Here is a 144,179-nt window from a genome sequence, read left to right as displayed (position 1 = left end):
AGAGATCAGAGGAAGTCTGTGAGAGCAAGCCAAGGTCAAGGGGCAGGAGACAACAGCAAATCCGATAAGCAGGCAGGGGTCAAGTGTAGAAGACGGCAGAGAATAGTCAAGGTCCAATCCGGATCAAACAGGTCAGGGTATTCAGGTTTCAAGGTTCTCTCACAGGGTAAAGCTGACAACGAACCAGCAATTAGCAAAGGGGAAGGGGCTGGCTTAAATAGGCCGCACTGGCCACTGATTGGTCCACAGAAGTACAGGTTCAGAACCAGGCTCCAACGGACAGCACACAGAATAGCACTGAGCAGTGTCTCAGAGGCAAAGAGCTGGACTTGAAAATGGAGAGGTCCCAGGTTCGATTCTACCCAGAACCAACTGGGGAATGTGACCGTGAAAGGTCTGTGCCCTGACAATGAAACAACGTGTATTTTCAGCTCTTTAGCGCCACCTCTTTAGCGCCAGGGTCTGGGTTAGTGTTGGGGTTAGGGTCGGGGTCTGGGTTATGGTTAGGGTCGGGGTTAGGGTTAGGATCAGGGTTAGGGTTGGGGTTAGGGTTAGGGTTGGGGTTAGGGTTAGGGTCAGGGTTGGTGTTGGGGTTAGGGTTAGTGTTGGGGTTAGGGTTAGGGTCTGGGTTAGTGTTGGGGTTAGGGTCGGGGTTAGGGTCTGGGTTGGGGTTAGGATCAGGGTTAGGGTTGGGGTTAGGGTTGGGGTTAGGGTTGGGGTTAGAGTTGGGGTTAGGGTTAGGGTCTGGGTTAGTGTTGGGGTTAGGGTCGGGGTTAGGGTCTGGGTTAGAGTTGGGGTTAGGGTCTGGGTTGGGGTTAGGGTTAGGGTCGGGGTTAGGGTTGGGGTTAGGGTTAGGATCAGGGTTAGGGTTGGGGTTAGGGTCTGGGTTAGAGTTGGGGTTAGGGTTAGGGTCTGGGTTGGGGTTAGGGTTGGGGTTAGGGTTAGGATCAGGGTTAGGGTTGGGGTTAGGGTTGGGGTTAGGGTTAGGGTCTGGGTTAGAGTTGGGGTTAGGGTCGGGGTTAGGGTTGGGGTTAGGATCAGGGTTAGGGTTAGGGTCGGGGTTAGGGTTAGGGTCGGGGTTAGGGTTGGGGTTAGGGTTAGAGTTGGGGTTAGGGTTAGGGTCTGGGTTAGTGTTGGGGTTAGGGTCGGGGTTAGGGTCTGGGTTGGGGTTAGGATCAGGGTTAGGGTTGGGGTTAGGGTTGGGGTTAGGGTTAGGGTTGGGGTTAGGGTTAGGGTTAGGGTCTGGGTTAGAGTTGGGGTTAGGGTCGGGGTTAGGGTCTGGGTTGGGGTTAGGATCAGGGTTAGGGTTGGTGTTAGGGTTGGGGTTAGGGTCGGGGTTAGGGTTAGGGTTAGGGTTGGGGTTAGAGTTGGGGTTAGGGTTAGGGTCTGGGTTAGAGTTGGGGTTAGGGTTAGGGTCTGGGTTGGGGTTAGGATTAGGGTTAGGGTCGGGGTAAAAGGGTAAAAAAATAGCGCCTAAATAATGCCTGAAAAAATCCTGCCCTGCAGTCTTCAGTGTGAAAGCCCAAAGGCTTTCACACTGAAGCGGTGCGCTATCAGGACCACTCCAAAAGTCCTGCTAGCTGCATTTTTGGAGCGGTGAAGGAGCAGTGTGCTTACTGCTCCTTTACCGCTGCCGCCCATTGAAATCAATGGGACAGCGCGGCTCTACCGCCCGCAAACCGCTACTGTAGCAGCGGTTTGCGGGCGGTTTTAACCCTTTCTCGGCCGCTAGCGGGATTTAAAACCGCACCGCCACCGGCCAAATATAGCGGCAAAAACAACGGTATAGCGGCGCTAAAAATAGTGCCGCTATACCGCCAGCGCACCTCCCGCACCTAGTGTGAAAGGGGCCTTAGTGTCCCTTTAAGGCATCTACATACCAAGACATTTTTAGACAATTTCATGCTCCCAACTTTGTGGGAACAGTTTGAGGACGGCCCCTTCCTGTTCCAACAACCAGTGCACAAAGCAAGGTCCATAAAGACACGGATAAGTGAGTTTGGTGTGTAGGAACTTGACTGGCCTGCACAGAGTCCTGACCTCAACCCGATAGAAGACCTAAACACACAGCTCCCAGTCCTGTCAGAGGGAGAAATGCCTGACCGTCTGTTCATACAATGTATTAACAGCGATCAGTCATTTCCCCTAGTCAGTCCCCTCCCCCCTTCAGTTAGAACACACCCAGGGACATACTTAACCCCTTCCCCCGCCCCCTAGTGTTAACCCCTTCACCGCCAGTGGCATTTTTATAGTAATCCAATGCATTTTTATAGCACCGATCGCTATAAAAATGCCAATGATCCCAAAAATGTGTCAAAAGTGTCCGAAGTGTCCGCCATAATGTCGCAGTACCGATACAAATCGCTGATCGCCGCCATTACTAGTAAAAAAAAATATTAATAAAAATGCCATAAAACGACCCCCTATTTTGTAAACGCTATAACTTTTGCGCAAACCAATCAATAAACGCTTATTAACTCTGAGTGTGAGGCGTCGCATCTCTGCGCCTGATTCATAGAATCAGATATGCCTCACTGTTGCCTAGATACGGACGGCGTAAGTCTCCTACGCCGTCGTATCTTGGTGTGCATATTTACGCTGGCCGCTAGGGGCGCTTCCATAGATTTACGCATAGAATATGCAAATGAGCTAGATACGCCGATTCAGAAACGTACGTGCTCCCGGTGCATTGATTTACGTCGTTTACGTTAGGCTTTTTCGGCGTAAAGTTACCCCTGCTATATGAGGCGTAGCCAATGTTAAGTATGGACGTCGGGACAGCGTCGAATTTTGCGTCGTGTGTGTAAGTCGTACGCGAATAGGGCTGTGTGTAAGTTACGTTCACGTCTAAAGCATTGACTATTTGCGCCGTAATTTGGAGCATGTGCACTGGGATATTTTCACGGACGGCGCATGCGTCGTTCGTTAGGAGCGTCAATTACGCGGGGTCACGAGTCATTAATATACAACACGCCCCCTACCAGCCTACTTTGAATTGGGCAGGCTTACGCCGGCCCATTTACACTACGCCGACGTAACTTAGGGCGCAAGTTCTTTCAGAATACGGGACCTGCCTCACTAGGTTACGGCGGCGTAGTGTATCTGAGATACGCTACGCCCGCCTAAAGATAGGCGATTCTACCTGAATCTGGCCCCATGTGTGTGTGTAATGGCAGGTGTCCCAAAACTTTTGGTAATATCGTGTATTTGCGGAAAAAGTGGACCTGGGAACCCTAGGGTTTTTTTTTTTTTATTCTCTTCATTTTATTCAGCCAAGTATTAACCAGAGCTGCCCTTTAATTGTAACAATCTTTCTTCCTCGTTTTTGATTGGTCAGTCCTCCTCGTTTGGATTTCCTCGTAGTCGCCCGTCTGTACCGAGCACGGAAGGCTCCTCAGTACCCGGGCACCGAGTTGTATCTGCCAAGCTATTAATCTCATTAGCTGGCAAACACAGCTGACCGCCTCCCATTACTGGAAGGCCGGTACATGATAATTAACTTGTATTCAGCATCGAATTATTGGCTTCTGGCGCAGGATTCTGGGATATGTAGTCTGGCTGCAAGCAAGGAAGCTTTAAATCATGCATTGACCTTGAAACGTGCCAAGTCGTTAGGGAAGGGGGGGGGGGACAAAAAACATGAAACGCGTTAGAAATAATGGACATTCTGAAAACCGTGGCTGCTGTGGATAGTGAATTACTGCAGTGCTTCCTGCGTATTTCCGTTAATGCGGCGGACGACTTCTGCAAGCGTTTTTTCTCTCTCTGCGGTCAGCAAACCGCGTAAACTGGAGAACGTGATTGCGTCCGTCGTTTTATATCATCGCATCGAATCAATCTAAAATGAATTTTACAAATGTTCAAGCAAAAGCAGCGGGCATGAAGGCGGTGCTCATCGCCGCCGCCTCCACCTCCGCCGCCGCTCAGCGCTTTGAGAGAAAGACGGCAATCCGTGAAATGCGTCAGCACAGGTGTTGGCGGATTCTTGTTGTCCATTCTCCTGCTGGGAGAAAATTCTGGTGAGCTGGAGATTCCAAACAAAATCTGCAGACAGGAATCGGGGGCCCCAAACTTTCTAAACAAAGGGACCGTTTTGCTGTCTTTTCAATTTGGGGGGGGGGGGGGGGGGGGCAGACAGTGGCCATCAGGAGGGCAAAATATCCCGGAATCAGTGGCAGTAAACATTGTCCCATCATTGGTGTCAGTGGGAGGAACTTTGTCCCATTTGTGTCATTAAGAGTAATTGTGCCCCATGATTGGTGTCATTGGGAGGAATTGTTCTCTTCACTGGTGTTATTGGGAGGAATTTTGCCCCATTGTTGGTGTCACTGGGAGGAATTGTGCTCTTTATTGGTGTCATTTGGAGGAATTGTGCCCTTCATTGGTGTTATTGGGTGGGAACTTTGCCCCATTGTTGGTGTCATTGGGAGGAATTTTGCCCCATGGTTGGTGTCACATCTGGTTGTGCTCTTTATTGCTGTTTTTAGGAGGAATCTTTGGTGTCATTGGGACTAACTGTGCCCTTCATTGGTGTTATTGGGGGGGAATTTTGCCCCATTGGTGTCATTGGGAGGAAATGTGCCCCTTTACTGGTGTCATTGAATGGAACTGTTCCCCATCATTGGTATCATTGGGAGGAATTGTGCCCCATTGTTGGTGTCATTGGGAGGAATTTTGCCCTTCACTGGTGTCATTCGGAGGAACTTTACCCCCTTGTTGGTGTCACTGGGAGGAATTGTGCCCTTCATTGGGTGGGAACTTTGCCCTATTGTTGGTGTCATTGGGAGAAAATGTGCCCCTTTACTGGTGTCATTGACAGGATTTGTGCCCCATCATTGGTGTCATTGGGAGGAATTGTGCCCCATTGTTGGTGTCATTGAGAGGATTTGTGCTCTTCATTGGTGTCATTGGGAGGAATTGTGCTCCGTTATTGGTGTCATTATTAGGAACTGTGCCCCATTGTTGGTGTCATTGGGAGGAATCGTGCCCCTTTCCTGATGCCATTGAGAGGAACTGTGCCCCATCATTGGTGTCATTGGGAGAAATTGTGTCTTATCAGTGGCATCATTGGGAGTAATTTTGACACATTGTTGGTGTCATTGGGAGGAATTGTGCCCCGTTTTTGGCATCATTAAAACAAATTGTGCCCTTCACTGATGTCATCGGGAGGAATTGTGCCCCATAATTGGTGACAACAGAGATCATTTTCAGTAAAACAAAGCAATTACATTCCAAATAAACTTGAGACCTTCAGAGTTCCCAATTACACAGGAGTCCCTTTTAGAACAAGAGGCCCCCTTATATCATAGTCCCCCCATCAGAGCCCCCCTTACATCAGACTCCTCCTTTGCATCAGGGTCCCCACCAAAGTCCCCTCTTTCACAAGAGTCCCAAGCTGAGCCCCCCTTACATTTAGGTCCCCATCAGAGTCTCCTCTTACATCACAGGGCCAGATAACATCTTAGAGTGGACCGGGATTGGCCCATGGGCTGTAGTTTAGAGTCACCATAAGAGTCCCCCCTTACATCAGAGTCCCCCTTATATTAAATTGCCTTGTTACATCAGAGTGCCTTTCATATCAAGGTCCCCCGTTACATCAGAATCCCCTCTTGCATCAGGGTCCGCATCAGAGTGCCTCTTTACATGATAGTCTCCATCAGAGCCTCCCCTACATTAAGGTCCCCATCAGAGTATACTTTTATGTCACAGGGCCAGATAAAATCTTGCAGCAGGCTTGGTTTGGCCCAAGGGCCATAGTTTGGAGTCCCCATTAGTGTCCACCCTTACATCATAGATCCCATCAGAGTCCCCCTTTACATCAGAGTCCCACCCTTACATCAAGGTCTCCATCAGAGTATCCTCTTACATCACAGGGCCAGATAAAATCTTGCACCAGGCCAGGTTTGACCCAAGAGCTGTAGTTTGGAGTCCCCATCACAGTCCCCCCTTACATCATAGTTAAAATCAGAGTCCCCCTTATATCAGAGCCCCCCTTACATCAAGGTCCCTATCAGAGTATACTCGTATATCACAGGGCCAGATAAAATCTTGCAGCAGGCTTGGTTTGACCCAAGGGCCATAGTTTGGAGTCTCCATTAGTGCCCCCTTACATCATAGTTCCTATCAGAGTCCCCCTTTACATCAGAGTCTCTCTTTACATCAAGGTGCCCATCAGAGTCCCACACTTACATTATAGTTCCCATCAGAGTCCCCCTTAACATCAGAGTCCCACCCTTACATCATAGTTCCCATCAGAGTCCCCCTTTACATCAGAGTCCCACCCTTACATCATAGTTCCCATCAGAGTATCCTTTTACATCACAGGGCCAGATAAAATCTTGCACCAGGCCAGGTTTGACCCAAGAGCTGTAGTTTGGAGTCCCCATCACAGTCCCCACTTATATCAAAGTTTATATCAGAGTTGCCCTTTTTAGGGATGAGCTTCGAGTTCGAGCCAAACAACAAATAATTTGAGGTGTTCGCAGCAAATTCGAAAAGCCGCGGAACACCCTGTAAAAGTCTATAGGAGAAATCTAAAGTGCTCATTTTAAAGGCTAATATGCAAGTTATTGTCCTAAAAAGTGTTTGGGGACCCGGGTCCTGTCCCAGGAAACATGTATCAATGCAAAAAAAAGTTTTAAAAACTGCAGTTTTTTCGGGAGCAGTGAATTTAATAATGCTAAAAGTGAAACAATAAAAGTGAAATTTTCCTTTAAATTTCGTACCTAGGAGGGGTGTAAAGTCAGCATGTGAAATAGCGCATGTTTCCCGTACTTAGAACTAGGGTTGTCCCGATACTACTTTTTTAGGACTGAGTACAAGTACCGATACTTTTTATTAAGTAGTCGCCGATACCGAATACCGATACTTTTTTTAAATGTGTCTCCATATGCAGCTATGTCCCCCCACAGATGCAGCCATGTCCCCCCCCATATCCAGCCATGTCCCCCCCCCATATCCAGCCATGTCTCCCCCCATATCCAGCCATGTCTCCCCCCATATCCAGCCATGTCTCCCCCCATATCCAGCCATTCTCTCCCCCCATATGCAACTATTGTCTCCCCCCATTATCCAGCCACTGTCTCCCCCCATTATCCAGCCACTGTCTCCCCCCATTATCCAGCTACTGTCTCCCCCCATTATCCAGCCACTGTCTCCCCCCATATGCAGCCATTGTCTCCCCCCATGCAGCAAAGTCTCCCACCAGTAGCGATGGAGGAGTGGTATACACATTGCTCCTTCACCGCTCCAAGTATGCGGCAACAGGCATTTTCAGAGGGAGAGTACAGTAGAAGCTATGTGTAGACTTACAATATTTTTTTATGTAAATACCCTGTATCTAATGCTGAGGAGCTGGGTAGTTGTGGGTTACAGAGCATCACTGTGAACTTTCATTAAAATCGCTGACATTGCTGATTTCCTTGGAATAATAAGTTTGCTTATAATATGCATGCTGGGTCTTATCCATGGAAATGGCAAATGTTGCTTTCCTGCTAACCTCTTCCTCATGTGAATGCCACCCTTGTCCTTCTTCCATGATGATTGTTATATGCTTTCAGCTGGCATACCACGTTCAGTATTAAAAGACTGGAGGAAAGTGAAGAAACTCAAGCAGACTGGGGAATCCTGCCTCCCCCCATATCCCCCTTACCTGCATCCGCGCTGCCGCCGACTGTTTAACACGCGCGGGGAGTATAATGATTGGCGTCGCGCTGCGTACAGACACTCCCCCTTGCTCGGGATTGGACAGTTCACCCGAGCAAGGGGGAGTGTCTATACGCGGCGCGGCACCAATCATTACAGCTGTACGCGGCGCAGCTGTAATGATTCGTGCCACGCTGCGTACAGACACTCCCCCTTGCTCGGGATTGGACAGTTCACGCGAGCAAGGGGGAGTGTCTATGCGCGGCGCAGCGCCATTCATTACAATCACCGCGCGTGTTAAACAGTCGGCGGCAGCGCGGATGCGGCGGGATGCGACGTAACGGCGGCGGGATGCGGCGTAACGACGGCGGAGGGGGGGGGGAGTATTCTATTTCGGTATCGGGGGTATTTGCGGGAGTACGAGTACTCCCGCAAATACTCGGAATCGGTCCCGATACCGATACTAGTATCGGTATCGGGACAACCCTACTTAGAACTGTCTCGGCACAAAGTGTCATTTCTGAAAGAAAAAAAGACATTTAAAACCAGACTTGCGGCTATAATGAATTGTCGGCTCTGGCAATTCAGAGAGGATTCATTCATAAAAAAAAAGCGTGGGGGTCCCCCCAAATTAAATTACTAGGCCCTTCAGGTCTGGTATGGATATTAAAAAAAAATGACGTGGGGTTCCCCCCAAATATCCATTCCAGACCCTTCAGGAGGATGTCCCCATGTTAATGGGGACAAGGGCCTCATCCCCACAACCCTTGCCCGGTGGTTGTGGGGGTCTGCGGGCGGGGGGCTTATCAGAATCTGGAAGACCCCTTTAACAAAGGGGACCCCCAGATCCTGGCCTCCCCCTATGTAAATTGGTAATGGGGTACATTGTACCCCCTACCATTTCACGAAGGAAGTGTAAATAGTTGTAAAAAACACAAACTCACACACACCGTTGAAAAAAGTCCTTTATTAATAAAAAAATAAATCTAGCGGTGGTAATCCAGCGATGAGAAGATCTTCCGGGATCCAAATCGCAGCATCGCCGGCCTCCTCTCTCCACCGGACTGTGACTGTGACATTTATTTTATTGGTGAGGCGGGGCCACCCGTCACGTGACCCTGTCCCCCTCTGACGCACCCTCTGCTACGTCACTGGGGAAGCCTGGCTTCCCCCTTGCGTCAGAGGGGGTGGGTCACGTGACGGGTGGCCCCGCCTCACCAATAAAATAAATGTCACAGCTTAAGGTGCGTCATTCGCCGTGCTGTGTCCGGCGGAGAGAGGAGGCCGGCGATGCTGCGCTTTGGATCCCGGAAGATCTTCTGATCGCTGGACAGGAGAGGAGATCACCCGCCGCTAGATACAGACAACGTTGGAGCAGGGAGGCGGGACCGAGTGGATTACCATCGCTGGATTTTTTTTATTTAGTTTTATTAATAAAGGACTTTGTTCTACGGTGTGTGTGTGTGTGTGTGTTTTTTACAACTATTTACACTTCCTTTGTGAAATGGTAGAGGTACAATTACCCCATTACCAATTCGCATAGGGGGGGGCCAGGATCTGGGGGTCCCCTTTGTTAAAGGGGTCTTCCAGATTCTGATAAGCCCCCCGCCCGCAGACCCCCACAACCACCGGCAAGGGTTGTGGGGATGAGGCCCTTGTCCCCATCAACATGGGGACATCCTCCCCATGTTGAGGGCATGTGGCCTGGTACGGTTCAGGAGAGGGGGGGGCCGCACTCTGTCCCCCCTCTTTTCTGCGGCCGGCCAGGTTAACATGCTTGGATAAGGGGTCTGGTGTGGATTTTTGGGGGAACTCCACGCCATTTTAAAAAAAAAATTTGGGCTGAAGTACCCATTAAAATCCACACCAGACCTGAAGGGTCTGGAATGGATATTTGGGGGGAACCCCACATCATTTTTTTTTAAATTAACTGGCGGGGTTTCCCTTAATATCCATACCAGACCTGAAGGGCCTGGTAATTGAATTTGGGGGGACCCCCACGCTTTTTTTATTTTTTATGATTGAATCATCTCTGAATTGCCGGGAGCCGACAATTCATTATAGCCGCAAGTCCGGTTTTAAATGACTTTTTTTCTTTCAGAAATGACACTTTGTGCAGAGACAGTTCTAAGTGCGGGAAACATGCGCTATTTCACATGCTAACTTTACACCCCCCCTAGGTACGAAATTTAAAGGAACATTTCACTTTTATTGTTTCACTTTTAGCATTATTAAATTCACTGCTCCCGAAAAAATTGCCGTTTTTAAAACTTTTTTTTGCATTGATACATGTCCTCTGGGGCAGGACCCGGGTCCCCCAAACACTTTTTAGGACAATAACTTGCGCATTAGCCTTTAAAATTAGCACTTTAGATTTCAAATGTTCGAGTCCCATAGACTTTAACGGGGTTCTAAAGTTCACACGAACATTTGGTGTGTTCGCAGGTTCTGATGCGAACCGAACAGGGGGGTGTTCGGCTCATCTCTACTCCTTATATCAACAGGAATACAAATCTGGGACTTGTCTATGGGAGGCACTTATTTGTCCAATCCAGGAGATAACTGCTCCTAGTTTTTACTGTGAAGTTATAATTGATGAGTCCTCATTGGGATGGCTGTGTGGTCACTGGATACCAAGTATAGGGAAATCTTTGGAAGCAGAGGCGTTGCTAGGGGGGTGCGGGGGGTGCGGTCCGCACCGGGTGACACCCGCTAGAGGGGTGACACCATCCCGTTTTTTTTTTTTTTAGCTGACCTGTGCAATCCCAGCCTGCCCTGTACCACCCCAGCCTGCTCTGTGCCACCCCAGCCTGCCCTGTTTCACCCAGCCTGCCCTGTACCACCCCAGCCTGCCCTGTACCACCCCAACGTGCCCTGTACCACCCCAAACAGCCCTATACCACCCCAGCCTGCCCTGTACCCCCCAAACAGCCCTGTACCACCCCAGCCTGCCCTGTACCACCCCAGCCTGCCTTGTACCACCCCAAACTTTCCCATGCCACCCCAACTTGCCCTGTGCAACCCTAACTTGCCCTGTACCACCCCAATCTGCCCTATGCCACCCTAACTTGCCCTATACCACCCCAAACTACCCTATATCACCCCAACATGCCCTATACCACCTTAACCTGTCCTTTACCACCCCACTACACCAACCTGCCACTATACCACTCTATACTACCCTAACCTGCCACTATACTGCCCTATACTATCATTTACAGGGGCTGGTTTGGGGTGCGCCCCGTGCCCGTGCGCTGCCTGCTTGGTGCTGGGCAGCCTAGACAGAGGGGGGGTGACACCATGTTTTACCGTACCGGGTGACACCAACCCTAGTGACACCACTGTTTGGAAGAGACACATATGGCAAATAAAACCCACCAGATGGTCTGCCCCTCCCCCTATCCAAAAGTGAAAAGAGAAAACACTTTGGAGTTCTATCTTAATCTCTTCGAAACATGTCCGCAAAGCAGTTTATTCCATTCAGTAAAATTCAGCGGCTTATTTGTAAAAGTGACACCGCTTGAAATACAAGTCCACCCCCTGAACCATCCAGGCAATCATTGACTTGTCAACGCGTGACCGTATCGTCCAGACGTTCAAGAACGAGTTAGAGTTTTTCGCGGTATCCCGCTTGTATGTCCTCCCGATTGCATGGCTTTATTTAACAAGACAATTGAGTTGCCGCTTCCCCTTGAAATGGAGCCGCTCTGTGCGGTTCAGCCGGGTCAGAGGCTCCGTCTGTGGTGGTAACGTTGGCCTGTTTTGCTTTGCTTTTGTCTGTAGAGTCATTAAGAATTAATTGGCCGCTTTATTTAGACGCAGGCTTTGTGCGCAAATTCCTCACTCCGCTGCCCACAAGTTCTTTTCACAACTGGGCCTGAAAAAACACGGAAGACCAACGATGGCGTATCGCCTAACGTCACATGAACGCCGGTATCTAAACCCTTGTCTTATTTATATACCGGTGTGAATGTTCGAGTCCCTTGAAATCGCCTTTTTCTGAAACCATTTCCTTCATGTCAGAGCGTAATGTGAACTGCCTGGGAAAAGGCGGGATGTAGAATGGACATTATGTCTTTTTGCTTGAGTTTGCGTTCTCCGGTGCCATGGTACTGCCTGTCCTGATAAAATATTAATTCCAGGGCTGGTCATTCTATTTTAGTACCCCCGAACGCACTAATCAACCCAATCGACAAATTTTGAATAGAGCCCAGCCGATCACGGCTCCGCCGCACATCGCAGCCAACGTCCCCGGGCAGGTGGGCTTCCAATTTTCAGAAACCAGGAGCATTTTTTTAGAAGGCGCCAAGGGACAGGCGGATGTCAATCCAGTCGTTGGACTCTTTCTGGGGTGTATGTGTTGTATTGATTCTCTGCGATAGGATGCCACTCTTCAGATGCCACTGTAAGTAGAAATTGGTCATGTGGGATGGGTAATTAGTGGTGTGGTTTTGGTGGTGTTTGGTGGTGTAGAGTTTGGTCTTTGGTTGTGAATGCTCGGCAGGGCTTTGGGCTTATAATATGTATTATGATGGCAATAAGCAAGAGAAGGCATTCAGATGCCACTGTAAGTAGATATTGGTCATGTGGGATGGGTAATTAGTGGTGTGGTTTTGGTGGTGTTTGGTGGTGTAGAGTTTGGTCTTTGGTTGTGAATGCTAGGCAGGGCTTTGGGCTTATAATATTTATTATGATGGCAATAAGCAAGAGAAGGCATGCAGATGCCACTGTAAGGCCCCGTACACACGGCCGAGGAACTCGACGTGCCAAACACATCGAGTTCCTCGGCCAGTTCAGTCCTGGAGCCGCCGAGGACCTCGGCGGGCCGAGTTCTCCCATAGAACAACGAGGAAATAGAGAACATGTTCTCTATTTCCTCGCCGAGGTCCTCGTCGGCTTCCTCGGCCGAAAGTGTACACACGGCCGGGTTTCTCGGCAGAATTCAGCCAGAAACTCGGTCGGAAGCTGAATTCTGCCGAGGAAACTGGTCGTGTGTACGGGGCCTCAGTAGAAATTGGTCACGTGGGATGGGTAATTAGTGGTGTGGTTTTTGGTTATAATGTATATGCAAAGCAGGGCTTTGATTTTTTTTTTATTGTGATGGAACAGGAGACAGAGGTGGCCACTAAGCCAGAGCAACCAACCAGAATTCAGGTTACAGAAGCTTGCCACAGGCTGAATAATAGAAAATGATACCCAATTGGTTACTGTAAGTAGACACTGGTCATGTGGGATGGGTATGGCATTCCGAGAAGGTGTTTGGTGGTGTAGAGTTTGGACTTTGGTTGTAAATGCTAGGCAGGGCTTTGGGCGTATTTAATATGATGGCACCAAAGACAGAGATGTCTAATAACCAGAGCAGGCAATCATAATTAAGGTTATGAAAGCTTGTCATTGGCTGAATAATAGAAAATTATTTCCAATTAGTTACTTTGACAACTGTGCCCTGATTACAGTGTTGTAATGACTTGGGATGTCACTGTACGAAGAAATTGGTCATGTGGAAGGAGATTTGAGAAGGCATTTAGTGGTGTAGAGTTTGATCTTTGGTTGTGAATGCTAGGCAGGGCTTTGGGCTTATTCAATATGATGGCATCAAAGACAATGGTAGCCAATAATCCAGAGAAGCCAATCAGAATTCAGGTTACAATAGCTTGCCATGGGCTGAATAATAGAAATGATTTCCAATTGGTTACTATAAGTAGACATTGTCTTGTGGGATAGGTATGGCATCCCGAGAAGGTGTTTGGTGGTATAGAGTTTGGTCTTTGGTTGTGAATGCTAGGCAGGGCTTTGCATGACCATCTTAATAGCATCATGGGCCCCTGGGAAAAGTAATGCTATGGGGCCCCTACAATGATGACAGTGCAGGTAAACAGACATCAAGTGGGTAGGAGGCAGACTGCCTCCCCTGTGTATCTATCACTCTCAGTACCATCATGGGGCCCCCAATTTCGGGGCAGTGTGGGCTCAAGGACCAGCTGCTTTGGGGAAAGTGCAGGGGCCCCCCATGCAGTTGGGGCCCCTGGGCACCCACCTGTGTGCCCTCTCTTTAGGACAGCCCTGGGGCTTTGAGCTTATTCAATGTGATTGCATCAAAGACAAAGGTGGCCATTAATCCAGAGCAGGCAATCGGAATTCAGGTTACAGAAGTATGCCATGGGCTGAAAAATAGAAAATGATTTCCAATTGGTTACTACAAGTAGGCATTGTCTTGTGGGATAGGTATGGCATTCTGAGAAGGTGTTTGGTGGTATAGTGTTTGGTCTTTGGTTGTGAATGCTAGGCAGGACTTTGAGCTTATTTAAAATGATGGCACCAAAGTCACAGATGTCCAATAACTCAAAGTAGGTTATGATAGCTTGCCATGGGCTGAATAATAGAAAATGATTTCCAATTGGTTCCTTTGACAATCTTGCCCTGATCACAGAGTTGTATTGACTGTGTGATATGATGGCACTCCCCAGATGTTACTGTAAATAGGCATTGGTCATGTGGGACAGTTAGAGTTTGGTCTTTGGTTGTGAATGCTAGGCAAGGCTTTGGGCTTATTCATTATGATGGCATCAAAGACAAGGGTAGCTAATAATCCAGAGAAGCCAATCAGAAGGTTACAAAAGCTTGCCATGGGCTGAATAATAGAAAATGATTTCCAATTGGGTACTATAAGTAGACATTGTCTTGTGGGATAGGTATGGCATTCTGAGAAGGTGTTTGGTGGTGTAGAGTTTGGTCTTTGGTTGTAAATGGTAAGCAGGGCTTTGGGCTCAATTAATATGATGGCACCAAAGTCATAGATGTCCAATAACCCAGAGCAGGCAATAAGAATTAAGGTCATTAAAGCTGGCCATTGGCTGAATAATAGAAACTGATTTCCAGTTGGTTACTTTGACAATTGTGACCTTACCACGGTGTTGTATTGATTTGGGATGTCACTGTATGACTAAATTGGTCGTGTGGAAAGAACTTTGAGAAAGCATTTAGTAGTGTTGAGTTTGGGCTTTGGTTATATATGGTAGGCAGGGCTTTGGGCTTTTTTAATATGATGGCACTAAAAACAGAGGTGGCCAATCAGAATTCAGGTTACAGAAGCTTGCCATGGGCTGAATAATAAAAAATAATTTCCAATTGGTTACTGTAAGTAGAAATAAGTCATGTGGGATGGGATGGGCATGGCTTTCTGTGAAGGTGTTTGGTGGTGTAGAATTTGGTCTTTGGTTGTGAATGCTAAGCAGGGCTTTGGGCTTATAATATTTATTATGATGGCAATAAGCGAGAGAAGGCAATCATAATTAGGGTTATGAAAGCTTGCCATGGGCTAAATAATAGAAATTATTTCCAATTAGTTACTTTGACAATTTTGCCCTGATCACAGTGTTGTATTGACTTGGGATGTCACTGTACGAAGAAACTAGTCATGTGGAATTGGCTTTGAGAAGGCATTTAGTGGTGTAGCATTTGTTCTTGGTTATATATGCTAGGCAGGGCTTTGTGCTTATTTAATTTGATGGCACTAAAGACAGAGGTGGCTAATAACCTTTAGCAGCCAATCAGAGATCAGGTTACAGAAGTTTGCCATTGGATGAATAATAGAAAGTGGTTACTGTAAGTGGAAATGAGTCATGTGGGATGGGTATGGCCTTCTGCAAAGGCGTTTGGTGGTGTAGAGTTTGGTCTTTGGCTGTGAATGTTAGGCAGGGCTTTGGGCTCCTTTATTATGATGGTACCAAAGACAGAGATGTCCAATAAGCTAATTACTAATAGAACGTGATCCACAATTGGTTACTTTGACAATTTTGCCCAAATCACAGTGTTGTATAACCTTGGGATGTTGCTGTACAAAGAAATTGGTCATGTGGAAGGAGCTCCGAGAAGGCATTTGGTGGAGTAGAGTTTGGTCTTTGCTTATATACTGTATGTTAGGTAAGGCCTCGTACACACGACCGAGGAACTCGTCGTAAATGAAACATTGTTTTCCTCGACGAGTTCCTTGTTAGGCTTGTCGAGAAACTTGACAAGCTTTCTTTGCGTACAAGACTGTCAAGACCAAATCTCGTCGTTCTCAAACGCGGTGACGTAAAACACGTACGACGGCACTATAAAGGGGAAGTTGGATTCCACTGGCGCCACCCTTCTGAGCATGTGCGGGTTTCTAAGCATACGAACGTGTGTCTCGTCGAAAACCAGCCCGACGAGGAACACGACGAGGAAATTAGTGAACCCCCCCTGCTTCCCAGTGTCCTGACGAAAAAGTCCCCCCGGCGAATAATGTCCCCCCTGTACTGCGCAGGCGGGGGCGGCATTATAGGACCTGGCCTTGGGGCAGCAAAGGGGGTAAATCCGGGCCTGGCTGTATGGCCTTTGATTTTATGGCAAGTGGAGAGAAACAATCAGAAATCATATTCCAGCAGCTGAGTGTACATTTCTCATTGTTGATAGGAAAGATTTCATTGCTGAATGGAATTACGCTGCGTGTAATGGCTACTTTGTTTGTGGAACACAGAGGAACAGAACGTTTATGGGGGAAGGCTTTAAACCATGCAATAGGCCAAAAATTTTAGGGATTGATATTTTTTTTCTCCAGGTGATTTCTTTAAAAACAAAATCAGACTCCGGCAAATAGGCTTTATATTGCGTGTTCTGCTAACTAAGCAATTTTTTTTTGGTCGATATTCTCCATGACTTGTCCATGATGACATGCCATGTCCTGCTGATTGTAGGCTCATCATTCTGCTATCTGAGTTATTTATTGTGCCACATCACTTTGATGGTCCTATTGGGTAGTAATGAGATGTTGTGCTGCAATAACAACCCATACATAGAAATATGAAACGTTGGGATCAGCATGGGGCGAGTGATCAAGTACTGCAATATCTAGAAGGGTTTAGAAGAACATCTGATAGGAAATCAATAGAAGAAGTGATTGTTCACCACACTCTCACTGCAGGTGAACGCGACTTCTAGAATGAGAAGCGAACACTTTGTCATCCCTCCCATCAATACAAAACTAGCGACATAAGAGAGGGGGATAAAAGGGGGGAGGGGGAGAAATAGAAAGAGTTGAGGAAAAAGAGATTTCCCAGACTCACCTCTCATTCCCTAATGATGTCCTAGGACCTAATACTTACACACCAAAGAGAGAGAGAGAGAGAGAGAGAGAAAGAAAACGAGAAATAGAGGGGATAGAGAGAGAGAGAACGAAGGAGAGGTGGTGGAGGGGTGGGGAGAGAGAGAGAAAGAGGGGGGAGAGAGAGAAAGAGGGTGAGGGGGATGGAGGGAGAAATAGAGAGAGAAAGAAAGAGGGGGGGAAGAGAAGGGGGGAGAGAGAAATAGAAAAAGAAAGGGAGAAGGAGAAAGATAGGCAGAAAGGAAGAGAAAGAAAAGAGAGTGAGAGAGACAGAGGGGGGGAAGAGAGTCAGAGAGAGAGTCAGAGAGAGAGAGAGGGAGAGAGAGAGAGAGAGAGAGTCAGAGAGAGAGAGAGAGAGTCAGAGAGAGAGAGAGAGAGAGAGAGAGAGAGTCAGAGAGAGACAGAGACAGAAGGAGAGGGAGATAGAGAGTGAGAGAGAGAGAGACAGAGAGAGAGAGAACTTTAGAGAGAGAGAGAGAGAGAGAGAGAGAGAGACAGAAGGAGAGGGAGAGAGAGAGTCAGAGAGAGAGTCAGAGAGAGAGAGAGCGCGAGAGAGAGAGAGTCAGAGAGAGAGAGAGAGAAAGAGTCAGAGAGAGAGAGAGTCAGAGAGAGAGACAGAGACAGAAGGAGAGGGAGAGAGAGAGAGAGAGAGTCAGAGAGAGAGTCAGAGAAAGTCAGAGAGAGAGCGAGAGAGAGTCAGAGAGAGAGAGAGAGACAGAGAGAGAGAGTCAGAGAGAAAGAGAGTCAGAGAGAGAGAGAGTCAGAGAGAGACAGAGACAGAAGGAGAGGGAGAGACAGAAGGAGAGGGAGATAGCGAGACAGAGACAGAAGGAGAGGGAGAGAGACAGAAGGAGAGAGAGAGAGAGAGGGAGAGGGAGACAGAAGGAGAGGGAGAGAGAGAGTCAGAGAGAGAGAGAGTCAGAGAGAGAGAGAGAGAGAGAGAGTCAGAAAAAGAGAGAGAGAAAATGTCAGAGACAGAAGGAGAGGGGGAGAGAGAGAGAGAGAGAGAGTGTGCAAGAGAAGGAGAACGAGAAAAAGAGAGAGGAAAGATACAGAAAGATAGAGTGTGTGTGAGAGAGAGAGAGGAAAAGAGAGAGAGGAGAAGAAGAGAGGGAGAGAGAGAGAGAGAAGGGGGAGAGAAGAAGAGAGAGAAGGAGGGGGAGAGAGAGAAGGGGGGAGAAGAAGAGAGAGGGGAGAGAGAGAGAGACAGACAGAGAAAAGAAGAAAGAGAGACAGAGGGAGGATGTGGCTGTTTATTGTACCATGACAAGACAAAGAGGCCCTGTCATTCATTGTTGTGTTGAGGGGAAGGAAGGAAGAGAGAGGGAGAAGGAGAAATAGGAGTATGGGAGATAGAAGGAGAGAGAAGCAGAGAGAGAGAGAGAGAGAGAGAGAGAGAGAGAGAGAGAGAGAGAGAGAGAGAGGGGGGAAGGAAGAGGGAGATGTAAAAAAAAGAGATATAAAGATGTTTAGAAAGACTGAAGAAAAGAAAGGAAAAGAAAAGAATGATGGAGGAAGGGGTGAAACAAAGTAGATTAGAGAGAGAGATGAAAACAGAGAGAGGATAAGAATAGGGAGAGAGAGGAAAAGGGAGTGTGAAACAAAACAGAAGGGTAATTATCAAATTTCAGCAAATTAACACTGGAAACCTCTTGAAAGGTTTTGTTTATTAGACATTCCCTCTTATCTCTCATTTTGCTGCCATGAGAGGTTATTAAAATCCGACCTGAAAACTTTGAGGTTTTGAAGCTTTTTTGTTGATGAAATCAGCACACAAAGTGAGGTGACAGAGAGTGGAGAGCCAATGAGAAAAGTTTGTACTGGGAGAAACGCATAGCATGTTCCCCCGCGATCTGAATATTCTGGCTGTCTGTTTTCTGGTGCAGGTGACCATGTGACCATGTGACCGGGTAATTTTCAGACAAAATAATTATCTGTTACATTTCTGATATGGATGTTTTAGTGATAACTATGGGTAAATATGTCTAATGTATCAGGGGCATAACAAAATGTGTGCTTTAGGTGGCCATCGAGTTCCCATGGCTGCCTCACTGCCAAATACTATTCAAGTAATTGCCCACAATAATGCCAAAGAGACATGCTCATTGCTTGCCCTATACGAAGCCTACAAAACCTAACTGTATTTGGTTCTCTACTTCTGTTAAGGGTAAAACCGCCAGTAACCCTCCCCTGCAAAGAAATGATGTAGTGATATTGTATCAATGACCCTCCCCTGCAGAACATTGGGTTGGTGACATAGTATTGATGACCCACCCCTGCAGAACATCAGTGTAGTGATATGGTATCAGTGACCCTTCCCTGCAGGACATCGGTGTAGTGACATGGTATCAGTGACCCTTCCCTGCAGGACATCGGTGTAGTGATATGGTATTAGAGACCCTCCCCTGCAGTACATATAGTGACATGGTATCAGAGATTTTCTCCTGCAGAATATTGGTGTAGTGACATGATATCAGAGACTCTAACCTGCAGAACATTGGTGTAATTAAAACATTGGTGTAATGACATATTATCAGTGACCCTCACCTGCAGAACATTGGTGCAATGACATGGTATCAGAGATCCTCCCTGGCAGAGCATTGGTGTAGTGAGAACATTGGTGTAGTAACATGGAATTAGCGACCCTCCCCTGCAGAACATCGGTGTAGTGACATGGTATCAGAGACCCTCCCCTGCACAACATTAATGTAGTGACATGGTATTAGAGACTCTCCCCTGCAGAATATTGATGTAGTGACATGGTATCAGAGACCCTCCCGTGCATAACATTGGTGTAGTGACATGGAATTAGCGACCCTCCCCTGCAGAACATCGGTGTAGTGACATGGTATCAGAGACCCTCCCCTGCAGAACATTAATGTAGTGACATGGTATTAGAGACTCTCCCCTGCAGAATATCGGTGTAGTGACATGGTATCAGAGACCCTCCCGTGCATAACATTGGTGTAGTGACATGGAATTAGCGACCCTCCCCTGCAGAACATCGGTGTAGTGACATGGTATTAGAGACCCTCCCCTGCAGAACATTAATGTAGTGACATGGTATTAGAGACTCTCCCCTGCAGAATATCGGTGTAGTGACATGGTATCAGAGACCCTCCCTTGCATAACAACGGTGTAGTGACATGGTATTAGAGACCCTCCCCTGCAGAACATCAATGTAGTGACATGGTATCAGAGACTCTCCCCTGCAGAACATTGGTGTAGTGAGAACATTGGTGTAGTGAGAACATTGGTGTAGTGAGAACATTGGTGTAGTGAGAACATTGGTGTAGTGACATGGTATCAGAGACCCTCCCCTGCATAACATCGGTGTAGTGACATGGTATTAGAGATCCTCCCCTGCAGAACATCGGGGTAGTGACATGGTATTAGAGACTCTCCCCTGCAGAACATTGGTGTAGTGACATGGTATCAGAGACCCTCCCCAGCAGAACATTGGTGTAGTGACATGGTATTAGAGACCCTCTCCTGAAGAATATTGGTGTAGTGACATGGGATTAGAGACTCTCCCCTGCAGACTACCGGTGTAGTGACATGGTATCAGAGACCCTCCCCAGCAAAACATTGGTGTAGTGACATGGTATTAGAGACCCTCTCCTGCAGAATATTGGTGTAGTGACATGGTATCAGAGACTCTCCCCTGCAGAACATTGGTTTAGTGGCATTGTGTCAATAACCCATCCCTGCAGAACATTGGTGTAGTGACATGATATCAGTGACCCTCCCCTGCAGAACATTGGTTTAGTGGCATTGTGTCAATAACCCATCCCTGCAGATCTGAACCGTCATGATTTATGAACTAAAACCCAATGAGTGAAAGGGGCAGGCCAGGGGCAGTCAGGCTGTGGATGAAAGGGCTAGATAATGCCAAACGTCCCCCAGCCAGGAAATGAGGTGGGCACTGTCTGACTTGCTGCAGCATCCAATGGACATTGTGAGACGCTCACAGTGTGCAGTGAAATCAGAGTAAGTAATTTCAGTCCAGGAGAGGAGCCGCTACAACCGCGCGAGACTGAAGGGAAGGCTGGAGGTCAGATTTAGCAATGTCCATGGTCAGGTTATTATAACATACAAACAGGAACATAGTGAGTATAGGGAGACACACAAAATGGTACATAACATTACTTTTTTGATTTCTGTTCCTTTAAAGGATGTAGCTACAAGATTTTCTTCCAGAAGGTTCTGGGTATTTTCTATGTGCAAGAAGCTTTTCCTGCACCGCTCATTACACAAAAATAAATGATAACAGATCAGCAAAGACTCTGTTAATTCTGTATGAAATTTAAGCTCCATTAGCTGGGAGAGCGGCGGGAAGACTGGGAGCTGGGAGACAGACGGAGGCTATTAAATAAAGAAATGATGAACATATTGATGGTGTCACTGAGATCTCTGAGCAGAGAGCGTCACCTGTACCCGGCACTGTGTGTACCTAAGGGCAAACTAGGCACGGGGGTGCAAAGGGGTGACACCATTACATGGGAGTAAAAGGGGGGTGACACCATTGCATGGTAGTAAAAGGGGGTGACACCATCACAGGGGAGTACATGGGGTGTCACCATCACAGGGGAGTACATGGGGTGTCACCATCACAGGGGAGTACATGGGGTGTCACCATCACAGGGGAGTACATGGGGTGTCACCATCACAGGGGAGTACATGGGGTGTCACCATCACAGGGGAGTATGAGGGGAGGACACCATCTCAGGGGAGTATAAGGAGGTGACATCATCACAGGGGGGGGGTGAGGAGGTGACATCATCAAAGGGAGGGGGTGACACCATTACATGGTAGTAAAAGGGGGTGTCACCATCACAGGGGAGTATGAGGAGGTGACATCATCACAGGGGGGGGGGATGAGGAGGTGACATCATCAAAGGGAGGGGGTGACACCATTTCAGAGGAATACAAGGGTATGACACCATCACAGGGGTGTCCTTGGGCTTTTTCTGCAGTTTCCGAGGCTCTCTGGCACCCCCTGCCTCTGGTCGCATGCGGTATTGCATGCCATTGAAGTCAATACGGAACAAATTATTTTCGCTTCCATTGACTTCAATGGGGAAACTCGCTTTGATATGCGAGTGCTTTGGATTACGAGCATTCTCTTGGAACGGATTATGCTCGTAATCCGAGGTTCCGCTGTATTTGGGGAATGTATTTGGTAGAGAGACTCATGTCAGAGTTAATGTTCTTCTGACCGAAGAAAATAAAAACATGAATAAAAATGATACACATGGGAAATTCGACATTGATAATGTTGATTAACCACTTCAGCCCCGGACCATTTTGGTGGTCAAAGACCAGGCCACGTTTTGTGATTCGGCACTGCGTCGCTTTAACAGACAATTGCGCTGTCCTGCGAAGTGGCTCCCAAACAAAATTGGCGTCCTTTCCCTCCCCTACAAATATAGCTTTCTTTTGGTGGTATTTGATCACCTCTGCGGTTTTTATTTTTTGGGCTATAAACAAAAAAAGAGCAACAATTTTGAAAAAAACAACAATATTTTTTACTTTTTGCTATAAAAAATATCCCTAAAAAATATATAAATAAACATTTTTTTCCTCAGTTTAGGACGATACGTATTCTTCTACATATTTTTGGTAAAAAAAATTGCAATAAGCGTTTATTGATTGGTTTGCACAAAAGTTATAGGACCAGAGTCAGGTAGAATCGCGGTGGCGTAACGTATCGTAGATACGTTACACCGCCGCAATTTTTCATCGCAAGTGCCTGATTCACCAAGCACTTGCGTGAAAAATGGGCGTGTGCCATTTAAATTAGCGCCGGACCTACTGCGCATGCTCTGTTTTGAAATTCCCGCCGTGCTTTGCGCGCAGTGACGTAATTTTTTCGAACGGCGACGCGCATAGCGTACTTTTGTATTCCCGGACATCTTACACAAACGACGTTGATTTTTAAATTTCGACGCGGGAACGACGGCCATACTTTATACAGCAATACGTTTGCTGTGTAAAGTTAAGGCACCAAAAACGACGACTAACTTTACGAAGGGAAACTAGACTAGCGGCGACGTAGCGAACGCGAAAATCCGTCGTGGATCGCCGTAACTCCTAATTTGCATACCCGACGCTGGTTTACGATGCAAACTCCCCCCAGCGGCGGCCGCGGTACTGCATCCTAAGATCCGACAGTGTAAAACAATTACACCTGTCGGATCTTAGGGCTATCTATGCGTAACTGATTCTGTGAATCAGCCGCATAGATACTCTGAGAGATACGACGGAGTATCTGAGATACTCCGTCGTATCTCCTTTGTGAATCTGGCCCATAGCTTCTACAAAATAGGGGACTGTTTTATGGCATTTTTATTATTATTATTATTTTTTATCGTGACTGCGACATTATGGCGGACACGTCGGACACTTTTGACACCACTGTCATTTTTACAGCGATCAGTGCACTGTTTACTGTAAAAATTACACTGGCAGTGAAGGGGGTTAACCACTAGGTGGCGCTGCAGGGGTTAAGTCAGTACTAGGGAGTGGTTCTTACTGTTAGGGGGCGTGGCTACACGTGACACGTCACTGATGACTGTTCCCGATCACGGTGACAGTGTCACTAGGCAGAATAGGGGAATGCTTTGTTTACAAAGGAATTCCCCTGTTCTGCCCTTGCCGACCGCAATCGCGGGCCTCCCGGGAACATCGAGTTCCCGGGACCCGCGGCCGCACTCGCGAGGCAGGCGCACGCCCGCCGGGGGGCAGATTTAAAGGGACGTACCTGTACGCCAATATGCCTGCCCGTGCCATGTTGTGGGCTGGCTTATTGGAGGATTTATGCAAATACCAAAATGTCATGATGGGTAGATGTCAGTCTGGATGAGTGGGTCTTCCTAGGCATACTGCATTTGCATGGCAGTACCCACATGTGATGCTGAACCTCCTTCATTGAAACAATTGAAATCCAATGAATGAAAGGGGAGGAGCCAGGCACAGTCAGGCTCAGGGGCGGACTGACCATCCGGGAACTCGGGCACTGCCCGAGGGCCCCATGCCACTAGGGGGCCCCATCAGGGTTGCCATCCTCAGTAAAACCAGGGACAGTATGTCAAAATCTATTTTTTTTTTACATCTGTCCCTGAAATGTCTCTTCAATGTCTAAAAAACCCAAGATTATAGCTGCCCCGCCTCTGCAGTACCTATTCTGTGTGTATGTGTACTGTGTGTGTATACTGTGTGGCCCCATAATCTCCTATTGCCTGGGGGCCTCATAATCTCCTATTGCCCGGGGGGCCCCATAATCTCCTATTGCCTGGGGGCCCCATAATCTCCTATTGCCCGGGGGGCCCCATAATCTCCTATTGCCGGGGGCCCCATAATCTCCTATTGCCGGGGGCCCCATAATCTCCTATTGCCGGGGGCCCCATAATCTCCTATTGCCGGGGGCCCCATAATCTCCTATTGCCTGGGGGCCCCATAATCTCCTATTGCCTGGGGGGCCCCATAATCTCCTATTGCCGGGGGGGGCCCATAATCTCCTATTGCCTGGGGGGCCCATAATCTCCTATTGCCCGGGGGCCCCATAATCTCCTATTGCCGGGGGCCCCATAATCTCCTATTGCCTGGGGGGCCCCATAATCTCCTATTGCCGGGGGGCCCCATAATCTCCTATTGCCCGGGGGGCCCCATAATCTCCTATTGCCGGGGGGCCCCATAATCTCCTATTGCCGGGGGCCCCATAATCTCCTATTGCCCGGGGGGCCCCATAATCTCCTATTGCCGGGGGGGCCCCATAATCTCCTATTGCCGGGGGCCCCATAATCTCCTATTGCCCGGGGGCCCCATAAGTTGTCAGTCCGCCCCTGGTCAGGCTGGGGATAAAAGAGCTACAGTATATGATGCAGGACATCCTCCGACCAGAAAAATAGGTGGGCAATGTCTGACTGGCTGCAGCCTCTGGTGCACACTGTGAGAAGTTTACAGTGTGCAGTGAAATCGGAGTACAGGAGAGAAGTCTGTACAACTCAAGACTGAAGGGAAGGCTGGAGTTCAGCTTTAATTAATTTCCTGGGTTGGCTTCGCAAATTATATTAAAACCAGAATATGTGGTGAAGTGACTGCCGGCGTCAGCTAATCGTCAGCATTGGGAGTAAATTGGCAGATTTCAGACGACGCGCCGGAGCCGCTCGGCGTTCATCACTTATTTCCCCCGGGCGGTGGGGTTTTATGGCTTGGCAGAAGGTGACAACGTTTCTTATCCTCGGCATTCGCACAGCATGGAAAAGTGGAAGGAAATGCTGACAGATGTGGCTCAGAAAATATTCAGATTAGTGCCGGAGAATCGACAGCAAAACACAAAACTAAACCCCCAGCAGAAAGCAGAGAGGGGGGGGGGACATTCACACCCTGATAGTATGGAGCCACAAAAAAACACAGAGCTCTCTGTTCCATGCATTCAAATAGGTGAAGGCCAAACCACTACCAAGGCAAGGACACACGGTGCTGAGATCATTCCTCTGTCCATGGTTCTGAAAGCATTCCTCTGTCCATGGTGCTGAGATAATTCCTCTGTCCATGGTTCTGAGATCATTCCTCTGTCCATGGTGCTGAGATCACTCCTCTGTCCATGGTGCTGAGATCATTCCTCTGTCCATGGTTCTGAAATCATTCCTCTGTCCATAGTGCTGAGATCATTCCTCTGTCCATGGTGCTGAGATCATTCCTCTGTCCATGGTTCTGAAATCATTCCTCTGTCCATAGTGCTGAGATCATTCCTCTGTCCATGGTGCTGAGATCATTCCTCTGTCCATGGTTCTGAAATCATTCCTCTGTCCATGGTTCTGAGATCATTCCTCTGTCCATGGTTCTGAAATCACTCTTCTGTCCATGGTTCTGAGATCATTCCTCTGTCCATGGTGCTGAGATCATTCCTCTGTCCATGGTTCTGAAATCATTCCTCTGTCCATGGTTCTGAGATCATTCCTCTGTCCATGGTTCTGAAATCACTCTTCTGTCCATGGTTCTGAGATCATTCCTCTGTCCATGGTGCTGAGATCATTCCTCTGTCCATGGTTCTGAAATCACTCTTCTGTCCATGGTTCTGAGATCATTCCTCTGTCCATGGTTCTGAGATCATTCCTCTGTCCATGGTTCTGAAATCACTCTTCTGTCCATGGTTCTGAGATCATTCCTCTGTCCATGGTTCTGAGATCATTCCTCTGTCCATGGTGCTGAAATCATTCTTCTGTCGCATGCGGTATTGCATGCCATTGAAGTCAATGCGGAACAAATTATTTTCGCTTCCATTGACTTCAATGGGGAAACTCGCTTTGATATGCGAGTGCTTTGGATTACGAGCGTTCTCCTGGAACGGATTATGCTCGTAATCTGAGGTTCCACTGTATTTGGGGAATGTATTTGGTAGAGAGACTCATGTCAGAGTTAATGTTCTTCTGACCGAAGAAAATAAAAACATGAATAAAAATGATACACATGGGAAATTCAACATTGGTGGTCAAAGACCAGGCCACTTTTTGCGATTCGGCACTGCGTCGCTTTAACTGACAATTGCGCGGTCGGGCGACATGGCTCCCAAACAAAATTGACGTCCTTTTTTTCCCACAAATAGAGATTTCTATTGGTGGTATTTGATCACCTCTGCGGTTTTTATTTGTTTGCGCTATAAACAAAAAAAGAGCGTCAATTTTGAAAAAAAAAAACAATATTTTTTACTTTTTGCTGTAATAAATATCCCTAAAAAATATATAAATAAACATTTTTTTCCTCAGTTTAGGCCGATACGTATTCTTCTACATATTTTTGGTAAAAAAAAAATCGCAATAAGCGTTTATTGATTGATTTGCGCAAAAGTTATAGCTTCTACAAAATAGGGGACTGTTTTATGGCATTTTTATTATTATAATTTTTTTTAACTAGTTATGGCGGCGATCGGCAATTTTTATCGTGACTGCGACATTATGGCGGACACGTCGGACACTTTTGACACCACTGTCATTTTTACAGCGAGCAGTGCACTGTTTACTGTAAAAATGACACTGGCAGTGAAGGGGTTAACCACTAGGTGGCGCTGCAGGGGTTAAGTCAGTACTAGGGAGTGGTTCTTACTGTTAGGGGGCGTGGCTACACGTGACACGTCACTGATGACTGTTCCCGATCACGGTGACAGTGTCACTAGGCAGAATAGGTGAATGCTTTGTTTACAAAGGAATTCCCCTGTTCTGCCCTTGCCGACCGCAATCGCGGGCCTCCCGGGAACATCGAGTTCCCGGGACCCGCGGCCGCACTCGCGAGGCAGGCGCACGCCCGCCGGGGGGCAGATTTAAAGGGACGTACCTGTACGCCAATATGCCTGCCCGTGCCATGTTGTGGGCTGGCTTATTGGAGGATTTATGCAAATACCAAAATGTCATGATGGGTAGATGTCAGTCTGGATGAGTGGGTCTTCCTAGGCATACTGCATTTGCATGGCAGTACCCACATGTGATGCTGAACCTCCTTCATTGAAACAATTGAAATCCGATGAATGAAAGGGGAGGAGCCAGGCACAGTCAGGCTCAGGGGCGGACTGACCATTCGGGAACTCGGGCACTGCCCGAGGGCCCCATGCCACTAGGGGGCCCCATCAGGGTTGCCATCCTCAGTAAAACCAGGGACAGTATGTCAAAATCTATTTTTTTTTTTACATCTGTCCCTGAAATGTCTCTTCAATGTCTAAAAAACCCAAGATTATAGCTGCCCCGCCTCTGCAGTACCTATTCTGTGTGTATGTGTACTGTGTGTGTATACTGTGTGGCCCCATAATCTCCTATTGCCTGGGGGCCTCATAATCTCCTATTGCCTGGGGGGCCCATAATCTCCTATTGCCCGGGGGGCCCCATAATCTCCTATTGCCTGGGGGCCCCATAATCTCCTATTGCCCGGGGGGCCCCATAATCTCCTATTGCCGGGGGCCCCATAATCTCCTATTGCCGGGGGCCCCATAATCTCCTATTGCCTGGGGGCCCCATAATCTCCTATTGCCTGGGGGGCCCCATAATCTCCTATTGCCGGGGGGGGGGCCCATAATCTCCTATTGCCTGGGGGGCCCATAATCTCCTATTGCCCGGGGGCCCCATAATCTCCTATTGCCGGGGGCCCCATAATCTCCTATTGCCTCGGGGGCCCCATAATCTCCTATTGCCGGGGGGCCCCATAATCTCCTATTGCCCGGGGGGCCCCATAATCTCCTATTGCTGGGGGGCCCCATAATCTCCTATTGCCGGGGGCCCCATAATCTCCTATTGCCCGGGGGGCCCCATAATCTCCTATTGCCGGGGGGGCCCCATAATCTCCTATTGCCGGGGGGCCCCATAATCTCCTATTGCCCGGGGGTCCCATAATCTCCTATTGCCCGGGGGCCCCATAAGTTGTCAGTCCGCCCCTGGTCAGGCTGGGGAGAAAAGGGCTATATGATGCAGGACATCCTCCGACCAGAAAAATAGGTGGGCAATGTCTTGACTTGCTGCAGCCTCTGGTGCACACTGTGAGAAGTTTACAGTGTGCAGTGAAATCGGAGTACAGGAGAGAAGTCTGTACAACTCAAGACTGAAGGGAAGGCTGGAGTTCAGCTTTAATTAATTTCCTGGGTTGGCTTCGCAAATTATATTAAAACCAGAATATGTGGTGAAGTGACTGCCGGCGTCAGCTAATCGTCAGCATTGGGAGTAAATTGGCAGATTTCAGACGACGCGCCGGAGCCGCTCGGCGTTCATTACTTATTTCCCCCGGGCGGTGGAGTTTTATGGCTTGGCAGAAGGTGACAACGTTTCTTATCCTCGGCATTCGCACAGCATGGAAAAGTGGAAGGAAACGCTGACAGATGTGGCTCAGAAAATATTCAGATTAGTGCCGGAGGATCGACAGCAAAACACAAAACTAAACCCCCAGCAGAAAGCAGAGGGGGGGCGGACATTCACACCCTGATAGTATGGAGCCACAAAAAAACACAGAGCTCTCTGTTCCATGCATTCAAATAGGTGAAGGCCAAACCACTACCAAGGCAAGGACACACGGTGCTGAGATCATTCCTCTGTCCATGGTTCTGAAAGCATTCCTCTGTCCATGGTGCTGGGATCATTCCTCTGTCCATGGTGCTGAGATCATTCCTCTGTCCATGGTTCTGAAAGCATTCCTCTGTCCATGGTGCTGGGATCATTCCTCTGTCCATGGTGCTGAGATCATTCCTCTGTCCATGGTGCTGAGATCATTCCTCTGTCCATGGTGCTGAGATCATTCCTCTGTCCATGGTGCTGAGATCATTCCTCTGTCCATGGTGCTGAGGTCATTCCTCTGTCCATGGTTCTGAGATCATTCCTCTGTCCATGGTTCTGAGATCATTCCTCTGTCCATGGTGCTGAGATCATTCCTCTGTCCATAGTGCTGAGGTCATTCCTCTGTCCATGGTTCTGAGATCATTCCTCTGTCCATGGTTCTGAAAGCATTCCTCTGTCCATGGTTCTGAAAGCATTCCTCTGTCCATGGTTCTGAGATAATTCCTCTGTCCATGGTTCTGAGATCATTCCTCTGTCCATGGTTCTGAGATCATTCCTCTGTCCATGGTTCTGAAATCATTCCTCTGTCCATGGTGCTGAGATCACTCCTCTGTCCATGGTGCTGAGATCATTCCTCTGTCCATGGTTCTGAGATCATTCCTCTGTCCATAGTGCTGAGATCATTCCTCTGTCCATAGTGCTGAGATCACTCCTCTGTCCATGGTGCTGAGATCATTCCTCTGTCCATAGTGCTGGGATCATTCCTCTGTCCATAGTGCTGGGATCATTCCTCTGTCCATGGTGCTGAGATCATTCCTCTGTCCATGGTTCTGAGATCATTCCTCTGTCCATGGTGCTGAGATCATTCCTCTGTCCATGGTGCTGAGATCATAAGTTTGCGACGGGAAAAACCGACTAGCGACGACGTAAGAGAATGCGATGAACGCGCATACCTTCGTGGATCGCCGTAAACAGCTATTTTGCATACCCGACGCGGAAAACGACGCAAACTCCACCCAGACAGAGGAATGATCCCAGCACCATGGACAGAGAAATTATCTCAGCACTATGGACAGAGGAATGATTTCAGCACTATGGACAGAGGAATGATTTCAGCACCATGGACAGAGGAATGATTTCAGCACCGTGGACAGAGGAATGATCTCAGAATCATGGACAGAGGAATGATCTCAGCACCATGGACAGAGGAGTGATCTCAGCACCATGGACAGAATAGTGATCTCAGAACCATGGACAGAGGAATGATCTCAGAACCATGGACAGAGGAGTGATCTCAGAACCATGGACAGAATAGTGATCTCAGAACCATGGACAGAGGAATGATCTCAGAACCATGGACAGAATAGTGATCTCAGCACCATGGACAGAGGTATGATCTCAGAACCATGGACAGAGGAGTGATCTCAGAACCATGGACAGAGGAGTGATCTCAGAACCATGGACAGAATAGTGATCTCAGAACCATGGACAGAGGAATGATCTCAGAACCATGGACAGAAGAGTGATCTCAGCACCATGGACAGAGGTATGATCTCAGAACCATGGACAGAAGAGTGATCTCAGCACCATGGACAGAGGAATGATCTCAGAACCATGGACAGAATAGTGATCTCAGCACCATGGACAGAGGAGTGATCTCAGAACCATGGACAAAGGAGTGACTTCAGCACCATGGACAGAGGAATGATCTCAGAACCATGGACAGAGGAGTGATCTCAGAACCATGGACAGAGGAGTGATCTCAGAACCATGGACAGAATAGTGATCTCAGCACCATGGACAAAGCAGTGACTTCAGCACCATGGACAGAGGAATGATCTCAGTACCATGGACAGAGGAGTGATCTCAGCACCATGGACAAAGGAGTGACTTCAGCACCATGGACAGAGGAGTGATCTCAGAACCATGGACAGAGGAGTGATCTCAGAACCATGGACAGAAGAGTGATCTCAGCACTATGGACAGAGGAATGATCTCAGCACCATGGACAGAGGAATGATCTCAGCACCATGGACAGAGGAATGATCTCAGCACCATGGACAGAGGAATGATCTCAGAACCATGGACAGAGGAATGATCTCAGCACCATGGACAGAGGAATGATCTCAGCACCATGGACAGAGGAATGATCTCAGAACCATGGACAGAGGAGTGATTTCAGCACCATGGACAGAGGAGTGATCTCAGAACCATGGACAGAGGAGTGATCTCAGAACCATGGACAGAATAGTGATCTCAGCACCATGGACAGAGGAATGATTTCAGCACCATGGACAGAATAGTGATCTCAGCACCATGGACAGAGGAATGATCTCAGAACCATGGACAGAGGAATGATCTCAGAACCATGGACAGATGATGGATTTCAGAACCATGGACTGATGATGGATTTCAGAACCATGGACTGATGATGGATTTCAGAACCATGGACAGATGATGGATTTCAGAACCATGGACAGATGATGGATTTCAGAACCATGGACTGATGATGGATTTCAGAACCATGGACAGATGATGGATTTCAGAACCATGGACAGATGATGGATTTCAGAACCATGGACAGATGATAGATTTCAGAACCATGGACAGATGATAGATTTCAGAACCATGAACAGATGATAGATTTCAGAACCATGTACTGATGATGGTCTAAATCTAAGCCATGAAATAGCAGGCATAAGTTTGCGACGGGAAAAACCGACTAGCGACGACGTAAGAGAATGCGATGAACGCGCGTACCTTCGTGGATCGCCGTAAACAGCTATTTTGCATACCCGACGCGGAAAACGACGCAAACTCCACCCAGCGGTCGCCGAAGTATTGCATCCTAAGATCCGAAGGCGTACGAAGCCGTACGCCTGTCGGATCTTAGCCAAAAGCCGTCGTATCTTGGTTTGTGAATTACAAATAAAGATACGATGCGGCAAATTTGAAAGTACGCCGGAGTATCAGCAGATACTCAGGCATTAAAAAAACGCAGAGGTGATCAAATACCACCAAAAGAAAGCTCTATTTGTGTGGAAAAAAGGACGCCAATTTTGTTTGGGAGCCACGTCGCACGACCGCGCAATTGTCAGTTAAAGCAACGCAGTGCCGAATCGCAAAAAGTGCTCTGGTTTTTCGACCAGCAATATGGTCCGGGGGTTAAGTGGTTAAAGAGCCGCCTCTGACTGTAGGTGGAGGTGGGGTAGGCTTCCCCTGAAGAAATTAGTTTTCAGGGATAGCCTAAAGGCGGACAAGGTAGGGGCTGACCAGACATACTGGGAAAGGGAGTTCCAGAGGATGGGAGAGGCTCTGAAGAAGTCCTGGAGGTGAGCATGGGGGGGGAGGCGGGTGGGTAACAAGATATTATACTGTATTACCCTTGATTGTTCAAAGTAAACACAGCTATTCCATAGAACTGCTCCACTCAGGTTGGAAAGTCGTTCTGCGGTGACACACGAGTGTTGGAACTATATTTCATTAATAGATAAAAGGGTGAAAGCCAATTTATGTACTTTATCTTTTCAATGGGGAGCCATTAATACACACAGTGAGGAGAAGAATGGGATACTTTGTGACATACTATAAGGAAGTGTTACACATGTGCAGGATCAAAGAGATCAAAGCATCAATTGAAGGGCACCTAGGCTATAAAAAAAAATAAGATACTCGAAGGAATGACTAAGTAGTGCTGGAGCCCTCAGATGATCCTATTAGTATTATTATCCAGGCTCTGGGGTAGCCACCTCTGCACAAAAGAAACAATATTATTGTATTTTATATATTTTTTAGGTATTTCGATTTGTATGATTATTTATATATTTTTTAGGTATTTCGATTTGTATTATTATTTATATATTTTTTAAGTATTTCGATTTGTATTATTTTTTATATATTTTTTAAGTATTTCGATTTGTATTATTATTTATATATTTTTTAAGTATTTCGATTTGTATTATTTTTTATATATTTTTTAAGTATTTCGATCTGTATTATTATTTATATATTTTTTAAGTATTTCGATTTGTATTATTATTTATATATTTTTTAAGTATTTCGATTTGTATTATTTTTTATATATTTTTTAAGTATTTCGATTTGTATTATTATTTATATATTTTTTAAGTATTTCGATTTGTATTATTTTTTATATATTTTTTAAGTATTTCGATTTGTATTATTATTTATATATTTTTTAAGTATTTCGATCTGTATTATTATTTATATATTTTTTAGTATTTCGATTTGTATTATTATTTATATATTTTTTAAGTATTTTGATTTGTATTATTATTTATATATTTTTTAAGTATTTCGATTTGTATTATTATTTATATATTTTTTAAGTATTTTGATTTGTATTATTATTTATATATTTTTTAAGTATTTCGATTTGTATTATTATTTATACATTTTTTAAGTATTTCGATTTGTATTATTATTTATATATTTTTTAGGTATTTTGATTTGTATTATTATTTATATATTTTTTAGTATTTCGATTTGTATTATTATTTATATATTTTTTAAGTATTTCGATTTGTATTATTTTTTATATATTTTTTAAGTATTTCGATTTGTATTATTATTATTTATATATTTTTTAAGTATTTCGATTTGTATTATTATTTATATATTTTTTAAGTATTTCGATTTGTATTATTTTTTATATATTTTTTAAGTATTTCGATTTATATTATTATTTATATATTTTTTAAGTATTTCGATTTGTATTATTTTTTATATATTTTTTAAGTATTTCGATTTGTATTATTATTTATATATTTTTTAAGTATTTCGATCTGTATTATTATTTATATATTTTTTAGTATTTCGATTTGTATTATTATTTATATATTTTTTAAGTATTTTGATTTGTATTATTATTTATATATTTTTTAAGTATTTCGATTTGTATTATTATTTATATATTTTTTAAGTATTTCGATTTGTATTATTATTTATATATTTTTTAAGTATTTCGATTTGTATTATTATTTATATATTTTTTAAGTATTTCGATCTGTATTATTATTTCTATATTTTTTAAGTATTTCGATTTGTATTCTTTTTTATATATTTTTTAAGTATTTCGATTTGTATTATTATTTATATATTTTTTAAGTATTTCGATCTGTATTATTATTTATATATTTTTTAAGTATTTCGATTTGTATTATTATTTATATATTTTTTAAGTATTTCGATTTGTATTATTTTTTATATATATTTTTAAGTATTTCGATTTGTATTATTATTTATATATTTTTTAAGTATTTCGATTTGTATTATTTATATATATATATATATATATATATATATATATATATATATATATGAGATAGATTATGTGAGTGAATGAATGACTTCCTCTCGAGCAACAATCACTCACAATCCCATCAAAATTTGAAAAGAATAAAAAGAAGTTGGCATATATTAGGGGAGGTAAATTCCTCTCCGAATATAGGGATTTTTTGATGTGAGATGTGTTGCTCTTGGTATCAAAGGTAGGCGCACAAAACACAAGGTTTAAAGTAATATCAAAAATAATTTAATCATGTAAATATAAATATAAAATATCATATTTCATACAGTCATTAACACAATGAGAAATATATATATGGTCAGAACCACAATTACATGAAAAACAAGGTATAGGGAGATTGGTTATTTTAAGGAAGATTAATGCGAATTTTGCCAACTAGTTTCGCACTATATGTGCTTCATCAGGGCTTGCATAATGTTCCTGTTCCTTTAATGCATGTAGCGGTCTGTGTATGACATAAAGATTCATCATTAATACAGATATAGTACAATAATTTAATATGTTTTATTTTAAACATTTGAAAAAATGTGTGTGTTTTTAACACATATATATAGAGGGGAATATATAGTGCGCTTACCATTTCCGTTAAAAAGAGCTCCGAGAACTGGGCAGAAAAGCCTGCCTAGGAATCAGCAAAGAGGCACTGGATGCAATCAGGAGATTAGTTATTCCACTTATAATCAGTGGAAGCCAGATCCACTTGATTTTAGCAGGTGCGGACAATGAAATGTTTATGAGGATTTCCTCCCATAGAGAAGGTGAAGATACAGATGACAAAAATTTGTATCTATATTCTTCCTAAAAGCAAGCAAAAAGATAAAGGTAATAATAGAGAATATTGAAAAAAAAAATAAAATTTGTCTATAAATATATATTGTGTGGATAAATTGTTTATGCATTTAATAATAATGGAAAAGAAAATATCTAATGAAAGCTCAATGGAGATGTTTACCTCTATAGTAGCAAGGTTAAACTTAGTGCTGCCAGATGGATCCACAGAGGTTCCCAATAGGTTCCCACAAAATTCTATAGATAAAAAATAAGTATATATATATATATATGTAGATATATCAGAGACTAATGATTATCCCATATATAAATAATAGGACACAGTGCCTGTAACTATTATCATAGTAGGGCAACTGTCTATATATATATATGAAAAATAGATAGAGAAATAAACAAGAATTTTTACCTTAAATGGTGATAGAAAAAGAAAAAGAAAATTATGTAGTACAGTGATGTTTCCTGTTGTAATTAGGGGATATAATGCCTCCGTTGAATTACACTTCAGGGTAGTATTAGTAGAGTGGTCCAAAGACAATACCACATATTACCACATAGGTTCTAAAACAAAATGAACAAGAAAAAGAATTTAAAATTTAGGAATGGTGCATGTGGCTAAATAGCCTAAGTAGGGCATTGATTCATTGAATCAAGGAGTAATTACCTTTGCTGAATAGTAACAGCATAAGGACGAGTGAAGTCCGTATGCTGGCGTCTCGCATAAAGTAGTATGGTCCTTCCTTCAGCCGTCCAAGCCAGCGTCTGACATATCCATCGTCAGCGCTGACTTAAATAGCTACATTTCCACCGGAGGTGAAAAGAGTCAAACCTGACCCCTGGCGTCACCTCCGGTTCACGTGTCCCAAGAGAAATGCGCACGCAGATAATGCGCTCCAGCGTGATGACGTATGCTGGAGCGCATAAAGAAGAGACATGAAATCACTGTCTCTTAACAGCCAAAAGATGAACAGTTGGCTGGATGTGCGTGCGCGTCCCATCTGATATTGCTGATGGGACACAGAGGCGTCTGAGAAGTCGCGCCCCCTGTGTTGGGACATGTGATTGGCCGCATCACGCTTAGTGAAAAGTTCAACCTCCCCCTGCATCCAGAAGCCCACTGCGTAATAAAACATACAGCTCAGAGTTCAAAAAACGGAAATAATAATTTGATATAAAAAATAAATAAAATATATACCCAATTAGACATATATATAACTCCGGAGGAACAGGCCAGAGTTTGTTTCTTAATTTTTACAAAAATTGAATAAACATCCAATAAGGGTTCATTTTTACATTGTCTACCTAGAGGAGAAGATTGATAGAGGCAGTGTCCACAATAATCGCGATTATTAGAGATATTAATACTGTTCAGCTATTTTATCTTATCATATAGCTGGACAGAGCAAGAGAGATAATCAACAATGGATGCAAAATAAATCGACAACAGATAGAAAAAAATCAAATAAAACAAAACCAAGTATAACACCATAAATGTAAAAATACAGCAAGTACAGAGATTATACATATATGAGTTAGACGCAAGAGGCGGAGCAATAAAACCATTACAGTAGATAAGAAGTTATATATCTCTCGGAGGATCCTTCTGAGTATACAGTATGCAGACGCAATGTAAAGGCAAACCTGCCAGTGACCTATATATAGTAACTCAAAATAGATTATATATGCAGGGTCTTTAAATGACATCTCTGTGATTCAAAACAAGTGACAACCAGTTGTCATATAAGCAAAAAATAATAAACAGCTCATAGGCCCTACTTATAAGAAAGGTTTGAATGACAGCGACGTATTAAGCCCTGGTGAATATGTGGCTCGCTGGTCAAAAATCCAACGAGCCTCGCGTTGGAGGATTTTTTTGTCAAAATCCCCACCTCTTTCTGGTAGGGGGATGACTTCCAAAGCGAAGAAAGAGATGAATGAAGGGTCATAGCTATGGTGCAAGCCTACATGTTTGCAAATAGGAGTATAGAGCAATCCCGCGTCTAGGTAGTAAAGATGGTCTTTAATTCTTCTCGCAAAGGTTCTCTTTGTCTTTCCTATATAGAATGCGCCGCAGCGACATTTAGCAAGATATACAATGCCTATGGTTGTACAATTAGCATGCCTCTTGGACTTAAGGAAACCTCCTCTAGGGAGGGAACAGCCGTCTCCTTCCTCAATCCAAGGGCAAACATCACATTGACCGCACTTATACGTGCCTGGTGTCTCAGGTTCCTGAGAATCCGGAGCATCAGGTACCAGATGGCTATGTGTAAGGCCGTCCTTAATGGATCTACATTTCCTATAAACAATTTCAGGTCTCTGAGAAATGTATTTTGAGATAATGGGGTCTTCGGCAAGAAAGTGCCAATTATGACTAACCAATTGGCGAAAGATGTTTTGATCAGAGCTAAATGTGGTTATGAGTTTGGTTGTCGGATTGTGCTCTTTTTCCCTCTGCTTAAATAATAATGCATCTCTGGTATTTGTCTTAGATTTTATATATGCTTGTTTCAGAACCTTTTTACTATATCCTCTCAGTAGAAGTCGTGAATAAAGGGCAGATGCCTCTTTTTCAAAATCCTCCTCCTTTGCACAATTACGCCGAAGTCTTAGGTACTGACTGTAAGGAATGCTTCGCACCAAGGATCTTGGATGCGAGCTAGAGTAGTGAAGAATAGTATTTCCTGCTGTTTCCTTTCTATACAGATTAGTGTAAAGGGTACCATCATCATTTATTGAGATTGTTAAATCGAGAAAGGGGATGCTTTTTGTATCTGACTGGACAGTAAATTTTAGGTTGTAATCGTTAATGGATAAATATTCCATAAATTTACCTAATAAGTCCGCGCCACCAGTCCAGACGACTAAAACATCATCGATATACCTCCGCCACAGTAGGATGTGGCGGAGGTATATCGTGGCGGAGTCATCCGAAAAGACGGCTCTTTCCCACCCCCCCAGGTACAGGGTGGCATACGATGGGGCACAGGAGGTCCCCATCGCCACACCCTGCACCTGGAGGTAGGTTGAGCCATTAAAAACAAAGACATTGTTAGTCAGTATATGTTCCAATAGAGTTGTAACGAAATTACACAATTTCCAATTATTGTGATCTTGCTCACGCAAAAATTGGGAAACAACTTGGATCCCCTTTGTATGTGGGATACTGGAGTAAAGGGCCTCTACGTCTATTGCTGCCAAAATTGATCCTGCGGGTACGCTCATACCTTCCACTATTTTAAGGAGTTCCAATGTATCTTTAAGATATGATGGCAATGCCATTACATGAGGTCTCAATTGCATATCGACATACTTACTTGCAGTTTCCGTATGGCTGCCTATACCTGAGATAATAGGGCGGCCAGGTGGAACCCTGATGTCCTTATGTATTTTTGGCAGTGAATAAAACGTGGGAGTTATTGGCCATTTAATCTCTAAATATTCCCTAAGGTCTTGATCAATCAGACCTTGTTGAAATGCTAACGAGATCAGGGAAATATAACTAGATCTGGCTTTTGGAACATCATCTTCCGATATTGTCCGATACCAGTTACCATTGCATAAGATTTTGTCACACATTCTGATATACTGAGTCTTGGTCATTACAACTACATTACCCCCTTTATCAGAAGGTTTTATCACCAAATCACTATTACTAGTGAGTTGGGTAAGTGCTTGTTGTTGCTGTCTTGATAAATTGTTGTCAGAGATCTTAGGGATTACTAGATTTTCAATTTGTTTCCTTGTTTGCTTAAGGAAGGCCCATACTGCTGGGGAAGTTTGTAGATTAGGGAATCTTTGTGATTTTTTCTTAAATTTACATGGTTCTGAGATCGGTTCTACCTCTAGTTCAGCTTCATCAGAGAGATCAATTAGATCTTCCGAACTCTCGTTTTCATCCAACAGTTGGATTAGGATTTTTAGCGCCCTAAAGTCTTGTACTTTGAAGTCTTTGTATAGTTCCTCTTCCCTAGAGGCTATACGTCCCCTATCGGTGTCAAACATAAATTTATATGTAAGGTTTCTAGCAAACAAATGTAGATCTTTAATTAAAGTAAATTTATCCACTTTTTGTGAGGGGCAGAAACTGAGACCCAGTCTTAGCACCTCAATCTCAGTGGGGGAAAGATTATATGTTGAAAGGTTTACAATGTCTAGTCCTGAGTCAGCTGTATCTGTTTTACTACAAAAGGATCCATTTTTCCCAGTTTCATTGTCGGTAGTGGTGTGGACGGGATTAGGCAAGGTCCTAAAGGGATATTACCTAGGTTGGTTTGTCTATTACTAGTTTTGGGAATAGCTCCCTGTTCTTTTTGACTTATAGTTTCCCTTTCATTAGAGAACATTACCAAAGGAGTGTTACCCACCACCAGGTCACCACTTGTGTCTATTCCCAACTCTTGGTTCTTTATGGGTTGGTCAGTGGGAACCTGAGGAGAGACCATGCGTTTTTTGAGTGTCCCCCCTTGTGCATTATGCCCACCACCGTTACCGCGTTTGGGTGCACGTCCTCGTCCTGCTGGTCCTCGAAAGGGTTTTGGGATGGTTCTCTGTGAAGAAATAGAAGAGGATGAAGCTGATACATCTGAGTCGGATTTATATGCAGTCGGTTCATATTGATTATTACGTCTAAAGGTTTTCTTTCCCTTCTGATTAGGATTGTGATGCCACTTATATGCATAACCTCCTGCAAATGCTAGTTGATCCTTATAGAACTTTTGATCCTTCCTCATAATTACGTTCTTATTGTAGTTTTCTAAATGCTGTATCAAATCTGATTCCTTTTTCTGATATTCACTATTAGAGGTTAAGTGATTGCTTGAACTACGCAAGTTTTCAATCTCCCTATCCAATTCTGCAAGATCAATAATGTGTTTGTCCCTCAGCATTATCATCATGTTAGAAGAACATGTATTCAAATTTTCCTCCCATTTGTCTTTTAGTGCTGATTCAGTCACTTCAAACGTGGGGAAAATTTGCACTCTCAATCCTTGAGGATTGACCTTTTCTTTCAGATATCGATCAAAGAACCGAATATGCCAACCTAAGTTGGATTTTCTTTCCATTAATTTTTTAAGTTTCAGAAAGAAGACATCAAGTCCTACTTCCGTCTTTGCTTGGGATTTGTAAGAATTTTGGATAGTATCCAAAAACTTCTCCCAATCCAAGCCTGAAAACTGTGACATTCTAAAAGTGAGAAGAGAGGAGGAAAATATATAAGTAGCGAAAGAGAGAGAAAGGGACCAAAAGAGAAAAAGGTACAGAATATCTATCCTCAGTACTTGTACCTAATTCAGAGCACAGTTATACAATCAGACAATGTTGAACCTAGGTTGTTTTTTATAGTTTCATAGAAAGTTCAATGTAAGTAAAACTAATGTTTTTTGTTGTCACCTTAGTACTGGAGGTCATTCATCACTCAATTGCGGGTTTTACACCCAAAGTAAGGTCAAGAGATAGATTATGTGAGTGAATGAATGACTTCCTCTCGAGCAACAATCACTCACAATCCCATCAAAATTTGAAAAGAATAAAAAGAAGTTGGCATATATTAGGGGAGGTAAATTCCTCTCCGAATATAGGGATTTTTTGATGTGAGATGTGTTGCTCTTGGTATCAAAGGTAGGCGCACAAAACACAAGGTTTAAAGTAATATCAAAAATAATTTAATCATGTAAATATAAATATAAAATATCATATTTCATACAGTCATTAACACAATGAGAAATATATATATGGTCAGAACCACAATTACATGAAAAACAAGGTATAGGGGAGATTGGTTATTTTAAGGAAGATTAATGCGAATTTTGCCAACTAGTTTCGCACTATATGTGCTTCATCAGGGCTTGCATAATGTTCCTGTTCCTTTAATGCATGTAGCGGTCTGTGTATGACATAAAGATTCATCATTAATACAGATATAGTACAATAATTTAATATGTTTTATTTTAAACATTTGAAAAAATGTGTGTGTTTTTAACACATATATATAGAGGGGAATATATAGTGCGCTTACCATTTCCGTTAAAAAGAGCTCCGAGAACTGGGCAGAAAAGCCTGCCTAGGAATCAGCAAAGAGGCACTGGATGCAATCAGGAGATTAGTTATTCCACTTATAATCAGTGGAAGCCAGATCCACTTGATTTTAGCAGGTGCGGACAATGAAATGTTTATGAGGATTTCCTCCCATAGAGAAGGTGAAGATACAGATGACAAAAATTTGTATCTATATTCTTCCTAAAAGCAAGCAAAAAGATAAAGGTAATAATAGAGAATATTGAAAAAAAAAATAAAATTTGTCTATAAATATATATTGTGTGGATAAATTGTTTATGCATTTAATAATAATGGAAAAGAAAATATCTAATGAAAGCTCAATGGAGATGTTTACCTCTATAGTAGCAAGGTTAAACTTAGTGCTGCCAGATGGATCCACAGAGGTTCCCAATAGGTTCCCACAAAATTCTATAGATAAAAAATAAGTATATATATATATATATGTAGATATATCAGAGACTAATGATTATCCCATATATAAATAATAGGACACAGTGCCTGTAACTATTATCATAGTAGGGCAACTGTCTATATATATATATGAAAAATAGATAGAGAAATAAACAAGAATTTTTACCTTAAATGGTGATAGAAAAAGAAAAAGAAAATTATGTAGTACAGTGATGTTTCCTGTTGTAATTAGGGGATATAATGCCTCCGTTGAATTACACTTCAGGGTAGTATTAGTAGAGTGGTCCAAAGACAATACCACATATTACCACATAGGTTCTAAAACAAAATGAACAAGAAAAAGAATTTAAAATTTAGGAATGGTGCATGTGGCTAAATAGCCTAAGTAGGGCATTGATTCATTGAATCAAGGAGTAATTACCTTTGCTGAATAGTAACAGCATAAGGACGAGTGAAGTCCGTATGCTGGCGTCTCGCATAAAGTAGTATGGTCCTTCCTTCAGCCGTCCAAGCCAGCGTCTGACATATCCATCGTCAGCGCTGACTTAAATAGCTACATTTCCACCGGAGGTGAAAAGAGTCAAACCTGACCCCTGGCGTCACCTCCGGTTCACGTGTCCCAAGAGAAATGCGCACGCAGATAATGCGCTCCAGCGTGATGACGTATGCTGGAGCGCATAAAGAAGAGACATGAAATCACTGTCTCTTAACAGCCAAAAGATGAACAGTTGGCTGGATGTGCGTGCGCGTCCCATCTGATATTGCTGATGGGACACAGAGGCGTCTGAGAAGTCGCGCCCCCTGTGTTGGGACATGTGATTGGCCGCATCACGCTTAGTGAAAAGTTCAACCTCCCCCTGCATCCAGAAGCCCACTGCGTAATAAAACATACAGCTCAGAGTTCAAAAAACGGAAATAATAATTTGATATAAAAAATAAATAAAATATATACCCAATTAGACATATATATAACTCCGGAGGAACAGGCCAGAGTTTGTTTCTTAATTTTTACAAAAATTGAATAAACATCCAATAAGGGTTCATTTTTACATTGTCTACCTAGAGGAGAAGATTGATAGAGGCAGTGTCCACAATAATCGCGATTATTAGAGATATTAATACTGTTCAGCTATTTTATCTTATCATATAGCTGGACAGAGCAAGAGAGATAATCAACAATGGATGCAAAATAAATCGACAACAGATAGAAAAAAATCAAATAAAACAAAACCAAGTATAACACCATAAATGTAAAAATACAGCAAGTACAGAGATTATACATATATGAGTTAGACGCAAGAGGCGGAGCAATAAAACCATTACAGTAGATAAGAAGTTATATATCTCTCGGAGGATCCTTCTGAGTATACAGTATGCAGACGCAATGTAAAGGCAAACCTGCCAGTGACCTATATATAGTAACTCAAAATAGATTATATATGCAGGGTCTTTAAATGACATCTCTGTGATTCAAAACAAGTGACAACCAGTTGTCATATAAGCAAAAAATAATAAACAGCTCATAGGCCCTACTTATAAGAAAGGTTTGAATGACAGCGACGTATTAAGCCCTGGTGAATATGTGGCTCGCTGGTCAAAAATCCAACGAGCCTCGCGTTGGAGGATTTTTTTGTCAAAATCCCCACCTCTTTCTGGTAGGGGGATGACTTCCAAAGCGAAGAAAGAGATGAATGAAGGGTCATAGCTATGGTGCAAGCCTACATGTTTGCAAATAGGAGTATAGAGCAATCCCGCGTCTAGGTAGTAAAGATGGTCTTTAATTCTTCTCGCAAAGGTTCTCTTTGTCTTTCCTATATAGAATGCGCCGCAGCGACATTTAGCAAGATATACAATGCCTATGGTTGTACAATTAGCATGCCTCTTGGACTTAAGGAAACCTCCTCTAGGGAGGGAACAGCCGTCTCCTTCCTCAATCCAAGGGCAAACATCACATTGACCGCACTTATACGTGCCTGGTGTCTCAGGTTCCTGAGAATCCGGAGCATCAGGTACCAGATGGCTATGTGTAAGGCCGTCCTTAATGGATCTACATTTCCTATAAACAATTTCAGGTCTCTGAGAAATGTATTTTGAGATAATGGGGTCTTCGGCAAGAAAGTGCCAATTATGACTAACCAATTGGCGAAAGATGTTTTGATCAGAGCTAAATGTGGTTATGAGTTTGGTTGTCGGATTGTGCTCTTTTTCCCTCTGCTTAAATAATAATGCATCTCTGGTATTTGTCTTAGATTTTATATATGCTTGTTTCAGAACCTTTTTACTATATCCTCTCAGTAGAAGTCGTGAATAAAGGGCAGATGCCTCTTTTTCAAAATCCTCCTCCTTTGCACAATTACGCCGAAGTCTTAGGTACTGACTGTAAGGAATGCTTCGCACCAAGGATCTTGGATGCGAGCTAGAGTAGTGAAGAATAGTATTTCCTGCTGTTTCCTTTCTATACAGATTAGTGTAAAGGGTACCATCATCATTTATTGAGATTGTTAAATCGAGAAAGGGGATGCTTTTTGTATCTGACTGGACAGTAAATTTTAGGTTGTAATCGTTAATGGATAAATATTCCATAAATTTACCTAATAAGTCCGCGCCACCAGTCCAGACGACTAAAACATCATCGATATACCTCCGCCACAGTAGGATGTGGCGGAGGTATATCGTGGCGGAGTCATCCGAAAAGACGGCTCTTTCCCACCCCCCCAGGTACAGGGTGGCATACGATGGGGCACAGGAGGTCCCCATCGCCACACCCTGCACCTGGAGGTAGGTTGAGCCATTAAAAACAAAGACATTGTTAGTCAGTATATGTTCCAATAGAGTTGTAACGAAATTACACAATTTCCAATTATTGTGATCTTGCTCACGCAAAAATTGGGAAACAACTTGGATCCCCTTTGTATGTGGGATACTGGAGTAAAGGGCCTCTACGTCTATTGCTGCCAAAATTGATCCTGCGGGTACGCTCATACCTTCCACTATTTTAAGGAGTTCCAATGTATCTTTAAGATATGATGGCAATGCCATTAGATGAGGTCTCAATTGCATATCGACATACTTACTTGCAGTTTCCGTATGGCTGCCTATACCTGAGATAATAGGGCGGCCAGGTGGAACCCTGATGTCCTTATGTATTTTTGGCAGTGAATAAAACGTGGGAGTTATTGGCCATTTAATCTCTAAATATTCCCTAAGGTCTTGATCAATCAGACCTTGTTGAAATGCTAACGAGATCAGGGAAATATAACTAGATCTGGCTTTTGGAACATCATCTTCCGATATTGTCCGATACCAGTTACCATTGCATAAGATTTTGTCACACATTCTGATATACTGAGTCTTGGTCATTACAACTACATTACCCCCTTTATCAGAAGGTTTTATCACCAAATCACTATTACTAGTGAGTTGGGTAAGTGCTTGTTGTTGCTGTCTTGATAAATTGTTGTCAGAGATCTTAGGGATTACTAGATTTTCAATTTGTTTCCTTGTTTGCTTAAGGAAGGCCCATACTGCTGGGGAAGTTTGTAGATTAGGGAATCTTTGTGATTTTTTCTTAAATTTACATGGTTCTGAGATCGGTTCTACCTCTAGTTCAGCTTCATCAGAGAGATCAATTAGATCTTCCGAACTCTCGTTTTCATCCAACAGTTGGATTAGGATTTTTAGCGCCCTAAAGTCTTGTACTTTGAAGTCTTTGTATAGTTCCTCTTCCCTAGAGGCTATACGTCCCCTATCGGTGTCAAACATAAATTTATATGTAAGGTTTCTAGCAAACAAATGTAGATCTTTAATTAAAGTAAATTTATCCACTTTTTGTGAGGGGCAGAAACTGAGACCCAGTCTTAGCACCTCAATCTCAGTGGGGGAAAGATTATATGTTGAAAGGTTTACAATGTCTAGTCCTGAGTCAGCTGTATCTGTTTTACTACAAAAGGATCCATTTTTCCCAGTTTCATTGTCGGTAGTGGTGTGGACGGGATTAGGCAAGGTCCTAAAGGGATATTACCTAGGTTGGTTTGTCTATTACTAGTTTTGGGAATAGCTCCCTGTTCTTTTTGACTTATAGTTTCCCTTTCATTAGAGAACATTACCAAAGGAGTGTTACCCACCACCAGGTCACCACTTGTGTCTATTCCCAACTCTTGGTTCTTTATGGGTTGGTCAGTGGGAACCTGAGGAGAGACCATGCGTTTTTTGAGTGTCCCCCCTTGTGCATTATGCCCACCACCGTTACCGCGTTTGGGTGCACGTCCTCGTCCTGCTGGTCCTCGAAAGGGTTTTGGGATGGTTCTCTGTGAAGAAATAGAAGAGGATGAAGCTGATACATCTGAGTCGGATTTATATGCAGTCGGTTCATATTGATTATTACGTCTAAAGGTTTTCTTTCCCTTCTGATTAGGATTGTGATGCCACTTATATGCATAACCTCCTGCAAATGCTAGTTGATCCTTATAGAACTTTTGATCCTTCCTCATAATTACGTTCTTATTGTAGTTTTCTAAATGCTGTATCAAATCTGATTCCTTTTTCTGATATTCACTATTAGAGGTTAAGTGATTGCTTGAACTACGCAAGTTTTCAATCTCCCTATCCAATTCTGCAAGATCAATAATGTGTTTGTCCCTCAGCATTATCATCATGTTAGAAGAACATGTATTCAAATTTTCCTCCCATTTGTCTTTTAGTGCTGATTCAGTCACTTCAAACGTGGGGAAAATTTGCACTCTCAATCCTTGAGGATTGACCTTTTCTTTCAGATATCGATCAAAGAACCGAATATGCCAACCTAAGTTGGATTTTCTTTCCATTAATTTTTTAAGTTTCAGAAAGAAGACATCAAGTCCTACTTCCGTCTTTGCTTGGGATTTGTAAGAATTTTGGATAGTATCCAAAAACTTCTCCCAATCCAAGCCTGAAAACTGTGACATTCTAAAAGTGAGAAGAGAGGAGGAAAATATATAAGTAGCGAAAGAGAGAGAAAGGGACCAAAAGAGAAAAAGGTACAGAATATCTATCCTCAGTACTTGTACCTAATTCAGAGCACAGTTATACAATCAGACAATGTTGAACCTAGGTTGTTTTTTATAGTTTCATAGAAAGTTCAATGTAAGTAAAACTAATGTTTTTTGTTGTCACCTTAGTACTGGAGGTCATTCATCACTCAATTGCGGGTTTTACACCCAAAGTAAGGTCAAGAGATAGATTATGTGAGTGAATGAATGACTTCCTCTCGAGCAACAATCACTCACAATCCCATCAAAATTTGAAAAGAATAAAAAGAAGTTGGCATATATTAGGGGAGGTAAATTCCTCTCCGAATATAGGGATTTTTTGATGTGAGATGTGTTGCTCTTGGTATCAAAGGTAGGCGCACAAAACACAAGGTTTAAAGTAATATCAAAAATAATTTAATCATGTAAATATAAATATAAAATATCATATTTCATACAGTCATTAACACAATGAGAAATATATATATGGTCAGAACCACAATTACATGAAAAACAAGGTATAGGGGAGATTGGTTATTTTAAGGAAGATTAATGCGAATTTTGCCAACTAGTTTCGCACTATATGTGCTTCATCAGGGCTTGCATAATGTTCCTGTTCCTTTAATGCATGTAGCGGTCTGTGTATGACATAAAGATTCATCATTAATACAGATATAGTACAATAATTTAATATGTTTTATTTTAAACATTTGAAAAAATGTGTGTGTTTTTAACACATATATATAGAGGGGAATATATAGTGCGCTTACCATTTCCGTTAAAAAGAGCTCCGAGAACTGGGCAGAAAAGCCTGCCTAGGAATCAGCAAAGAGGCACTGGATGCAATCAGGAGATTAGTTATTCCACTTATAATCAGTGGAAGCCAGATCCACTTGATTTTAGCAGGTGCGGACAATGAAATGTTTATGAGGATTTCCTCCCATAGAGAAGGTGAAGATACAGATGACAAAAATTTGTATCTATATTCTTCCTAAAAGCAAGCAAAAAGATAAAGGTAATAATAGAGAATATTGAAAAAAAAAATAAAATTTGTCTATAAATATATATTGTGTGGATAAATTGTTTATGCATTTAATAATAATGGAAAAGAAAATATCTAATGAAAGCTCAATGGAGATGTTTACCTCTATAGTAGCAAGGTTAAACTTAGTGCTGCCAGATGGATCCACAGAGGTTCCCAATAGGTTCCCACAAAATTCTATAGATAAAAAATAAGTATATATATATATATATGTAGATATATCAGAGACTAATGATTATCCCATATATAAATAATAGGACACAGTGCCTGTAACTATTATCATAGTAGGGCAACTGTCTATATATATATATGAAAAATAGATAGAGAAATAAACAAGAATTTTTACCTTAAATGGTGATAGAAAAAGAAAAAGAAAATTATGTAGTACAGTGATGTTTCCTGTTGTAATTAGGGGATATAATGCCTCCGTTGAATTACACTTCAGGGTAGTATTAGTAGAGTGGTCCAAAGACAATACCACATATTACCACATAGGTTCTAAAACAAAATGAACAAGAAAAAGAATTTAAAATTTAGGAATGGTGCATGTGGCTAAATAGCCTAAGTAGGGCATTGATTCATTGAATCAAGGAGTAATTACCTTTGCTGAATAGTAACAGCATAAGGACGAGTGAAGTCCGTATGCTGGCGTCTCGCATAAAGTAGTATGGTCCTTCCTTCAGCCGTCCAAGCCAGCGTCTGACATATCCATCGTCAGCGCTGACTTAAATAGCTACATTTCCACCGGAGGTGAAAAGAGTCAAACCTGACCCCTGGCGTCACCTCCGGTTCACGTGTCCCAAGAGAAATGCGCACGCAGATAATGCGCTCCAGCGTGATGACGTATGCTGGAGCGCATAAAGAAGAGACATGAAATCACTGTCTCTTAACAGCCAAAAGATGAACAGTTGGCTGGATGTGCGTGCGCGTCCCATCTGATATTGCTGATGGGACACAGAGGCGTCTGAGAAGTCGCGCCCCCTGTGTTGGGACATGTGATTGGCCGCATCACGCTTAGTGAAAAGTTCAACCTCCCCCTGCATCCAGAAGCCCACTGCGTAATAAAACATACAGCTCAGAGTTCAAAAAACGGAAATAATAATTTGATATAAAAAATAAATAAAATATATACCCAATTAGACATATATATAACTCCGGAGGAACAGGCCAGAGTTTGTTTCTTAATTTTTACAAAAATTGAATAAACATCCAATAAGGGTTCATTTTTACATTGTCTACCTAGAGGAGAAGATTGATAGAGGCAGTGTCCACAATAATCGCGATTATTAGAGATATTAATACTGTTCAGCTATTTTATCTTATCATATGTCTTCTTTCTGAAACTTAAAAAATTAATGGAAAGAAAATCCAACTTAGGTTGGCATATTCGGTTCTTTGATCGATATCTGAAAGAAAAGGTCAATCCTCAAGGATTGAGAGTGCAAATTTTCCCCACGTTTGAAGTGACTGAATCAGCACTAAAAGACAAATGGGAGGAAAATTTGAATACATGTTCTTCTAACATGATGATAATGCTGAGGGACAAACACATTATTGATCTTGCAGAATTGGATAGGGAGATTGAAAACTTGCGTAGTTCAAGCAATCACTTAACCTCTAATAGTGAATATCAGAAAAAGGAATCAGATTTGATACAGCATTTAGAAAACTACAATAAGAACGTAATTATGAGGAAGGATCAAAAGTTCTATAAGGATCAACTAGCATTTGCAGGAGGTTATGCATATAAGTGGCATCACAATCCTAATCAGAAGGGAAAGAAAACCTTTAGACGTAATAATCAATATGAACCGACTGCATATAAATCCGACTCAGATGTATCAGCTTCATCCTCTTCTATTTCTTCACAGAGAACCATCCCAAAACCCTTTCGAGGACCAGCAGGACGAGGACGTGCACCCAAACGCGGTAACGGTGGTGGGCATAATGCACAAGGGGGGACACTCAAAAAACGCATGGTCTCTCCTCAGGTTCCCACTGACCAACCCATAAAGAACCAAGAGTTGGGAATAGACACAAGTGGTGACCTGGTGGTGGGTAACACTCCTTTGGTAATGTTCTCTAATGAAAGGGAAACTATAAGTCAAAAAGAACAGGGAGCTATTCCCAAAACTAGTAATAGACAAACCAACCTAGGTAATATCCCTTTAGGACCTTGCCTAATCCCGTCCACACCACTACCGACAATGAAACTGGGAAAAATGGATCCTTTTGTAGTAAAACAGATACAGCTGACTCAGGACTAGACATTGTAAACCTTTCAACATATAATCTTTCCCCCACTGAGATTGAGGTGCTAAGACTGGGTCTCAGTTTCTGCCCCTCACAAAAAGTGGATAAATTTACTTTAATTAAAGATCTACATTTGTTTGCTAGAAACCTTACATATAAATTTATGTTTGACACCGATAGGGGACGTATAGCCTCTAGGGAAGAGGAACTATACAAAGACTTCAAAGTACAAGACTTTAGGGCGCTAAAAATCCTAATCCAACTGTTGGATGAAAACGAGAGTTCGGAAGATCTAATTGATCTCTCTGATGAAGCTGAACTAGAGGTAGAACCGATCTCAGAACCATGTAAATTTAAGAAAAAATCACAAAGATTCCCTAATCTACAAACTTCCCCAGCAGTATGGGCCTTCCTTAAGCAAACAAGGAAACAAATTGAAAATCTAGTAATCCCTAAGATCTCTGACAACAATTTATCAAGACAGCAACAACAAGCACTTACCCAACTCACTAGTAATAGTGATTTGGTGATAAAACCTTCTGATAAAGGGGGTAATGTAGTTGTAATGACCAAGACTCAGTATATCAGAATGTGTGACAAAATCTTATGCAATGGTAACTGGTATCGGACAATATCGGAAGATGATGTTCCAAAAGCCAGATCTAGTTATATTTCCCTGATCTCGTTAGCATTTCAACAAGGTCTGATTGATCAAGACCTTAGGGAATATTTAGAGATTAAATGGCCAATAACTCCCACGTTTTATTCACTGCCAAAAATACATAAGGACATCAGGGTTCCACCTGGCCGCCCTATTATCTCAGGTATAGGCAGCCATACGGAAACTGCAAGTAAGTATGTCGATATGCAATTGAGACCTCATGTAATGGCATTGCCATCATATCTTAAAGATACATTGGAACTCCTTAAAATAGTGGAAGGTATGAGCGTACCCGCAGGATCAATTTTGGCAGCAATAGACGTAGAGGCCCTTTACTCCAGTATCCCACATACAAAGGGGATCCAAGTTGTTTCCCAATTTTTGCGTGAGCAAGATCACAATAATTGGAAATTGTGTAATTTCGTTACAACTCTATTGGAACATATACTGACTAACAATGTCTTTGTTTTTAATGGCTCAACCTACCTCCAGGTGCAGGGTGTGGCGATGGGGACCTCCTGTGCCCCATCGTATGCCACCCTGTACCTGGGGGGGTGGGAAAGAGCCGTCTTTTCGGATGACTCCGCCACGATATACCTCCGCCACATCCTACTGTGGCGGAGGTATATCGATGATGTTTTAGTCGTCTGGACTGGTGGCGCGGACTTATTAGGTAAATTTATGGAATATTTATCCATTAACGATTACAACCTAAAATTTACTGTCCAGTCAGATACAAAAAGCATCCCCTTTCTCGATTTAACAATCTCAATAAATGATGATGGTACCCTTTACACTAATCTGTATAGAAAGGAAACAGCAGGAAATACTATTCTTCACTACTCTAGCTCGCATCCAAGATCCTTGGTGCGAAGCATTCCTTACAGTCAGTACCTAAGACTTCGGCGTAATTGTGCAAAGGAGGAGGATTTTGAAAAAGAGGCATCTGCCCTTTATTCACGACTTCTACTGAGAGGATATAGTAAAAAGGTTCTGAAACAAGCATATATAAAATCTAAGACAAATACCAGAGATGCATTATTATTTAAGCAGAGGGAAAAAGAGCACAATCCGACAACCAAACTCATAACCACATTTAGCTCTGATCAAAACATCTTTCGCCAATTGGTTAGTCATAATTGGCACTTTCTTGCCGAAGACCCCATTATCTCAAAATACATTTCTCAGAGACCTGAAATTGTTTATAGGAAATGTAGATCCATTAAGGACGGCCTTACACATAGCCATCTGGTACCTGATGCTCCGGATTCTCAGGAACCTGAGACACCAGGCACGTATAAGTGCGGTCAATGTGATGTTTGCCCTTGGATTGAGGAAGGAGACGGCTGTTCCCTCCCTAGAGGAGGTTTCCTTAAGTCCAAGAGGCATGCTAATTGTACAACCATAGGCATTGTATATCTTGCTAAATGTCGCTGCGGCGCATTCTATATAGGAAAGACAAAGAGAACCTTTGCGAGAAGAATTAAAGACCATCTTTACTACCTAGACGCGGGATTGCTCTATACTCCTATTTGCAAACATGTAGGCTTGCACCATAGCTATGACCCTTCATTCATCTCTTTCTTCGCTTTGGAAGTCATCCCCCTACCAGAAAGAGGTGGGGATTTTGACAAAAAAATCCTCCAACGCGAGGCTCGTTGGATTTTTGACCAGCGAGCCACATATTCACCAGGGCTTAATACGTCGCTGTCATTCAAACCTTTCTTATAAGTAGGGCCTATGAGCTGTTTATTATTTTTTGCTTATATGACAACTGGTTGTCACTTGTTTTGAATCACAGAGATGTCATTTAAAGACCCTGCATATATAATCTATTTTGAGTTACTATATATAGGTCACTGGCAGGTTTGCCTTTACATTGCGTCTGCATACTGTATACTCAGAAGGATCCTCCGAGAGATATATAACTTCTTATCTACTGTAATGGTTTTATTGCTCCGCCTCTTGCGTCTAACTCATATATGTATAATCTCTGTACTTGCTGTATTTTTACATTTATGGTGTTATACTTGGTTTTGTTTTATTTGATTTTTTTCTATCTGTTGTCGATTTATTTTGCATCCATTGTTGATTATCTCTCTTGCTCTGTCCAGCTATATGATAAGATAAAATAGCTGAACAGTATTAATATCTCTAATAATCGCGATTATTGTGGACACTGCCTCTATCAATCTTCTCCTCTAGGTAGACAATGTAAAAATGAACCCTTATTGGATGTTTATTCAATTTTTGTAAAAATTAAGAAACAAACTCTGGCCTGTTCCTCCGGAGTTATATATATGTCTAATTGGGTATATATTTTATTTATTTTTTATATCAAATTATTATTTCCGTTTTTTGAACTCTGAGCTGTATGTTTTATTACGCAGTGGGCTTCTGGATGCAGGGGGAGGTTGAACTTTTCACTAAGCGTGATGCGGCCAATCACATGTCCCAACACAGGGGGCGCGACTTCTCAGACGCCTCTGTGTCCCATCAGCAATATCAGATGGGACGCGCACGCACATCCAGCCAACTGTTCATCTTTTGGCTGTTAAGAGACAGTGATTTCATGTCTCTTCTTTATGCGCTCCAGCATACGTCATCACGCTGGAGCGCATTATCTGCGTGCGCATTTCTCTTGGGACACGTGAACCGGAGGTGACGCCAGGGGTCAGGTTTGACTCTTTTCACCTCCGGTGGAAATGTAGCTATTTAAGTCAGCGCTGACGATGGATATGTCAGACGCTGGCTTGGACGGCTGAAGGAAGGACCATACTACTTTATGCGAGACGCCAGCATACGGACTTCACTCGTCCTTATGCTGTTACTATTCAGCAAAGGTAATTACTCCTTGATTCAATGAATCAATGCCCTACTTAGGCTATTTAGCCACATGCACCATTCCTAAATTTTAAATTCTTTTTCTTGTTCATTTTGTTTTAGAACCTATGTGGTAATATGTGGTATTGTCTTTGGACCACTCTACTAATACTACCCTGAAGTGTAATTCAACGGAGGCATTATATCCCCTAATTACAACAGGAAACATCACTGTACTACATAATTTTCTTTTTCTTTTTCTATCACCATTTAAGGTAAAAATTCTTGTTTATTTCTCTATCTATTTTTCATATATATATATAGACAGTTGCCCTACTATGATAATAGTTACAGGCACTGTGTCCTATTATTTATATATGGGATAATCATTAGTCTCTGATATATCTACATATATATATATATATACTTATTTTTTATCTATAGAATTTTGTGGGAACCTATTGGGAACCTCTGTGGATCCATCTGGCAGCACTAAGTTTAACCTTGCTACTATAGAGGTAAACATCTCCATTGAGCTTTCATTAGATATTTTCTTTTCCATTATTATTAAATGCATAAACAATTTATCCACACAATATATATTTATAGACAAATTTTATTTTTTTTTTCAATATTCTCTATTATTACCTTTATCTTTTTGCTTGCTTTTAGGAAGAATATAGATACAAATTTTTGTCATCTGTATCTTCACCTTCTCTATGGGAGGAAATCCTCATAAACATTTCATTGTCCGCACCTGCTAAAATCAAGTGGATCTGGCTTCCACTGATTATAAGTGGAATAACTAATCTCCTGATTGCATCCAGTGCCTCTTTGCTGATTCCTAGGCAGGCTTTTCTGCCCAGTTCTCGGAGCTCTTTTTAACGGAAATGGTAAGCGCACTATATATTCCCCTCTATATATATGTGTTAAAAACACACACATTTTTTCAAATGTTTAAAATAAAACATATTAAATTATTGTACTATATCTGTATTAATGATGAATCTTTATGTCATACACAGACCGCTACATGCATTAAAGGAACAGGAACATTATGCAAGCCCTGATGAAGCACATATAGTGCGAAACTAGTTGGCAAAATTCGCATTAATCTTCCTTAAAATAACCAATCTCCCCTATACCTTGTTTTTCATGTAATTGTGGTTCTGACCATATATATATTTCTCATTGTGTTAATGACTGTATGAAATATGATATTTTATATTTATATTTACATGATTAAATTATTTTTGATATTACTTTAAACCTTGTGTTTTGTGCGCCTACCTTTGATACCAAGAGCAACACATCTCACATCAAAAAATCCCTATATTCGGAGAGGAATTTACCTCCCCTAATATATGCCAACTTCTTTTTATTCTTTTCAAATTTTGATGGGATTGTGAGTGATTGTTGCTCGAGAGGAAGTCATTCATTCACTCACATAATCTATCTCTTGACCTTACTTTGGGTGTAAAACCCGCAATTGAGTGATGAATGACCTCCAGTACTAAGGTGACAACAAAAAACATTAGTTTTACTTACATTGAACTTTCTATGAAACTATAAAAAACAACCTAGGTTCAACATTGTCTGATTGTATAACTGTGCTCTGAATTAGGTACAAGTACTGAGGATAGATATTCTGTACCTTTTTCTCTTTTGGTCCCTTTCTCTCTCTTTCGCTACTTATATATTTTCCTCCTCTCTTCTCACTTTTAGAATGTCACAGTTTTCAGGCTTGGATTGGGAGAAGTTTTTGGATACTATCCAAAATTCTTACAAATCCCAAGCAAAGACGGAAGTAGGACTTGATGTCTTCTTTCTGAAACTTAAAAAATTAATGGAAAGAAAATCCAACTTAGGTTGGCATATTCGGTTCTTTGATCGATATCTGAAAGAAAAGGTCAATCCTCAAGGATTGAGAGTGCAAATTTTCCCCACGTTTGAAGTGACTGAATCAGCACTAAAAGACAAATGGGAGGAAAATTTGAATACATGTTCTTCTAACATGATGATAATGCTGAGGGACAAACACATTATTGATCTTGCAGAATTGGATAGGGAGATTGAAAACTTGCGTAGTTCAAGCAATCACTTAACCTCTAATAGTGAATATCAGAAAAAGGAATCAGATTTGATACAGCATTTAGAAAACTACAATAAGAACGTAATTATGAGGAAGGATCAAAAGTTCTATAAGGATCAACTAGCATTTGCAGGAGGTTATGCATATAAGTGGCATCACAATCCTAATCAGAAGGGAAAGAAAACCTTTAGACGTAATAATCAATATGAACCGACTGCATATAAATCCGACTCAGATGTATCAGCTTCATCCTCTTCTATTTCTTCACAGAGAACCATCCCAAAACCCTTTCGAGGACCAGCAGGACGAGGACGTGCACCCAAACGCGGTAACGGTGGTGGGCATAATGCACAAGGGGGGACACTCAAAAAACGCATGGTCTCTCCTCAGGTTCCCACTGACCAACCCATAAAGAACCAAGAGTTGGGAATAGACACAAGTGGTGACCTGGTGGTGGGTAACACTCCTTTGGTAATGTTCTCTAATGAAAGGGAAACTATAAGTCAAAAAGAACAGGGAGCTATTCCCAAAACTAGTAATAGACAAACCAACCTAGGTAATATCCCTTTAGGACCTTGCCTAATCCCGTCCACACCACTACCGACAATGAAACTGGGAAAAATGGATCCTTTTGTAGTAAAACAGATACAGCTGACTCAGGACTAGACATTGTAAACCTTTCAACATATAATCTTTCCCCCACTGAGATTGAGGTGCTAAGACTGGGTCTCAGTTTCTGCCCCTCACAAAAAGTGGATAAATTTACTTTAATTAAAGATCTACATTTGTTTGCTAGAAACCTTACATATAAATTTATGTTTGACACCGATAGGGGACGTATAGCCTCTAGGGAAGAGGAACTATACAAAGACTTCAAAGTACAAGACTTTAGGGCGCTAAAAATCCTAATCCAACTGTTGGATGAAAACGAGAGTTCGGAAGATCTAATTGATCTCTCTGATGAAGCTGAACTAGAGGTAGAACCGATCTCAGAACCATGTAAATTTAAGAAAAAATCACAAAGATTCCCTAATCTACAAACTTCCCCAGCAGTATGGGCCTTCCTTAAGCAAACAAGGAAACAAATTGAAAATCTAGTAATCCCTAAGATCTCTGACAACAATTTATCAAGACAGCAACAACAAGCACTTACCCAACTCACTAGTAATAGTGATTTGGTGATAAAACCTTCTGATAAAGGGGGTAATGTAGTTGTAATGACCAAGACTCAGTATATCAGAATGTGTGACAAAATCTTATGCAATGGTAACTGGTATCGGACAATATCGGAAGATGATGTTCCAAAAGCCAGATCTAGTTATATTTCCCTGATCTCGTTAGCATTTCAACAAGGTCTGATTGATCAAGACCTTAGGGAATATTTAGAGATTAAATGGCCAATAACTCCCACGTTTTATTCACTGCCAAAAATACATAAGGACATCAGGGTTCCACCTGGCCGCCCTATTATCTCAGGTATAGGCAGCCATACGGAAACTGCAAGTAAGTATGTCGATATGCAATTGAGACCTCATGTAATGGCATTGCCATCATATCTTAAAGATACATTGGAACTCCTTAAAATAGTGGAAGGTATGAGCGTACCCGCAGGATCAATTTTGGCAGCAATAGACGTAGAGGCCCTTTACTCCAGTATCCCACATACAAAGGGGATCCAAGTTGTTTCCCAATTTTTGCGTGAGCAAGATCACAATAATTGGAAATTGTGTAATTTCGTTACAACTCTATTGGAACATATACTGACTAACAATGTCTTTGTTTTTAATGGCTCAACCTACCTCCAGGTGCAGGGTGTGGCGATGGGGACCTCCTGTGCCCCATCGTATGCCACCCTGTACCTGGGGGGGTGGGAAAGAGCCGTCTTTTCGGATGACTCCGCCACGATATACCTCCGCCACATCCTACTGTGGCGGAGGTATATCGATGATGTTTTAGTCGTCTGGACTGGTGGCGCGGACTTATTAGGTAAATTTATGGAATATTTATCCATTAACGATTACAACCTAAAATTTACTGTCCAGTCAGATACAAAAAGCATCCCCTTTCTCGATTTAACAATCTCAATAAATGATGATGGTACCCTTTACACTAATCTGTATAGAAAGGAAACAGCAGGAAATACTATTCTTCACTACTCTAGCTCGCATCCAAGATCCTTGGTGCGAAGCATTCCTTACAGTCAGTACCTAAGACTTCGGCGTAATTGTGCAAAGGAGGAGGATTTTGAAAAAGAGGCATCTGCCCTTTATTCACGACTTCTACTGAGAGGATATAGTAAAAAGGTTCTGAAACAAGCATATATAAAATCTAAGACAAATACCAGAGATGCATTATTATTTAAGCAGAGGGAAAAAGAGCACAATCCGACAACCAAACTCATAACCACATTTAGCTCTGATCAAAACATCTTTCGCCAATTGGTTAGTCATAATTGGCACTTTCTTGCCGAAGACCCCATTATCTCAAAATACATTTCTCAGAGACCTGAAATTGTTTATAGGAAATGTAGATCCATTAAGGACGGCCTTACACATAGCCATCTGGTACCTGATGCTCCGGATTCTCAGGAACCTGAGACACCAGGCACGTATAAGTGCGGTCAATGTGATGTTTGCCCTTGGATTGAGGAAGGAGACGGCTGTTCCCTCCCTAGAGGAGGTTTCCTTAAGTCCAAGAGGCATGCTAATTGTACAACCATAGGCATTGTATATCTTGCTAAATGTCGCTGCGGCGCATTCTATATAGGAAAGACAAAGAGAACCTTTGCGAGAAGAATTAAAGACCATCTTTACTACCTAGACGCGGGATTGCTCTATACTCCTATTTGCAAACATGTAGGCTTGCACCATAGCTATGACCCTTCATTCATCTCTTTCTTCGCTTTGGAAGTCATCCCCCTACCAGAAAGAGGTGGGGATTTTGACAAAAAAATCCTCCAACGCGAGGCTCGTTGGATTTTTGACCAGCGAGCCACATATTCACCAGGGCTTAATACGTCGCTGTCATTCAAACCTTTCTTATAAGTAGGGCCTATGAGCTGTTTATTATTTTTTGCTTATATGACAACTGGTTGTCACTTGTTTTGAATCACAGAGATGTCATTTAAAGACCCTGCATATATAATCTATTTTGAGTTACTATATATAGGTCACTGGCAGGTTTGCCTTTACATTGCGTCTGCATACTGTATACTCAGAAGGATCCTCCGAGAGATATATAACTTCTTATCTACTGTAATGGTTTTATTGCTCCGCCTCTTGCGTCTAACTCATATATGTATAATCTCTGTACTTGCTGTATTTTTACATTTATGGTGTTATACTTGGTTTTGTTTTATTTGATTTTTTTCTATCTGTTGTCGATTTATTTTGCATCCATTGTTGATTATCTCTCTTGCTCTGTCCAGCTATATGATAAGATAAAATAGCTGAACAGTATTAATATCTCTAATAATCGCGATTATTGTGGACACTGCCTCTATCAATCTTCTCCTCTAGGTAGACAATGTAAAAATGAACCCTTATTGGATGTTTATTCAATTTTTGTAAAAATTAAGAAACAAACTCTGGCCTGTTCCTCCGGAGTTATATATATGTCTAATTGGGTATATATTTTATTTATTTTTTATATCAAATTATTATTTCCGTTTTTTGAACTCTGAGCTGTATGTTTTATTACGCAGTGGGCTTCTGGATGCAGGGGGAGGTTGAACTTTTCACTAAGCGTGATGCGGCCAATCACATGTCCCAACACAGGGGGCGCGACTTCTCAGACGCCTCTGTGTCCCATCAGCAATATCAGATGGGACGCGCACGCACATCCAGCCAACTGTTCATCTTTTGGCTGTTAAGAGACAGTGATTTCATGTCTCTTCTTTATGCGCTCCAGCATACGTCATCACGCTGGAGCGCATTATCTGCGTGCGCATTTCTCTTGGGACACGTGAACCGGAGGTGACGCCAGGGGTCAGGTTTGACTCTTTTCACCTCCGGTGGAAATGTAGCTATTTAAGTCAGCGCTGACGATGGATATGTCAGACGCTGGCTTGGACGGCTGAAGGAAGGACCATACTACTTTATGCGAGACGCCAGCATACGGACTTCACTCGTCCTTATGCTGTTACTATTCAGCAAAGGTAATTACTCCTTGATTCAATGAATCAATGCCCTACTTAGGCTATTTAGCCACATGCACCATTCCTAAATTTTAAATTCTTTTTCTTGTTCATTTTGTTTTAGAACCTATGTGGTAATATGTGGTATTGTCTTTGGACCACTCTACTAATACTACCCTGAAGTGTAATTCAACGGAGGCATTATATCCCCTAATTACAACAGGAAACATCACTGTACTACATAATTTTCTTTTTCTTTTTCTATCACCATTTAAGGTAAAAATTCTTGTTTATTTCTCTATCTATTTTTCATATATATATATAGACAGTTGCCCTACTATGATAATAGTTACAGGCACTGTGTCCTATTATTTATATATGGGATAATCATTAGTCTCTGATATATCTACATATATATATATATATACTTATTTTTTATCTATAGAATTTTGTGGGAACCTATTGGGAACCTCTGTGGATCCATCTGGCAGCACTAAGTTTAACCTTGCTACTATAGAGGTAAACATCTCCATTGAGCTTTCATTAGATATTTTCTTTTCCATTATTATTAAATGCATAAACAATTTATCCACACAATATATATTTATAGACAAATTTTATTTTTTTTTTCAATATTCTCTATTATTACCTTTATCTTTTTGCTTGCTTTTAGGAAGAATATAGATACAAATTTTTGTCATCTGTATCTTCACCTTCTCTATGGGAGGAAATCCTCATAAACATTTCATTGTCCGCACCTGCTAAAATCAAGTGGATCTGGCTTCCACTGATTATAAGTGGAATAACTAATCTCCTGATTGCATCCAGTGCCTCTTTGCTGATTCCTAGGCAGGCTTTTCTGCCCAGTTCTCGGAGCTCTTTTTAACGGAAATGGTAAGCGCACTATATATTCCCCTCTATATATATGTGTTAAAAACACACACATTTTTTCAAATGTTTAAAATAAAACATATTAAATTATTGTACTATATCTGTATTAATGATGAATCTTTATGTCATACACAGACCGCTACATGCATTAAAGGAACAGGAACATTATGCAAGCCCTGATGAAGCACATATAGTGCGAAACTAGTTGGCAAAATTCGCATTAATCTTCCTTAAAATAACCAATCTCCCCTATACCTTGTTTTTCATGTAATTGTGGTTCTGACCATATATATATTTCTCATTGTGTTAATGACTGTATGAAATATGATATTTTATATTTATATTTACATGATTAAATTATTTTTGATATTACTTTAAACCTTGTGTTTTGTGCGCCTACCTTTGATACCAAGAGCAACACATCTCACATCAAAAAATCCCTATATTCGGAGAGGAATTTACCTCCCCTAATATATGCCAACTTCTTTTTATTCTTTTCATATATATATATATATATATATATATATATATATATATTTTTTTTTAAGTTTTCCTTGTTTGTGATGCGACTTTATGAATCTGAGATAAATGCAAGAGGATAAATTGGGATTTTTAAGGTGCAGAATGGGGTAATAAATAATATCAACTATGATATATATAAGAAATTTGTTATTTAACCGATTAAGCCCCGGACCATTTTGTTGCTAAAGGCCCGGGCCACTTTTTGCGATTCGGCACTGCGTCGCTTTAACTGACAATTGCGCGGTCGTGCGACGTGGCCCCCAAACAAAATTGACGTCCTTTTTCTCCCACAAATAGAGCTTTCTTTTGGTGGTATTTGATCACCTCTGCGGTTTTTATTTTTTGCGCTATAAACAAAAATAGAGCGACAATTTTGAAAAAAAAATGCAAGGGGTTAGATTCAGATAGCCCTGCGTAATTTAGTGCGGGCGTAACGTATCTCCGGTACGTTACGCCGCCGTAAATTAGGGCGCAAGTTCCGTATTCATAAAGAACTTGCGCCCCAAGTTACGGCGGCGTAACGTATGTGGGACCGGCGTAAGCCCGCCTAATTCAATTGTTGTATTTTAAGTTTTGCGCATGCGCCGTTCGTGAAAGAATCCCAGTGCGCATGCTCGAAATTCCGCCGCAAATAATTTGTAATTAGTTCCTTTGATTGCATATATTCTGTTATGTGCTTTTGTGAGTGCTTGTGTTTTATGTCCATATCCCCTGCGTGGGAACTTGTTGTTTGTTTTTACTCTTTTTTACATATATATTTTAATAAAAAATATTGTACCGGAAATTCCGCCGTAAATCGTCATTGCTTTCGACGTGAACGTAAATTACGTCCAGCCCTATTCGCCAACGACTTACGCAAACGGCGTAAACAATTAAAAATTTGACGCGGGAACGACGTCCATACTTAACATTGGTTGCTCCTCATATAGCAGGAGCAACGTTACGCCGGAAAAAGCCTTTCGCAAACGACGTAAAAAATTTCGCCGGGCGCATGTACGTTTGTGAATCGGCGTATCTAGGTCATTTGCATATTCTACGCCGTAAACGACAGAAGCGCCACCTAGCGGCCAGCGTAAATATGCACCCTAAGATACAACGGCGTAAGAGACTTGCGCCATTGGGATCTTAGCCTAATTTCGGCGTATCTTGCTTTCTGAATACAGAAAGAAGATACGCCGGCGCAGCTTTGAATTTACATGGCGTATCTATAGATACGCCGTCGTAAATTCTTGCTGAATCTAGCCCAACATCTTTTACTTTTTGCCCCAAAAAAATATATAAAAAAACATTTTTTTCCTCAGTTTAGGCCGATACGTATTGTTTTACATATATTTGGTAAAAAAAATCACAGTAAGCTTTTATCGGTTGGTTTGTAGTGTTGCTCACGAATATTCGTATTGCGAATATTCGGCTCGAATATGGCATATTCGAGTATTCGCGATATATTTCGAATTTCGCGGTGAATATTCGCGATTCCGAATATTCACATTTTTTCAATTTTATTTTTAAAACAGATCACATCCTATCGACGTCTAAAAGCATTGCTGGTATGATTAGAGACCCTGGGCCGAGTAGCTAAGCTGATCCTTTTATGTTGCCGAATATAAAAAAAAAAAAAATGCGAAATTTCGCTAATGCGAATGCGAAAATGATTGCGAATTTTCGATAACTGTGGTAGGAGAACTCTGATTGTCTCTGATGCAAAAGGGGGGGGCTTTGTGTATTATTTTGTATTGTAAAATATCACGAATATTCTGAGCCAATCAGAGTGCTCCTTCCGAAATTTCGCCATCAATATCGCATTCGCATTTTGCGAAATTTCGATACAATATCACGAATATTCTGAGCCAATCAGAGTGCAAAATATCACGAATATTCTGAGCCAATCAGAGTGCTCCTTCCGCTGTTGTCGAAATTTCGCAATTATTTTCGCATTCGCAATAGCGAAATTTCGCAAAAATTTCATTTCGATAAAATATCACGAATATTCGAATTTAGCGAATATTTCTCGAATATTCGGCTATATATTCGTGATATATCGCGAAATCGAATATGGCGTATTCTGCTCAACACTATTGGTTTGCACAAAAATTTACGAATTTTCGAATTTACGAGTTTTTGAATTTATGAATTTACGAATTTTTCAAATCTGTGAATTTTCGAATTTACGAATTTTTGAATTTACGAATTTATGAATTTTCAAATTTTCAAATTTACACATTTTTACGAATTGCGATAAAAAAAAAAAAAAAAACAGATGAAACGAAAACTAAGGCTGGGTTCACACTACGGTTTTCCCGTCCGTCAGCCGCATACGATTTATATGAAAAACCGTATGCGGCTGAAACAGACGGGAACGTATGGAACCGCACATATGTACGTTTTCCATTGACATTAATGTTAAAGGAAAACGTATGCGTTTGCCATACTGTTTTAAAAACGACCGCAAAACCGTGGTTGAACACGGTTTTGCGTACGTTTAAAAAAACGTTTTGCCAGCAAATCGTACGCACCCGGATGCATCTGAGTGCATACGATTTGCAATGCATTGTCTATCTATACGTTTTCCCGTCCGGGCCCGTACGTTTTCAATACTGAAATCGTATGCGGCTGACGGACGGGAAAACCGTAGTGTGAACCCAGCCTTAACTGAACAGATTTTTCGGCAGTGCACACGTCTAATCTCTGATGGCTTCCCCTTGATGCCATTTTGCATGTCATGTTGATCCACCGTCTTCAATGTTCATGACATTTTCAGTAATGCCTGTCCATGGAGAGTATTCGCAGTCCCGGTCTCTCTGGTGATGTTTGTTTGGCACAATTCTTGTATTTAGCGGCGAGTTTCTCTCTCTCCGCAGTACTCAGGATACGAGTGTCAGATAACACTGTTGGGCCCTCCAGGGACTCTGAGGTTTGGCTGTGTTTCTCTGTCTGAGACTTAGCTGGGTCTCCGAGGCGCTAACACTCAGGGACCGCACTCTGCTGTGAGATAAACACACAATATTACCCTCCATCCCGTGTACAGTCACATAGGTGATGGGTACCTGTAGATGACATCATCAGGGGCCCGCACTCCAATCTATCACAGGTACGACTCACCTCTCGGGGCAGGTAAGGGGAGCTGCACGGGGCAAACCTTTCACATTGCAACAAAAGAGTTAAAATGTTGGGTTTTGAGGGCAGAAATCATTTTGTTAATAGAGTGAGTTCTTATAATTACGGCGTTAGAGATAATCGAGATAGATGATGAGGAGACTCCGGGGACCTTTAAAGTACAACTAAAGCGCATTTTCAGTGACGACTCAATTTGTGTTCTTTTCTAAAGCAATTTTTGATGTCCTTGATTGATTTTTTTTTTTTCATCATGGCATCTCATTTTCTGAATTGTAGGAGTTTCTCTACAATCACCGGCCACTTTATTAGGTACACCTTGCCAGGGCTGTCTTAATGAGAGGGCACACCTGGGCACAGCCCAGGGGCCCCAGCTGCATGGGGGCCCCTGCACTTTCCCCAAAGCAGCTGATCCGTGAGCCCACGAAATTTGGGGGCACCGTGGTGGCACTGAGAGTGATGGATACACAGGGGAGACAGGCTGGCAGCGGTGTAGAGGGGCCATAGTGCTGGGGAGGCATCAATCGAGCAGATATATTATATGCACAGGACAGCTTTATTACTTTATGTATGGAGTATTTTTCCCACTGATTCTTTGCTGTACAGAATGATTGTTTATGTAGTTAATGTGGAGCTCCACCCAAAAGGGGAAGCTCCGCTTGTCTACCTCCTACCTACTTGATATCTGTTTACCTGCAATGTCTCCATTGTAGGGGCCCCAGAGAATTACTTTGTCCAGGGGCCCATGATGCTATTAAAGCGGAGTTCCGGCCACAATTTCACTTTTTAAATATAAATACCCCTGTAATACACAAGCTTAATGTATTCTAGTAAAGTTAGTCTGTAAACTAAGGTCCGTTTTGTTAGGTTGTTACAGCATTTAGACACTTTATAAAAATAGAAATTGACTGGGGCCATCTTAAGTGTGGGCATCATGAAGTCAGGCTGTATGACTTCCTGGATTTCAGCCTTGCAGATCTCGCACATGCTCAGTGCTGCACAAGCAGTGTAATAGATTTCAGATCAGGTTTCAGCACCTGTACTGTCATGAATTACCTCGGCCACCAGAGGGCGCTAGCGGCGCATCGGCACGCGCAATGCACGCGCAATCGCGGCATCGCGCTCGTGCACGCGCGCATCGGCGGTAACGGCGCGCGGGCACGTGCAGGCGTCCATTTGGCGCCAAAACAAACCTACTTAAAGTGTCCTGGGAGCCTGGCCCCTTGCTGTCCGGTCTGCAGCGTTTCCTGAGACCACCTGTACCTGTACCTGCACCAACTACTCCTGCTTGATCCAGATCCTGATACCCGGCTTGTCTTCGTTGTTCCTGTCTTCCGCCTGCCCTGACCTTGGCTTGCTCTGACCATCCTTCTGCCTGATCCCTGGTACTCCGCTGACCGCCTGTTGCCGACCCGGCTAGTCGACCTCTCTGTTACCTGGGCCTCTCCTGTTACCAGTCCGGCTGCTCCTGCTTCTCCGGTCTTCTGGGACCCTGTTCAGTCTTCTGAGACCTGCTGCGGCCAGACTCTCCGAATACCTTCCTTTCCGGCTTACCTGCTGTTCCAGTGTTCCTGCATCCAGGCTGCTACTTACCGGCCTGCACCTGCCTTTCAGAGACTTCCTCGGACTCCGCAGAAGCTCCATCCGGCCCCTGCACCAGCGTCATCCCTGGCGCTTGTGCGACTCTGCATTCCCGCTCCCCCTGTCTACTCTACCAGGGGTCCGGGATCAGAGGAGCAACAGCAGCCACTTCCTGCACGTCGGGCTCACCCTTAAGGTACGTGACAGTACCGGACAGCCATGTCCGAGCCCGCGCAGGGAGTGGATCCGATGCAGGAACTCTGCCGCCATTTGGAAGGACTAACCCAGGCCGTCCGAACCCTGCAAGAAGGTTATACACGTCTGGAAAATCGGGTCCAAGCCTTGTCCACTCCTGCCACAGCCTCTGCGACTTCAGGGGCATCCGCTTCGCCATCAGTAATAATGCTGCCACCTGAACCTAAAGTTCCCATGCCCGAGAGGTTTGCAGGAGAACGTAACAAATTCCGAGCCTTCCGCAACGCTTGCGAATTATACTTCGCTCTCCAACCCCGGACTTTCTCTCTGGAAGCTACTAAGGTGGGCTTCGTCGTTTCGCTACTGTCTGGCGAACCGCAAACCTGGGCTCATCGCCTCATGGAGATCAAGGATGAATCACTTGACAACTTAACCGCCTTTTTCCAGGCTATGTCTCTGCTTTATGAGGACCCACATCAGACCGCCACTGCAGAAGCTGCATTACATGCTCTACAACAGGGTCGCAGACCCGCAGAAGACTATGTGTCCGAATTCCGCAAATGGTGTTCTGACACAACCTGGAATGACTCGGCTCTCTGCTACCAGTTTCGCCTTGGTCTGTCCGAACCGCTAAAGGACGAGCTGGCCCGGGTAGGAGTTCCTGGGACCCTGGATGCTTTAATCAACTTGACCATCCAGATCGATCGGCGCCTGAGGGAGCGCAGGACTGAAAGGACCACTGCCCCATCCCGTCCGGTCTGGATGATGCCACGGGTACCTTCCACGTTCAATCCACCCCCACCAGCGCCCACAGCCTCTTCTATCCCTGATAATTCAGAGCCTATGCAGCTAGTCCTCCTTCGCCCTTCACTTACGCCGGAGGAACGACAACGCCGTAGGGCCAACAACCTGTGCCTGTATTGCGGGGAGTCCGGACACTACGTGAGGACCTGTCCTGCCAAGCTGCGTAAGTGTCAATCCTTGTCGTCTGTATCCCTACCTGTCCGTCCAAGCAATTCCACTCATCTGGCTATCCTTGTTTTATTCCAGCTTCCAGGAAGAACTATACAAACCAGCGCCATTATTGATTCAGGAGCCTGTAGCTGCTTTTTGGATCAATCATTTGCCTTCAGATATCAGATTCCCCTCCGCCCCAGGTCTACTGGACTCTCTGTGTACTTAGCAGACGGCTCGGTGTTAAAATCTGGTCCCGTCACCCAGGAGACCCAGCCTCTTGCCACCACCATTGCCTATAACCACCACGAACTCTTATGCTTGGATGTGATCAACTCCCCCCTGTTCCCTGTCATACTGGGAGTACCATGGCTCCAAGTCCACAACCCCCAGATTGACTGGGCCACTGGTAAAATTGACTTCAACTCTCCATTTTGCCGACAGCATTGCCTGCAACTACCGTCTCCACCCCTGCCATTACTCTGTTCGGACTCTGACATTGAGACTCGTCAATCCGTCCCAGAAATTTATCATGACTATCTGGATGTTTTCAGCAAAAAGGGGGCCGAGACCCTCCCACCTCACAGGGCCTATGACTGCCCCATCAAACTCCTTCCTGGTGCCGAAGTCCCCTTCGGAAGGATCTTCCCCTTAACCGGACTTGAACTTGAGACCCTGAAAACCTATATCGATGACAGCTTGAGGAGGGGGTTCATCCGTGCCTCCACGTCACCCGCGGGTGCAGGCATCTTTTTTGTTGAAAAGAAAGACCATTCCCTTCGCCCCTGTGTGGACTACCGGGAACTCAACAAAATAACTATTAAAAACAGATACCCTCTTCCCTTGGTACCCGAACTATTTCAGCGTCTGGGGTCCGCGGTCATTTTTACTAAATTGGACCTCCGAGGGGCCTACAACCTTGTCCGCATACGCGAAGGGGATGAGTGGAAGACCGCCTTCCGTACCCGTTTCGGGCACTTTGAATATCTAGTCATGCCCTTTGGGCTCTGTAATGCCCCGGCAACATTCCAACACTTTGTCAATGACATTTTTAGAGATTATCTGGACCTCTTTGTGATCGTCTATCTGGATGATATCCTAATCTTCTCCCCTTCCCTAGAGAAACACCGGGTACATGTGAGGAAGGTGCTTGAACGTCTCCGTATCCACGGACTGTACGCAAAACCCAGCAAATGCGAGTTCGAGCGCCCCAGTATACAGTTTCTGGGACTTATCATCTCTGTAAGGGGCGTTGAGATGGATCCTCAGAAAGTTTCCGCAATACTTGACTGGCCAGCTCCGACTGACAGAAAGAGTGTTCAGCGATTCGTCGGGTTTGCGAACTTTTATAGGAAGTTCATCAAAGCCTTTTCCAACATCATTTCTCCTATAACGGACTTGACTAAACTGTCTGCTCGGTTTCGCTGGACACCAGAGGCCCAAACAGCCTTCGAAACCCTGAAAGGCTTGTTCACCTCGGCATCCATTCTGAGACATCCCGACGCAAGCCTGCCCTACATTCTTGAAGTGGATGCATCTGAAACCGCGGTTGGAGCAGTCCTCTCTCAGAGGCAGGGTCCCAAGGCACTGCTATATCCCGTCGCATACTTTTCCCGTAAACTATCTGAAGCAGAAAGAAATTACGATGTTGGAGACCGAGAGCTGTTGGCGATAAAAGCCGCCTTGGAGGAGTGGCGGTATCTCCTGGAAGGCGCAGCACACCCGATTTTGATTTTTACAGATCACAAAAACCTGGAGTACCTAAAGGTAGCCAAGAGACTTAGACCACGCCAGGCCAGGTGGGCACTTTTTTTTACGAGATTTTCATTCCACATCACGTACAGGCCAGGGTCGAAAAATGTCAAGCCGGATGCTCTTTCCCGCATGTACGCCAGTTCGGAGCCTCCCAATCCTCCGGATACTATTCTGTCTTCAGGGAACTTTTTGCTACTACAAGGAGACTTGGTACCCCAGATCAGGCAGGCATCCGCTGGCATTTCTTCTCCACCTGATCCGGAGCTACAATCCAGGGACGGTCTGCTATGGTACCGGGATAAGATCTTCGTACCCGAGGGGCTGCGAGTTAATGTTCTGGGCTCCTGCCATGACCACAAGCTGGCTGGGCACTTTGGGATACAAAAGACCGCTGAACTTCTGCAACGCACCTTTTGGTGGCCCCAACTCCTGAAGGACTGCAAAGATTTTGTGGAATCGTGCACTACGTGCATTCGAAACAAAGGTAGTAAACTCAGAGCCTGGGGGCTCCTTAAACCATTACCCGTACCGGAAAGACCTTGGAGAAGGATCTCCATGGACTTCATCGTGGAACTTCCCCCATCAGAGGGCTTCACCACTATCTTTGTGGTAGTGGACAGGCTGTCTAAGATGGCACACTTTGTCCCCTTAAAGGGCACACCCTCGGCTCCAGAGACGGCTAAAGTCTTCATCAGAGAAATTGTCAGACTCCACGGCGTTCCTGCGGATATTGTGTCCGATCGTGGAGTACAGTTCACCTCTAGGTTTTGGAGGGCACTTTGCAGTAGTCTCGAGATCGGCCTATCGTTTTCCTCAGCATACCACCCACAGTCAAATGGGCAGACGGAGAGAACGAATCAGACCCTTGAACAGTATCTCCGCTGCTTCTCGTCCTTTTCGCAAGAAGACTGGGTTTCTCTGCTGCCCTTGGCGGAGTTCGCCTATAATAATTCTATCCATTCGGCCACCAAACAGTCTCCTTTTTTTTGCCAACTATGGGTTCCACCCACTGTTCCTCTCCAATTCTGTTCCAGAAAGTACGGTACCCGCCGTTCAAGACACCTTGGATTTCTTTAACTCAAATAACAGGATCCTGCAGGAAACAATGACCCAAACACAGGAACGTAATAAGGAAATCTTTGACAGGAGAAGAAGGGGGGAACTCAACCTAGTACCCGGAACTAAAGTTTACTTGTCCACTTTGAACTTAAGGCTCGCATGCCCTACGAAGAAACTGGGTCCTAAATTCGTGGGTCCCTTTGCTGTCAAGAGAAGGATAAACGAGGTGGCCTACGAACTTGACTTACCAGAGTCCTTTCGAATCCACCCGGTGTTTCATGTGGCCCTGCTCAAACCGGACGTCCCCAACTCCTTCCCTGGATGGGATACCGATCCCCCAGAACCAGTATTAGTCGACGGTGAGGAGGAATTTGAGGTGGAATCTATCCTGGATTGCAGGAAAAGACGCAACCAAATTCAGTTCCTCGTTAAATGGAAGGGGTATGGGCCAGAGGAAAATTCATGGGAACCGGAGGACAACATACACGCCGAAAGACTAATTCAGTTGTTTAAAGACTCTCACCCGCTGAAGATGACTCAGTTGGGCATCCGGAGGCTGCCCCTTGGGGGGGGGCAATGTCATGAATTACCTCGGCCACCAGAGGGCGCTAGCGGCGCATCGGCACGCGCAATGCGCGCGCAATCGCGGCATCGCGCTCGTGCACGCGCGCATCGGCGGTAACGGCGCGCGGGCACGTGCAGGCGTCCATTTGGCGCCAAAACAAACCTACTTAAAGTGTCCTGGGAGCCTGGCCCCTTGCTGTCCGGTCTGCAGCGTTTCCTGAGACCACCTGTACCACCTGTACCTGTACCTGCACCAACTACTCCTGCTTGATCCAGATCCTGATACCCGGCTTGTCTTCGTTGTTCCTGTCTTCCGCCTGCCCTGACCTTGGCTTGCTCTGACCATCCTTCTGCCTGATCCCTGGTACTTCGCTGACCGCCTGTTGCCGACCCGGCTAGTCGACCTCTCTGTTACCTGGGCCTCTCCTGTTACCAGTCCGGCTGCTCCTGCTTCTCCGGTCTTCTGGGACCATGTTCAGTCTTCTGGGACCTGCTGCGGCCAGACTCTCCGAATACCTTCCTTTCCGGCTTACCTGCTGTTCCAGTGTTCCTGCATCCAGGCTGCTACTTACCGGCCTGCACCTGCCTTTCAGAGACTTCCTCGGACTCCGCAGAAGCTCCATCCGGCCCCTGCACCAGCGTCATCCCTGGCGCTTGTGCGACTCTGCATTCCCGCTCCCCCTGTCTACTCTACCAGGGGTCCGGGATCAGAGGAGCAACAGCAGCCACTTCCTGCACGTCGGGCTCACCCTTAAGGTACGTGACATGTACTGTCCAAGTCACACGATTCTTCGAGACCAGGGAGTGCACAGACTCCTGGAAAGTTACACCCACTACATTCCCAGGAGTCTGTGCGGTGTAGGTTAGGAAGCATTAAGCACCTAGGTGCAGGAAGAGGGAAGATTAACTATTCTGCCTAGCAACAACACTTTGAAGGCATCTAAAAAAAAAAAATGTTCTTAAAGGACTAATGACATTTTGGGTGCAGTGTTGTATGACCGCGCAATTGTCATTCAAAATGCGTCAGCGCTGAAAGCTGAAAATTGGTCTGGGCACGAAGGGGGTTTAAATGCCCAGTAATGAAGTGGTTAAAGTGAATGTAAACCCAAATTTATTTATTTTTGTTGTCACAATGTAGAGTATAAGATTTCCTATCATCTGTGCCCAGTCTTGCCACACAGAGTTAATCCAGCGCTGAGCAATCCTCTTTTATTGTTCAGTGAAAATTAACGGAATTCCAGATAAAAACCTGTCTAAATAAAAAGTCCTTTCCTCTCTCCTTGCTTTGAGTGACAGGTTATTTACATATCTAGCTTGGACATGTTTATCATATGTTATGTTATGTTTATCATAATATGAGGTGATCCACAGTTCATTGTAGATTACCAGGATGTGTTATGTGGGGGAGGGGTTGGATTTCTCACTTTTTATACTGTGGATCACCTCATATTATGATAAACATAACATATGATAAACATGTCCAAGCTAGATATGTAAATAACCTGTCAACATTTTTGGGTTTACATCCACTTTAACTTTTTATTTCGTCTTATTTATTTTTGTTAAATGGTTTCAGCACCATGGAGAGGCCCAAACATTTTTTTTTTTTTTCTTGAAATGATGTCTTGGCACACGTGACTTTTGTTTTACAATGACTTGGATATAAGCCCAAAAAAATGGGCAGAATTTAATATCAAGATTCACCCTCCATAGACTTAAATTGGGTTCGCTTCAAAATGTAAGAATGTTAAACCTCAAGAAATATTATTGTAATGTTGTTATCGCACCATAGCAAAAATACCAGCAATAGCTTCCATATTAGCCCTACAAATGGCTAGAATTGAGTAACATGTTTCGCCCAATAGACTTCAGTGGGGTTCCCTTTGAAGTTTGCAAACTTTGAGCAAGTTCACTCATCCCTACTGAAATGTTCATCAGTCCGTGGTGATATTATAATATCACCACGGACTGATGAACAATTTCACCACCATGGGCTGTTGAATAGTTTCAGCACCATGGAGAAGTCCAAGAGTTTATTTCATTTTGAATTTAGTTTTGTTTAATTTTTTAATGGTTTCAGCACCATTGAGAGGTCCAAGAGTTTATTTCATTTTTTATTTAGTCTTGTTTAATTTTTTTACTGGTTTCAGCACCATGGAGAGGTCCAAGAGTTTATTTCGTTTTTTATTTAGTCTTGTTTAATTTTTTTTAATGGTTTCAGCACCATGGAGAGGTCCAAGAGTTTATTTCATTTTTTATTTAGTCTTTTTTTTAATGGTTTCAGCACCATGGAGAGGTCCAAGAGTTTATTTCATTTTTTATTTAGTCTTTTTTATAATGGTTTCAGCACCATGGAGAGGTCCAAGAGTTTATTTCATTGTTTATTTAGTTTTGTTTATTTTTTTTTGTAATTGTTTCAGCACCATGGAGAGGTCCAAGAGTTTATTTCATTTTTTATTTAGTCTTTTTAATTTTTTTTAATGGTTTCAGCACCATGGAGAGGTTCAAGAGTTTATTTAATTTTTTATTTAGTCTTTTTTTTTTATGGTTTCAGCACCATGGAGAGGTCCAAGAGTTTATTTTGTTTTTGTTTTTTTAAATGGTTTCAGCACCATGGAGAGGTCCTAGAGTTTATTTAATTTTTTATTTAGTCTTGTTTAATTTTTTTACTGGTTTCAGCACCATGGAGAGGTCCTAGAGTTTATTTCATTTTTTATTTAGTCTTGTTTAATTTTTTTACTGGTTTCAGCACCATGGAGAGGTCCAAGAGTTTATTTCGTTTTTTATTTAGTCTTGTTTAATTTTTTTTAATGGTTTCAGCACCATGGAGAGGTCCAAGAGTTTATTTCATTTTTTATTTAGTCTTTTTTTTAATGGTTTCAGCACCATGGAGAGGTCCAAGAGTTTATTTCATTTTTTATTTAGTCTTTTTTATAATGGTTTCAGCACCATGGAGAGGTCCAAGAGTTTATTTTGTTTTTGTTTTTTTAAATGGTTTCAGCACCATGGAGAGGTCCAAGAGTTTATTTCATTTTTTATTTAGTCTTTTTTTTTTATTTTTTATATGGTTTTAGCACCATGGAGAGGTCCAAGAGTTTATTTCATTTTTTATTTAGTCTTTTTAATTTTTCTTTATGGTTTCAGCACCATGGAGAGGTCCAAGAGTTTATTTAGTTTTTTTTTTTTAAATGGTTTCAGCACCATGGAGAGGCCCAATAGTTTATTTAATTTTTTATTTAGTTTTGTTTATTTATTTTTTAAATGGCTTCAGCACCATGGAGAGGTCCTAGAGTTTATTTCATTTTTTATTTAGTCTTGTTTATTTTTTTTAATGGTTTCAGCACCATGGAAAGGTCCAAGAGTTTATTTCATGTTTTATTTAGTCTTTTTTATAATGGTTTCAGCACCATGGAAAGGTCCAAGAGTTTGGTTAATTTTTTATTTAGTCTTGTTTAATTTTTTTTAATGGTTTCAGCCCCATGGAGAGGTCGAGGAGTTTATTTCATTTTTTATTTAGTCTTGTGTATTTATTTTTTAAATGGTTTCAGTACCATGGAGAGGTCCAAGAGTTTATTTAATTTTTAATTTAGTTTTGTTTAATTTTTTTTTAATGGTTTCAGAACCATGGGGAGGTCCAAGAGTTTATTTAATTTTTTATTTAATATTGTTTAATTTTTTTAATGGTTTCAGCACCATGGATAGGTCCAAGAGTTTATTTCATTTTTTATTTAGTCTTTTTTTTTTAATGGTTTCAGTACCATGGAGAGGTCCAAGAGTTTATTTCATTTTTTTTATTTTGTCTTGTTTAATTTTTTTAATGGTTTCAGCACCATGGAGAGGTCCAAATATTGTTTATTAATTTTTTTTGTTCTTGAAATTTAGTCTTGGCATGTGTCTCTGCCTGCAGCAGGAGGGAGAGAAACCGGCTTTCAGCTGCAGCAGAGAGCTGCACTGGGCATCCTTCTGTAATTGCTCCTCCGGCCCAACCACACTGATTCCTCCTGCTGTTCGGGCCCCCTCTGTGTGCGTGGGCCCCCTACAGGAGGACTGGTGGTCCTCCCCTATCAGCGGTTCCGAGTAAAGAAAGCAGCCAAGAGAGACCAACACCATCATTCACCAGCAGAACCAACTAATGTCTATCAAGATCCATTCTACCAAGCTCGGTTTCTAGCGCCAACAACATAACTATTTAGAAGGTCAAGCTACATGGAAGAAGGCTAAATTAAAAAATAATTTAACCACTTAAGGACCCGCTCATATACGTATACGTCGGCATTTTAAAGATGGATATCTCGGTAACGGCAGCAGCCGCTGGCACAACCGAGATATCCATTTTTCCTGTGAGTGGTCCTGTTAACGATAACGGTGGTCTCCGCGGCGGATTCGCCGCAAGATCACAGTTTTTGGCGGCAGGAGAGGAGCCCCCTCCCGCCGCTCTCCCGGAGCTGTCGGCAGCGGCGGAGGTGATCACGTCCTGTTTCCTGCTCAGCTGGGATACGAGTGAGGGCAAGATGGCCCCCACCCGTCCCCATAGCATAGCAGGGCGGAAGCGACGCCACTTCCGCCCATGCTTCTTAAAGGCATATTTTCTTGTTGTCATTTTTTCAAATGACAATTTTTTTTTTTTTTTTTTTTTTTGCATTTTAGTCTAAATATGAGATCTGAGGTCTTTTTCACCCCAGATCTCATATTTAAGAGGACCTGTCATGCTTTTTTCTATTACAAGGGATGTTTACATTCCTTGTAATAGGAATAAAAGTGATAATTTTTTTTTTTTTTTTTAGTGTGAAAATTAATAAAATAACTAAAAATAAATAAGAAAACAAAAAAAATGTGTTTTTAAAGCGCCCCGTCCCGACAAGCTCGCGCACAGAAGCGAACGCATACGTGAGCAGCGCCCGCATATTAAAACGGTGTTCAAACCACACAAGTGAGGTATCACAGCGATCGTTAGAACGAGATCAATAATTCTAGCCCTAGACCTCCTCTGTAACTCAAAAGATGCAACCTATAGAATTTTTTTAAACGTCGCCTATGGAGATTTTTAAGGGTAAAAGTTTGAAGCCATTCCACGAGCGGGCGCAATTTTGAAGCGTGACATGTTGGGTATCGTTTTACTCGGCGTAACATTATCTTTCACAATAAAAAACAAAATTGGGCCAACTTTACTGTTTTCTTATTTTTTTATTAAAAAAAGTGGATTTTTTCCAAAAAAAGTGCACTTGTAAGACCGCTGCACAAATACGGTGTGACAAAAAGTATTGCAATGACCGCCATTTTATTCTATAGGGTGTTAGAAAAAAAATATCTATAATGTTTGGGGGTTTTAAGTAATTTTCTAGCAAAAAAAAACAACTGTTTTAATCTTGTAAACACCAATGGCCAGATTCAGGTAGCTTTACGCCAGCGTATCAGAAGATACGCCAACGTAAATCTGAATCTACGCCGTCCTAAATTTAAGCGTATTCTGGAAACCAATTAGGCTAAGTCTCATACGCCGTTGTATCTTAGGGTGCAATATTTAGGCTGGCCGCTAGGTGGCGCTTCCGTTGAGTTCGGCGTAGAATATGCAAATGACTAGATACGCCAATTTAGAAACGTACGTGCGCCCGGCGCATTTTTTTACGTCGTTTCCGTAAGGCTTTTTCCGGCGTTAAGTTAGTCGAACGAATAGCTGGCCTAGTCAATGTTAAGTATGGCCGTCGTTCCCGCGTCGAAATTTGAAATTTTTACGTCGTTTGCGTAAGTCGTCCGTGAATGGGGCTGGACGTAATTTACGTTCATTTTGAAACCAATACGTCCTTGCGGCGTACTTTGGAGCAATGCACACTGGGATATGTACACGGACGGCGTATGCGCCGTTCGTGAAAAACGTCAATCACGTCGGGTCACCAATCATTTACATAAAACACACCCCCTCATCCTCATTTGAATTAGGGGCGCTTACGACGGCCCCATTTACGCTACACTGCCGTAACTTAGGAGGCAAGTGCTTTGTGAATACAGCACTTGCCTCTCTGATTAATGGCGACGTAGCGTAAATACGATACGCTACGCCGCCTGAAAGATGCGCCGCCCTACCTGAATCTGGCTACAAGTCTGAAAAACAGGCAAGGACCTTAAGTGGTTAAAAAATCGTGTCATTTTCATTGGTACACTAACCAAATTTACTAGCCAATCACGACGCTCTGATGGGCCACAGAGACCAAAAGTCACGGTATATGGTAAAGCAAGCAGACCTGGGAATCTTCCTATGTATCCCACCCTGCACTTCCCACATACATTACAAAGAATTGTTGTGTCTTTCTGGCAGCGATTCAGCTTCATAGATATCCAAACTCACCAGCGAACCAGACACAGAACATCTTGTTCTCGCCGTAGCGAGCGGACGAGGCCCGCTACATCTGCTCTGATCGCTCGTGCTAATTCCCTCCCCATACAGAAGCCCGTCTCTCAAGCTGTCGGCAGAATTCAGAGGGCCGAGAGGGGGAATATTATCGGCCGTAGCTGTTTTGGAAGTGTATAAAAAAAATCTGGGAAATTAGATAATGTTGTAAAGATCATTATCATATTTTTTTTTTAGACCTGCGCAGGTTCTTGATATACACTATATTACCAAAAGTATTGGGACACCTGCCCAGGGCCATCTTATCCAGTGGGCACAGCTCAGGTGCCCATGGGGCCCCATCAGGATGGGCAGGGCCAATCCAAGGCAGGTGCACCAACCCCGGCACTGTAAGCTGCTGCAGAAACGGGACGCCTAGCCTCCGAAGCTGTGTCATGTCACTTGACTGCACTGGTTGCTAGAATCCCTGGCCGCCCGGCGCCTAGCAACCAGTGACGTCAGAGGCCGCGGCCGCCCCAGAATTCATAGCGTGCCGCAGGCCGCCCCAGCTTTCATAGCGTGCCGCCTTCGCGGCTGGGTAACTAGATCGGCTCCACCCACCTCTGCCATCTTCAGACTCAGACAGCGTAGCACGCCGTAGGTCACCATCTTCATTATTTGGGCCCCAATGCATTTCTTTGCCCAGGGGCCCATGATGCTGTTAAGATGGCACTGCACCTGCCTTGACACGCATTAAAAAAAAAAATCTGGGAAATTAGATAATGTTGTAAAGATCATTATCATATTTTTTTTAGGCCTGCACAGGTTATTGATACACACTATGGGCCAGATTCTTGTAGTTCCTGCGTCGTCGTCGCCTAAGTTATTTACACTACGCCGCCCCAACTTACAGGAGCAAGTGCTGTATTCCCCAAACACTTGCTCCGTAGTTTGCGGCGGCGTAGTGTAATTGGCCCGGCGTATCCCCACGTAATTCCAAGGGGGCGGCTTGTATTTAAATTAAGCGCGCCCCCGTGCCGTTCGAACTGCGCATGCGCAAGGCTTAAAATAGCCCAGTGCGCATGCTCCAGTTCTCGACGGAAAACGTCAATGACGCCGACGTGTGCGTCATTGACGTAAAGTCGTATTCAAGAACGACTTACGAAAACGACGTACCCGACAGGAAAAGACGACGCGGACCCGACGCCATACTTAACATGGCATACGTGGGACTGGCGGAAGGTTACCCCTCATATAGAAGGGGTAACCTTACGCTTACGCAAACGACGTAAGCGACGGTTACGCGACACGATTTCGTTCGGGAATCGGCGTATCAGGCTCATTTGCATAAACAAATGAGACCTGAACGTAAACGCCACCTAGCGGCCGGCGGCGAATTACATTTAAGATCCGACAGTGTAAGTGACTTACACCTGTCGGATCTACAGCGTATCTATGCGAAAATTATTCTAGGAATCACTCGCATAGATACGCGGGTCAAAAAACAGAGATACGCCGGAGTTTCCTGAGATACTCCGTCGTAACTCTACTGAGAATATGGCCCTTTATTACCAAACGACCTTCTACGTAATCTTAAGTTGGAATAACTCTGTATCTAGACTGTTAACTCATGGTGTGGCACGCCAAGAGAAATACACTTTATTGCCAAAAGTATTGGGACGCCTGCCTTTACATGCAGATGAACTGTAATGGCATCCCAGTCTTAGTCCGTAGGGTTCAATATTGAGTTGGCCCCGCCCTTTGCAGCTATAACAGCTTCAACTCTTCTGGGAAGGCCGTCCACAAGGTTTAGGAGTGTGTCTATGGGAATGTTTGACCATTCTTTCAGAAGAGCATTTGTGAGGTCAGGCACTGATGTTGGACGAGAAGTCCTGGCTCGCAGTCTAAACTCTAATGCCCTGTACACACGATCGGTTCATCCGATGAAAATGGTCCGATGGATTTTTTTCATCAGATATCCGATGAAGCTGACTTTCATCAGTCGTGCGTACACACCATCGGTTAAAAAAAAAACGATTGTGTCAGAGCGCGGTGACGTAAAACACAACAACGTGCTGAGAAAAACGAAGTTCAATGCTTCGACTTGATTCTGAGCATGCGTGAATTTTTAACCGATGGACGCGACCACAGAAGATCGTTTTTTTTCTATGTTTTTTTTAACCATCAGATAATTTTAAAACAAGTTCCTAGTTTTTTCACCGATGGATAAAAAAAACTATGGGGCCCACACTCGATCGGTTCGTCTGATGAAAACGTTCCGAAATTAACCTGCAACAAGCCAATGCTTACGACCTGAACATCATTCTACGCAAAGCCCTATTCGCGAACGGCTTACGCAAACGGCGTAAAAAAATCAAAATTCGACGCGGGAACGACGACCATACTTAACATTGAGTATGCCTCATATAGCAGGGGAATTTATACGCCGAAAAAAGGCATTACGGAAACGACGTAAAAAAAATGCGCCGGCCGGACGTACGTTCGTGGATCGCCGTATCTAGCTAATTTGCATACTCGACGCGGAAATCGACGAAAACGCCACCTAGCGGCCAGCGTAAATATGCAAAGACGTACGTCAGTCGGATCTAGACCAGCTTCAGGCGTATCTTGTTTTGTGGATACAAAACAAAGATACGCCGGAGCAAATTAGAAGTTACGCTGGCGTATCAATAGATACGCCAGCGTAACTTCTTTGTGGATCTGCCCCTATGTGTTTGCCTGTTCGGCGAATAGCGAACAATTTGGGGTGTTCACGGCAAATTTGAAAGCTGCGGAACACCCTTTAAAAGTCTATGGGAGAAATCAAAAGTGCTCATTTTAACCACTTAACGCCCGCCGCATGACTATTTACGTCCGCAAAATGGCACGGACAGGCAGAAGGGCGTATATATACGTCCTTGCCTTCTAGCGGGTGGGGGGTCCGATCGAGACCCCCCCCCCGCTGCGTGCGGCAAGCGGATTCCCTCGGGGAGCGATTCGGGACGACGGTGCGGCTATTCGTTTATAGCCGCTCCGTCGCGATCGCTCCCCGGAGCTGAAGAACGGGGAGAGCCGTATGTAAACACGGCTTCCCCGTGCTTCACTGTGGCGGCGCATCGATCGTATCATCCCCTTTATAGGGAGACTCGATCGATGACGTCAGACCTACAGCCACACCCCCCTACAGTTGTAAACACACACTAGGTGAACCCTAACTCCTACAGCGCCCCCTGTGGTTAACTCCCAAACTGCAACTGTCATTTTCACAATAAACAATGCAATTTAAATGCATTTTTTGTTGTGAAAATGACAATGGTCCCAAAAATGTGTCAAAATTGTCCGAAGTGTCCGCCATAATGTCGCAGTCACGAAAAAAATCGCTGATCGCCACCATTAGTAGTAAAACATTTTTTTTTATAAAAATGCAATAAAAATATCCCCTATTTTGTAAACGCTATAAATTTTGCGCAAACCAATCGATAAACGCTTATTGCGATTTTTTTTACCAAAAATAGGTAGAAGAATACGTATCGGCCTAAACTGAGGAAAAAACATTTTTTTATATATGTTTTTGGGGGATATTTATTACAGCAAAAAGTAAAAAATATTGCATTTTTTTCAAAATTGTCGCACTATTTTTGTTTATAGCGCAAAAAATAAAAACCGCAGAGTTGATCAAATACCACCAAAAGAAATCTCTATTTGTGGGGAAAAAGGACGCCAATTTTGTTTGGGAGACACGTCGCACGACCGCGCAATTGTCTGTTAAAGCGACGCAGTGCCGAATTGTAAAAACGCCTTTGGGCATTTAGCAGCATATTGGTCCGGGGCTTAAGTGGTTAAAGGCAAATATGCAAGTTATTGTCCTAAAAAGTGTTTGGGGGACCCGGTTTCGGCCCCAGGGGACGTGTATCAATGCAACAAAAAAGTTTTAAAAACGTCAGTTTTTTCGGGAGCTGTGATTTTAATAATGCTAAAAGTGAAACAATAAAAGTGAAATATTCCTGCAGGTGGGAGGGGCCTCTTCATGTTTGCCCTGGGCACGGGTCGCTATATATTGTGGCATATCAGGAATGTAAGTCAATGTAATCGTAAAAACAGAAGTGTAATGGACTCTTCTTTTTATTCATTGCAGTGGCGGTACCCTCGACTGTGCCATCGCCCGCTCCTCTGCCGGTGCCCCCTCCTGATCCCAAGCCCAACGGGCACCACCCCACCCCCACCCCGACCCCCACATCGACCCCCCGCATGTCGGTGTGCTCCCGGACGACTGTGGTCACGATGGACAGTACCTCCAGAGGTCTCCACTCGGTCATGAAGTGGAAGACAGTCTTGGCAATCTTCGTGGTGGTGGTGGTGTATCTGGTGAGCGGCGGACTCGTCTTCCGGGCTCTAGAACAGCCATTCGAAAGCAGCCAAAAAAGTACGATAGCCCAAGAGAAGGCGGATTTCCTGCAGAGGCATTCCTGTGTGACTCAGCTAGAGCTCGACGCTTTGATTAAGGTGAGACACAAAGTCTTCCTGCTTTGATAATTGAAGGTATAAGCTGCTAAAAAATTCTGTATCTCCAAAATGTATGTAATGTATTAGATACATGTTCTATTTTATAATGCCCCTTGCAGAGGTTTGATACAGTACACACTATGGGGCAGATCCACGTAGATCGGCACTTCTCTCCACCGGGCGTAGCGTATCTAAGATACACTACGCCGCCGTAACTTATTTTTTTTTCGAATCCTCAAAGAATTTGCGCCGTAAGTTACGGCGGCGTAGTGTATCTTTGGCGGCTTAAGGGCGAAGAATTCAAATGGATGTGATGGGGGCGTGTTTTATGTAAATACTTTGTGACCCGACGTAAACAACGTTTGTTTTGTACGGCGCATGCGCTGTCCGTCGGGGTATCTCAGTGCGCATGCTCGAAATTAAACCGGAACAAGCCAATGCTTACGACGGTGACGTCATTTTACGCATATCCCTATGCGCGAACGACTTACGCAAAGGACGTCAAAAATTTAAAATTAGACGCGGGAACGACGGCCATACTTAACATTGAGTACGCCTCATAATAGCAGGCGTAACTATACGCCGGAAAAAGCCGAACCCAAACGACGTAAAAAAATGCGCCGGACGGACGTACGTTCGTGGATCGCCGTAAATAGCTAATTTGCATACTCAACGCGGAATTTGACGTAAATGCGGAAAAAATGCACCTAAGATCCGACGGCGTACTAAGACGTACGCCTGTCGGATCGAGCCCAGATGCCGTCGTATCTTGTCTTGTAGATACAAAACAAAGATACGACGTGGGAACTTTAAAATTACATTACATAAATAGAATAGAAAATAATATATATTTTTTTCAATTCTATTCATTTAGGGGCAGATCCACAAAAGAATTACGCCGGCGTATCAATAGATACGCCAGCGTAATTCTTTTGTGGATCTGCCCCTAAATGAATAGAATTGAAAAAAATATATATTATTTTCTATTCTATTTTATTATTTTCGAAATATCGAATTGGAAAACTTTTTAAAAGTGAAATTGATTCGAAAACTTTTTGAATTTAAAGACTATTCTAAATTAATTCAAAAACTTTTCGAATCGATTTGAAAGCGAATAAACAAAACGAATCCCAAAAACGAATTAAACTAATTTAACAAAACTAATGTATGTAAATCAAAACAAGACAAATTCGAAAACTATTTGAAATTTATTTAAAAAATTCAAAATGTATTCGAAAACTTTTCAAATCTATTTGAAAGTGAATAAGCAAAACGAATCCCACAAAAACTAATTAAATGACTGAAACTAATTTAACTAAACTAATTTATGTAAATAACGAATCAAAACAAAACAAATTTGAAAACTATTCTAATCTATTTGAAGACTTTTCGAATTTGAAAACTATTTGAAATTGATTCGAAAAAAAAATTCGTAGTTGAAAACTATTTGAAATTGATTCGAAAACTTTTCGAATTTTAAAACTATTCTAAACTGATTCGAAAACTTTTCGAATTAATTTGAAAGCAAATAAACAAAATGAATCCCGAAAACGAATTAAACTAATTTAACTAAACTAATTTATGTAAATAACGAATCAAAACTAAACAAATTTGAAAACTATTCGAAATTTATTTGAAAACTTTTCGAATTTGAAAACTATCCTAAATTAATTTGAAAACTTTTCAAATCGATTTGAAAGCAAATAAACAAAACGAATCCCGAAAACGAATTAAACTAATTTAACTAAAGTAATTTATGTAAATAACGTATCGAAACAAAACAAATTTGAAAACTATTCTAAATTTATTTGAAAATTTTTTCGAATTGTGAAAACTGTTAGAAATTTGTTTGAAAACGTTTCAAATTTGAAAACTATTCAAAATCGATTCTAAAACTATTTGCATTTGAAAACTATTCGAAATTGAGTCGAAAACTTTTCGAATTTGAAAACGATTCGAAATTGGTTTGAAAACTTTTCAAATCAATTTGAAAGCGAATAAACAAAACAAATCTCAAAAACAAATTAAACTAATTTAACTAAACTAATTTATGTAAATAATGAATCGAAACGAAACAAATTTGAAAACTATTCGAAAATTATTTGAAAACTTTTCGAATTTGAAAACTATCCTAAATTGATTTGAAAAATGTTCAAATCAATTTGAAAGCGAATAAACAAAACAAATCGTGAAAACGAATTCAACTAATTTAACTAAACTAATTTATGTAAATAACGAAACGAAACAAATTTGAAAACTATTCGAAATTTATTTGAAAACGATTTGAATTCATTTGAAAACTTTTTCGAATTGTGAAAACTGTTAGAAATTTGTTTGAAAACGTTTCAAATTTGAAAACCATTCAAAATTGATTCGAAAACTATTTGCATTTGAAAACGATTCGAAATTGGTTTGAAAACTTTTCGAAACGATTTGAAAGCGAATAAACAAAACTAATCTCAAAAACGAATTAAACTAATTTGACTAAACTAATTTATGTAAATTGAATCAAAATTAAACTCATTTGAAAACGATTTGAAATTTATTTGAAAACTTTTCGAATTTGAAAACTATCCTAAATTGATTCGAAAACGTTTCAATTCAATTTGAAAGAAAATAAACAAAACGAATCCCATAAACAAATTAAACAAATTTAACTAAACTAATTTATGTAAATAACGAATCAAAACAAAACAAATTTGAAAACTATTCGAAAATTATTTGAAAACTATTCGGATTTATTTGAAAACTATTTGAATTTATTTGAAAACTTTTCAAATTATTTTGAAAACTTTTCAAATTATTTTGAAAACTTTTCAAATTATTTTGAAAACTTTTCAAATTATTTTGAAAACTGTTAGAAATTAGTTTGAAAACGTTTCAAAGTTGAAAACTATTCGAAATTCATTCGAAAACTATTTGCATTTGAAAACTATTGGAAATTGAGTCGAAAACTTTTTGAATTTGAAAACTATTCGAAATCGATTCGAAAACTTTTCGAATCGTTTTGAAAGTGAATTAACAAAACAAATCCCAAAAACGAATTAAACAAATTAAACAAATTCATGTAAGTAACGAATTGAAACAAGACACATTTTTTTCGATCTGCACATGTCTATGAATTCCGGTCACATTTTTTGCGTGTTTTTTGCGCGTTTCAGGCATAGGGCAGCCCATTCACTTGGATTGGAACCATGAATTGGGTTTTATTGATGGACGATTTTGTAGCCACAGGATCACCATTGTGTGTAACTTTAGAAAGTACCGTATTTATCGGGGTATTGCGCGCTCCGGCGTATAGCACGCACCCCTAATTTTGACCAGTTTTTCCTGTTAAAAAAAACATTTTATTACATTTTACTACTTACGGTTTTGGTGTCTTGCCCGGCGTCCATCGTCCGGTCCGGCGTCCGTCGGTGGCCTCGGCTTCTCCCACGCTGTCTTCATGTCGAATCCTCGCTTCCTGCGCTCAGTTTGAAGCCTCCTTGGACGTATACCGAGCTCAGTACACTCAGGTATATTCGGCCAGGCTCGGCTTCTCACGCATAAACGTCACAGAGCGTGACTACGAGTGAAGCCGAGCCTGGCCGAATGTCCCCGAGTGTACTGCGCTCGGTATATGTCGGCGCAGGCATTCAAACACGGCGCGGGAAGCGGGTATCGGCGTATATCGCGCACCTGCGATTTTGCCCTGATTTTCAGGGCAAAAAAGTGCGCGATATACGCCGATAAATACTGTATCAGATATCCCCCGGGAAGAGGTCGTTGTCGGTGTTGATATGACTATTAATCGCGGCTCAATAGCAGTCATTAAATGGCATGAATGTGTTTCCAAACCTTCTGTGCCCTCCTCCGTCTTGCCGGCGGGTGACTCATGGTGTATGGAACAAGCACAACAGATATTTTCCCACACAAGCTTCTTCTATCCAGCAAACTGTTTATATTTGTATGTCTAGAGATCCATCTGAATTTGTAAGCTGTTCATCGTGAGCCTCTAAGAAATCAGATGGGGAGCTAGGCCCTGAGGGTGGAGGATTGGGGGGTGGGGAGTGGGGGGGGTCCTGACATAGCTCCCTGTTATCCCCCCGACTCTGCTCACGTTACATTTACACCGGCACTAATCCGACACTTATAACTAATTCTAAAAATTATTTTTTAAGCAACTTAATACCGGACCATTTACCCCCTTCCTGCGCAGGCCAATTTTCAGCTTTCAGCGCTGTCGCACTTTGAATGACAATTTTGTGGTCATGCAACACTGTACCCAAATGAAATTGTTATATATTTTTTTAAAAACAGATTGGCCCAGATTCTCAAAAGAGATACGACCCCTGCTAGGTGGCGCTTCCGCCGATTTCCACGTCGAGTATGCAAATTATCGAGATACGCGAATTCCCAAACGTACGCACGGCAGGCGCAGTAAAGTTACGACGTTTACGTTAGGCTTTTCCCGGCGTAAAGTTGCCCCTCGGTATATGAGGCGCAGCCAATGTTAAGTATGGCCGTCGTTCCCGCGGCGAAAATTTATAAAATTACGTCGATTGCGTAAGTCGTCCGTGAATGGTGCTGGACGTAATTTACGTTCACGTCAAAACCAATGACGGCCTTGCGACGTCATTTAGAGCAATGCACGCCGGGAAATTTTAGGGACGGAGCATGCGCAGTTCGTTCGGCGCAGGGACGCGCTTCATTTAAATGAAACACGCCCCCTACCTGCCGAATTTGAATTCCGCCGGGTGATTTACGTTACGCCGCCGCAACTATACAGGCAAGTGCTTTGTGAATAAAGCACTTGCCTGAAAAACTTGCGGCGGCGTAACGTAAATCAGATATGTTACGCCCGCCCAAAATTACGCCCATCTACGTGTATCTGCCCCATTGAGCTTTCTTTCGTTTTAATAAGTAATTTTTCTTCTTCACTGATGTGTGATGGCGAGGCTGCTATGATGGGCACTGACGAGGTTGCACTGATGGGCACTGATGAGGCTGCACTGATGTTTGATGATGATGCTGCACTGGTGGGCACTGATAAGCTGCACTGATGAGGCTGTACTGATGTGTGATGATGATGCTGCACTGATGGGCACTGACAAGGCTGCACTGGTGGGCACTGATGGACACTGATATGCTGCATTGATGAGTAGGCACTGATGGCCACTGATGAGATAGCCCTGATGGGCACTAATGAGACTGCACTGATGTGTGATGATGAGGCTGCTCTGATGGTTGATGATGATGCTGCACTGGTGGGCACTGATAAGCTGCACTGATGGGCACTGATGAGGCTGTACTGATGTGTGATGATGGTGCTGCACTGATGAGGCTGCACAGACCTGTGATGATGATGCTGCACTGATGGGCACTGATAAGCTGCACTGATAGGCACTGTCGAGGCTACACTGGTGGGCACTGATGAAGCTGCACTGATAAGGCTGCACTGATGAGTAGGCACTGATGGCCACTGATGAGATAGCTCTGATGGGCACTGATAGGCTGCACCGATGAAGTAGGCACTGATGGCCACAGATGATATAGCCCTGATGGACATTGATAAGCTGCATTGATGGCCACTGATGAAGAGGCACCGATGAGGCTGCACTGTTGGGCACTGATAGACACTGATTGGCACTGATGGAGATGCACTGATAATCAAGACTCTAATGATCAGTGCCCTGATTTTCAGTGTAAATGTCCCTTGTCACAGGAAAGCCGCTTATCGCCTTTACTTTCCTCGGACCGTGACATCAAAGAGGAAAGGAAATGCCGATGTGATTGGACACAGCTGATAACATGGTAAAGAGCTCCGTGACCGCGGCCGCGGGACCCGCGGACCCGATCGCCGCCGGACTCCCGTGATCGGTCCCTGGAGCTGAAGAACAGGGAGAGCTGTGTGTAAAACACACCTTCCCCGTTCTTCACTGTGGCAGCTTCATTGATCGTGTGTTCCCTGATTATAGGGAAACACGATCAATGACGTCACACGTCCTGTCCTCTACTTATGCCGCTGGGTTCTGAAGAAATCTTCACTGCCAGGCTGCCCTGTCTTCTTCTTGTGCTGTGCCGGGCTGCCCTTTCCTCTTCCTGTACTGCTGATTTCTGTAGAAATCTTCACTACCGGGCTACCCTGTCCTCTTCTTGCTCTGTGCGGGGCTGCCCTGTCCTCTTCCTGTGCTGCTGAGTTCTGTAGAAATCTTCACTGCCAGGCTTCCCTGTACTCTTCTTATGCCGCAGGATTCTGAAGAAATCTTTACTGCCAGGCTGCCCTGTCTTCTTTTGCTGTGCGGGGCTGCCCTGTCCTCTTCCTATACTGCTGGACTCTGTAGGAACCTTCACTGCCGGGATGTCCTGTCCTCTTCTTGCTCTGTGCGGGGCTGCCCTGTCCTCTTCCTGTGCTGCTGAATTCTTTAGAAATCTTCACTACCGGGCTGCCCTGTCATCTTCTTATGCCACAGGATTCTGAAGAAATCTTCACTGCCAGGCTGCCCTGTCTTCTTCTTGTGCTGTGCGGGGCTGCCCTGTCCTCTTCCTGTACTGCTGGACTCTTTAGGAATCTTCACTGCCGAGCTGCACTGTCCTCTTCTTATGCCGCTGGATTCTGTAGAAATATTTACTGCTGTGCTGCCCTTACCTCCTTTTATGCTGCTGGATTCTGTAGAAGGTTTCACTGCCGGGATGCCCTGTCTTTTTTTTTTGTATTGAGGGACTGCCCTGTCCTCTTCCTGTGCTGCTGGACTCTGTAGAAATCTTCACTACCGGGCTGCCCTGTCCTCTTCCTGCACTGTTGAGGTTAAAAGCTTTGCATCTCTAGGCTCTGTTGCACTAAAAGTGATCCAACAGAGACATGGCCCCTCCTGCCTTCCCCTCCAAGGAGAAAAGTTCTTTCACTAATTACACTGGGGTAGATTCAGGTACAGCTGCGCGCTCCTTACGGAGGCGCAGTGTACCCTTTTTACCCTGCACCTACGCAAATTATTTGCGCTACGCTTCATTCATGAAGCAAGAGCCACGTAATTTGCGTGGGCGCTCCTCAAAAATGCCCTGCGTAAGGGCGCCTAATGTAAATGATCCCGTAGGGGGCGGAAATCATTTAAATTAGGCGCGTTCCCGCGCCAAGCGTACAGCGCATGCTCCGTCGGGAAGCTTTCCCGACGTGCATTGCGGTAAATGACGTCGCAAGGACGTCATTTGCTTCAAAGTGAACGTGAATGGCGTCCAGCGCCATTCACGATTCACTTACGCGAACGACGTAAAATTTAAACCTCGCGACGCGGGAACGACGGGTATCCTTAGCATTGGCTGCCCCTGCTTTTAGCATGTGCAGCCTTACGCGAAACCCCACGTACGCAAACGACGTCAACTGCATACGCAGGGCTCGCGTAACGTTGTGAATCGGCGTTAGTATGCAATTTGCAAAGAGCCTTATGCCACGCATATCTTAGGCTGCAGTCGGCGTAACAAGTTCTCTGAATCAGGAGAAGTCGTTACGCCGGCGCAAGTAAGCAATTGCGCTGTGTAACTATGGTTACGCAGACGCAATTGCTTCTTGAATCTGGGCCACTGTCAATAATCACAATTCACAATCTGATAATGGGGGGGGGGGGAGAATCCTGGGACCTATCAGACCCTTACTTGTTGCAGACAGGTCCTCTTGATAATAAACTCTACAAAGTTGTAGCCAACATCCAAGTTCTCAGAATTGCCTTACTAAGCCTTCTGGGGAATAAATATGACTAAATGAAGATGGTTACTCGAAGCAGTAATTAGGCTAATTAGGTACAATATTTACAGAGGTGGCTTATGATATTCAAATTAATTAGATTTATATATACAGATGGGATCATGTGGAGCTGAATATTAGCAGAGATGGGTGTTCGAGGTCCAGACTTTGTGAAAAAAAAGGAAGCTTTAAAAATACACCAAAGTGTTCCCTGATTCCAGCACTGCCCATTCTCAGAGTTCAATAAATATTGTACAATAGAGCCATATACTGTCCATAGAAAATCCCTCCAGCACAGGACATTGCAGATCCTTACCTTTCTCCATGTTGGAGAAATCGACCTTTCCTTTAACACGTCCTTTCTAAAGTGACTGCCTTCACTGGCACCACCTGAGCAGCCTCTGTTGTATTAAAAAAAAAAAAGAGGCAGCAACTGCATCCATTTTATATCCTTAAAAGAAACCTCGCTTGTAAACCTAATCCCCAGTGAAAAAGATGAAAAAGAAGCTAACACTCCATGAGATATTTATCATAGCAGCAATAAAGCATATGCACTTACAAATAAAGAGAATGAAACTGCAGAGTATGTATAACAGTTCTGAATGGCTAAAACACACTTCTGGGAACAGCATGTAGCTCCGCCCCAACGTGTTTAGTCAGAAATGACGTCTTTCATGTGTTTCATTGTCTATAGAAGTGTTTCTCCACTTTATTTCAGTCAAGACGTCCATTAAAAATTATGGACAGTCTCGAGGCACCTTCAAAAATGATGGACAGTCTTGAGGCACTCCATTCTAAAATATAAAAACTATTCTAAAAGTTTTACACAAAACAGCAACATCCCCACACGTAGGACACCCAATGTTAGGGGTGATTTATTCTTCCACAGCAAATACACTTTTGAAAACTGGTACTGACTAGTATTCCAGTGTTACTCTTCTCTCTCAGTTTTTCTCCATCACTTAGCTAATGAGAGCCCAAAGCTGATGGAGAGAGGCAAGGGGGGGGGGGTCAAACAAGTGGAGTTGACTAGGCATGGCACAGTGGTGACAATTGATGGTACAGTGGCTGCGTTTGATGGCATGGCACAGTGGTGACAATTGATGGCACAGTGGCTGCATTTGATGGGCACAGTGGCTGCATTTGATGGGCACAGTGGCTGCATTTGATGGGCACAGTGAGGCTGCAATTGTTTTTTTTTGTTTTTGTTTGCGTCCTCCCAAAAATGTTGAGCACCAGCCGCCACTGTCATTTAGGGGGGGGGTAAATCTTCCGGAGCTGGAGTGGTTAAATACAAGGAAGTGTAATGCATCCTCAGCATTCTACAAACTGTATTGTGCATTGTATGGTTTTACTATGGCTAATGCTACTCAAAAAGTAAAAGGATAATTTAAAATACTAACAAGAGGATGTGGAATTTAGCCCACACTGCATACAAATTGTTTGCTTATGCTTCACATTACCTGTAACCATTCACTCCGCATAGCTGCGTTGTCAGGACGCTGGGAAGAGCAGATGCCGGATGTTGTTCTCACCTTTACTAAGAAATATCTAATTGAGGGAGAGAACACATCACGTGTGGCTTTACCTTACAAATGCCATTGTGCTCTGGATAAAGTACACATGAGCAGCTGTGTTCACCACGGAATATTTGTACAGAATGTTGTTAAGGTCGATTCTCCACACTCTGCAAACACAGCTGTGGTACGTTCACCCGTATGTCCTCCATGACTGTATGAAGTTCTCACTTAGTTTAGAAAGCCCAGAGGGTTCCGGAGTTCCCCCAAATCTATGTAAGAGGCCCCCCAAGAAACATGATCATTGTCTCATCTTCTGTTTCTCACTTCCTCTCTCTTTTCTCCTGGACATCCGATCATCACAACTTTTTGAGCCAGGGCTGTCAAAAAGGGGGTACCGGCAGTATTCCTGTACCGGCCCCATGCCCCCTTGGGTCAGCAGGGGAGCCCAGGCTTTTTCCAGGACTCAAGTGTTGGAATGCTCCTTTCAGCACTTGGCTCCCCGCCTATGCACATTTTCTGCCCCCTTGGGTCAGCAGGGGAGCCAAGACTTTGTCTAGGGCTCAAGTTTTGGAATGCTCCTTCCAGCACATGGCTCCCCACCTATGCACATACTACAGATAGAGTGATTTCCTGCCCAATCATATGAGCATAGTTCCAGAGGTGATATCACAACACAATTGGTGGCACAGGACACAGAGCAGGAAACCCCAAGGTCTAAATCCGGGACTTAATGCTTTCACCCATATGTGATCCATGACTGTCTGAAGTTCTCACTTAGTTTAGAAAGCCCAGAAGGTTCCTGAGTTCCACCAAATCTATGTAAGAGGCCCCCCCAAGAAACATGATAATTGTCTCATCTTCTGTTCCTCACTTCCTCTCTCTTTTCTCCTGGACATCCGACCATCACAACTTTATGAGCCAGGGCTGTCAAAAAGGGGGTACCGGCAGTATTCCTGTACCAGGCCCAGGCCCCCTTGGGTCAGCAGGGGAGCCCAGGCTTTGTCTAGGGCTCAAGTGTTGGAATGCTCCTTCCAGCACATGGCTCCCCACCTATGCACATACTACAGATAGAGTGATTTCCTGTCCAATCATATGAGCATAGTTCCAGAGGTCATATCACAACACAATTGGTGGCACAGGACACAGAGCAGGAAACCCCAAGGTCTAAATCCGGGACTAAATGCTTTCACCCGTATGTGATCCATGACTGTCTGACGTTCTCACTTAGTTTAGAAAGCCCAGAAGGTTCCTGAGTTCCACCAAATCTATGTAAGAGGCCCCTCAAGAAACATGATAATTGTCTCATCTTCTGTTTCTCACTTCCTCTCTCTTTTCTCCTGGACATCCGACCATCACAAATTTATGAGCCAGGGCTGTCAGAAAGGGGGTACCGGCAGTATTCCTGTACCGGCCCCAGGCCCCCTTGGGTCAGCAGGGGAGCCCAGGCTTTGTCCAGGACTCAAGTGTTGGAATGCTCCTTTCAGCACTTGGCTCCCCGCCTATGCACATTTTCTGCCCAATCATATGAGCATAGTTCCAGAGGTGATGTCACCACACAAGTGGTGGCACAGGACACAGAGCAGGAAGGTCTAAATTCGACACTGGGTGCCCAAGATCTAAATATGGCACTGGGTGCATTCACCCGTCTGTCCTCCATGATTGTCCGGAGTTCTAACTTAGTTTAGAAAGCCCAGAAGGTTCCGGAATTCCACCAAATCTATGTAAGAGGCCCCTCAAGAAACATGATAATTGTCTCATCTTCTGTTTCTCACTTCCTCTCTCTTTTCTCCTGGACACCCGACCATCACAACTTTATGAGCCAGGGCTGTCAGAAAGGGGGTACCGGCAGTATTCCTGTACCGTCCCCAGGCCCCCTTGGGTCAGCAGGGGAGCCCAGGCTTTGTCTAGGGCTCAAGTGTTGGAATGCTCCTTCCAGCACATGGCTCCCCGCCTATGCACATTTTCTGCCCAATCATATGAGCATAGTTCCAGAGGTGATGTCACCACACAAGTGGTGGCACAGGACACAGAGCAGGAAGGTCTAAATTAGACACTGGGTGCCCAAGATCTAGGCTTTGTCTAGGGCTCAAGTGTTGGAATGCTCCTTCCAGCACATGGCTCCCCGCCTATGCACATACTACAGATAGAGTGATTTCCTTCCCAATCATATGAGCATAGTTCCAGAGGTGATATCACAACACAATTGGTGGCACAGGACATAGAGCAGGAAACCCCAAGGTCTAAATCCGGGACTAAATGCGTTCACCCGTATGTGATCCATGACTGTCTGAAGTTCTCACTTAGTTTAGAAAGCCCAGAAGGTTCCGGAGTTCCACCAAATCTATGTAAGAGTCCCTCAAGAAACATGATAATTGTCTCATCTTCTGTTTCTCACTTCCTCTCTCTTTTCTCCTGGACATCTGACCATCATAACTACTGTATGTGAGCCAGGGTTGCAAATAAGGGGGTACTGGCAGTACTCCTCTAGTGGGCCTAGCCCCCTTGGGTCAGCGGGGAGGAGCCCAGGCTTTGTCCAAAGACTCAAGGGTTGAAATGCTTGTTCCAGCACTTGGCTCCCTGCCTATGCACATACTACAGATAGAGTGATTTCCTGCCCAGTCATATGAGAATAGTTCCAGAGGCGATATCACCACACAAGTGGTGGCACAGGACACAGAGCAGGAAACCCAAGGTCTAAATCTGGCACTGGTTACGTCCACCCGTATGTCCTCCATGACGGTCCTGAGTTCTAACTTAGTTTGGAACATAAGGGAGAACCCAACTTCAGCTTCCACATGCAAGAATTCCCCTGCAATGATAACAATTATCTTATCTTTTCTACTCCTCATATTGAACAACGTTTTCATATTCCCATTTGTCAGCCAGGGTGTGCGAGCACAGATTTCATTTTTCCTTCTTATGCCGCGTACACACGATCGGAAACTCCCACAAAAAAAAACGTGGATTTTTTCCCGACTGAATTTTGGCTCAAACTTGTGTTGCATACAGACGGTCACACAAATGTTGTCTGAAATTCCGACCGTCAAGAGAACGCGGTCACGCACAATACTACAACAAGCCGAGAAAAATTAAGTTCAATAATTCCGAGCATGCGTCGAATTGATTCCGAGCATGCACGTTTTTTTGTGTGTGTCGGATTTGCATACAGACGATCAGAACTTTTCCAGCTCTCAAATTTTTGCTGTACGAAATTCCGACAGAAAATGTCCGATGGAGCCTACACACGGTCGGAATTTCCGACCAAAAGCTCACATAGAACTTTTCTTGTCGGAAATTCCGATTGTGTGTAAGCGGCATTTCAGTACTTTGTTCTTTTCCTCAGTGACTGATAATTTTTTTTTCATAAGTGAGCAGCGAGGGCAGAGCGCTGGGTTATTCCCTGCTGTGGTGTCTGTTTTTGTCTGTTTGGGTTCTGTACTGCAATGCAGCAAGTTCCAGCTCTGCAAAACAGCAGCTCAGGAGACGTGACGGAGCAAGACGGAGCATGCAGGGCGTACACAGCAGCAGCGATCACACAGTGCCGGGAGCCGCTCTCATTAAAACCCCCCCAGAGCTCCTCCAGGATTTGGAGAAGAATAGGAGAAGTCCAGAAAGTCTGTCGTGTGATCTTATCAAAGTCAAATCCTGAGCATTGCAGGGATTCACTGTAATCTCTGTGTACCGACAAATCCCTCTACAGCAAGGGCTGAACTTTCAAAGATGAACACTCTTCATCATCATCATCATCCTTAGGTAACATTTATCATAATGACATAGACATGAGATTCCAGAACATCTGCGGCGGCGTAATGTATCGCATTTACGTTACGCCGCCGCAAGTTTTACGGGCAAGTACTTGATTCACAAAGTACTTGCCTGTAAAGTTGCGGCGGCGTAGCGTAAATCCCTCCGGCGCAAGCCCGCCTAATTCAAATGATCTGGGTAGGGGGCGTGGATCATTTAAATTAGGCGCGTTCCCGCGCCGAATGTACTGCGCATGCTCCGTTTTGAAATTTCCCTCCGTGCTCTGCGCGAAATGACGACGCACCGACATAATTTTTTGAACTTCGACATGAGTTACGTCCTTTCCTATTATCAGACGACTTACGCAAAAAAATAAAAAATTCAAAATTCGACGCGGGAACGACGGTCATACTTTAACATGGCAAGTCTATCTATACGCCACGAAATAGCAGCTTTAACTATATGTCAGGAAAAGCCGACTAGCGACGACGTAAGAGAATGCGATGGCCGCACGTACCTTCGTAGATCGCCGGAAAAAGCTAATTAGCATACCCGACGCGGAAAACGACGCAAACTCCACCCAGCGGGCGCCTACGATCCGAAGGCGTACGAAGCCGTACGCCTGTCGGATCGAAGCCAGAAGCCGTCGTATCTTGGTTTGAGGATTCAAACTAAAGATACGACGCAGCAAATTTGAAAGTACGCCGGTGTATCAGTAGATACGCCGGCGTACTTCTTCTGTGAATCTGGCCCAATGATTCTTACGGCTCAGGATGGAATGGATGGAATCAGCAACATTCATACAAGCTAAGAGCCCACCCTCACTCCTTCCATTCTTTGAGAGCCCTCCCTTACCCCTTTTATTCTTTGAGAGCCCCCCTTTCATTCTTTGAGAACCCACCTTAACCCCTTCATTCTTTGTGGGCCCACCCTTACCCATTCCATTGTTTGAGAGCCCACCCTCACTCCTACCATTCTCTGAGAGCCCACCCTTATGCCTTCCATTCTTTACTGACTCACTCTGCTGCTTGGGGGCTGTCCTACCCCACAGGAGGAGCCTGAGTCACGACGTATTAACATAAAACACGCCCCCATCACTTCCATTTGAATTCCGCGCCCTTACGCCGCAACAGATACACTACGCCACCGTAACTTACGGCGCAAATTCGTTGAGGATTTACTGTAAACCAAACAAAAGTAAGATACAGTGGCGCAGCGTATCTTAGATACGCTGCGCCCGGCGCAGATGTATGTGGATCTGCCCCCAAAAGTTTAATGAAGTCAGAACACTCATGCCGCGTAAACACGATCATTTTTCAGCATGTAAAAAACGACGTTTAAAAAAAATGTCATTTAAAATGATGGTGTGTAGGCTTCACATAATTTTTCAGGTCCTGAAAAACGACAAAAAAAAAATTCGAACATTTTTTTAACGACGTTTTAAACAACGTAGTTTTTTGGGTTGTAAAAAATGAGAGTGTGTGGGCTAAAACGACATTAAAAATGGGAGCGCTCGTTCTGGTAAAACTAGCGTTCGTAATGGAGTAAGCACATTCATCACGCTGTAACAGACAGAAAAGCGTGAATCATCTTTTACTAACACGGAATCAGCTAAAGCAGCCCCAAGGGTGGCGCCATCCGCATGGAACTTCCCCTTTATAGTGCCGCTGTCCGTGTTGTACGTCACCGCGCTTTGCTAGAGCATTTTTTTTAACGATCGTGTGTGGGCAACGTCGTTTTAACTACTTGCCGACCAGCCGCCGTCGTTTTACGGCGGCAGGTCGGCTCCCCTGCGCGAGAGCCCGTAGCTCTACGTCGGCTCTCTCTCAGGCCACTAGGGGCGCGCGCCCCCGACTCCCGTGCGGGTGCCCGGCGGGCGCGATTGCCGCCGGGCACACGCGATCGCTCGTAACAGAGCGGGGACCGGGAGCTGTGTGTGTAAACACACAGCTCCCGGTCCTGTCAGGGAAAGAAATGCTGATCTTCTGTTCATACAATGTATGAACAGAAGATCAGTAATTTCCCCTAGTGAGTCCCCTCCCCCCTACAGTTAGAACACACCCAGGGAACATACTTAACCCCTTCCCCGCCCCCTAGTGTTAACCCCTTCACTGCCAGTGGCATTTTCACTGATCGCTATAAAAATGCCAATGGTCCCAAAAATGTGTCAAAAGTGTCCGAAGTGTCCGCCATAATGTCGCAGTACTGGAAAAAATCGCTGATCGCCGCCATTACTAGTAAAAAAAAAATATCAATAAACATGCCATAAAAATACCCCCTATTTTGTAAACGCTATAAATTTTGCGCAAACCAATCGATAAACGCTTATTGCGATTTTTTTTACGAAAAATATGTAGAAGAATACGTATCGTCCTAAACTGAGGGAAAAAAATGTTTTTTTATATATTTTTGGGGGATATTTATTATAGCAAAAAGTTAAAAATATAATTTTTTTTCAAAATTGTCGCTTTATTTTTGTTTATAGCGCAAAAACTAAAAACCGCAGAGGTGATCAAATACCACCAAAAGAAAGTTCTATTTGTGGGGAAAAAGGACGCCGATTTTGTTTGGGAGCCACGTCGCACAATCGCGCAATTGTCTGTTAAAGCGACGCAGTGCCGAATTGTAAAAACCCCTTGGGTCATTTAGCAGCATATTAGTCCGGTCCTTAAGTGGTTAATGGTGAAGTTGAAAAAAACGTTGTTTTTTCTAGAGGCTGAAAAACGTTGTTTTTTTACATGCCGAAAAATGATCGTGTGTACGCGGCATAACATTTGTGATGATATTCAAGCGCTTTGTATAAAATGTGGCAACAATGGAGTCTTCAAAAAAAGGTATGATTTGCATGACCCCGCCCACCTACCCATAATAATAATAATGGCAATTTGTTCTAAGAAGTACTTTAGAGGTGGGCTTTTCGGTTCCTTTTGTCCCACCTCAATGGTTGTATTATTCTATTGTGTTCATCATGTAGATCCAAAGGTGTCCCAGTGCCGGTGTTGGTTCTGGTGCCGGTGTTTGTTCTGGTTCTGGTGCCGGTGTTGGTTCTGGTGCCGGTGTTTGTTCTGGTTCTGGTGCCGGTGTTGGTTCTGGTGCCGGTGTTGGTTCTGGTGCCGGTGTTGGTCCTGGTGCCGGTGTTGGTAATGGTGCCGGTGTTGGTTCTGGTGCCGGTGTTGGTCCTGGTGCCGGTGTTGGTTCTGGTGCCGGTGTTGGTTCTGGTGCCGGTGTTTGTTCTGGTGCCGGTGTTGGTTCTGGTGCCGGTGTTTGTTCTGGTTCTGGTGCCGGTGTTGGTTCTGGTGCCGGTGTTGGTTCTGGTGCCGGTGTTGGTTCTGGTGCCGGTGTTGGTCCTGGTGCCGGTGTTGGTAATGGTGCCGGTGTTGGTTCTGGTGCCGGTGTTGGTCCTGGTGCCGGTGTTGGTCCTGGTGCCGGTGTTGGTAATGGTGCCGGTGTTGGTTCTGGTGCCGGTGTTGGTCCTGGTGCCGGTGTTGGTTCTGGTGCCGGTGTTGGTTCTGGTGCCTTAAGGAGATGAGAATTATTTCTTTGAAGACTTAATAATGTAAAGCTGTGTTCTCTTTGAATATCCAATCATGTGTCAGAAAAAAAAAAAAGATTGTGTTGTGCACCAGATGGCACATGATCGCGGTTCTATCTACATCAATACATACAGTATGAAGTGCCATCACATCGTGTCTTATCGGTAGTCATCGGCAATTGGTGGGATTTCTGTGTAAATTTGCTCCTGACACGGCAATGTTTCCTGATCGGGGAAGTGGCAGACAGATTGTTGGTGATGATAATACATTGTGACATGGCACACTCGCCCGGAGAGAATTCCACCACTGACATTGCTCCGCAGAAAGCCCGGCTCCTCTGTGCTAAAGCATCTGTCATTCCTTTGTTCTCTCGGAATGTTCTCATGTCAGATAGTTAAGTTCAATATCCTCTCGGTCTCGTCATGTATCAAAGTCTTACAGACAAACAGTCAGTATTGCTTCCGCCAACCAACCAGCCCAGCACATGGTTATAAACATATGATGGATGAGAGCTGGGATCTGATTGGCTGCTTAACCACTTAACCCGGGACCATATTGCTGGTCAAAGACCAGAGCACTTTTTGCGATTCTGCACTGCGTCGCTTTAACTGACAATTGCGCGGTCGTGCGACGCGGCTCCCAAACAAAATTGGCGTCCTATTTTTCCCACAAATAGAGATTTCTTTTGGTGGTATTTGATCACCTCTGCGGTTTTTAGTTTTTGAGCTATAAACAATAATAGAGCGACAATTTTGAAAAAAAATAATGGGCCAGATTCACAAAAGAGATACGACGGCGTATCTCCTGATACGCCGTCGTATCTCTGAGATATGATTGTCGTATCTATGCGCCTGATTCATAGAATCAGGTTACGCATAGATAGCCCTAAGGTCCGACAGGTGTAACTGTGTTACACCGTCGGATCTTAGGCTGCAATTCCAGGCCGGCCGCTAGGTGGCGATTCCATTGCGGTCGGCGTAGAATATGCAAATGACTAGTTGCGCCGATTCACGAACGTCCGCTTTGCCCTTCGATCTAAATTTACGTAGTTTCCGTAGAGATGCGTCGCGTAAAACTAAGCATGCCCTCTAGGTGGTCTAAGCAATGTTAAGTATGGCCGTCGTTCCCGCATCAAATGTTTAAATTTCACGTCGTTTGCGTAAGTCGTCCGTGAATGGCGCTGGACGCCATTTACGTTAACGTCGAAACCAATGACGTCCTTGCGACGTCATTTAGCGCAACGCACGTCGGGAAATTTTAGGGACGGAGCATGCGCAGTGCGTTCGGCGCGGGAACGCGCCTAATTTAAATGGTGCCCGCCCCAAATTCAAATGGGGCGGGCTTACGCCTAGCGGATTTACGCTACGCCGCCGCAAGTTTACATGTAAGTGCTTTGTGAATCAGGCACTTACGCTGTAAACCTGCGGCGGTGTAACGTAAATGGGATACGTTACACCGCCGCAGCGTAACAGATTTCTACGTGAATCTGCCCCAATATTTTTTACTTTTTGCTATAATAAATATCCCCCAAAAAATATATAAAAAATTATTTTTTTCCTCAGTTTAGGCCGATACGTATTCTTCTACATATTTTTCTTTAAAAAAAAATCGCAATAAGCGTTTATTGATTGGTTTGCGCAAAAGTTATAGCGTTTACAAAATAGGGGGTATTTTTATGGCATTTTTAATAATATTATTTTTTTACTAGTAATGGCGGTGATCAGCGATTTTTTTTCGGTACTGCGACATTATGGCGGACACTTCGGGGGGGTCCCTCGCGGTCCCCTTGCTCCGGGTTCTCCTCTTGTGGTGGATTTGGTTACATTGTGTTGCCGGCACAGCTGGCCGGGGCAGGGTTCTTGTATCTGCCCGTTCCATGGATTGCCTTAAAGGAATGCTCGGGAACCCCAGGGATATGTGTATGATTATCTGAAGAACTAGAGAACTATAGAGAGGGGTCGGGGGAGGGAAAGCCTCTGTTGTTTTATTTATTTTTTGTCTTATTTTCCCCTGGACGCTCTTCTTGAGATATCGGGGGGAAAGAGATAAATGCGTATAAGGTAACAGGGGGTGTATAATAATAGGTAGGATTGTTTTTGTTGTGTTGTATTATTGTATTTGTATTATCTGTTGTATTATTTTGTTTTATAATAAAAAAGAAGTATAAAAAAAAAAAAGGAAGTGTCCAAACCATTTCTATCTCCTTCCCCGTTGGAGAGAGCATCATCTGCGGATATTGTTAGTCATCATTCATCATCTCATCTTGTCAGGATCTAAGGGCCAGATTCACATACATTTCCGCTACGCAGCGGCGGCGTAACGTAATGCAAGTTTGCAGCGTAAGTGCCTGATTCACAAAGCACTTACCTGTAAACATGCGGCGGTGTAACGTAAATGCGCTCGGCGCAAGCCCGCCCAATTCAAATGGGGCGGGCACCATTTAAATTAGGCGCGTTCCCGCGCCAAACGTACTGCGCATGCTCCGTTGGGTAAATTACCCGACGTGCATTGCGCTAAATGACGTCGCACGGATGTCATTTGTTTAGACGTTAAAGCGGTTCTCCACCCTAAAGTGGAGTCCCGCTGATCGGAACCCTCCCCCCCTCCGGTGTCACATTTGACACCTTTCAGGGGGGAGGGGGGTGCAGACACCTGTCTAAAGACAGGTATTTGCACCCACTTCCGGCCACACGATACGGGCGAAAGACGGGCATTCCGTCACATCCCGTCTGTCGCCCGTTGTGTGCTGGGAACACTCGGCTCCCAGCACACAGCGTGTGAGCCAATCGGCGGGCGCAGCGCGACTCGCGCATGCGCCGTAGGGAACCGGGCAGTGAAGCCGCAGCGCTTCACTTCCTGGTTCCCTCAGCGTGGATGGCGGGGGGAGCAGCAGGGTGACGAGCGATCGCTCGTCATCTGCTGCGATCAGCGCTGGACTCCAGGACAGGTAAGTGTCCTAATATTAAAAGTCAGCAGCTGCAGTATTTGTAGCTGCTGGCTTTTAATATTATTTTCCCCTGGCACATCCGCTTTAACGTAAATGGCGTCCAGCGCCATTCACGGACGACTTAGGCAAACGACGTGATTTTTTAAATTTAGACACGGGAACGACGGCCATACTTAACATGGCTTAGAACACCTAGGGCTCAGCCCTAATTTTACGTGGCGTATCTCGACGGAAACAACGTAAAGTTAGAGCGGACGTTCGGGAATCGCCGTAACTAGTCATTTGCATATTCTACGCCGACCGCAATGGCCTCGCCACCTAGCGGCCGACCCAGAATTGCATCCTTAAGATCCGACAGTGTAAGTCAATTACACCTGTCGGATCTTAGGGCTATCTATGCGTAACTGATTCTATGAATCAGCCGCATAGTTAGGACGGGCGGATCACAGAGATACGACGGCGTATCAGGAGATACGCCGTCGTATCTCTTTTGTGAATCTGGCCCTAAATTCCCATAAACGGGACTCCGGAAGATTCTGTGCCGCAGTGGGAGGAGCCATATTTCGGGGGAAAGTGACTTGATTTCAGACACATTTGGGTCAAAGATTTCATGTGGAAGTCCGATGGATACACACAAAGAGGGAACACATACTGTATACAGGGGTTGTTTGGAATGTCAGAAGGTTTGTAGAGTAATCCCATTCTTCTGGGATCCCCCTACAAGGCTGCACATCATAAGCCACCAATCACCCTACAGGAAGGCCTCTGTCACTGCAAGCCTGATTTCCGCTATCAGCAGGTGTGTGTCACTATACGGACAGATGTCAGCCCATTATTGTGAACTGAAAATCCATTTCGTGACTTTTTTTCAGGAATGCACGAGTGAAGCGAACAGTCTTTTTATATAATTACCTGAAAGGTCATTGGAACGGCACGTTGTATGTGAGCATTAGCTAACATTCATGGTAATTGGCAGACGGTGACCATTGGACTAATGAGGACTGAGAGCAGCTCCTGCGCTGTCTCACCGCAGGGCGCCATTGAAGCCAACTCCGGGAGGCTGCTCTTCAGAAGTAGGGCACACTCTTCTCTGGAATCATCTGCACAGGGGATATCTAAAGACCCTCCCCCTTCCCCCCATTCTCCTTCCCCTCCCAATTCCCCCCCCCTTTTTTTCCCCCTCTCTCCCCCTTTCCCCCCCCCTCTCCCCTTTCTATTCCTTGGTTGGCCTTGCACACCCACTTCCGTATGCACATGGTGCATAGAGCTTTCTTTTGGTGGTGTTTGATCACCTCTGCGGTTTTTATCTTTTGCGCTATAAATAAAAATAGAGCGACAATTTTTAGTCCGATACGTATTCTTCTACATATTTTTGGTAAAAAGAAATCGCAATAAGCGTTTATTGATTGGTTTGCGCAAAAGTTATAGCGATAGTTTTATGGCATTTTTATTAATCTTTTTGTTTTTACTCGTAATGGCGGCGATCATCGATTTTTATCGTGACTGCGACATTATGTCGGACACTTTTGACACTATTTTCGGACCATTGTAATTTTTACAGCGATCAGTGCTATAAAAATGCACTGTTAATGTGAAAATGGCACTGGCAGTGAAGGGGTTTACCCGTAGGGGGCGATAAAGGGGTTAAGTGTGACCTAATGTGTGTTTCTTACTGTTGGGGGGGCGTGGCTTGGCGTGTGACATCACTGATCGTCGTTCCCTATGACAGGGAACAGACGATCAGTGACAGGCTCACTAGGAAGCACGGGGGAGAGGTTTGTTTACACTCACCTCTCCCCGTTCTTCAGCTCTGTGACCCGATCGCGGGACACCGGAGGCGATCGAGTCCGCAGGTCCCGCGGGCGCAGTCACGGAGCTCAGGACCGGGTCGCGAGCGCGCCACCGCCCACGGCTGGGCTCTTAAAAGGCAACATACATGTACATGATTGTGCCCAGCCGTGCCATTCTGCCGACGTAAATCGGCGTGAGGCGGTCCTTAAGGGGTTAAAGTAAAAAAAAATAACAAAAATGTTATACTTACCTCCACTGTGCAGCTCGTCTTGCACAGAGTGGCCCCGAACCTGGTCTTTTGGGGTCCCTCGGCGGCTGTCTCGGCTCCCCCCCCCCTGCAAGAACTTTCCACCTTCATGGGAGCTCTCTCGCATGGTGGAAAGTTATTGCGGGCGCGCTCCCGTGATACAGCCGGCGGCTATAGCCGCTCACTGTATCACTTGGCCCGACCCTTGGCGCGCCGTGTCATTGGAAATGATTGACAGCAGCGTGAGCCAATGGCTGCGCTCAGGGGTGTATTTAGGTTTTGTGCTGCCCTAGGCCTGGAGAAACTCGCGCACCCCCCTACTTTATATATGACGCACCCCTTCCTTTTTAAGACTCGTTCCTGTCATTTTCATGGGATAAGGACAGAGGGACAGGGTGGGATGAGGACAGGGGGACAGGGTGGGATGAGGACAGGGTGGGATGAGCACAGGGGGACAGGGTGGGATGAGGACAGGGGGACAGGGTGGGATGAGCACAGGGGGACAGGGTGGGATGAGGACAGGGGGACAGGGTGGGATGAGGACAGGGTGGGATGAGGACAGGGTGGGATAAGGACAGGGGGACAGGGTGGGATGAGCACAGGGGGACAGGGTGGGATGAGCACAGGGGGACAGGGTGGGATGAGGACAGGGGGACAGTGTGGGATGAGGACAGGGGGACAGGGTGGGATGAGGACAGGGGGACAGGGTGGGATGAGCACAGGGGGACAGGGTGGGACGACACCTTTCCAGCCACTCCAGAAGGAAAGCTTTATTGTCCTGATTCAGAGAATGTTCAGTGTTCATCAAGTTGTTGTTCATCATTATAGAATGATCTGCTCTCTCCATGGGCCATAAATAGTGGGCAGGAGGTTTCCCCCCTAGCCCTCTATGGACGGGCCGCCACTGGTTGTCACCCCATAACAGGAAGTGCCTAAACCAAGACCTTCATGGCAGGATCACCTGTGATTATTCCAATGAGATCTGCAGATTTAACCACTTGCTTACTGGGCACATATACCCCCTTCCTGCCCCAGGCGAAATTTCAGCTTTCAGCGCTGTCACGCTTTGATCGACAATTGCGCGGTCATGCGACGTGGCTCCCAAACAAAATTGACCTTCTTTTTTTTTACTAGTAATGGTGGCGATCTGTGATTTTTGTCAGGACTGCGACATTACGGCGGACACATCGGACACTTTTGACACATTTTTGGGACCATTCACATTTATACGGCGAACAGTGCTATAAATAAGCACTTAATACTGTATAAATGTGACTGGCATTGAAGGGGTTAACACTAGGGGTGAGGAAGGGGTTAATTAGCTAGTTTCAGAGAGGGTGCCCTTACTTTGCGGCGGCGTAGCGTATCGTGTTTACACTACGCCGCCGTAAGTTAGCGAGGCAAGTACATGATTCACAAAGTACTTGCCTGCTAAGTTACGGCGGCGTAGCGTAAATCGGGCGGGCGTAATGGCGCCTAATTCTAATTTAGCTGAGGGGGCGTGTTTTATGTTAATGGGGCTTGACCTGACGTGATTGACGTTTTTTTGGAACGGCGCATGCGCCGTCCGCCTACATATCCCAGTGTGCATTGCAGCAACGTACGCCGCACGGGCCTATTGGTTTCGACGTGGACGTAAATGACGTAAATCCCTATTCACGGACGACTTACGCAAACGACGTAAAATTTTCGAATTTCGAACTGCGGCCATACTTTAACATTACTATTCCAACTATTTGTTGGAATAACTTTAGGCCTGATAATGCGTTACGTAAACGGCGTATCTGTACTGCGTTGGCCGGGCGTACGTTCGTGAATAGGCGTATCTACTGATTTACATATTCTACGCCGACCGCAATGGAAACGCCACCTAGCGGCCAGCCTAAATATTGCACCTTAAGATAGGACGGCGCAAGCCGTCGTATCTTAGATAGGTTTAAGTGTATCTCTGTTTGAGAATACACTTAAACTTAGGTCGGCGCAGATTCCGAGTTAGGTCGGCGTATCTACCGATACGCCGGCCTAACTCTATGTGAATCTAGCTAAATGTGTGCCCTGCATAGTGTTTCTAACTGTGGGGGAAGGTGAGTGACTGGGGGAGGTGACTGATCTGTGTTCCTATGTACAAGGGACACAGCATCGGTCTCCTCTCTCCCTGACAGGACGTGGATCTCTGTGTTTACACACAGAGATCCGCGTCCCTGTCTCTGTGACTGTCGATCGCGGTTGCCTGGCGGACATCGCGGCCGCCAGGCACACACATCGGCACATGAGTGACGCGGCGGGCGTGCGCACGTGCCGCCAGCGGCGCTCGCGCCCCCCAGTGGCTGGAGACCAGAGGCCGTATATAGACAGCCTCCCGGCAATTAAGAGCCACATTGTGGCCGTAAAAAGTCATCGGGCGGGAGGGAGGCGGTTAAAAAAGGATCCAAAATGACTGTTGAAATGACATTAACATATTGAAACCTCTATGAGATTTTAGCGATTGGGATTACATCACCGTGCTGACGGTGAAGCAGATTTATATTTAGCGAGTGATTCCCGTCCCATTCTAGCGGCTGTCGTGCTCGCGGAATGTCAGTGACGACGCTCTGAGAAGACAATGACAGAGAAGGAGATGAAATATATATTTATAAAAATCTCAGGAGTGGGCTCTGATGGAACGAAGTGACATGTTTAGGAGGAAGGTGTCACACGCTGATGTAACTGCGAATTTGTTGGATTTGGGATAATTTAACCCCTTCACGCCGACAGTACACAGATATGTGGCCCCACTGGACTGTTTTTTTTTTCCGTGGGGGCCGCACATATGTGTATCTGTCTTTGTGCTGAGAGTGTGCCACAAAGACTGCTACCAGCATGGAGACCACGGTCCTGGGTCACCTGACCGCTGTGATAGCCTCTGATTGGCTACCACAGTGATCAGTCACTATGAAGCCCACTCTGTGTTTCTCCCTGTGAATGGAGAAGAAAGATACATTGTATCTCTCTGGGCCATATTCTTATAGATCTCCGGCGGCGTAACGTATGTCCTTTACGTTACTCCGCCGCAAGTTTAACTGGCAAGTGCCTGATTCCCAAACCACTTACCTGTAAACTTGCGGCGGCGTAGCGTAAAGTCCACCCGCGCAAGCACTCCTAATTCAAATGATCCTGGTAGGGGGCGTGGATCATTTAAATTAGGCGCGCTCCCGCGCCGATCGTAATGCGCATGCTCCGTCGGGTAAATTACCCGACGTGCATTGCGCTAAATGACGTCTCACGGACGTCATTTGTTTTGACGGTAACGTAAATGGCGTCCATCGACATTCACGGACGACTTACGCAAACGACGTTAAATTTTCAAATTTCGACGCGGGAACGACGGCCATACTTAACATTGAGTACGCCACCTAGGGGGCATGTTTATCTTTACGCCGCGTATCGCTTACGGAAACGACGTAAAATCACGGGCAAGCGTACGTTAGAGAATCGGCGTGACTAGTCATTTGCATATTCTACGCTGACCGCAAAGGAAACGCCACCTAGCGGTCAGCGTAGATATTGCAGCCTAAGATACAACGGCGCAGGCCGTCGTATCTTAGGCATGTTTAAGTGTATCTCAGTTTGAGAATACACTTAAACATAGGGCGGCCTTAGAATCGGACTTACGTCGGTGTATCTGCTGATACGCCGGCGTAAATTCTTTGAGAATCTGGCCCTCTCTCTCCATGCAGAAAAAAGTGTGTGCAAAACAAATAAAAAAAATAAAATAATAATAATATTTTTTTTTTACTATTTTTTTTTTTACTATTTTGGGTCAGCTTTGATAATAAAAGAATCAGGAGATATCAATGACCATTTACCACCAAATGAAGCAGGTGTCCCCCATCAAAGCCCCCCCAGCAGGTGTCCCTCATCAAAGCCCCACCATCAGAGCCCCCCAGCAGGTGTCCCCATAGATCAGTACTTGTCCAATAGATCCCTGTAGCTCGGGTGTGCTGGGAGCAGAAGCACATTACAGGGGGCGGGGCATATGTGGCATCTTTGGTTACTTGGAGGGTGGCACTCATAGAGCATTTCTGGGAGTGCATGGGATGATTGGCAGCAGCTTCGGCCAACCCAGAAGCCTCTCATCACACCGCCTATAGGAGAAGAGCCGACACACGCAGAGGGGGCGGGGCAGACAGGAGACTGCTCCATGCGCATCGGACAGAATTAAATAGTGGAGCCTATTACCGGAACGTGTTCCAGTACTAGGCCCCCGCGGTAGGGAACCCAGCCCGAAAAACTTTACTGTTTTTTTTAAAGCACAAAACTGTTTTTTTCCCATAAAAAAAGGCGTTTAAATAATTGCTGCGCAAATACCGTGTGAGATAAAAAGTTGCAATGACCGCCATTGTATTCTCTAGCGTCTCTGCTAAAAAAAAAAACATATATAGTGTTTGGGAGTTCTATGTAATTTTCTAGCAAAAAAAATATGATTTTTACATGTAGGAGCAAAGTGTCGGAATTGGCCTGGGCACCAAATGGTTAAACTTTGTTCCTCCATCCTATTAGCAACTATCATATTAATATAGAAGGTTTCCTTAACGAGTAATCTGACCATTGTGAACTGTCTCTCCACAGAAAGCCATCGATGCAGACAACGCCGGGGTGAATCCGATCGGAAACTACTCCAACAGCAGCAGCCACTGGGACCTGGGCAGCGCCTTCTTCTTTGCGGGCACCGTCATCACCACTATAGGTGAGAGGCCACCTCGCTATTGTCCCTCGCCGCCTGCTTTTCATCCCTTTTATGTACTGTATATCTAAAACCAACAACTGTAAATATTTTTTTAGTTATTTAAAGAATAGATTAGAACCCCTGCCAAAAAAATATAGAGGGCCAGATTCATGTACAATTCCGGCGGCGTAACGTATCCCATTTACGTTACACCGCCGCAAGTTTTCAGCGCAAGTGCTTGATTCACAAAGCCTGTAAACTTGCGGCGGCGTAGCGTAAATCCGTCCGGCGCAAGCCCGCCTAATTCAAATGGGGCGTGTATCATTTAAATTAGGCGCGTTCCCGCGCAGAACGTACTGCGCATGCTCCGTTTTTGTAATTTCCCGCCGTGCTTTGCGCGAAATGACGCCGCACCGACGTAATTTTTTGAACGCCGACGTGCGTTACGTCCTTTCCTATTCCTGGACGACTTACGCAAAAAAAAATAAAAAATTAAATTCGACGCGGGAACGACGGTCATACTTTAACATGGCTGGTCTAAATATAAGCCATGAAATAGCAGCCGTAACTTTACGACGGGAAAAGCCGACTAGCGACGACGTAAGAGAATGCGACGAGCGCGCGTAGCTTCGTGGATCGCCGTAAACAGCTAATTAGCATACCCGACGCGGACCACGGGCCGAGAGGCCGCATATTTGCATACAGCAGGCACCAAGGGGTTAAAATGATACAAGCAAGAACACTTATGATGGTGACAGTTAAACGAATATGTAATGTTGGATCAGATCCCAGCCTCACGTATGCTCCAGCTAACGGAATTCTCATCACACTTTGTCCCTGCTTGATGTGTTTCGCCCACCCCACTGGGTCTGGCGTTTCGCTCCTCCCACTGGGTGCCGTGTTTCGCCCCACTAACTGGGCTTCTTCAGAAGAGCTTCTGAAGACGCCCAGTGGAAGAGGTAAAACGCATCAAGCGGGGACGTAGTGTGATGAGAATTCCTTTAGATGCAACACACGCAGAGGTGGCCATTTGGCCCATTTGTACGGTGGCCATTTGGCCCATTTGTACGGTGGCCATTCAGCCATCTTCTGTCGAAGAGCATGACCGAAAAAGCTAATCGACATCCGATCAACACTCTCAGCCAATGGCTGAGAGCGCTAACTTGTATGTTCTGGAAGGGGGGGGGGGGTTCCTCTGTTCAAGCACAATAGCTCAGCGGGAGAGATTGCTGCACTAACATCGCATAGTTAGTACATCGGCTTCTCCCGAGTTCACTGGGTTGAACGAAAAAAGATTAATAGTGTGTACCAGGCTTAAGAAAGGAGAGGAACTGCAAATCAGTATATGAAATTATAAATTACATTATAAAAATATGGCAAGTGTGTGAAATCGAGTCATATGAAAAGCATGTTATAGATACATGTTTATATATCTCCCAATCATGGGCAACCGCTGAAATTTTTTCGGGGGGGGGGGGTTGGGGGCGCTTCCGCAAGGGTTGATACACAGTCGCATTTAACCCTCTCTTCAAATGCTAGCAGGGGTTAAAAGCACCCTACTAGCGGCCAAATAGCGCAGCTAAAACAATGGTAAAGTGGCTCTTTACCGATAACGCGGCCAGCTGGCAGTGTGAAATTGCTCTTGAGATAATTCAGCTTCACTCCATGCCCATATAAATTTAGCCTAGAGAATATACAGACCCCCCCTTCAGCACAGATGGACCCCCCTTCAGCACAGAACCCCCCTTTCAGCACAGACCCCCCCCCCCATTCAGCACAGACCCCCCATTCTGCACAGACCCCTCCATTCAGCACAGATGGACCCCCCTTCAGCACATCCCCCCCATTCAGCACAGACCCCCCCTTCAGCACAGATGGACCCCCATTCAGCGCAAACCCCCTCCTTCAGCACAGACGGACCCCCCCCCCCCCATCCCATTCAGTACCTCAGATCAGCCATCAGCACGGCATGGGCACAGCAGGTTCCCTCCCCCTGTGTACACATAAACACTGGAGGGGGAGGCGGCTTCACTCTGCTCGCTGTGTCTGTGTGACATCCGGCCCGGGACCGCTCAGACAGCCCACAGTCGCAAGACTCTTCAACACCTTCTCGATTTTCCAGGGGGGGTCAATTGCCCCCCTTTGCCCTATGGAGCGGACGCCCATGCTCCCATTCTGTCATTAGAAGGCGCAGGTTTTGGGCCAGATTCTCAAAGAGATACGATGGTGTATCTCCTGATACACCGTCGTATCTCTGAGTTAGGGCGGTTGTATCTATGCGACTGATTCATAGAATCAGGTTACGCATAGATATGCCTAAGATCCGACAGGTGTAACTGTGTTACACCGTCGGATTTTAACTGCAATTTAAAAACGGCCGCTGGGGGGCGTTCTCGCTGATTTACGCAGAGAATATGTAAATCAACGAGATACGCCAATTCACGAACGTACGCGGGCCCAACGCAGTGTTTTTACGACGTTTACGTAAGGGTTTTCCCGGCGCATAGTTACCCCTGCTTCTATGAGGCGCAGCCAATGTTAAGTATGGCCGTTGTTCCCGCGACTAAATTACAATTTTTTACGTCATTTGCGTAAGTCGTTCGCAAATACGGATGGACGTCATTTACGTAAGCGTAGAAACCAATGACGTTGTTGCGACGTCATTTGGAGCAATGCACGCTGGGAAAATTTCCGGGCGGCGCATGCGCTATTCGATCGGCGCGGGGACGCGCCTGATTTGAATAGCACACTCCCCCTAGCCGCGGAATTTGAATTCCCCCGGAGGAAATATGATTCGCCGCCGCAAGTTTGGAGGTAAGTGTTTTGTGAATTACCCACTTGCCTCTAAAACTTGCGGCGGCGGATGTTAAATCAGATAGATTACGCGGATCTAAAGATCCGCTGATCTATCTGAATCTGGCCCTCTCTGTTTACTCGGCAAGAGCATCTTGGATGCAGAAAAAGTATAAAGAGATTTCTACAACATTTGGATCTGATCTCCAGCACTGAGATCTTGTTCTGTGACAGATTCTTGGTGGGTGTGAGTTGAAAAGTGCAATGCTGCAAAGTCTCTCCGCCGGGTTTATTATCCCGCCAACATTCTATTTATTACGTTTTATGAAAACCCGTGAAGACGGTAGAAAGCCGCAAGCAGCCTGCAATGCTTGTGACCCTTAAAAATGCATGAAATCATTTTACGCTTCATGTTTAATCCATGAGGCCCCCCAGGGGCCCATCCAGGGAGCTTGAAGAGGAAATTGCAAACATGTTGGTTCTTTGTGTGAGATTGGAAACCAGATCTTAGGGCAGACACCAAGACCAACTGACCGGGAACACACTAGCATAGAGACAATTGCTACATTGTGTAACAAAAAATATATATATATAAATAAATATATATATATATAAATATATATACATATATATATATATATATATATATATATATATATATATATATATATATATACAGTATATATACACTGCATACAGGGCTGCCATCAGGAATTATGGGGCCCCTTACACAGCTTCAGGCATGTGGAGCTGTTATTGTTTTTTACATGGTGGACATTGATGTTGGTGAAGTTTAATCACTTGTGGATCAGACCCAATGTTGAGGATCGTATCTGTCTGAACTGCAAGACTAGGAGTGACTACCTATTATATGCTGTTCATGATCCCCTGTCATAAGGGATCATGGTGATTTGGTAAGGAGCCAATCTATAGTTCGGTGGAGGATACATCACTTTTCTTTGGACAGGTTTTCAACTGATTTTGGAACTTGGCACAGAGCACGGGTGTTTTTTATTTCATGTGTTAAACATTTATGGACTTTGGGCCAGATCCTCAAAAGAGATACTCCGACTTAAGTGCTGTTCAGTCTGTGTGTAACTTTGGAAACGATCCTCAAAAGGCTTTTTCCAAAGTTACACAGAAGATCCGGCATGTGTAATTGATTTACACTGCCTAATTTTAGGATGCAGTACCGCATCCGCCGCTGGGGGCATTTCGAGTCGAAATGCCGTTGCTAGTATGCAAATTAGCACTTAAGGCGATCCACAAAGCTTTCTAGCTTCTTTTTTGCGCCGTAAGTGTTATTTTGCAAGTGTAAAATTAGGGCTCGTTTTACAAAGTGTAAAGTTAGTCACACCTTGTAAAGGCCCATTGCAGCGACGGCATTTGGTATGCTTTCCCGAGGGAGAACTCCACGTCAATTTGTAAAAAACAAAACCGGCATGGGTTCCCCCCCAGGAGCATACCAGGCCCTTAGGTCTGGTATGGGTTGTAAGGGGACCCCCCCTACGCCGAAAAATTTACGTAGGGGGTCCCCCTACAATCCATACCAGACCCGTATCCAAAGCACGGTACCCGGCCGGCCAGGAAGGGAGTGGGGACGAGCGAGCGCCCCCCCCCCCCCTCCTGAGCCGTGCCAGGCCGCGTGCCCTCAACATGGGGGGGTTGGGTGCTCTGGGGCAGGGGGGCGCACTGCGGGCCCCCCCACCTCAGAGCACCCTGTCCCCATGTTGATGAGGACAGGACCTCTTCCCGACAACCCTTGCCATTGGTTGTCGGGGTCTGCGGGCGGAGGCTTATCGGAATCTGGGAGTCCCCTTTAATAAGGGGGCCCCCAGATACCGGCCCCCCACCCTAAGTGAATGGATATGGGGTACATCGTACCCCTATCCATTCACCTGGAGGCAAAAAGTAAAAGTTAATAAACACACAACACAAGGCTTTTTAAAATAGTTTATTATTCTGCTCCGGACGCCCCCCCTGTCTTCGTTATTAGCTCAATTACCAGGGGGGGCTTCTTCTTCCGCTCTCCGGGGGTCTTCTTCCACTCTCCGGGGGTCTTCCGCTCTCCGGGGGGCTTCTCCGGACTCCGGGGGGGCTTCTCCGGACTCCGGGGGGCTTCTTCCATCTTCTCCCCTCTTCCGCTGTTGACTCGGCGAACCCCGGTTCTTCTGCAGCTCTCCGGTGCCTTCTTCTTCAGCGCTGGCTGCCTGCTATGTTTGTGTGTTAGCTCGATTTCAAACAGGCAGCCAGCGCGGTCTTCTGTGACGCCAGGGTCTTCTGGTCTTCTGTTCTTCCGATGTTGCCTCGTCGCCTGTTGTCGCTGTAATGATGGAAGCGCGCCTTGCATCCCATTTATATAGGCATCACCGTCCCATCATGCTCCGGCAGGTACCCACGTGGTGGGTGCCTACCCACGTGCACCCACCACGTGGGTACCTGCCGGAGCATGATGGGACGGTGATGCCTATATAAATGGGATGCAAGGCGCGCTTCCATCATTACAGCGACAACAGGCGACGAGGCAACATCGGAAGAACAGAAGACCAGAAGACCCTGACGCCACAGAAGACCGCGCCGGCTGCCTGTTTGAAATCGAGCTAACACACAAACATAGCAGGCAGCCAGCGCTGAAGAAGAAGGCACCGGAGAGCTGCAGAAGAACCGGGGTTCGCCGAGTCAAGAGCGGAAGAGGGGAGAAGATGGAAGAAGCCCCCCGGAGTCCGGAGAAGCCCCCCCGGAGGCCGGAGAAGCCCCCCCCGGAGAGCGGAAGACCCCCGGAGAGTGGAAGAAGACCCCCGGAGAGCGGAAGAAGAAGCCCCCCCTGGTAATTGAGCTAATAACGAAGACAGGGGGGGCGTCCGGAGCAGAATAATAAACTATTTTAAAAAGCCTTGTGTTGTGTGTTTATTAACTTTTACTTTTTGCCTCCAGGTGAATGGGTAGGGGTACGATGTACCCCATATCCATTCACTTAGGGTGGGGGGCCGGTATCTGGGGGCCCCCTTATTAAAGGGGACTCCCAGATTCCGATAAGCCTCCGCCCGCAGACCCCGACAACCAATGGCAAGGGTTGTCGGGAAGAGGTCCTGTCCTCATCAACATGGGGACAGGGTGCTCTGGGGTGGGGGGGCCCGCAGTGCGCCCCCCTGCCCCAGAGCACCCAACCCCCCCATGTTGAGGGCACGCGGCCTGGCACGGCTCAGGAGGGGGGGGGGGCGCTCGCTCGTCCCCACTCCCTTCCTGGCCGGCCGGGTAGCGTGCTTTGGATACGGGTCTGGTATGGATTGTAGGGGGACCCCCTACGTCAATTTTTCGGCGTGGGGGGGTCTCCTTACAACCCATGCCAGACCTAAGGACCTGGTATGCTCCTGGGGGGGGAACCCATGCCGGTTTTTACTTTGAAAATTGGCATGGAGTTCTCCCTCAGGAATGCATGCCGCTGTCATTTTTTTTTTCCCCGACGCAACTTTAAGCCGTCGCGATCCTCAAAACTCGGCGTAACGTAACTTCGCGCATGCGCAGTACGGCCGACGCGCATGCGCAGTACGGCCGCCGCGGGAGCGCGCCTCATTTAAATGGGACTCGCCCCATTTGAATAGGAACGCCTTGCGCCGGAGGAATTTTAGTTACACAGCCTGAAATTTCTAGCTAAGTGCTTTGTGGATCAGGCACTTAGGTAGAAACTTTAAGCCAGTGTAACTTAAATTGGATTTTTTAAGTTACGTCAGGTTTTTGTGGATCTGGCCCTTTATTGCTACAATATTTGTTTTATTTATATGTCTATATATATTTTTATTTGGTTAATATTAATTGATCTAAAGATATGATCTAAAACATTTTTTTTTTGATGTTCATTTATCACTGTTTCACTGTTATTGAGGGACTTGAGGGTGCTATATAGTGCCCTCTAGTGGCTATCAACCTCTCTTGTTTTTTGGTATATTAGTGATTTATATATACCATCATATATCATATAGTTTATGATTTATATCAACATATATCACATAGTTGTGTGTGTTTTGTGATTCAAACATTTGTTTCGCATGGTTTAGAGGTAGAGCGATTTATATTTTTTTTCACAGTTTTTTTGTATCTATTGTTTACATGGTAATCGCAGCTCTCGGATTGAATAGACTGCGATTTCATTGCAGTTCTTCTTTCTTCCTTTCTTGTTTGTTTAGTATTTAGAGCAGTTTCTTTCCAATTTTCCATCTATATAGATAGATAGATAGATCTCTTTATATATATATTTATATACTTTTATGAGTAAATGTAAACAAACATTTTAAAATGTATCGAAACATTTTAATTAAATAAACACTTAGGCCCGGATTCACAACGGAGTTACGACGGCGTATCTCCAGATACGCCATCGTAACTCTGAGTTGCGTGGTCGTATCTATGCGCCTGATTCATAGAATCAGTTACGCATAGATTTCTATTAGATCCGACCGGCGTAAGTCTGTTACGCCGTCGGACCTTAACTGCATATTTACGCTGGCCGCTAGGGGCGTGTACGCTGATTTACGCCTAGAAATCTGTAAATCAGCTGGATACGCGAATTCACGAACGTACGCCCGGCCGACACAGTATAGATACGCTGTTTACGTTAGGCTTTTTCTGGCGTAAAGTTACCCCTACTATATGGTGGCGTACATGCGGCGTACCAATGTTAAGTACGGACGTCGTTCCCGCGTCAAATTTTTAATATTTTACGTCGTTTGCGTAAGTCGTCCGTGAATGGGGCTGGACGTCATTTACGTTCACATCGAAACCAATACGTCCTTGCGGTGTACTTTGGAGCAATGCACCCTGGGATATTCCACGGACGGCGCATGCTCGTGAAAAACGTCAATCACGTCGGGTTACAAGTTATTTACATAAAACACGCCCCCCTGTTCCAAATTTGAATTAGGCGGGCTTACGCCGGCCTATTTACGCTACGCCGCCACAACTTACGGAGCAAGTGCTTTGAGAATACAGCACTTGCCCGTCTAAGTTGCGGAGGCGTAACATAAATTGGATATCGGATATCGGATATAACGAATCTGGCCCTTATTACACATTCACAAATAGTTTTTTTGCTAGTGCCTCAACCACCCACCCCCACTTCCCAAGGCAATAATAAAAACTGTAGAAACTGGTGCCATTTTTTTTTATAATGATTGCTTAGTAGACAGTGTCAATAGGGCAGAGGTTGGTGCCAGTTGGGCCGTGGACGGTTTTAGTTGTTTTTTTTTATTTTTATTATCTTTTATAAATATTTTAATAATTTTTTTAAAAAATGTACAATATATATCTATATATATATATATATATATATATATATATATATATATATATATATATAGGGCCAGATCCTCAAAAGAGATACTCCGACTTAAGTGCTGTTCAGTCTGTGTGTAACTTTGGAAACGATCCTCAAAAGGCTTTTTCCACAGAAGATCCGGCATGTGTAATTGATTTACACTGCCTAATTTTAGGATGCAGTACCGCATCCGCCGCTGGGGGCATTTCGAGTCGAAATGCCGTTGCTAGTATGCAAATTAGCACTTAAGGCGATCCACAAAGCTTTCTAGCTTCTTTTTTGCGCCGTAAGTGTTATTTTGCAAGTGTAAAATTAGGGCTCGTTTTACAAAGTGTAAAGTTAGTCACACCTTGTAAAGGCCCATTGCAGCGACGGCATTTGGTATGCTTTCCCGAGGGAGAACTCCACGTCAATTTGTAAAAAACAAAACCGGCATGGGTTCCCCCCCAGGAGCATACCAGGCCCTTAGGTCTGGTATGGGTTGTAAGGGGACCCCCCCTACGCCGAAAAATTGACGTAGGGGGTCCCCCTACAATCCATACCAGACCCGTATCCAAAGCACGGTACCCGGCCGGCCAGGAAGGGAGTGGGGACGAGCGAGCGCCCCCCCCCCCTCCTGAGCCGTGCCAGGCCGCGTGCCCTCAACATGGGGGGGTTGGGTGCTCTGGGGCAGGGGGGCGCACTGCGGGCCCCCCCACCCCAGAGCACCCTGTCCCCATGTTGATGAGGACAGGACCTCTTCCCGACAACCCTTGCCATTGGTTGTCGGGGTCTGCGGGCGGAGGCTTATCGGAATCTGGGAGTCCCCTTTAATAAGGGGGCCCCCAGATACCGGCCCCCCACCCTAAGTGAATGGATATGGGGTACATCGTACCCCTACCCATTCACCTGGAGGCAAAAAGTAAAAGTTAATAAACACACAACACAAGGCTTTTTAAAATAGTTTATTATTCTGCTCCGGACGCCCCCCCTGTCTTCGTTATTAGCTCAATTACCAGGGGGGGCTTCTTCTTCCGCTCTCCGGGGGTCTTCTTCCACTCTCCGGGGGTCTTCCGCTCTCCGGGGGGGGCTTCTCCGGACTCCGGGGGGGCTTCTCCGGACTCCGGGGGGCTTCTTCCATCTTCTCCCCTCTTCCGCTCTTGACTCGGCGAACCCCGGTTCTTCTTCAGCTCTCCGGTGCCTTCTTCTTCAGCGCTGGCTGCCTGCTATGTTTGTGTGTTAGCTCGATTTCAAACAGGCAGCCGGCGCGGTCTTCTGTGGCGTCAGGGTCTTCTGGTCTTCTGTTCTTCCGATGTTGCCTCGTCGCCTGTTGTCGCTGTAATGATGGAAGCGCGCCTTGCATCCCATTTATATAGGCATCACCGTCCCATCATGCTCCGGCAGGTACCCACGTGGTGGGTGCACGTGGGTAGGCACCCACCACGTGGGTACCTGCCGGAGCATGATGGGACGGTGATGCCTATATAAATGGGATGCAAGGCGCGCTTCCATCATTACAGCGACAACAGGCGACGAGACAACATCGGAAGAACAGAAGACCAGAAGACCCTGACGCCACAGAAGACCGCGCCGGCTGCCTGTTTGAAATCGAGCTAACACACAAACATAGCAGGCAGCCAGCGCTGAAGAAGAAGGCACCGGAGAGCTGCAGAAGAACCGGGGTTCGCCGAGTCAAGAGCGGAAGAGGGGAGAAGATGGAAGAAGCCCCCCGGAGTCCGGAGAAGCCCCCCCCCGGAGTCCGGAGAAGCCCCCCCCGGAGAGCGGAAGAAGAAACCCCCCCCCGGAGAGCGGAGAAGACCCCCGGAGAGTGGAAGAAGAAGCCCCCCCTGGTAATTGAGCTAATAACGAAGACAGGGGGGGCGTCCGGAGCAGAATAATAAACTATTTTAAAAAGCCTTGTGTTGTGTGTTTATTAACTTTTACTTTTTGCCTCCAGGTGAATGGATAGGGGTACGATGTACCCCATATCCATTCACTTAGGGTGGGGGGCCGGTATCTGGGGGCCCCCTTATTAAAGGGGACTCCCAGATTCCGATAAGCCTCCGCCCGCAGACCCCGACAACCAATGGCAAGGGTTGTCGGGAAGAGGTCCTGTCCTCATCAACATGGGGACAGGGTGCTCTGGGGTGGGGGGGCCCGCAGTGCGCCCCCCTGCCCCAGAGCACCCAACCCCCCCATGTTGAGGGCACGCGGCCTGGCACGGCTCAGGAGGGGGGGGGCGCTCGCTCGTCCCCACTCCCTTCCTGGCCGGCCGGGTACCGTGCTTTGGATACGGGTCTGGTATGGATTGTAGGGGGACCCCCTACGTCAATTTTTCGGCGTGGGGGGGTCTCCTTACAACCCATGCCAGACCTAAGGACCTGGTATGCTCCTGGGGGGGGAACCCATGCCGGTTTTTTCTTTGAAAATTGGCATGGAGTTCTCCCTCGGGAATGCATGCCGCTGTCATTTTTTTTTCCCCGACGCAACTTTAAGCCGTCGCGATCCTCAAAACTCGGCGTAACGTAACTTCGCGCATGCGCAGTACGGCCGACGCGCATGCGCAGTACGGCCGCCGCGGGAGCGCGCCTCATTTAAATGGGACTCGCCCCATTTGAATAGGAACGCCTTGCGCCGGCGGAATTTTAGTTACACAGCCTGAAATTTCTAGATAAGTGCTTTGTGGATCAGGCACTTAGGTAGAAACTTTAAGCCAGTGTAACTTAAATTGGATTTTTTAAGTTACGTCAGGTTTTTGTGGATCTGGCCCATACTGTATATATATATTTTTTTTTTTTATATAGGAGCCCTGTTGGGGGGCTTTGGTGAAATATCATGGGTCTAAACAGACCCCTGATGTCTCACTTTTGAGATTCCCCAGTCCCTTTCTCTACAGCCTCAGCTGCACTGGACAGCAAATTAATAGGAAGCTCTCTGTGCTGAGCGGCTTCCTGTTCATTCACAAACTGCAGCATAGAAAACACAGTTTTGACTTCAGTTAGGCATTAAATGGGACACTATGGAGCAGCTGATCTTCCTATTTTTTTGTTATGATTGTATATAAACTGTATTTGTATACTGAATGTTCTAATTCCATTCCGTCCTTCATGACAGGTTATGGGAACATTGCACCGAGCACAGAAGGAGGAAAGATCTTTTGTATCCTCTATGCGATATTTGGAATCCCACTCTTTGGCTTCCTATTGGCTGGAATCGGTGATCAGCTTGGTACCATCTTTGGGAAGAGCATTGCAAGAGTCGAGAAGGTTTTCAGGGTAAGAATCGGCCTTCAATGATGACATTAGGAAGGTGACCCATCTGTTTATAGACACCAATTGGGGACGTTTTGCATTTAAAACATACCGTATTTGCCAGCGTATAAGATGACTGGGCGTATAAGGCGACCCCCTATTTTTCCAGGAAAAATTTTGGTTTTGGGATATACTCGCCATATAAGACTACCCCCTTCCTACTAGTCTGTCTGGAAGCTGAGGGGTAGCCAGAACAACCGCTGACAGGAACAACCGCTGACAGAAACAGGCATTTTTCAAATCTCACTGTGCCATTACATTACATTACATGCCCCACTGTGCCATTCCATTACATGCCCCACTGTGCCATTCCATTACATGCCCCATTGTGCCATTCCATTACATGCCCCACTGTGCCGTGCCATTACATGCCCCACTGTGCCGTGCCGTTACATGCCCCACTGTGCCATTCCATTACATGCCCCACTGTGCCATTCCATTACATGCCACACTGTGTCATTCCATTACATGCCCCACTGTGCCATGCCATTCCATGCCCCACTGTGCCATTTCATGCCCCCACTGTGCCATTCCATGCCTTCACTGTGCCATTCCATGCCCCCACTGTGCCATTCCATTCATCCACTGTCCATCACATGCCTCCACTGTCCATCACATGCCTCCACTGTGCCCGCAAGACGATCTCCATACCTTATTTTTTTGCTGCGGGCATACATGTTTCAGGCTGCGGGCATCCATGTTTCAGGCTGCGGGCATCCATGTTTCAGGCTGCGGGCATCCATGTTTCAGGCTGCGGACATCCATGTTTCAGGCTGCGGGCATCCATGATTCAAAAGCCGTGCCTCCTCCTCAGACTGTTCCGTGATAGGCGGAACACTAATTTTCCCAGCGGGGCCTCTGTTCAGTGTTCCGCCTATCACGGACGTCCTCTCGTCCGAGGATGAGAAGGCATCCGTGATAGGTGGAACACTAAACAGAGGCCCTGCTGAGAAAATTAGTGTTCCGCCTATCACGGAACAGTCTGAGGAGGAGGCGGGGCTTTTAAATCATGGATGCCTGCAGCCTGAAACATGGATGTCCGCAGCCTGACGGAGACAGATCCGGCGTCTAAGACGACTCCCGACTTTGGATGCATTTTTTTGCATCCAAAAGGTCGTCTTATACGCCGGCAAATAGGGTATCTAAAAAAAGATGTCGCAGCCTTCCAGTCCTTTAGATGTGGTGGCTGTATTCGTTTTCCCTTTTCAGGCTTATTTGCCCTTCATTTTAGCCTGGTGATCCTGTCCTGAAGTGACAAGTTCCCTCTCCTGAGTAACATAGGGGGGGAGCTATTCTATACTCCTCTAACACTGTTGAGAACATGTTATGCGGATATAAGAAGCCAAGAGCTGGCTTAGACCAATGGTTCTCAACCCTGTCCTCAAGCACCCCCAACAGGCCAGGTTTTGGGAAACTCTCTTAGGGCCCTTTCACGTGGGACGGATCCGTGATGATCCGCCCCGTTAACCTCCGCTTGCTCAGTGGGGATCGCTCCATTGATCCCCACTGAGCCGGCGGATGACAGGGCGGTCACCGCACACTGGGGCACCCTGGTTTCTGTTCCAGCCAGTACTAGCCTTCAGAGCCCCATCATATCAGCAGGGATACTACAAAGACAACCATACCAGCTCCTGGTTAACCTGGAATGAGGGCATAGCATCCGGATCCCATGCTGAGCGGCTGCCCTGCTGCATTGTTAAGGGAGGAGGTTAGCTGCTGAGCATGGGAACTAGTCAGGAAACACTTTCTCAATGAATGTGAACAATCCTTCGATGGGAGGTGGAGAAGTGGGGTGGTGATCTCCACCTCTTCCATGCAGAGAATGCTTTGCATCCAGTGATCTCCACTAGCTTCCAGGTTGTATGCTGAGAGGCTGCCCCGCTGATTGTGAACAAAACGAGGTCAGCTGTTGACCACAGGCACCATTCAGCATTCTCCAAATGATGCCTGTGCCCAGCAGCTGACCTCCTATGTTCACAAAGGAGCGGGACAGTCACTCAGCAAGGAACCTGAAAGCTAGTGGAGATCACTGGAGTAGTTGGATCTACTTACTGCAGTGGTTTTCAGCTTCTAGAGGGATACCACATGGAATATACTGTACATACTGTAACGGTCACCACCGTTTACGACCTTCCATCAACTACGACAGCTCATCTGACACACAGATAAACCAGCAGGCATCCCATTTCCCAGAATAACGAGACTTGCTCCGTGTTCTCTAGTTTCAAATGTAAGACAACTTTAATGGTTCACGCTCAGATTTTATACAGTTTTCAAGGCACAGGAACAATCAAACTCTCCACCCACACCCTGGGGGTCTTCAATACACCTTCAGAGGGCTAATTGCTATACATTCTAGACATGTCGGCGCCTGTCTATAATTATCATGATCTAATCACTGCACATTCTTTCATTAACAGAACTCAAACAAAACACCATCACACAATGATCTCTTCTCAATCCACATCCCTAGACAGACGTTCTGTCTCCGCATACAGCTTGACAGAAAGGTATTCACACCTCTGAGCATCAATAGGCTTAAAGCAGTGTTATCACACAATGAAAGGTGCCTGACTCAATTAGCAACTCACTAGCCAGGGCTAATCATAGAAATGAGTCACTATTGACTGGTTGGGTCACAATTAACCAACCACTTGCAATATCTCAAGATCCTGCAATATGAACTATCAGTGATGTCCCCTGTCCTGTAATTTAGGATATAATTTCTCAGTCACCCTATGGCCCTATCGGACATAAGGTGACCCTAGACATAAGACTCCTTGGTGACGCCGGTACAGGAGTACCCCTCATCCTTACAAAGCCTCTGTTTGTCCCAGGTCATTCCGTTACACATACCTACATTGGTTCCAGCTGGACCAGTGTAACTATTTAAAAAATATCCATGCCTGGAATTCTTCTTTAAGTTTGTGGCATTCTTGTTGTGGATGTGACTTCATACTGCCATTCTCCTGGTGGCCTCTCATTAGGCAGAATCGGCCCCTGAGTGTCTTATCGGGACCGTGAATTCCAGCTGAGTCGGTTATCTTAATGAGCAGAAGCATTATGTATATTTAATGAGGCTTATGTGAAACGTTCAGAGTGCAACGAAGAATTCCTGAATCCCTTTCTCCATGAACATTCAAAGTATATTATTAATTTATTATTATTATTTCCATTATTATTATTCATCTTTATTTTTAAAGGACAAGTCTACTTGTTCCCCCTGTCTACCCTATCGCCCTTTCCCCATCTACACTACGCAAACCTCCCATTTTTGTAGCCATCTTCTGATCATCTTCCAATCTTTAAAGTTTGTGTTGTCAGAACCGAACGATCGGCGGTGTTCGATCGCTCGGTTTTCAGTTCTGGCTAAGTTACCCCCAGAACTAGGCAGTACCAGTTTTGGAGTAAACCAGAATAAGTAATGTCATGGTTATGCAATAAAGTCTGGCAGCTTACCTGTCTCATGTGTCCATTAGAGGCCTGACCCTCTTTCTGGCTGTCTTTTATCACCTTCCTCCCTGTATGGCCCCACCCAGGCCATCCCAGGAAGTCTATATTAACTGTTGCACTACAGGCCTGCAGTGCTGTTCAACCTTTGTTTGTAGCTTCCGGTCTGCAGTGTGTTACGTTTACCTTCCTGTGTACCGACCTTGGCTCGTCTCTGACTTCTCCTGTTTGCCTGTTTCCCTGACCCTTGGCCTGTTCCTTGTTTACCCTTGTCTGCCAGTTGCCCTGACCTTGGCTTACCCATCACTATCGCTTGTCCTGGTTGCTGCTTCCCCTCTCTCCCTGCGGAGCGTGACTTTGGGGACCCCAGGGGTCGCGACCTGGATCCAGCTGCGGTGAAGGCCATCCTCACCACCAGAGGCTCTGGTGAACACAAAGCTGGGTCTTAGACCCCGCGCCCTGGGGAATCTTGGACTCACGCTTCCTCTCTGATTGCAGCAGTCGGCCATAGAGTTCACTACCCTGTGGTGCATCCCTGGCCCCAACGGGGTGCACTTGTCACCTGGCCACAAGTGACCTGACATAATGTTTATTTGAACAAGTACACAGGCTTTTATACACTTGAGAAGGACATTCCCCCCTTCTGATCCGATTACCCTAACAATACAAACTGGTCCAACTAGATCTTAGATAGGGGTATCGGAGTAAAGGGGGCTGAATACAAATGTACCCCCCCCCCCACACACACACTTTTCACAGATTTATTTGTAAAAAATTTGAAAACCATTTATAATTTTCCTTCCACTTCACAATTATGCGCCACTTTGTGTTGGTCTATCACATGAAATCCCAATAAAAGTATAGATACATTGTATATGTGTGTACATTGTATGGATACATTGTATATCTGTGTACATTGTGTGGATACATTGTATATCTGTGTACATTGTATATCTGTGTACATTGTATATGTGTGTACATTGTTGGGATACATTGTATATCTGTGTACATTGTTGGGATACATTGTATATCTGTGTACATTGTTGGGATACATTGTATATGTGTGTACATTGTATGGATACATTGTATATCTGTGTGTATTGTATGGATACTTTGTATATCTGTGTACATTGTGTGGATACATTGTATATCTGTGTACATTGTATATCTGTGTGCGTTGTATGGATACATTGTATATCTGTGTACATTGTGTGGATACATTGTATATCTGTGTGTATTGTATGGATACATTGTATATCTGTGTGTATTGTATGGATACATTGTATATCTGTGTGTATTGTATGGATACATTGTATATCTGTGTGTATTGTATGGATACATTGTATATCTGTGTGTATTGTATGGATACATTGTATATCTGTGTGTATTGTTGGGATACATTGTATATTTGTGTGTATTGTATGGATACATTGTATATCTGTGTACATTGTATATCTGTGTGTATTGTATGGATACATTGTATATCTGTGTACATTGTATATCTGTGTGTATTGTATGGATACATTGTATATCTGTGTACATTGTATATCTGTGTGTATTGTATGGATACATTGTATATCTGTGGACATTGTATGTATACATTGTATATCTGTGTGTATTGTGTGGATACATTGTATATCTGTGTGTATTGTATGGATACATTGTATATCTGTGTGCATTGTATGGATACATTGTATATCTGTGTGTATTGTATGGATACATTGTATATCTGTGTGTATTGTATGGATACATTGTATATCTGTGTGTATTGTTGGGATACATTGTATATCTGTGTGTATTGTATGGATACATTGTATATCTGTGTGTATTGTATGGATACATTGTATATCTGTGTACATTGTATAGATACATTGTATATCTGTGTACATTGTATGGATACTTTGTATATCTGTGTGTATTGTGTGGATACATTGTATATCTGTGTGTATTGTGTGGATACATTGTATATCTGTGTGTATTGTATGGATACATTGTATATCTGTGTACATTGTGTGGATAGATTGTATATCTGTGTGTATTGTACGGATACATTGTATATCTGTGTGTATTGTGTGGATACATTGTATATCTGTGTACATTGTTGGGATACATTGTATATCTGTGTACATTGTTGGGATACATTGTATATCTGTGTACATTGTTGGGATACATTGTATATGTGTGTACATTGTATGGATACATTGTATATCTGTGTGTATTGTATGGATACTTTGTATATCTGTGTACATTGTGTGGATACATTGTATATCTGTGTACATTGTATATCTGTGTGCGTTGTATGGATACATTGTATATCTGTGTACATTGTGTGGATACATTGTATATCTGTGTGTATTGTATGGATACATTGTATATCTGTGTGTATTGTATGGATACATTGTATATCTGTGTGTATTGTATGGATACATTGTATATCTGTGTGTATTGTATGGATACATTGTATATCTGTGTGTATTGTATGGATACATTGTATATCTGTGTGTATTGTTGGGATACATTGTATATTTGTGTGTATTGTATGGATACATTGTATATCTGTGTACATTGTATATCTGTGTGTATTGTATGGATACATTGTATATCTGTGTACATTGTATATCTGTGTGTATTGTATGGATACATTGTATATCTGTGTACATTGTATATCTGTGTGTATTGTATGGATACATTGTATATCTGTGGACATTGTATGTATACATTGTATATCTGTGTGTATTGTGTGGATACATTGTATATCTGTGTGTATTGTATGGATACATTGTATATCTGTGTGCATTGTATGGATACATTGTATATCTGTGTGTATTGTATGGATACATTGTATATCTGTGTGTATTGTATGGATACATTGTATATCTGTGTGTATTGTTGGGATACATTGTATATCTGTGTGTATTGTATGGATACATTGTATATCTGTGTGTATTGTATGGATACATTGTATATCTGTGTACATTGTATAGATACATTGTATATCTGTGTACATTGTATGGATACTTTGTATATCTGTGTGTATTGTGTGGATACATTGTATATCTGTGTGTATTGTGTGGATACATTGTATATCTGTGTGTATTGTATGGATACATTGTATATCTGTGTACATTGTGTGGATAGATTGTATATCTGTGTGTATTGTACGGATACATTGTATATCTGTGTGTATTGTGTGGATACATTGTATATCTGTGTGTATTGTATGGATACATTGTATATCTGTGTGTATTGTATGGATACATTGTATATCTGTGTGCATTGTGTGGATACATTGTATATCTGTGTGTATTGTGTGGATACATTGTATATCTGTGTGTATTGTATGGATACTTTGTATATCTGTGTGTATTGTATGGATACTTTGTATATCTGTGTGTATTGTATGGATACATTGTATATCTGTGTGTATTGTATGGATACATTGTATATCTGTGTGCATTGTGTGGATACATTGTATATCTGTGTGTATTGTATGGATACATTGTATATCTGTGTGTGTGTTGTACGGATACATTGTATATCTGTGTGTATTGTATGGATACATTGTATATCTGTGTGTATTGTGTGGATACATTGTATATCTGTGTACATTGTACGGATACATTGTATATCTGTGTGTATTGTACGGATACATTGTATATCTGTGTGTATTGTATTGATACATTGTATATCTGTGTGTATTGTATGGATACATTGTATATCTGTGTACATTGTATGGATACATTGTATATCTGTGTGCATTGTATGGATACATTGTATATCTGTGTACATTGTGTGGATACATTGTATATCTGTGTGCGTTGTGTGGATACATTGTATATCTGTGTGCATTGTACGGATACATTGTATATCTGTGTGTATTGTGTGGATACATTGTATATCTGTGTACATTGTATGGATACATTGTATATCTGTGTACATTGTGTGGATACATTGTATATCTGTGTGCGTTGTGTGGATACATTGTATATCTGTTTGCATTGTACGGATACATTGTATATCTGTGTGTATTGTATGGATACATTGTATATCTGTGTGTATTGTGTGGATACTTTGTATATCTGTGTGTATTGTGTGGATACTTTGTATATCTGTGTACATTGTGTGGATACTTTGTATATCTGTGTACATTGTATAGTGTAGTGTTGGGATTGGACACAAAGGCCGATCTATACAGCTGGGATTCCCCCTCAGTACAAACACGCGCGGCCCGGCTGCCATCTTGACGCCTCTGGAATACAAAAGCGCAGGAATGCCCTTGTGTGGTCGCCATGGTAACAGTAATAGGATTAGACACACGGAGATGTGTCTGATAGGACGGAGCGCTCGGCACAATCTCCCGCTTTGGCGCTGCGTTTTGGGGATTAGGCGGGTTCAAGCTATTTTCCATGCGATGGCGAAGAGGCAATTTCGTTTCTTTGTCTCTCGGGTCTCCTAAGTGTTCCCTGAAGGTCTTCCATTAATATTGATGAATGATGTCATAGCGCACAAGCTTTCCTCACAATCAATCGCTTTTTCCCTTCATTGGTATTTTCTGCAAATGATTTTTTTATAAATATTTATAGAAAGATCGTTGGAAGATGTGGGAGGAAATTATGCAATAAAACAACAAAAGGTTAAAACGGGGGAAGGAAGGGGGCAAAAAAACAAAACACGGTGGTGTGGGTCCTTTATATTAGAGGTTCTCTAGAATTTGCACTTTTACCCCCTTCCTGCCCAGACCAATTTTCAGCTTCCAGCGCTGTCACATTTTGAATGATAATTGCGCGGTCATGCAGCGCTGTACTCAAACTAAATTGATATTTTTTTAGACAGATAGAGCTTTCCTTTGGAGGTATTTATTCACCACTGGGGGTTTTTGATTTTGCTAATCAAACTTTTTTTGCAGTTTTTGTTATAAAATGTAGAAAATAAGAAATGTTTCTCCTTCACTGATGTGCACTGATAAGGCTGCACTGATGGGCACTGATAGGCAGCACTGATACGCATTACTGGTGGGCACTGATTGGCACCACTGGTGAGCACTGATTGGCAGCACTGGTGGGCGCTGATTGGCAGCACTAGTGGGCACTGATTGGCAGCACTGATTGGCAGCACTGGTGGGCACTGATTGGCACAGATTGGCAGCACTGATTGGCAGCACTGGTGGGCACTGATTGGCACAGATTGGCAGCACTGATTGGCAGCACTGGTGGGCACTGATTGGCACCACTGGTGGGCACTGATTGGCAGCACTGGTGGGCACAGATTGGCAGCACTGGTGGGCACTGATTGGCACCACTGGAGGGCACTGATTGGCATTGCTGGTGGGCACTGATTGGCATCACTGGTGAGCACTAATTAGCACTGATTGGCAGCACAGGTGGGCACTGATTGGCACTTATTGGAAACACAGATTGGCAGCACTGGTGGGCACTGATTGGCACAGATTGACATCACTGGTGGGCACTGATTGGCAGCACTGGTGGGCACTGATTGGCAGCACTGGTGGGCACAGATTGACATCACTGGTGGGAACTGATTGGCATCACTGGTGGACACTGATTGGCACAGATTGGCATCACTGGTGGGCACTGATTGGCATCACTGGTGGGCACTGATTGGCATCACTGGTGGGCACTGATTGACACAGATTGGCATTACTGGTGGGCACTGATTGGCGGCACTGGTGGGCACTGATTGGCAGCACTGGTGGGCACAGATTGACATCACTGGTGGGAACTGATTGGCATCACTGGTGGACACTGATTGGCACAGATTGGCATCACTGGTGGGCACTGATTGGCATCACTGGTGGGCACTGATTGGCACAGATTGGCATCACTGGTGGGCACTGTTGTCAGCGTCAGCGATAACCGTCAAATCCTGTTTACATTTGTGATCAGCTGTGATTGGACACAGCTGATCACGTGGTAAAGAGATGCTGTGATTGGCAGTGATTGGCTCTTTACCCTGATCTGTGATCAGCTGTGTCTGAAGTGCGCCATCACAAATCACTGCGATGCACGCCGCAGGGGGGGCGCCCAGGCAGTGCGAGCACAGGGGGGGACGTCATATAACGGCCTCCTGGCAAAGTGCGGCAGTGTTGTAGCCATCATTTTGGTTATAGCGTGGTCGATATTAGATATTACCTTGTAAAAGTAGCAGTGACATCATCGCCGTGGTGTACCCAGTCTCATGCACAGAACAGAGCTGTGGGAGGGGTCCAGGCAGGCTCCACCCACTACGGGAAACTACAAGAGCCCTTGTTGCAGCCTAGTGACTTGCTATAGAATTACAATGTTGCAGTCTAATCACTTGGGGGGAGGGAGACTGAGGAAATGCCTCCCCCTGCCTGCAGCAAACTGATGACATCACCTCAGCGTAATCAATGTAGTGCTCAGTTTTTAATGATAAAAGATGGAGCTTTTCTGAAAGGCAATAGATTGTGACACGTTGGGGGAATTATTGACGCAGATTTGTAAAAAATAATGACAGGTCCACTTTGATGATGAGGCCACATGCGCACTTCTATCAACTAATTCTTATTTTTCTTCTCTTTGCTCCAGAAGAAGCAGGTGAGTCAGACCAAGATCCGGGTCATCTCCACCATCTTGTTCATCGTGGCCGGGTGTCTGGTGTTTGTGACCATCCCCGCGGTCATCTTCAAGCAGATCGAGGGCTGGACGGAGCTGGAGTCCATCTACTTCGTGGTGGTCACCCTCACCACGGTCGGATTTGGGGACTATGTGGCAGGTGAGGGCAGTTTGTTACCATCCAGTTTATTTATTTAAAATAAACTCAGAATTCCTGATCGTGTGTACGCGGGATTAGTGTTGTATACGGAACGCTTTTATTGATGGGAATTCTGCGCTCCGCTGATCTATTCCTTGGCCAAGTCTTCCATCTCTGTCCTCACTCCTCAGTGATGGAAAGGGTTAACAAGCGGTTGATCTGTACTTTGTATTGGTAAATGCCCCCTGCCCCCCTCCCCCCTCCCGCGCTGCTTCTCCTGTGATCTCATCCCCTCGTGAATTATACATGAATCACATCTGACCGTTGAAAGGGTCCAGCGCTGCTGATTGATGCCGCTTTAATAACACGGGGGCCATTAAAAGGTTTCTGTTATTCCGCTTATTCACGTCCTAATTGGATTTTTCATGACGCCGAGCGCTCTTCATCCTTCACCTTTGGCTCTAAAATCTGAAATAATAACTAACTAATAATTTAACTATTACTAACTATTAAATTATAGGTATTGGCATTTCCTTTCAAATTTGACATGTGCAATTTTTTTCTTTCCGAATGATTTTGTTAACGAATTTCGACAAATTCATTAACCACTTAGGCAGCTAAAGGACCCGGCCAGGTTTTTGCGATTCGGCACTGCGTCGCTTTAACTGACAATTGCGCGATCGTGCGGCGTGGCTCCCAAACAAAATTGGCGTCCTTTTTTTCCCACAAATAGAGCTTTCTTTTGGTGGTATTTGATCACCTCTGCGGTTTTTATTTTTTGCGCTATAAACAAAAATAGAGCGACAATTTTGAAAAAAAATTCAATATTTTTTCCTTTTTGCTATAATAAATATCCCCCAAAAATATATATATATAAAAAAAAATGTCCTCAGTTTAGGCCGATACGTATTCTTCTACCAATTTTTGGTAAAAAGAAATCGCAAGAAGCGTTTATCGGTTGGTGTGCGCAAAAGTTATAGCGTCTACAAAATAGGGGATAGTTTTATGGCATTGTTCTTAATAATTTTCTTTTTTACTATTAATGGCGGCGATCAGCGATTTTTATCGTTATGGCGGACACATCGGGCACTTTTGACACCATTTTGGAAACATTGTCATTTTTACAGCGATCAGTGCTATTAAAATGCACTGATTACTGTAAAAATGACACTGGCGGTGAAGGTGTTAACCACTAGGTGGCGCTGTAGAGTTTAAGTGTTCCCTAGGAAGTGATTCTTACTGTAGGGGGGGTGTGGCTACACGTGACACGTCACTGATTGTTGTTCCCGATGACAGGGAACACGATCAGTGACAGCGTCACTAGGCAGAACGGGGAGATGTTGTGATTACACACAACATCTCCCCGTTCTTGAGCTCTGTGACCCGATCAAGGAATACCTGCGGCGATCGGGTCCCGCGGGCGCGGTCACAGAGCTCGTGTCAGGGTCGCGAGTGCGCGACCACACGGCGGCAATTTAAAGGGGACGTACCTGTACGCCCTTTTGCCTGTCCGTGCCAACGGGTCTTCTAAAATATATATATATATATATATATATATATATATATATATATATATATATATATATATATATATATATAAAAATAAAAAAAAATATAAATAAAAAAATTATAAATAAATATATAAATAAAAAATTATAAAAAATATATAAATAAAAAATTATAAAAAATATGATAAACAAAAAATATACATACAAAAATAATAAAAAATAAAATAAAAAATAAAATAAAAAATAATAAAAAATAAAATAAAAAATAATAAAAAATAAAATTAAATCTACTTACACTGTCCACTGCCATACTGACACCAATCTCTGCCCTACTGACACTGTCCATTGCTCTACTGACACTGTTAGTATATATACACATGCACACACACGCATATGTGTTTGAGCCTTGGGGTGCGCACCCTAATGCAATAGGCTGCGCACACCTATGACAGATACATTGTTTGCCATAGGACTTCCATACATGACAATAGAGATATAATGGGTGTTTTCAATGGAAAACTTTCGTCGGAGTGAAAGGATTGCCTGGAGGAAAATTCTAGGAAGCCAAAGCATCTGTTTATGACGCAAAATATAAATTGTATCAAGTTTATTAAAAATAAGTCCCCAAAGGCAAGTTTTCTTTCCCAGACAATAAATCGTTGCCTACAAGCGCGCCCAACGGGTCCACCAACAGCGTCTTTCCTTTTCATGAAGAACCTGAAGAATCTAAAGAGAGAAAACAGCCTTTGTAGGAGTCATTAGCTGTTATCTCACCCAATTAAAACTGCTTTAAATTAATTACTTTCCTTCCAATTAGTGTGAACAGCATGCTCTTTGAATGAGGATACGCAGTGTGTTACGGGTCTCCGAGGCGCAGCGCACGTGCTGAGCAGTGTGGTCCTCTGTAGGTAAAGTGACAGTTGTGTTTTTCATCCTGACTTCTGCCATGCTCAGTGCCAGGGCCGTCATCAGGGGGGTACAGGCATTACACCTGTAAGGGGCCCGATGGTCCCCAGGGGCCCGGCCGCCCCCCCCGTTATTTTTATTTTTTTTGTTTGTTTGACCCCCCACCTTTAGAAACTCATGGCTGGGGCCACCTCCCCTCATTTTTTTTTATTATTTTTATTTATTTATTTTATTTAAATTTTTTCCTCTGACCCTCCTACCTTTAGACACTCGCAACAGGGCCCCTCCCCCCGTTTTTTTTACTTTAGATATTTTTTCGTCTGACTTTACCAGCTCACGGCAGGAGAGAGAAGAGAAGACACTTTCATTACCACAAACCCGGCATCTCGCGGCAGGAGAGCTCTGCTCCAGGGGGGCCCTGTCTAACGCTGTTTAAGGGGCCCCAAAATTTGTGATGGCCGCCTTGCTCGGTGCCAAAGCAGAGGGCAGAGAACGCACAATGCCTATTAGCAGAGCCAGATTAATACCTTGTGCCTCCACATGCCGACCTTCTTGTCCCCCCCCCCCTTTTCTAGTCAGTGGTGTAGCCACTGTTTGCTGTGCAAAAACCCTGACCTGCTCTTAAATCCTATTTCTGTCTCAAAATAAAACCTTAAAAACCTTAAAAAGGATCATCACCTCAATCTAGACACATGCCTCTTTAGGGGCCTGATGAATACAATAGTGCTGCGGGAGGGATTTCCCTACCAACACCGGCTGTAATGATGGGGAATCGAGCACCTGTAATAAAGACCGCTCACTTCTGCTCCCCCTCCTCGTGCAGAGTAACTGTGGTCTTGTCTCCTCCCCCTCCCTGTGCAGAGTAACTGTGGTCTTGTCTCCTCCCCCTCCCTGTGCAGAGTAACTGTGGTCTTGTCTCCTCCCCCTCCCTGTGCAGAGTAACTGTGGTCTTGTCTCCTCCCCCTCCCTGTGCAGAGTAACTGTGGTCTTGTCTCCTCCCCCTCCCTGTGCAGAGTAACTGTGGTCTTGTCTCCTCCCCCTCCATGTGCAGAGTAACTGTGGTCTTGTTTCCTCCCCCTCCCTGTGCAGAGTAACTGTGGTCTTGTCTCCTCCCCCTCCCTGTGCAGAGTAACTGTGGTCTTGTCTCCTCCCCCTCCCTGTGCAGAGTAACTGTGGTCTTGTCTCCTCCCCCTCCCTGTGCAGAGTAACTGTGGTCTTGTCTCCTCCCCCTCCTCGTGCAGAGTAACTGTGGTCTTGTCTCCTCCCCCTCCTCGTGCAGAGTAACTGTGGTCTTGTATCCTCCCCCTCCCTGTGCAGAGTAACTGTGGTCTTGTCTCCTCCCCCTCCCTGTGCAGAGTAACTGTGGTCTTGTCTCCTCCCCCTCCCTGTGCAGAGTAACTGTGGTCTTGTCTCCTCCCCCTCCCTGTGCAGAGTAACTGTGGTCTTGTCTCCTCCCCCTCCATGTGCAGAGTAACTGTGGTCTTGTTTCCTCCCCCTCCCTGTGCAGAGTAACTGTGGTCTTGTCTCCTCCCCCTCCCTGTGCAGAGTAACTGTGGTCTTGTCTCCTCCCCCTCCCTGTGCAGAGTAACTGTGGTCTTGTCTCCTCCCCCTCCCTGTGCAGAGTAACTGTGGTCTTGTCTCCTCCCCCTCCTCGTGCAGAGTAACTGTGGTCTTGTCTCCTCCCCCTCCTCGTGCAGAGTAACTGTGGTCTTGTATCCTCCCCCTCCCTGTGCAGAGTAACTGTGGTCTTGTCTCCTCCCCCTCCCTGTGCAGAGTAACTGTGGTCTTGTCTCCTCCCCCTCCCTGTGCAGAGTAACTGTGGTCTTGTCTCCTCCCCCTCCCTGTGCAGAGTAACTGTGGTCTTGTCTCCTCCCCCTCCCTGTGCAGAGTAACTGTGGTCTTGTCTCCTCCCCCTCCATGTGCAGAGTAACTGTGGTCTTGTCTCCTCCCCCTCCCTGTGCAGAGTAACTGTGGTCTTGTCTCCTCCCCCTCCTCGTGCAGAGTAACTGTGGTCTTGTCTCCTCCCCCTCCTGTAGTTTTCTGTTGTGGGTGGAGCTTGCACAGGCAATGTACAGCATGGCGATGATGTCACTGCTACAAATACAAGATAATATTTGGGTTTGCGAAAACATTTGGCGCACACATAGTGGATTATATTCTATGGCTATTGATGGATACACTGTATGTGTGAGAGAGTGAGAGACAGACAGACAGACAGACAGAGAGAGAGAGACAGAGAGAGAGAGAGAGACAAAGACAGAAAGAGAGAGACAGAAAGAGAGAGAGAGTCAGAGAGAGAGACAGATAGAGAGAGAGAGGGGGAGACAGAGAGAGAGACAGAGAGACAGAGAGAGAGAGAGACAGAAAGAGAGAGAGAGACAAATAGAGAGAGGGAGACAGAGAGAGAGACAGAGAGAAAGAGACAGATAGAGAGAGAAAGACAGATAGAGAGAGAGAGAGAGACAGATAGAGATAGACAGAGAGAGACAGAGAGAGAGACAGAGAGAGACAGAGAGAGAGACAGATAGAGAGAGGGAGACAGAGAGAGAGAGAGACAGAGAGAAAGAGAGACAGAGAGAAAGAGACAGATAGAGAGAGAGACAGATAGAGAGAGAGAGACAGATAGAGATAGACAGAGAGAGACAGAGAGAGAGAGACAGAGAGAGACAGAGAGAAAGAGACAGAGAGAGACAGAGAGAGAGAGAGACAGAGAGAGAGCGAGAGAGACAGAGAGAGAGACAGAGAGAGACAGAGAGAGACAGAGAGACAGAGAGAGATAGAGAGAGACAAAGAGAGACAGACAGAGAGAGACAGACACAGAGCGAAATAGAGACAGAGAGAGAGACAGAGAGAGACACACAGAGACAGAGAGAGAATAAAACAATCCTCTTTATAACGTGGGCTGTTTTTCTTGCAGGAGGAAACACGGACATCCTATAACGGGAGTGGTATAAACCCATGGTGTGGAGAGACAGAGAGACAGAAAGACAGAGAAAGAGAGAGAGACAGAGAGAGAGACAGAGAGAGAGACAGAGAGAGAGACAGAGAGAGAGACAGAGAGAGAGACAGAGAGAGAGACTGAGAGAGAGACTGAGAGAGAGACTGAGAGAGGGACTGAGAGAGAGACAGAGAGAGAGACAGAGAGACTGAGAGAGAGACTGAGAGAGAGACTGAGAGAGAGACTGAGAGAGAGAGACAGAGAGAGAGAGAGACAGAGAGAGACACACACAGAGACAGAGAGAGAGAGAGAATAAAACAATCCTCTTTATAACGTGGGCTGTTTTTCTTGCAGGAGGAAACACGGACATCCTGTATCGGGAGTGGTATAAACCCATGGTGTGGTTTTGGATCTTGGTCGGCTTGGCGTACTTCGCCGCAGTCCTGAGTATGATCGGAGACTGGCTTCGTGTGATATCCAAGAAGACCAAAGAAGAGGTAGGTCAGACGCTAACCAGCACAGAGACAAGGACGTATCCTTTAGGGCAGATGAGGCCCTTTTCTTGCCTTTTTCTAGCCCCTGGGACGCTATTTCTTGACACCATCAATGGGGCACATTGCTCTCACTGGCGCTAATGAGAGGGCACCATTTTTTCGTATCTTAGGGAGTCGTTTTGACGTGATTCTGCGCATTTCGCGTTCACGGGACGGCACATGCGCCGTACGTTATTCGTATCTTTATGACGCTCAGTACATGATTTCCTTGGGTCACGCCTCATTAGCATGGCTCACGCCCACTTCCACCTACGCTGGCTTACGCCGAGGAAACCCAGCGTAGATTTGGGGGCGAGTGCTTTGTGAATACTGTGCTTGGCGCTCTGCGCTACGCCGGCGTAGCCTGAAAAAGATACGCTACGCCGGCATAAATATGCACCAATGTATGTGAATCCGGGCCTATAAATTCAGTACAGGGATAATTCACAATGGCTTTTCGAATGTTACGATTTTTTTTATTTCATTTTTTTTTTATCAATAGACATAGTTACATAGTTAGTCAGGTTGAAAAAAAAGACACAAGTCCATTCTAGTTCAACCATAAAAATAAATAAATAAATAAAAAATAATAAAAAAATAAAAATAAATGATAATAAATAAATAAAAATAAATAAAAAATAGACCCTAGAGTCCTTTGCTGGAGTGATTCCGGTCAATGCACATAAAATAAGAACACAAACAACTCAATAATGAAAAAGAGACCAGAAACAATGCTGTGAATTATTAAATTAATATCTCCACAATACCCTACACATCAATAGACATAGTTACATACAGCATACAATAAAAATATGTGAACCCTTTTGGAATGATATGGATTTCTGCACAAATTGGTCAGTGACTGGCAGGGAAGGGGTTATATTGAAAAAAGACACAAGTCCATTCCAGTTCAGCCATGAAAAATAAAAATACTAAATAAATACTAAATAAATAAAAAAAATATATAAATAAAAAAATACTAAATAAATAAATAAATAAAAAATATAAATAAGTAAAAAATAGACCCTAGAGTCCTTTGCTGGAGTGACTCCGGTCAATGTACATAAAATAAGATCACAAACAACTCAATAATTAAAAGAGACAAGGAACAATGCTGCAAATTTAGAAATGAATGTCTCCACAATACCCTACACAGTATATAGTAAGCGAATGGCACCTCCGAAGTCAATAGAGCTATACAAACACGGCCTGTCTGTTTATCAGGTCTTGTGATATGGACGGTGCCTTGTGCTGGGATAACATATGTTCTTGGTAAAGCCAGTCAAAGATTTAATCAATTACCAATAAAATAGCAAAGAGTTGGGGGAACATCAATACAAGGCGTTTCCGTTTATTTCAGTATCAGGTTAAAGATTTACAATGTAATGATTTTAGGACAGAGGAAAAAAAAAAGAAAAGAAAAGGGGATCGTACCGGATCATCTGTCCCAGCCAGATAATGGTGCTATCAGTGACCCCCTGAGACCCCATACTTTCCATTATATATTATCCATTTCATCCCGGGGGGGTATTACTGGCTCTCAGCACATCCCCACAGTTCAGAGAGAACCCACCACAGTCACCACTCTAATTACTATGCATTTATATACAGTGGGTATAGAAAAGAAACCCCTCCCCCCTTTAAAATAATCACATTTTGTTGCTTTGCAGCCTGAAAGGAAGACAGACACCATTTTTTTAAAATGTATCCAGCTGTATTAACTTATAACAGCCACGTGAAATATATAACATCAGTACAATGGAACCTCAGATTTCGGATAATTCATAACTTCAGATAAATTCGTATTCATTACTTTCACTAACAGCCAAATTTGAATGAAAATTCCAATACCTATAATTTAATACTTAGGGCCAGATTCACAAAAGAGATACGCTGTCGTATCCCTGTTTCTATCTATGCGACTGATTCATAGAATCAGTTACGCATAGATAGGCAGAAGATCCGACAGGTGTAATGGACTTACACTGTCGGATCTTAGGATGCAGTACCGCGGCCGCCGCTGGGGGGAGTTTGCGTCGTAAACCAGCGTCGGGTATGCAAATTAGCAGTTACAGCGATCCACAAAACTTTTTCCCGTCGTTACGTCGCCGCAAGTGTTAGTTTGCCGTCGCAAAGATAGGGCACCTTTTACAAAGTGTAAACTTACTACACCATGTAAAAGTATACCCGTCTTTCCCGCGTCGCTTTTGAATTTTTTTTACATTTTTTTTTTCCCGGCGCAAGTCTTTTTTTCACGTCGCGATTCACAAAACATCGGCACGTCGTAATTTTGCGCAAAGCACGTCGGGAAATTTGTGTCGGGAGCATGCGCAGTACGTCCGGCGCGGGAGCGCGCCTAATTTAAATTGTACCCGCCCCATTTGAATTGGCCCGCCTGGCACCGGACGGATTTAGGATACACCGCCGCAAATTTCCAGGTAAGTGCTTTGTGGATCACTTAGACAGAAAATTTGCGGCGGTGTAACTTAAATCGGTTACGTTACGCTGCGCCCGGGCTACGTGAATCTGGCCCTTAGTTATTATTAGTTAGTTAGTTATTCTTTAGAAATTTCGGATTTTTGTTCTTTTAGAATTGTTTTTTTCATTGCATAGAAAAGCATAGAGACCTAGCGATGACATCATTGGGTTTAAAATAAGGTATGTCATGAAAACAGAAAGGTTTTTAATTTAAAAAAATGTCATCAGCATGTTGAGGAAGTAGTGGGAGGGAGGAACTCAGGAAGGAGAAGTGTAAGTAGATTAAACGTCAGCTTTAGATACAGAAAGGAGTATTCTCTGTCTTCTGTCCTCCTTGATTTTCCATTGTGTAAATGAGAAAAGCTGGCACTCTCCGTCTCCGCCATTGATTTTCTGCCACTTGGTATCGGCTTGGTCTCTTAGTTATAAAGCCCTTATTACATGCGGCGAGGATCCTTTTATTGATTCTGCGGGCCGCGTATTATTTGTACGAGGGAGCGGGAGGGTCTGGGGAGAGGTCCCTCCGCTCGATGCACGCAACGCTTATTTTCTGATTAATAAGCACCGGCACGTCCCTCCAGCGCAGCGTGTAAATGATGACATGGAAATACTGCAGAGCTCGGGAGCGTTCAGACTGCTAATCTGTTTATGTTACCACCTTGTTCTCTTATTACTCAACAGATCTGATAAAGTTAGTCACACACCTTACAACCTAATTGTACAACAGGTTTGTACTGGTGGTCAATGAGAAGAATGTTCCTTACATTGGTGGGCAGTGGGAAGAATGTTCCTTACATTGGTGATCAGTGAGAAGAATGTTCCTTACATTGGTGGGCAGTGGGAAGAATGTTCCTTACATTGGTGATCAGTGAGAAGAATGTTCCTTACATTGGTGATCAGTGAGAAGAATGTCCCTTACATTGGTGGGCAGTGAGAAGAATGTTCCTTACATTGGTGATCAGTGGAAAGAATGTTCCTTACATTGGTGATCAGTGGGAAGAATGTTCCTTACATTGGTGATCAGTGAGAAGAATGTTCCTTACATTGGTGATCAGTGAGAAGAATGCTCCTTACATTGGTGATCAGTGGGAAGAATGCTCCTTACATTGGTGATCAGTGGGAAGAATGTTCCCTACATTGGTGATCAGTGGCAAGAATGTCCCTTACATTGGTGATCAGTGGGAAGAATGTTCCTTACATTGGTGATCAGTGAGAAGAATGTTCCTTACATTGGTGATCAGTGAGAAGAATGTCCCTTACATTGGTGATCAGTGGGAAGAATGTTCCCTACATTAGTGATCAGTGGGAAGAATGTTCCTTACATTGGTGATCAGTGGGAAGAATGTTCCTTACATTGGTGATCAGTGAGAAGAATGTCCCTTACATTGGTGATCAGTGGGAAGAATGTTCCCTACATTGGTGATCAGTGGGAAGAATGTTCCTTACATTGGTGATCAGTGAGAAGAATGTCCCTTACATTGGTGATCAGTGGGAAGAATGTTCCCTACATTGGTGATCAGTGAGAAGAATGTCCCTTACATTGGTGATCAGTGAGAAGAATGTTCCTTACATTGGTGATCAGTGGGAAGAATGTTCCTTACATTGGTGGTCAGTGGGAAGAATGTCCCTTACATTGGTGATCAGTGAGAAGAATGTTCCTTACATTGGTGATCATCGGGAAGAATGTTCCTTACATTGGTGATCAGTGAGAAAAATGTTCCTTAAATTGGTGATCAGTGAGAAGAATGTTCCTTACATTGGTGATCAGTGAGAAGAATGTTCCTTACATTGGTGATCAGTGAGAACAATGTCCCTTACATTGGTGATCAGTGAGAAGAATGTTCCTTACATTGGTGATCAGTAAGAAGAATGTCCCTTACATTGGTGATCAGTGAGAAGAATGTCCCTTACATTGGTGATCAGTGAGAAGAATGTCCCTTACATTGGTGATCAGTGGGCAGAATGTCCCTTACATTGGTGATCAGTGAGAAGAATGTTCCTTACATTGGTGATCAGTGGGAAGAATGTCCCTTACATTGGTGATCAGTGAGAAGAATGTCCCTTACATTGGTGATCAGTGAGAAGAATGTCCCTTACATTGGTGATCAGTGAGAAGAATGTTCCTTACATTGGTGATCAGTGAGAAGAATGTTCCTTACATTGGTGATCAGTGGGAAGAATGTCCCTTACATTGGTGATCAGTGGGAAGAATGTCCCTTACATTGGTGATCAGTGAGAAGAATGTCCCTTACATTGGTGATCAGTGGGAAGAATGTTCCTTACATTGGTGATCAGTGGGAAGAATGTTCCTTACATTGGTGATCAGTGAGAAGAATGCCCCTTACATTGTTGATCAGTGGGAAGAATGTTCCTTACATTGGTGATCAGTGAGAAGAATGCCCCTTACATTGTTGATCAGTGGGAAGAATGTTCCTTACATTGGTGATCAGTGGGAAGAATGTTCCTTACATTGGTGATCAGTGAGAAGAATGTCCCTTACATTGGTGATCAGTGGGAAGAATGTTCCTTACATTGGTGATCAGTGGGAAGAATGTTCCTTACATTGGTGATCAGTGGGAAGAATGCCCCTTACATTGTTGATCAGTGGGAAGAATGTTCCTTACATTGTTGATCAGTGAGAAGAATGCTCCTTACATTGGTGATCAGTGGGAAGAATGTTCCTTACATTGGTGATCAGTGAGAAGAATGTTCCTTACATTGGTGATCAGTGGGAAGAATGTTCCTTACATTGGTGATCAGTGAGAAGAATGTTCTTTACATTGGTGATCAGTGGGAAGAATGTTCCTTACATTGGTGATCAGTGGGAAGAATGCCCCTTACATTGTTGATCAGTGGGAAGAATGTTCCTTACATTGTTGATCAGTGAGAAGAATGCTCCTTACATTGGTGATCAGTGGGAAGAATGTTCCTTACATTGGTGATCAGTGAGAAGAATGTTCCTTACATTGGTGATCAGTGGGAAGAATGTTCCTTACATTGGTGATCAGTGAGAAGAATGTTCTTTACATTGGTGATCAGTGGGAAGAATGTTCCTTACATTGGTGATCAGTGAGAAGAATGTTCTTTACATTGGTGATCAGTGGGAAGAATGTTCCTTACATTGGTGATCAGTGAGAAGAATGTTCCTTACATTGGTGATCAGTGGGAAGAATGTTCCTTACATTGGTGATCAGTGGGAAGAATGTCCCTTACATTTGTGATCAGTGGGAAGGATGTCCCTTACATTGGTGATCAGTGAGAAGAATGCTCCTTACATTGGTGATCAGTGGGAAGAATGTCCCTTACATTGTTGATCGGTGGGAAGAATGCCCCCATACAGATTGTTAAAAAGATTGTTGGTGTCAGTGGTTACTAATCTGAGAGGAAAAACTGCGTGTTGCTCAAAGGTACCCCTTTACTACCCATGGCAGAACCCTGGCTTGACAAAGTCTAGTATAAAGTGTCCTTGCCTTCCAGGGTCACCAGAGAATAAATATAAATCTAAACTAAAGCTGTATCTCTGTGACCCACCCTTGGCTCTCAAATATTTGGACAGAATCGATTTTTGTCTCTTTATTCAAATAGATTGATATGCTCAATAAATGCGCAACAAGTTCACAAAAAAATGCAATAACATACAATGTTGCCATGTAATTATAAGTTAATGTGTCTTCTTCTTGTTTAGGTTGGAGAAATTAAGGCTCACGCCGCAGAGTGGAAAGCTAACGTGACCGCAGAATTCAGGGAGACCCGCAGGCGGCTGAGCGTAGAGATCCACGACAAACTCCAGAGAGCAGCCACCATAAGAAGCATGGAGCGCCGGAGACTCGGGCTAGACCAGAGAGCTCACTCCCTTGACATGCTTTCTCCAGAGAAGCGCTCAGTCTTTGCCGAATTAGAAAATGGGCGTTTCAAGGCCTCATCCCAAGAGAGCATTAACAACAAGCCTAACAACCTCCGACTCAAGGGGGTAGAGCAGTTCAACGCTTTACACGCTCAAGGCCTTTCGGAGGACAACATCGTCAACAGGTTTGGCTCGAACTCTTCCAAGCTGACCAAGAGGAAAAACAAGGACCTGAAGAAAAGCCTGCCAGAGGACGTACGGAAAATATACGAGAACTTCCGAAAGTATTCTGTAGACGAAGAGAAAAAGGAGGACGACCCAGACCGGCTATCCACCTCGGACACGGCGACGCTCTCCGACTTCATTCAACACTCGATCATCGAGAACGGCTCAGTACCTTGTGAAACCAAAGACGAGGAGCACGAGAACAAAGCATTACTTGAAGAACGCAACTAACGGGGCACATTTAAGGATGATCGCTCTGTCATGGCACGACAAAGCTGTGGGCTGCAGTTTGGGAGTGACTGTGAACTTCTCTTCACCATTCTGGAGCCCAAAGTTGGTCGGCACGTTGACAAAGCAGTGACCTTAGACCCCTTCTGTGCTGTAGGGGGTCAGCCGTCCATTCTCTTGCCTGCTCCTCCAGCACAGAAGGGGTTAACCCATCCCCCCCGATGTAAAAACTTTTGTTCACGAAAAAAAAAATCCGACAACAATCGGTTACATTAAAGGAGTTCTTGAGACATGTGCCTTATGCGGATTTTTTCAATTACTTGGAGCTCTGTAAACTGCATCGGTGGAAATATACTGTGCCATAACTGACTGCCAAAAAAAAAAAAATAACTACATAAAAACCTACAAAAATGAAACAAGGGATCGACGACTGGAATGATCACTTCGTATGTGAACCTCAGAAGATAGCAGTGTGGTCGGGAATATTAAAGGAAATATTTAAATGCCGACGCGTTTCACACTTTAATTCAAAGACAGTAGGTGGGGGTCTTCTGGGCTAATAGGAAGTAACACATATATGCATTTTTTTTTTGCGGCACATGGGTAGAATAAGGAACACACAAAGACAATGTATCTCATCTTTCTAACCTCCAGATTTGGGCCGGGTTCTGTCCCGGGCCATAATAACATCAGCAGCACACATCCAGAATCAATTCGCCATCAGCTTTTTACCAGAAAATGAGCACTGTGGCAGTTACCATTACCAATGAAAATACCACAAACTGTGACAGCGCTACAATTTAGCTGTAGGCTGCGGTGTGTCAATGCCCCCGCCCCCTGCGGTGAAATGGAAAGATGTCCGTTTTAAAGAGAAAACAAGCGTTGACCGTGGTTCCTATTTTTTTTTTTTATATCTTACAGACACTTTATATTTTCGGGAAGAAATTCCAGCTCTCAGTGCTGTATAAGATGGCAGCAGAGGAGCGGCTTGCATGTGGTTCAAGGTCGCCCCGTGCCTGATAGGGCTGGAATAGACCCGCGGCATAGTGACAATGGAGACATTTATGTACGATTCTCAGGGCTTTGTGTCCCTTCTGCAAAAGGATTGGACGGGCACCGTACTTAATCAACCCCAAAAAAAAAAACACTCTCGAAGTTTGAAAGTGCGCCAAGGTCAAATGAAGGAGAGGGGGTGTGGAGGAGGGAATGATTCAAGTGCTCACCGCTTTGTGCCATTTTATTTTGTAACTTTTTTCAAAGTATTTTAAAGTTTTTTGATTTATTTGTTGCATTGCTTGATAGACCATTTGTTTTTTTGTTTTTTTTTCTTTGTTTTTTAAACAGTGTTTCTTGACAATTTTTCTACAACTGCTAAAAAATTCTAGGGCAACTTTGAAATCTCTGGATATATCTGTATCCGTTCCCATTTTTTTTATTATTATTATTATTATTTTTTTATAATAAATAGATACATGTCAATGTTTCGCTTAACTATGGGGAAAATATGGCCCTGGGCTGAGAAACTTTACTTTAAATTCTCCAGAATTGCTAAACGACCTTTCCCCAGGCAACTAAGTATTGAAAGACCCCTGCTTTGTCTTAATTAGACATCTTTATGTACAATGCTCCTCTGGTGACTGATGGCAATATTGGATATCGCTAAACTCATTTATTTAGATTGTTAAACAGAGCCTTGTGAATACATGGGAAGTAATTCAAGTGTAAAGAGGATAGCCTAAGATATGGTCAATGGAAGACGTGAAATGGGAAATCTGTATTTAGAGAGGACTGCTGGCATCCTTCTGAAAATGGAAGAGGCCGAGTAGGGATGCATGGTGAGATCTTGGTGAAATTGATTTCGCAGGAAAATTACAGATTTTGTCTTTGCCAAAATTTCCTTGACAATCGTTTCAAATTTTGCCATATAGAATGCTTAGGGGACATTTGATTGAAAAAAAAAAAAAAAAAGAACAAATGGCTATCTCTAACCCTTATGCTAACCTTAACTTCAATGCTAACATTAACCTTAACTCCAACCTCAATGTTAACCTTAATTCCAGCCTTAATATTAACCTTAAGTCTAATGCTAACCCTAACTCTAACTGGAATGTTTACTAATCTCCAACCCTAACTCTAATGCTAACACTATTTCCAACCCTTATGTTAACCGTACCGCTAACTCTAATGCCCTAATAACTCGAATCCTAATGGTAACTCAACTCAACTGCAACCCCAATGTTAGCCCTAACTCTAACCCTAAATCTAACCCTAAATCTAATGCTAATTCTAACTCCAGCCCTAATGTAAACCCTAATTTAATGTAAACCCTAACTCCAGCCCTAATGCTAACCCTAACTCTAATGCTTACCCATCTCTAATGCTAACCCAACTCTGATCCTAATGCTAACCCTAACTATAGCCCTAATGCTACCCCATCTCTAACCCTAATTCTAACTCTAATGCTAATCCTAACTCTAACCCTAACTCCAACACTAATGTTAACCTTAACTCCAACCCTAATGTTAACCTTAACTCCAACCTTAATGTTAACCTTAACTCCAACCCTAATGTTAACCTTAACTCCAACCTTAATGTTAACCTTAACTCCAACCCTAATATTAACCCTAATTCTAATGCCAACTGGAATGCTCACACTAATCACTAACCCCAACTCTAATGCTTTTTCCAACACTTATGTTAACCGTAACGCTAACTATAATGCCCTAATAACCCTAATCCTACTGGAAACTCAACTCTAACCCCAATGTTAGCCCTAACTCTAACCCTAACTCTAATGCTAACGCTAACTCCAGCCCTAATATAAACCCTAACTCTAATGCTAACCCTAACTCCAGCCTTAATGTAAACCCTAAATTTA

General features: G+C 44.2%; 1 protein-coding gene across 1 annotated transcript; it reads left to right on the top strand.

Annotated features, from left to right (window-relative positions):
* Positions 1–80,517: 80,517 nt before the first annotated feature.
* On the top strand, positions 80,518–142,583 carry KCNK10 (potassium two pore domain channel subfamily K member 10). Its single transcript, XM_040332341.1, has 6 exons — positions 80,518–80,861; positions 106,969–107,086; positions 118,263–118,423; positions 128,476–128,662; positions 134,348–134,490; positions 140,690–142,583. The coding sequence occupies exons 1-6, from the start codon at positions 80,607–80,609 to the stop codon at positions 141,302–141,304; spliced, it is 1,479 nt and encodes a 492-aa protein (XP_040188275.1). The 5' UTR covers positions 80,518–80,606; the 3' UTR covers positions 141,305–142,583.
* The last annotated feature ends 1,596 nt before the right edge of the window (positions 142,584–144,179 follow it).

This window comes from Rana temporaria, chromosome 13 (assembly GCF_905171775.1).
Source record: "Rana temporaria chromosome 13, aRanTem1.1, whole genome shotgun sequence".
NCBI classification, from domain to species: Eukaryota; Metazoa; Chordata; class Amphibia; order Anura; family Ranidae; genus Rana; species Rana temporaria.
Note: the sequence above shows the minus strand (reverse complement) of the source record. Positions and strands in the feature narration are given on the sequence as shown.

Coding starts and splice junctions, on each gene's coding strand:
- KCNK10 (XM_040332341.1), top strand. CDS start 80,607: ATGTCGGTGTGCTCCCGGACGACTGTGGTCACGATGGACAGTACCTCC. Junction 80,862..106,968: donor AGCTCGACGCTTTGATTAAG/GTGAGACACAAA, acceptor GTCTCTCCACAG/AAAGCCATCGATGCAGACAA. Junction 134,491..140,689: donor CCAAGAAGACCAAAGAAGAG/GTAGGTCAGACG, acceptor CTTCTTGTTTAG/GTTGGAGAAATTAAGGCTCA.